The 129987-nt window shown below is 38.8% G+C and overlaps 2 protein-coding genes across 5 annotated transcripts; one reads left to right on the forward strand and one right to left on the reverse strand.

Moving 5' to 3' along the window:
• Nucleotides 1–590: 590 nt before the first annotated feature.
• LOC129239534 (probable serine/threonine-protein kinase DDB_G0280133) lies at nt 591–67698 on the reverse strand. 4 transcript variants are annotated; one of them, XM_054877681.1, is made up of 8 exons: nt 35568–35878; nt 35282–35406; nt 16345–16518; nt 9134–9375; nt 5518–5787; nt 4821–5043; nt 4525–4741; nt 591–4367 (listed from the first exon to the last, which is right to left on the reverse strand). In XM_054877681.1, the coding sequence occupies exons 2-8, from the start codon at nt 35286–35288 to the stop codon at nt 1298–1300; spliced, it is 4203 nt and encodes a 1400-aa protein (XP_054733656.1). In that variant the 5' UTR covers nt 35289–35406; nt 35568–35878; the 3' UTR covers nt 591–1297. The 4 variants fall into 4 exon arrangements, with proteins under 4 accessions (XP_054733656.1, XP_054732856.1, XP_054731474.1 ...); XM_054876881.1 differs by having other exon boundaries at nt 35282–35446; XM_054875499.1 differs by lacking the exons at nt 35282–35406; nt 35568–35878 and adding an exon at nt 66058–67698.
• A 19549-nt stretch (nt 67699–87247) lies between these two features.
• Nucleotides 87248–113927, forward strand: LOC129253050 (doublesex- and mab-3-related transcription factor A2). The gene is made up of 4 exons (XM_054891282.1): nt 87248–87526; nt 107114–107390; nt 113361–113647; nt 113712–113927. The coding sequence occupies exons 1-4, from the start codon at nt 87248–87250 to the stop codon at nt 113895–113897; spliced, it is 1029 nt and encodes a 342-aa protein (XP_054747257.1). The 3' UTR covers nt 113898–113927.
• Nucleotides 113928–129987: the final 16060 nt, after the last annotated feature.

A 129987-nucleotide genomic window follows, 5' to 3' on the forward strand; every position in this document is an offset into this window, starting at 1 on the left:
CTTTGCGGGTCCCGTGTGACTTCTGCCCAATTGCGTACTGGATACTGTACCAGGTTAAACTCCTACTTATCCAAAATCGACCCCGACATATCCAATATGGACATACCAGCATGTGAGGGCACACCGCACGACACTAGCCACCTTTTCACATGCCCCATCAAACCTACTCACCAAACACCCCTCTGCCTCTGGGCCCAACCTGACAAAACAGCACGTTTTCTGGGTCTATCCTTAGATGAGTTAGACAGGGACGGCCGGTAACCACATCGCACTGACAGGGTTTAGTAAGATGCTACAGCAACAACAAAAACACTGCATTTCTGTGACCTTTGAACAATGACTGTAACTATGTTTTAGAGGCTTTAGCTTTTTCATTTATATTTATTTAATTCAGTTTTTTGGGAAATAGAAGAACAGCGTTTTACGAGAAGTAAAAAATTTATTATTGAAAAAAGTTGTTTTACTTTATAATGTAATTCATTTATATTCTGAGCAAATTTTTAAATGTTATCCAAATTATGGTTTTGCAATTATTAAACCTAATGGAAAAAGAAAAAATGCATGTTTGCATTAAGGTTTTAATGGCTAGATTTGAAAAGTGATAAAAGCGATAAACTTGATTTTTATTTATTTTTCAATTTTTCCCCACATTTTACTTTTCGATCCAGAATCTCCGCAAGAATAATGCAAAAAAGTATTATTCACAACCGGAAGGCTATAAATCTTCTGCCGTACTTTTTACTCAGCACCTAACTTTCCAATACACAAGAGGAAAAAATTATTTAACGAGTGGTACAGAAAAAAGTAACGCTACATTTTGCAATACAAATGAAATTAAAAACTGAAATACGTTGAGGCTTTTTGTGTGTGTGAGTAGATAGGTGAAGAGTAGAGAAGAGTTGAACTGTATAAAAAATAAAATGTAAACATTTTACAATCTAGTGAAGTAATGTGCCATATTTAAAGTTTTTAAGTAGATAAGTATTCAGAGCTTCAAAAGAATTCACAAACATGTAAAAGGTATTGCATCTCTTGATTAAGAAGTGTTAGGAATATTTTTGCCACAATTTTTTCTTTACAACTGTTCTCTGAACCTCTCCCATGACACTCACACACATAATTACATGTTTTTTATACACAGTTATAAATGAAATCAAGTGGGTCTCATTTACTATAAAATTAAAATGGAACAAAAAAAAAAAAAAAACGCACGAAAAACGTGCACCTCACGTTTTGACATAGTATCAATGTAGTTTTGTTTTTTATGTTTATGTGTATGTAGTAAAATTTTAGCTTATTAACCATTCGCCGTTGCTGATTGACAGTAATCACCAAGATGTTGTCCAACGCCTGCTGCTACCCGCATGCGTCGCTGCATTAACAAACTCTCACTCGGCGGTGAGAGTCCAATGCCTAATGCCCCAGGTGACGGTGGTGAACCACTGCCGACGCCCATGATAAAATTGTTCCCGCCGCCATTGTAAATGCCACCGACAGTGCTGCCGCGAGACTGTTGTACACACATACTGCCAGAGGGAGAGTGAGTAAAACGGCCTGAACCGATACGCGGCTGCTGTTGGTTACTGCTTATAATTTGGGCGCGCATTATGGTACCACTGCCACTGCCGATATCGGAATTGCCATAATCACCACTTTCGTGAGTGGGTGAATAGCGTGGCTGTGTTGGATACTGGTAGCTGCGACGCTGTTGCATACCGCAGTTGCGTACACCTGTATAGATGCAATCGTTACGCCAATTGTGGATGGCGCCAGAAGAGCTACTAGCGCTATCGTCAGATGGTGGTGAAGCACCGGTTACGCCGACGTGAATAAAGTTGCCGACAGCCGAACGCACATTGTAGTGGTAGCCGCCACTACCGCTGCCACCATTGCGTTGCCCTCCAGCATTCCAGCCGGGGGAGTGAACGCCTAGCGTACGATATTTGTTGCGGGAATTATTTGCAATTATTACGCTATTTACACCGCTGGTGTTATTCGATAATTCTCCGCCACTACCACCATTTATTAGAATGCCACCACGGCTGCGCCAATTTTCGGCCATTTGACCAGCAGGCTGATGTTGCTTATTAGCATTGTTGCTAGATGATGGTTGCGAGTAACGCCGATGGTTGTTGTATTGCTGTTGACGACGCGCATATCCCGTCGCATTGGTTTGATTGGTGCTGTGTGAACGCGGCCTACCATAAGTAATAGTATCCTCTTCATCGGCATCGTCCTCCAACTCAGCATCGTAATTATTATTCTGATATGCATCGTTATCATCGTGAACGCCTTCACTCTTGATACCGCTGGCACTGCCAAGCGCAAAGCAGACATTACGTTGTATTTTATTACCGCGCGAGGAACGTTTGGTTTTTATTAAACTTAGTTTTTGATTTTGAATTTCATTGTATTGTTGTTTTTGTTGTAACTGTTGCTGATTATGATTTCGTTTTTTCGGCTGCTGTTCTTGTAGTTGTTTTTGTCTTTGTTGCTGGTTGCCAGAAGTCGTTCGTATTGTAGTCGCCGCGGCCATAGAACCCGTTGGCACTACTGCGTTCGCCTCCGCTATTGCTCCTACTGCTTCATCCAGCTTCGGTTGCTTCTTTCGTTCGGCTTTTGCGCAAACCTTATTTTCTCCTCGCCCAATTGGTGTCGCTGGCTCTTCAATCTCAGTAGCTTTATCCTTCTTGTTATTGATTGCTATAGTCTCAAATGTGTCTTCACTCACTGGCGCGGCGACAACAATATTTGCAGTCTCATTAAATTCAGGTAGCTTTTCTTTCAAATCACTAATACTAGCCAATAAATTAGCATTTTCATTTGTTGTCGTATAATTATCTTTCGAAACAATTAATTTGTTGTCGTTGTTGATGGTAAGAGTTGTTTTTGTTGCATTTTCTGATTGTGCTCCTGCATCTATTATTTTTGTGTTTGAATTAATGATTGTTTCATTAATAATATCACTTATTGGAAGTTGGCTTTGTTCACTGGTCAGCAACAAATCATTTGCTTTGTTGATCCTTGCCCCGCTGCTACTGCTACTATTACAGTTATATTCATTATCAAAATTTTTTGCTTTAATATTATCTTGGATGTTGTAATAAGATTTGAGTTTTGCATTTGCATTTGAACCTGCATTGAAATAAAATTTTTCCTCGTTACCAAAATCGCTTTGCTGTTGTTGCTTTAGGTTTCCCATGTTTTCTTGTCCGCGCTTGAAAACGCTTTCATCAGGATCGGAGTTTTTAAACAAATTACTTTCATCATCGTTATTATCTTTATTATTAACCTTAACCTTATCATGACCCACATTAACAGAGTCAGTATCCTCAAACAGTCGCTCCTGCATAGTGCCTCGCTTCCACTCGTCATCATCTTTATCCACATCCTTACTCTCATAATTTGATTTATTAAAACTTAACTCAAGAGTACTTTCAGCCCTTACTGATCTCTCTCCCTCCTTCATTTGCATGGCACCCTGTAATAATGTTGTCTTATTTCGATTATCACCACCCCTAAACCAGGAATTATCCTCCACATCACTAGTATTAGCATTATCACCATAATCGTCATGACGATAACGATTTCCCTTCTCCACTTTTCTGCAAATTTCTAACTCTTCTATTTCTTTATCGCCATCTACGTAGTACTTCGGACGCCAGTTGTAATCGTTATAGTCACGGAGCGTATGATTATCACTGCACTCGCCGCTCTGTTCGTACGGCTCATATGTGCTTCTCGCTTCCTCCTCGCCTTCGATCTGTCCATCATCTTCATTATCCAAATCACGCCAATAATGGTGACTGTTCTCATCATCACTCTCATCTTCCGCACCATACTTGAATTGTCTACGGCTCTCTATCTCCTCATCGTTGGCGGTAAGGTACCGGTTATGACGTTCGCCTGTATGAGCCCACTCCTCATCTTCGTCGAGCCGTCCGAATGCCTCTAGTGCCTCCTCGTCATCGTCGTCTTCTTCATGTACGTTAAGTGTTTTAAACGATGATGAACCCGAGTGAAATATGCTCGACGATTTAGCCCCACCGCCGCCGTTAACGCTGCCATAGCGAGCTGATTGACGTGTGGCATACAAATTGCTGTTACGCCCACCATAAGTGGAATTATTGCTGACGCTCAACGAGTTATTCATAGAGCGACTGCGTGATGGTGGCGGCTTTATAAATATTGGTGGGCTGTTGTTATCCGTGTTGCCATCGTGAGAGTCGAGTTGCATTTGCGATGGCTGGTATATATTCGGACGCTCCTTCATGTAATCATAGCGCATTGAGAAGTGTTGCAATATTACGCGTTTCACAGCCATTGCCGATTCAGCAAATTGCGATATTTCGCGCGCAGATTGATTGCTAGAAAACAAAACCAAAATATTATTATTGAAATGTTCGAAGATGTAATTTTTTGAACGATATCTTGAAATGAAAGCTTCAAGCACATTATGGAGCAACCACTTGATTCGATTATTCTAGGTAGCCGAATTTTGTCTATTTTTCACAGAAAACTTACCGCCTTATATTGCCGGGAGTGCGTAGCGCTTTTCGTCGGTTCTCCATTTTCTTACTATCTGTTGGACTCCCTTCCTCCGAAAATTTAATCCATGGATGATTTAGCACGGCTTCGGCACTTAAACGCTTTGGTGCTTCCTTCACGAGCAGCCCACGAATTAAATCTTTGGCCTCTTCGCTCACGTCCCTCCATTCAGTATCAGGAAAAGAAAATCGTCCTGAGCAAAGAGCAATATATGAATTTTAATTACATATATTTTATGAAACTTCCAGTATGCAAACAAATTGTACGCTTACCTTCTTGTATGGACTCGAAAAGCAACTCTTGACAGGTGCGACAGTTCTCGCCACGATTCCAGCCGCAATCCTTTTCACAATTCCCAGAAAATGGCGGATATCCACACAACAAAATATAAGCAATCACACCAAGTGACCACAGATCACAACGCTTATCATAATAATTTGCCTCGCCAACGAACAGTTCCACAACTTCGGGTGCCATAAATTCTGCGCTACCGACCTACATATTTCATATATAAGAATAGTAAAATTTAAATTTTTAATAGACGCGTTACCAACAATTGCATATTTCAGCCACCTGACACACAATGGTGCGATTTTTTTTAACAGCACAAATTTCTTTGATACTGACTAATGTTGGTAGCCCTCTAAGTACATTTCTACCAATCAAAAGACAGCAATTTAAAGTAATCACGATGTAGAATTGCTTGAAAAGCATTCTTCTAATAGAATTTTTTACGACTGTATTTTAAATGAATTGAATGAAAATACATATGTATTTTAATAATTCAATTTCAGTTAATGGAATAAAAAATAAACTCTATGGGTTACACACACATGTATGCTTCAGATTACCTCATTTAAGCTATAACAAACCGAATCGCAAAAACGACTTCCGACAGATTACGAAAAATATACCTAAAGATCTGTTTTTCTTTTTATATTATTTATAGTATTTTATTATTCTACTCACGGGTGTTAGCAGTTGTGGCGTTGCCGATGGTGACGACACGTCTGTCGTGAATTTGATTCCCGATCCCAAATCGAAATCGCAAATTTTAATCGGACACAATTTGTCCGGATATACACATAAAATATTTTCCGGCTTCAGATCACGATGTGCAATACCTTTCTTGTGTAGAAAGTCCAAGCCTGAGGCGATTTCTTTGATAATCTGCGCTGCCTCGTGTTCTGAGAAACAAATTTGCTCTTGAATGCGTCTCAAAAGGGGCCCGCCATTAATCTGGAAAATCATGATACAGTGAAATGAAATTTAATTTAGTAAAATGGCGTGTTTTAAAAAATCTTTGACTATGGTGGAACATCGAATATTTTTTCAAATCCATAGTGTACCCCTAAAAAGTCTCCTCTTTAAGCACTCCTTATTAGATATAGGTTTAGTAAACTTAGGCGTTTTAAAATTTAAAAAAATAGAAAAAGAACACAAAAGAGACCACCCTTAAAGAGACTATACAAATTTTGAAAATTTAACGAACCTAATTTTGTTGATTTCCTCTATTTTAGTACCGATTATTCTTTAAACTAATCGAATTTCTATACATGATCCAACTTATAGACGGCCTATTTTTGACTTTCTCTGAGAGATCTCTGATAAAAAATAACACATTACATTTGCCTATGTTTCCAAAGCCTTACTGGAAAACTACGAGCAAACGGAGCATAACTAAGTTGCTGCAAAAACAATAACGAAAAAGGGATAGATTAGCAGAAACACCATTCATATAGTCAAGATAACATTTCTGATTAACCGCCCCAAAACAAAACTGCTACAACAATTAGAATAGAGTCATATGATAGATGTTTTGGGTACTAAATTCGGTATACTCACAAAAAATTATTCAACTATGTTTTTTATGGAATTTTCAAAAATACTTCATCTGAGTCCCACCTCCTTTAACTGCAGTTCAAGACAATGTACAGTATATAACATAAACAAGTTTCCACTGCCTCGAAGTATTGGTAACAAAAGTATTGTTGCTAAACATAGAGTGCCAAGCTTTTTTTATAAGGAACGTTATTCCATGTTTCGCTGGTAATGGTTGTCTGTGATCATATTATTTTCTATTTGCGGTACAAAATAAAGTATCCAAATTAAAGACATTATTAATTTTTCTTTTAAAATCCATTTAGTTACATACATACTGTGTTACAAAACTACATTATTTAATACTTTATTTTCTGTGATTCTAGGATGGAAAAATGTAAGTAATTAACTCTGGAAGAACATAAGGCTATAATAGAAAGCATAAAAAATATGATTCCATTAGAAAAATTGCTTTTGGAAATTGGGAAAGTCCTTCGGGCGTAAAAAATCAACCACGCATAAGTCCTATGAAAGAAACTGGCAGAACACGAATTCCCACGAAACGAGTTCTGGATAGAATTAAAGCAATTGCAAATTCAAGTCTATTAGTTTCAAGCTCCAAAAATTCGTGCCCAGTTACAAAGTGAAGGACATGAAGCTCCCTCAAAACAAACTATTCTCAGAAGGTTGTATGAAGCTAGCAAACGCAGGCGGTTCTTTGCGACAAGGATGGAGCTTTACCAAAATTATGTTTTGAAACCACAAAACTTCTGCAAACAAAAAACTTTGGTGTTCGGGTGCTACCGTAGGCTTCACCCTTGCAGACATCTGGTTTAGCCAGAGTCTCCTCCAGGCACGTCAGGAGACACCTACTGCACTACGGCGACGTGATCCACAAACAAACAGACACCTACTGGACCAGACAGTGTTTAGACAGACATTAAACGAAATTCACCGGGATACTGTTACCACCTTTATAAGCTTCCGTCCACAGAAGCCGCAATCGGAGTCCAACCACCTGCAGCAGATGAAGAGCTTCAGCTTCCCAGTGAGACCCGCGTAACTCTGGCACAATTACGTTCTGGATATTGTAGCAGGTTAAGCTGCTACTTATCCAGAATTAACCCCGACATACCAAACATACATACATCTTACATGTAAAGGCACCCCGCACGACACTAACCACCTTTTCACATGCCCTTTAAAACCTACTCATCTAACACCCCTCTCCCTCTGGACCCAACCTCTCGAAACAACATGTTTCCTGGGCCTTCCTTTAGATGACCCGGTCGAAGACGACCGGTAATATACCCTACACTGACGGGGCTTGTATTACTGCTACAACAACAACAACAAAGCCTTCCACAGGTACAACACTACTAGGAGAGTCCTCTCGCAGAGGCGTGTCAATACCCCGGTTGACCTGAGTGTTTATAGGGTTGGGTGCTGTCGAACGCCATGTTGATATGCAGCTGGGGTCAGGTGTTTCGTGTGTAGTGGGAGTGGGAGTAGGAGGGCTACAAGTGCCTTCACTATTGGGAAAAGGAGACAACAACAACATTGCCACCGTGTAGTTTTACTTCGACAGGGACCTTACGGTGAATCAGAGCTTACTCACACCAGAGGTGAAAGTTGTAGGTCATCAAATGCTCCGCCCATTTGGTCCGCTTATGTTGGGAAACTTGTTGGCGAATCTCCAAATCAAGATCCTTATTCGGGGACCCCCGGGATCCGTCTGACGTGGTTATCACGCTCCTTTGCTAAAACGACGGCTTCGTCTGGGAAATTAGGACGTATGTCCCGGATCCTTCCAGGTGAGATAAAGTAAACCGCTGTAGCGATGATCCCCTTTTGGACTTTGCCTTCGCCTACTCGCACATCGCTAGAGATTGGAAAAGTGGCGAAAGTGCCCTCGCTGAACTCCTCGAAGCCAACTCAATCAGATTTGTTAAAATTAATGTAGGTGAGGTTTTCTCAATCGACGCGATAATGGTAAATGGTCTGATTCATGATCAGACCAGCGATAGAAATTGTTAGGTTAGGCGAGCTGCTGCAGTTATCCACTATCCTAATATGTCTTATACTGTGCTTAACGCCGAATCGTCTATTGCTCTGCCAAAAGTAGTCCCTACAATCGTTTGCTCATGCGAATATGCATTTTTTGGTTACTGATTATTATACGATGAAAAGTTGTAGTTGATAACGCAGATGTGTGTAAAAAAGTATGTATGCAAACATATGAAAATCAACATTGTGTCGACAAGCAAACAAAAACCGATATTTTATATTTATGTATTTTGTAAAAATGCAAACAAACGATAGCAGCAGTAGCTACGTACGTAAGTTTTGCGCGATTTTGTGTATCTCACGGCAAACAGACTCTACGCTCTACGTAAACCTTGGTGAGTTGTGTACTATTAGAAATTTTACTCAGCACGTTATCACCACCCATACTAGTTTTTGTAGGTACATGTTTATAATGTTTTGTTTCATTTGTTTGTTTACTTCGACTTTATATTCGACACTTTTCTTCAACGCGTTGCCAAAGGTTTTTCGCAAAAAAAAAATATATATAGGTATATGTATATGTACGGCTCTCAATTTTCATAGAATATATGTATACATACATATATCAGGAACCTAAAACCTACGTCCTGGTTAACATACATAGCTCTAAGAACAAGTCGTAAGAAATTTTGGGTTTATATAAATATATATAAGTAAACTTTTAGAATTTAAGCAAATGCTTTTTTTTTGGGCGTACCTTTTCAAAAACCAAATAAAATTTTTCATCATCTTCGAAGAATTCAATTAACTGTAAAATGCCCGGATGTCCCTGACAATGATGGAATGTCTCCACTTCGCGAAAAACACGCGCACGCGCATGTCCTGGTATTTTATCGATCACCTTCACAGCATACTCCAAATCGGTGTAGATATTTACGCATGTTTGTACCGAGGCGTAGGCGCCTTCGCCAAGGATTTCGCCCGTCAGCTTATACAATTCTATAGGAAACAGAAAGTAAAATATGATTAAGCATAATAATCAGAATCAAATATAGTCCAGTCATTTGGTAAAAAAAAGGAAGTTAGGTAATTTTTATAGATTTTGGCATACTCTTTTCGAATTTCAACTTTGCCACCTCGTATCTGCGGCGCTAGCGCCGCCATATTGAAAAAATGGCGCCTAAAAACAGTTTTTTTACAATATCTTCATTCCGACGCATTTTATGAGAAAAACACATGAAATTAAACTAGAGATAATTTCCTCCATTTTATGTTATCACGATATTTTTATAAAATCGATATTTTTTGGCGTACGAGCGCCACAAATACTATTCACCTACACCACCACGTTTTTTCTTATATTTCTCTACAATAATCTTCTACTATAGCAGGTTTTAGAAAAGCAGGTATAAGGGTAATGCGTCGCCTTTGTTTAATGATGAAGACATGCGTAAATGTGTTAAATCTTCAATGTACAAGGCATTTAAGCAACATTCTGGAGACATAAATGTTGGCGATGCAATGTATGTCATCGACGGAGGGCAGTTATTACACCGAGTCATTTGGCATCGCGGTGAACCATTTTCATCTATTTGCAGTAACTACATCATAATCGTATTCGACGGATATCCTGAAAATGTTGCAAACTGTAGTACTAAATTTGCGAAGCGATCACGAATAACTGCTTCAGTAGACATACTTTTTGATGAGACAATGATTCCAACTGTGTCACAAGATAAATTTCTGGGAAATCATGCGAACAAGAACCGCCTCATTAAAATGTTGAAAACTAAATTTGAAGCTGAGAATTTCATGGTCTCACAAGCCACGGAAGATGCGGATATGCTAATCATCAATACCGCAATACGTGTTTCACCAGCGTTCGACACCGTAATAGTGGTCGGCGAAGATATAGATCTTCTTATACTTTTGACAGCTCTATGTACGCGATCAAACGTGTACTTTCTCAAATCAGGAAAAGGTAAAATTACCCAACAAATATATTCCACTGAAAGTATTATACTATAGATCAAACAGCTGCAGATCATATTCTATTTCTGCATGCATTCAGTGGCTGTGATACAACATCAAGGAAAAATGAAATTCATTAATGTACTCCGAAAAAATCCTAATTTAAACCAGGTTATTCAGGTATTTAAAAATCCAAACGTCGATCCAGAGATTATTGCTAAAGCAGGAGAACGTTTTCTTCTTGAATTATACGGTTACAGTGATGTGAAAAGTAAGAAAATCATGTCTTTAAATGAGTACATATATGCTTCACAAAATCAGCATATAAAAATAAATTTAATATTGCGTCCCTACCACCAACAGAGGCAGCAGCACGACAGCATTCATTCCGAACCTATCACCAGGTTCAGCAGTGGTACGGGAATGAACAAAATACAAGACAATGCGGATGAAACTGAAACAAAAATGGGTTAGTTCCTGTTACGACACTCGAGCCCCTAGCTCCAGAATCCTTGTTAAAACTTATTTCTTGTAAATGTAAAAAGGGATGTCAGAAGGCCTGTGGATGCAGAAAAGCTGGGTTAAAATGCCCCGTTATATGCACAAATTGTAGTGGTGCTTGTAAAAATTCGCAAGTGCAATTGGATTACGATGAAGAAGAAGAAACTGCGTCTATTTTAGAGCAAACGTTTGATGAAGCGGAAAACGAAGGGGATTGTGATGAGTCTGATAATCGTATCGCAGATGATGATTCGGTGCCCAAGATGAACTCGCAACGCCTGGTCCATCAGGAACGGTAAAACGTAGGATATTGCGCGCTAAATTTTCGAAAGTGTGCATCACATGTGAATTAGGCATACAGGGGGCACCACGATAAAAAAACGCGCCGCTTACTCTACCTTCAGGTGGTGTGGAAATGAGTTTTTTTCGAAAACGCATATTAAAATGTACTTTGTGGCGCTAATACGCCAAAAACTATTGATTTTACAAAAAAATCGTAATAACATTAAATGTAGGAAATTATCTCTAGTTTAATTTTGTATACATATGTTTTTCTCATAAAATGCGTCGGGATGGAGATAGGTATTGTAAAAAAACTGTTTTAGGCGCCATTTTTTCAACATGACGGCGCTAGCGTCGCAGATACGAGGTACCAAAGTTGAAATTACCAGATGATTGGACTAATAGCAAAAAATGAAAACATTATATGAAGTACTATAAATATTGGCCTGCAGTCATAGTCTAGTATTAGAAGACATTTTAGTTAAAACCGAATTCCAACTTAAAAACAATTTTTTAGATTTTGTCAATCTTATACAGTCCTTCCCAATTTTCGTAGTAGAAAGTCCAAAACAATTATTTTATCTCAGGTTCACAACCAAAAACTCATTTTTTAATACATATTAGATTAGATTTCCCTTAAAGAACTAAATAATTCAACATTTCAAAACCAAAATTAGGAGTGTAAGCCGCTATAAACATGAACTGTAACGTCACATATTAAGTAGTCGGAATCTTTGGCTTAATAGGGTTTCCAAAGGCACCGTTATTCTCTTGGTATAATTTAACATTCATTCTGTTAGTAAAATTTTATGGTTTATGTGTAATAAATAAAATGCGAGAAGTTGTTTGAAACATGGTTAGAAAGTCAAAAGAAACTATTTTGGAGGAAAGAAAAAAATACTTAATTTACGAAATGAAGAAAACTATTTATTAAAAGACATCAAATACCACAAAAAGCAGCATTTTGCAGAGGAATTCTTTTGACTTGGGACAGCAATCAGGAAAACCGTTAGTATGAGCAAAATCATGCGAAAGCGACGCACTTCTGGCCCAGAAATTAACAGAAATCTCGCTGAGGTTATCAGATTAAATATTAGCGATGAATCTGTGCGAAGAACGCGTAGAGCTGATGGGTATAATGGGCGAACTCCACACTTAAGCTTATTAGTGAAAAAAACCGAAAAAAGCGTAATAGTAAATTGTGGCGAAAAATTAAGTCGAAATGCTTCCTAATAATACAATAACAACATGTTCAGTTAGGCCCGGTGGTGGCAATGTAATATTGTGGGGCGCATGAGTGCAAAGGGTGTAGGTAACATGCAATTTATCAGATAAAATGGGACCATCGGTTTCACATATTATATATTCAAATATTAAAGGAGAATTTGAGTGCTAGCGCTAATAAACGTGGGCTTTCGGGCCATTATATCTTCCAGCAATATAACGACCCAAAGCGTACAGCTCACAATATGAAGCTTGGAATACTATATTGGGATATTATATGCATTTTACAGTACGTTTATTGCTATAATGTTTTAAAAACACGACCGCAATCGCTGGATCTAAATCCGATCGAACACTTGTGGGTAGATTTGGAGCGTGCCATTCGGAAACACGAAATTAATATAATATAATATATAAAAAATAAAAATTTACTCGGAAATATAAAAAAATTAAAGTACTTTAATTAGTTCACAGTGTCAGCTAATACATATTTCCGTATGCATTTATGTGTACGTTCTCCTCATTCTAAAGTTAAAACTCTGATTTTGTGATAAATTGCATTTTAAGTTTACAGAGTTGAAATGGTATTTATTATAAAACACAATTTACGTTGCTTAAAACCTTTCTTTAACGTCTTTCTGACTACGACCACTATGCTTTCAATTGCAGCATAAATACTCATGTACTAATAAAATAAACATGAGTTTAAGTAAGGTTAAGCTAAAGAAAACATTGATTTGAAAGGCGAATTGCCTGACTTGTGTGCACGTCGGCCTGCCACGGTGGCTTTACACATTTGCAGAACCACTTGTTGCGGCGATCTCTTGATGGGGTATTCATCACGATCATCCCCCAACGAGTCACTGTTTGGTGCGGTTTTTGGTCTGGCGGCATCATCGGGCCATTTTTTTTTCGAAAATGAGCGAGGAGCCGCGGTTAGAGTAAATGGCGAGCGTTACCGTGACATGCTCAACGAGTTGTTTCCAAAAATTGAAGAGGATGACATGGACGACATTTGGTTTCAACAGGACGGTGCAACTTGTCACACTGCCAAAGTTACACTCGAACTTTTGGCTACCGTTTTTGAAAACCGAATAATCAGCCGAAATTCTGATATCAATTGGCCGCCTCGGAGCTGTGATTTAAGCTCGTTGGACTATTTTTTGTGGGGAGCCGTTAAGGACAAATGCTATGCGAACCATCCAGAGACGATTCATGCTTTAAAACACGAAATCGAAGTTGCCATTCGTGAAATTGGAGCCCAAACAATCGAAAATGTGCTTAAAAATTGGGTTGAGCGAATGGCCTACTGTAAAGCCAGTCGTGGCAGTCATTTGAACGATATTATTTTCCATTCATAAATGACAATGTTCAATCTTCAAACAAAAAAAAAAAAAGTTTGAAAAAATATTGATTAGTTTTTTTTTATAGGCGATTCAAAAAGCAAACTTTACATGGCCCACCCTATAGTATGTGCGTTGTATAAACTTGAACTACGCACGAGGGTTAAATAAGTACCCGTGTTTGATGACAGAGTGCGTTCCTGATGGAAGTTGGTGTTAGCATCGTGTGCTGCTATCTATCAAACGACGGAAAACAAATTTCATACTGATTGATAAGTTAGTTTGGATTTGGCAGCTATTCGAGTAAGACGTGTTTCGTGATTTTCGCTAAGATGGAAAAAGAGTAGTATCGTTCGGTAATTCGCTTTTTGTTTTTGGATAGGAATAAATGCGAGGAGATAAAAGCAAAGTTGGATGCTATCTATGGGGACGCTTCCCATCTATGACCACAGTTAGATATTGATTCAACAAACGTGGGCGACACATCCGTTTTGGGAGGAGCGACCAGGACCCCCGGCAGACGTGGTTACCGATGAAGTAATTCAAGAAGTGCACAACATGATTCTCGCTGATCGAGGAAGGAAAGTGCGCGAAATAATAGAGACCATAGGCGTGAGATCTAAGGGGATTTTTGCGTCGAATTGTCATCGTTGGTGAAAGCTAAATTCATCATTACACACCAAAAATAAGCAGCAATCAAAACAATGGATTTCTCCGAATCTGCTCCAAAGAAGGCGAAGACAGTCGCATCGGCGCTAAAGCTCATGGCGACGATTTTTTGGGATGCGAACGGCGTCATGTTTTTTTTTTTTTTTTTAAGGAAGAACGTTTACTGGACAATACTACAGTGGGTTATTGGATCGCTTCCACAAAAAATTGAAGGATACATGGCCGCATTTGGCGAAGAAGAAGGTGCTGTTTCACCATGATAACGTACCAGCACACTCATTCGGAGCTACCGCCAAACTGCGTGAAATGCGTTATGAATTGCTGCCGAAATAAAAAAAAATGAAAAAATTGTGTCTTCAATTCTAACACGGGTAATTATTGAAACCCCCTCGTATTAATTGGTTAAAGAAGCACAACGCCGGGTGTATGCACGTGGCAGTGCAATGATTAAATTATTTGGCCGTTTTTTCTTGATGTTTGATGGTTTTTGTTTCTTTTAAAATTTTCTAATAATCTTTCTCATTATTATCTTTAAATAATGCGCGAGCGATTACGTATGCATTCGCCTTGTGCCATTTTCACTGAGGCACGCACAGCTAAAATGAAACTAAAAGCAAGCAGTTCTCTTTTACTTACTTTTTTTGCTCTCATTTTTTGAAATTTATTTTTAGCTGTGTTCACACATTTCGGAAATATTTTGTAAAGCACCAACCTGCGTGCGCCAACTGAGACCTGCGGAGAAAGGTAGGGAAGTAAAGCGCAGTGATGCTGAGTGCTTCTGCCTGTTTTATTTAAAATTTTGATTTCAAATTTATACCAATACAATGAGTCGAGATTGTGTAATTATTTTCAGTAATGCGCTTCAGTCATCTATTTTATATTTAATTTTAAGTGATTTAAAAAATTCTTAGACGTATGTATGTGACGTTATAAACGCTGTCTAACAGACACGAGTTGTTGTCAGAGTACAACGAAAGCAAAACCGTATCGTTAAACAATTACACGGTGTTACAAAATAAAAAAATGTTATGTACTTTTTTACATAGTAGACGTAGGTCTGGTCGAGTACAATACAAAACTATGTCTAAAATTTTCCTTGAAACCCCGAAATCTTTATTTTTAAAAAACCCAGTTCTTCCGTACTTTCTGCTTCAAAAAATTAATAACTTCGCTCTGCTTTGATCGATTTAAGAATTTGACGGGCATATAAAGAGAAATATTCTTTATTTAGTTTCGAGTTACAATAAAAAAATTAAAGTTTTTATATTTTTTTATTTTTTCAACTTTAGAGATAATTTATTGCTAATTTTCTTTAAAAATTACTGTGAAGGTAGAGTCGGTTCTAGGAATCCGGAACGACCTGGATTTATTTCCTGCCCAGAAGTTGCATTCCCAAACATTTATGCGGAATGCTTATGCTACTACTACAACAACAACAACATAAAAATAGCTTAGTAGATAGAAGTTTTTCGTGTTTCATTTTTTCATATATTACCTAATAATTTTAATTAATAAAATAATAATAATAACAATATATATATATATAATTGGCGCGTACACTCTTTTTTTTGAGTGTTTGGCCGAGGTCCTCCTCCTATTTGTGGTGTGCGTCTTGATGTTGTTCCACAAATGGAGGGACCTACAGCTTCAAGCCGACTCCGAACGGCAGATATTTTTATGAGAGCTTTTTCATGGCAATACACTCGGGGGTTTGCCATTGCCTGCCGAGGGGCAACCGCTATTAGAAAAATGTTTTTCTTAATTTTGGTGTTTCACCGAGATTCGAACCTACGTTCTCTCTGTGAATTCCGTATGGTAGTCACGCACCGACCCGGCTACGGCGGCCGCCGTAACAATACTAATAATAAAATCTAATACAACCCTAAGATCGGTTAAGTGGTGACGACAGCAATCTCTATCAGTTTCATTAAAAATTCAACTTATTAAATAATATGATGTTTTGTTATTGCAAACTTACCTTGAAATGTTGACGAATGCAAGGAGGAGCTGGTGCGCTTCTTCTTGCGTCGTTTCTTTTGCATTTCCTCCTTATGACGATTTAGTTCCGCTTGACGTTCGATTTCCGTCAATTTAGGCGCCTCGCTGGACTCATTGCCCGAACTACTATAGCGTGTCATTTCATTATGGCCGCCTGTAAAGTAGAACATACAAAAAGGAAGTAATTAAAAAAATGGCGTTCTTTTAATATATTTTTAAATTTTTAAATTTTTTCAGCGTAAGAATTAACTGTAAAATTTACGAACACAAATAAAAATGTAATCAATAACAAATACTTATTTTTCTGATTGTAATGTATTTGCTTGAAATAATTGTAGTGAATTATAAGAGAAATCAAAGCAAACAAAAGAAAATAAAATAATACGAAGAAATGCAGACTTGTAACTCATTAAGCAACAATAAAATTAATTTGATTCTGTTATTGCAATAAAAAATCAGAGAACTTGTAAAAGGCAAGTGATCGGCAAGGAATTTCGTTGCAGATAAGACAGGCGAAAAGGAACTGTGAATATTTATTTTATTTGAAATTGAATTTTAATTATGATTTTTTATTACATTAAATTCCCTAACAAATAAGCAGCCTCGAACAAGCAGGGTGGTAAATACAGACGCAGAGGGTTGGGCAGTGGGCTCTGTACATTCTTATAAAAACTGCAAGGACAGATCCATCACCGATAAGGTGAGGAGGTGTCGACTTTCAATAAGCATTTAGCCCAAAACAGTATCTGCCTTGTAGCAAACGGCTGAAAAACGAAATGCTGCTCCCACTAGCTAAATCTAAGATGGCAACCAAATCGTGGGGATAGGGGCCCTAGGCTAACAATATATGGCACCTGATTAAAATTTGTTACTGAAACCGAAACAAGTGAAATTCGTCACTACGCGCCTAAAAAAAATTGATATATTAGTACAGCATAACACAAAACAACAGCGTATTGCCACTTTCTATCGGTAGCCGGGACACATGTGATCTCCGGTAGTTGAGAACCTTACCAAGATGGAATAAAAATGTAATAAAAAACACACAAGGACAAGAGTGGACCCAGGACACTGTAAACCCAAATGTAAGCTAATTTTCTCTAGGGGCCAGCTTTGCACTTGAATACGGCGATGAGCAAAAAATAATATCGCCAAAAGTATAACATGCCGGCCAAATTTAAAATGCATGCCTGAAGCAAACTATTACTCGTAACCCAAAAGGAAATACGACGGTACAGTATGAATAGTGCAGTACTACAGCACAGGGCCGTCGAGGTAAATTCGGAATGATGAACTTAAAAACAAAACTATTGGATATTTACTCAAAAATAATTTTATTTGCACTTAACTTTATATAATGTGAGTACACATATCATAGTTGAAAATTATTCAATGTAACCTCCATCTCGTGCAATTACCTGCTCCAGCCGGGACCTGAAGCGCCCACATGCGCGAGCTACCTCTTCTTTGTCCATTGTGGTCATCACTTCCTCGATGGTTGTCTTCAGAGCGTCCTTAGTGTTATGAGGCTTCGCGTTAATTTTTGCTTCAACTGTGCCCCACACATAATAATCAAGAGGATTGCAGTCTGGGCTTGAAGGTGGCCAAAAATCTGGTGACCAGTGGCAGGGTAGGTTATTCTGGAGCCAAGCCTGAGTCTTCTGCACCGCTGTTGCCAGCGAACTGGGACCGGTTTCTAGTGGAAGAGGAAGGTCATTTTCCCCCACCAGCCGATTTGGTTGATCACTTGGCAGACGCTCTGCGCGGGAAGGCTCATTACTTTTCAATCAAACCCTGTATATTGTCACAGCAAATATTTTGCGCAAAGCTTAAGTTCTTTACGTACTACGCAGGGTGTACGAATAAATTGTGTGATCAATGTAGGTATGTACATACATACTATGTGCCAAATATAATATATCATATCCGGATACCGATTTCTAAAAGCCATAAGACAAAAACGCCCTTATATAATGCTTTAAATTTTTAATGCGAAATGTAAATTACTGAAAATCGCAACAAGATCTTAAAGTTGACGACAGAAGAATTAATAAAAAAAAAAATTACAGCAAAGCTTAGCTTTCTTGCCTATCAGTCAGCTAACCAGAAGAAATTGCGACGCTATTTTCTAAGCGAAAAATATTTGTCCGAGGCAGTATGTAGACTGAACTATTCATCATTCTTAAGAAAATAGGTAGATAATATAGAAACCCAGAAAGCTACGAACCATAGGAATAACAGGGTTCTTAAAGGCAGGTACAATGTGTGAATAATAACAGAAGAAAGAGAGTAGACAGGGCAGAATAAAAATACCTACTTAACCACTTATTTTCCACTCACTCTTCTCAGCGCTGCTAATAAACTAACTAAATGAGTAGAGAAATGCATGTGTATATATGTATGTATGTATGGATATATTTTGAATATGATAACGTGGAAGGGTAAATAGGTACATACACATATATATTTATTTAAATTAATTTATTACGACGCAAAATTGTTCCGAAAATAGTTTTTTAAGGGTACCCACCATTCACTAAGAAAACCTAATTTAAATAAAAACAAAAAAATGACGTTCTTGCGTTCCGAGCGCTGGGAGAGGCATACTCGTAGTTACGTATACGTAGTTACTTTAGACACGTTTTTCTCAAAACTATATTTTTCGAATTGGCGTACAAGATAACTCGAAAAGTTATTGACCGATCTCCCTGAAATTTTGCACAAATCTTTTTTATGATATTAATTTCTATGTGAATTTACAAGTTCTCGAAAATTTTTCGAAAAAATAATTTTTTCGAAGCAAAACTAGTAGGAAAATTCGCCCCAAACTTCTTTTTTTTTTGAAGCATTTTATTCCGCGAAACTTTTTTCCATTTTTTTTTAATTCATATAGAAATTATGACATTAATAAACAAAAAAAAATTTAGTTTTTTGTATTCAGTTCACTGACGCCGATGCCCGCCCATTGAGAAGCCCCGCTGCGACCTTCTTGGAAGAATTGAGTGTACATCCGCCCTTTTGAATGATTAAAAAAAAAAAAAATTTTATTATTTTAATGTATAAATAAACTGTATGCCAATTTTGAAAAAACTGAAATACTGACTTCTTCATTTTAAATAATTTGAATGTAAATCGGGGAAAATATGGCCGTTTACAGGTATCTGTCCCCTTAATGAGGTTGTGTTCCGATGATTGGGAAGAAGTCCAATCAAAACATCAATATTTTATTCTTCCAAGTAACACTTCACTAAGGGTAAAGTGTGTTTGCGATAACTTCCAGGCATGAAACGCCATCGTAAGACCAAATATTCTTCTGCATATGGTATCTTTACGTCTGTTATGATGAATTTATAAAGGTATTGCTACATACAGGTGTATGTAAGCCAAGGACTGCCACTTCAGCAGAATTCCCCGTACATGTATGGGGGTGTTTATGCTGCTGCAACAACAACAGCAGCAAGATTCAACGCTAGCGGGTATGGTTATACCTCACGATGGAGAGAAAAATGAATTTGACAATATCAATTGATTTTCGTGCCGTCACACTAGCGAAATTGGTGATCAGTGTCACCATATTACCATCTGCGTAACTTGATTTGGCATTTTATTTGTTCCTAGTCCCGGAGTTTTAGTTCTTTCTTCCCGACATTTTTCTAGCCTCTTCTAATCAATATGTGATATTATGAATTATGTAAAATATAATTTTTTTTTGATTAGTTCAATAATTCACTCAGTTCTATTTAGGTTTACTTTTTTATCATATGGTCACACTATCGGCGGTTGCGATTATTGTTGATGTTGGTGAGTATTCATGTGTTATTTGAGCGGGTGTTAAGCAACCCACAGATGGGAAACAAATCGAAACAATCGGTTGAAAGGAACTCATTTCGCCACGCTCGTGTGGTTTTGTTGACAATTTTAGTTTCACATTGTTCGTTGATGAGTGAACATGGAACGGAGAAAAAAACATTGCCATGGTATGGTATGGTAATTATTTGCGCATAAAACAAAGGGAGTGGCAGAAGAAAAAGTCGTTCAATTTGAGTGCAGGACTGGCATTTAAATTTACTTTTTCCATAATAATGGCTGGTTTTTGAACAGATCTATTATGGTGCTCACACTCAGCAACGTAAAAGCACGCCTGTGTCAGCTGTTACGATGAAACTAATGAGAGCCCCCCATGTAAATGAAAAATCACCACCCTTCCGTTCCGTAGTATCGTAGATTTTATAGTAGGATTTTGGAATGGATTTCAATGTTGAATAATGTTAGTGTTAAATGAACTATTTGTATTTTTGGTTTCTGGCTTTGGTTTACTGAACAATTAAAAGTCAAATCAGTTACAACTGATAACGCGGATGTGTGATACAACAACATTGTGTCGATACAACCAAACAGAAATACACACAAACCAACGTATTGTGTAAATGTGTAACTAAAAGAACGCAGTTGTTTTCTACGGGATAAGTTTTGCTCAATTTTGTGTATCCTACGGGCAGCGGAAAGGGACTACGATTCGTTTGTGAGTGTGAGCACCATGTGGCGAAATAAGTTTCAAACTTTTGAGTTCGATATTTTTAATGAACAAAAAACAAAAACAAATTTATGTTCAATTAAAATCCATCTTAAAAAAGACTGCCTTAAAATTACTGTCACAGTGTTATTTATTGTTAACAGTCTGTCTATGTTTGTTGTTTACCGTTTGGGACCAAAAGGTCTATGCGTGGTTTATTGTCAACCAGGCTAACCTAACTTAACCTATTTATTGCTAAATTTCAGCCCAGCTCTAACCTGCAGAAAAATGTTAATAATCATTTAGTTCAGAGGAATCACTATAGAGACAATGTTGTATTGGCAAAGAAATTCCCAACAGCCATTATATGGTACCTACATATCGCTTATATACGAGCTGTAGTGCAAGCGTTCAAAAAGTATAAAGCTTGAAATATTATACGAGTACATACAGTGATGAACAAAAGTATTGGCACAGCAAGATACTTTCACTTTAACATTACTTTTCGTCCACTTGTGAAGTGATTTTTAATAGCAAAAAAAACGGGCTAGACAGAAGAACATATTACCAATCATATTTCCTTCAACTCATTTTATTATCTTTTATATTTAATTAACACTAATTATAATATTAAAAAAAGTACTTATTATAACGAAACAAAATTATTGGCACACTTCATTAAAATATAAAAAAACAATAACAAAATAGTAAAATATAAACAAATTAATATTTTGTAGCCAAGCCCTTTTGCTGGATGACTGCCTCCAGCCGTCTTGGCATCGATGAAACCAATTTTTGGGTGGTTTCTGCCCCAATATTCTGCCATTCCTCCACCAGTGCCACCTTCAACTCTGCTTTTGTTGAAATAGCACGCTTCTTAACGCGCCTATCTAGCTCTTCCCACAAATGTTCAATTGGATTTAGATCAGGCGACTGAGGCGGATGCGGCAATGTATGTTTGATGTGGTGCGCAAGCCACATACGCACATCATGAGCAGTATGCTTGGGGTCATTGTCGTGTTGAAATGAAAATGAACCGGACAATTTCAGCTTTTCGGCACTTTTTTCACGTTCCTCTTCAGGATTTCCATATAATACTTTTTATCCATTATGCCGTCAATGAATTCCAGCTCACCAACCCCTGCAGCGGACATGCAGCCCCACACAATGACTCCTCCACCACCATGTTTTACAGTCGCAGCAAGGTTCTGTTTTTGCAGTTCGGTGTTAGGCTTTCTCCACACAGTTTGGCGGCCATCCGATTGAAAGATATTGAATTTGCTTTCATCCGAGAAGAGTACATTGTCCCAAAAGTCACTTGGCTTGCTTAAGTACTCCTTCGCATAGGCTAAACGCTTCTTTTGGTTCACTTTAGAAATGAGAGGTTTGCGTCTAGCCACGCGCGAATTGTAGTTCTCCTCATGCAATACCCTCCGGACCGTTATTGGATGAATATCCTTTCCCATCTCTTCCTTAACTTCTGCTGCGATTTGTGTGGAGGATATTCTTGGGTTTTTTTTACCTTCTTGACTATTTGGCAGCGTTCGCGGTCGTTTAAAGCCTTAGGCCTGCCCGTACGTTTCACGCTTTTCAAAGATGAAGCGCTCTTGAAACGTTGAACAATGCTTCGTATGGTGTAGCGACTTCTGTCCATCATTTCACCAATCTCAGAGTATGATTTGCCCTGATTATGCAAATATAATATTATTTTGCGCTGAGATTCGGTGGTTTCACTTTTTTTGCTGCTCATTTTACAAAAATTTAAGCAAAGTTTGCTGTAATTGAAGGCACTATGATGTTTGTAGTTTGAATTTTGACAAAAACTTAATTGCTTGTGTGAACATAACGGGACTTTTGAAAGAGGGTTGCTAGATCAATAAAATTTAGACGAAAAAGCCTGATAAAACTTAAGTGTGCCAATAATTTTGTTTCGTTATAATAAGTACTTTTTTAATATTATAATTAGTGTTAATTAAATATAAAAGATAATAAAATGAGTTCAAGGAAATATGATTGGTAATATGTTCTTCTATCAAGCCCGTTTTTTTTGCGATTAAAAATCACTTCATAAGTGGACAAAAAGTAATGTTAAAGTGAAAGTAGCTTGCTGTGCCAATACTTTTGTTCATCACTGTACATACATATATACATTTTGTTTAATATAAACAAATACGTATTTTTGTATGTACATATGTATGTACATATAGTATGTACATGCGGATATTATTTTGTGTGCCAATACGATAAGATGCTAAAACAGTATGGCAAACAGTGTGCAAAGAAAAATTAGCGAAAAATATTTGTAAAAAAAAAAATAAAAAAATAATAATATTTTTTTCACTACTGGTTTTTTCGGTGTCGCATATATATTTGATAGTATTTTCAAAAGTACAATTTACTTAAATAGAGTGAATATTTAACAAATACGAGTAGTAGACGGTAGCAAATATTTGAGTAAGCAATTGAGAAATTTAAAGATACGAATACTTTTCGTTATCAACAAACAATGTTGAACGCAATAAGAAAATTTGCAATCTAACAACCAAGGCCTGATACCAAAGTCGTAGGTGGAAGAACTGATTAAAATTAAACTTCATAGGATTATTTCCAAATGTTCCTAGATTATTATAATTTTTTTTTTTTAATTTTAATTATGCCGTACGCTTTATTCGGGTTATATTTTTAATTTATCGAAAAATCAATTCATTTCATTAACATACATACCTGCATTCAATTCTATACTGAAAAGCGTTTAAAGATAATTTTATTAACTCTTCCATTCAGTTAATGAATTTCCTCATGAGTTTAGTAATAACAATTAAATGAAATTCAGTTCAAACCACCACCACTTTATTCAATTCAAGCTCATTTTATTCAATTTAATTTAATTAAATGTGACTCCAATTAGACCAGCGTTGCAGTAGTGGCCTAGGGTTACACTAAGCATTTAAATATTATTGTGGTTGTTGTATTAGTTTATTAAACCCAGCCAGTGCGGTGTAGTCACCGATCGCCATCATCTAACGGTAGGCCCAGGGAACTTGCTGTTTCGACAGGTTGGATTCAGAGGGAGAGGGGTGGTAGATGAATGCGTTTGATGGAGCATGTGAAAAGCTAGTTAGAGTCGTGCGGGTGCCTTCACATGCAGGACATTGTTTGGTATGTTGGGGTCAATTCTGGATAAGTAGGAGTTTAACCTGCTCCAGTATCCAGAACGTAGTTGCGCCAAGGGTACGCGGGACTCTCGGGGAAGGTGGAGCTCGATGGTGCCATTCCTTTGGCAGCCAGGTCTACGTTACCGGAATGACTCAGGTTTTTCCCGACCACGGGCTGCCGGGGCTTTGGGCTTTGGGGCTTTGAATAAATTTCGCAAAGAACGCCGCCCCGATTTTGCAAGAGACAAAATGGCTTAGAGTTCTGTTACAAATAAAGATCCCGGTGAATGGAAAAAATAGTATTTAGTGACGAAAAGAAGCTCATTCTGCATGGGCCCGAGTGACACAATTACTATTGACTTAAGAAAGGAAGAAAGATACTAGAGTCGACATCACAGCCGTGAAAAGTTGGTGTCATGGTATGGGGAGCAATATCGCACTGTGCCGCGTTGAATTGAAAATTTTAGATGACAAAATGACGAGAAACAGCTATAAAGCTCTGTCGGAATCATGTTTTCCCTAGCTTCGAGAAACATTTGGACCTATTAACTAGATCTTTCTACAGGGTAATGCACCTGTAGACACTTGAAGTGTGATCAAAACTTGGATTGCGTTGCAAAAAGTTGAAACTTTGGCACGGCCGCCGTATTCCCTAGATATGAACATTATTGAAAATCTATGTGGACGGCTTGCTCGCTCGTAGGGTTAATGAGAATTGGCCACAATTTGAATACCAAAATGTTTTAATTCGAATCATTAAAACGGTCTAGTTCGTAATATCATTAGGCTATCTGGACAATCCATTCATCAACATACAGGGTCCAGCACTCGAAGTGTAACCACCAGCTTCAGACCGCTCGCGCAGTTGATGCACGCGCCTCAGCTGTCTGTTAGTTGGCTAAATGACAGTCCAATGTATTGTTTACAAGCGCGCGGAAGCATGTAGCCGAGAGTAAACGCGAAAAAAGAAAATTAGTAATGGATTTCAAATGGAATAGTGTGATTGCATTATATTTGGCTGGAAAATCACAACCAGCGATTGTTCGTGAGCTCGAGCACCTTAAAGTAAATAAAGTTTTTGTTTATCGCACCATTACTCGTTACGATGATACTGGTCGCATCGCGAAACGTCATGAAGGTGGTCGTCAAAAAACTTCAAGCATCACGTGAAATGGTTCAAAAAGTGAAGAACCGACTTAAGCGAAATCCCCGACGAAGTGTCAAATGACTGTTCACTAAACAGGGCTAGTTTACTGGGACGGCAACCCTTGGTCGGGAAAAACCCGAGTCATTCCGGTGACGTAGAACCGGCTGCCACGGGAATGTATAAACAACAAACTGCTCAGCAAGCTGTTCTTCTTAGGCTGCCGCCTCCCAGGCACGTTAAGAGACACCTATTACACTACGCCGATGAGATCCAGGACAAAACAATCAGACACCTACTCGACCGGACAGTGTTTAGACAGACCGGGAGACTGTTACCACCTTCATAAGCTCCCGTCCAGTGAATGTCGTAATCGGAGTCCAACCACCACCCCATTGCAGATGAAGAGCTCCAGCTTCCCCGTGAGACCCGCCTAACACTGACACAATTACGTTCTGGATATTGTAGCAGGTTAAAATCCTACTTATCCAGAATTGACCCCGACATACCAAACTTGTGTTAGACATGTGAAGGCACCCCGTACGACACCAACCACCTTTTCACATGCTCTTTACAACCCACTCATCTAACACCCCTCTCCCTCTGGACCCAACCTGTCGAAACAGCAGGTTTCCTGGGCCTACCTTTAGATGAGCCTGACGAAGACGACCGATGATATACTCTTCACTGATGGGCTTCTATTACTGCTACAACAACAACAACGAAGTGTCAATCAAATGGCGAAAGAACTGAAAATATCTGACCGTAGAATCCGCCGCATACTGAAAAATGATTTCAGAGTCAAGCCTTACAAGATCCAAAAGGCGGATGATCTCACACCAAAGCAGCAACATGTCAGACTTGAGAGAGCGAAGGAGTGCTTGGCTGAATGCGGTCAATTTCCAAACACTGTGTTTTCTGACGAGACAATTTTTCAAATTGAGCAATTCGTAAACTTCCAAGACGATAGGGTTTATTTGCACGACCGTTCCCACGAGAATTTGAGTTACCGATTGGCCACAGGAGGCAGCACCCGCTAAAGGTTTGTAACCGCAGATGGGAGCTCTCCAATCGTTTTCATCGAGCCTGGCGTCAAGGAATGCGAAATATTATCGGGGAAGTTTTCTGGAGGTTGCTTTGAAGCCGTGGGCAGACAAACATTTCGGTGGCAGACCATGGACGTTTCAAAAGGGATCGACACCATCTCACAATGGCTAAAAAACAACGTTCCAAACTTCATAACGTCCACATAATAGCTCTCAAAGTCACCAGACGCGAATGCGATGGATTCTTCTCTTTGGGCCATTTTGGAGACCAAGGTCCGAACTAAAAGATTTACCAGTCTCGAGACGCTGAAAAAAGCCATTGTCCGCGAGTGGGCGAAAATACCTGCAAGTCACATTCGCGCAGCTTGCGATTCGTTTCTGGCATAGTCAAGTATGGAGTATGACGATAGACGAGGCTAGTTTACTAGGACAGCAGCCCTTGATCGGGAAACGACGGCATGTAATAAAAAGGAAGGTGGCTTTGGGAAGTGTTACGTGGGCGGAATGGGCGAAGATTACAACTAAACAGAGAAGTTAGTAAACTCAATGTAATTCTGGTTGGTATATTTACATGTTGGTGCAATTCTTTTCCTCTTCCTCTTAATTGGCTCACGCGATTTTGGCCGAGTTTAACAAAGCGCGCCAGTCGTTTCTTTCTCGTGCTTACCGGCGCCAGTTGCACACACCAAGTGAAGCCAATTCCTTCTCCACCTAATCTTTCCAACGCAAAGAAGGTCTTCCTCTTCCTCTGTTACCACCAGCTGGTACCGCATCGAATACTTTCAAAGCCGGAGCGTTTGTATCCATTCGGACAACATGACCCAGCCAACGTAGCCGCTGGATCTTTATTCGTTGCGCTATGTCTATTTCGTCGTAAAGCTTATACAGCTCATCGTTCCATCGTCTTTCTCTCGAATTTTTCTCTCAAACACTCCAAGCGTCGCTTCATCGGATGTTGTCATCATCCACGCTTCTGCGCCATACTTTAGACGGTCGGTTCTACGTTACCGAAACGACCCGGATTTATATCCGGCCAAGGACTGTCACTCCAACAGCATTCCCCATATGTAGGTAGGGGGAATGTTTATGCTGCTATAACAACAACAACGGGCATGATGAGAGCCTTGTAGAGTGTTAGTTTTGTTCGTCGAAAGAGGACTTTACTACTCATTTGCCAACTTAGTCCAAAGTAGCACTTGTTGGCAAGAGAAATTCTACGTTGGATTTCCAAGTTAACTTACCGTTATGTAAACAATGAAGTGAGGAATATTATTATTTTCTTTTGTTTTCAGAACTTAAGAATGTAATGAAAGAATAAATAAATAAAATATGTTTTGTACTATAAATTTATATTGTTTTTAAGTCAATTTAAGGTGTACGCAGACTTTCAACAAAAGAAGTAATTATTGTATAATAGGGTAATAGTTGCAAATGATTTGACCACAACACAGTATGTGAGTACCATTAGTTTGGATAAAAATTATAAAAAAAAAGGGGAACTATTGGCTGGCCGACGTGCGATAGATAATATTTCCATGACGCATTTAATGAAGTTATTATAATAATATAAAATAGCTTTGCACAGATGTACAAATATTCGAGTGTACATAGAACAATATTTAGAATGAGGTGTTGTGCCTATTATGAAAACAATAAGGCAAGTAATAGAAATATAAATATAATTTTATATCAATTCTCTGGTACCGACACAAGAACAACGGTCGGTCGGTTCTACGTAAAGACCCGGATTTATATTCGGTCAAGCAGTACAACCGTAACATTCCCCGTACATTTATAGGGAATGTTTATGCTGCTACAATAACAACAAAAACCGCAAGCCTGAATCGCGTCACGCAGAAAATTGAACGGACAAGGCAGACAGAACATCGAGTGAGCTAGACGACTTGCCACTCATCAATTAACACCCAAAATAGCCTAATCGTATTACTTATGCATTATTTAATGTTTACATGTACATATGCATGTAGGTGTGTGAATTACTAGTTTTCGCACTGCTGATAAGCGTTATCAATTCAATGATAATTTTCTAGTGCAAAACAATCGGGGTGGAAGACAAACACCTTATTTATGAGAATTTATTGAGGAGTGTTTATAGTGATTAAGTGTACATAAGGAGAGATGAGATGAAAAAGTGAGGAAAAAAATAGTAAGGGTAGTGAAAAAACAGCGAACAGAAACTAAAATAAAAACAAAATTATAATATTAAAGACAATAAATTTAGGTGGAAGGTTGATTTTACTTTGTGGTAGTGTGAATAAAATATTGGTGAAAAAGGTAAAAATGTTATCATCACAATAAAACAAGACTTTTTTTTGCATCACCTTTTAGTTGTTATTTTATCAAATGTCAATTTAGTTCAGAGTCAGCATCAGCTAGTAACACTCAACGTTTAAAACTGATTAACAATAATTTTCTAGAAGTGCAAAATATGCACAACTAGTGTAAGTTGTGATTCGCCGCGCATTCTAAAGCGTCAATTAGGATGTTATCAAATTTTTAAATAACCATAACAATAACGTAAGCAAATAACGACAACTACTAAGCCTCAAGTTTTTTTATACTATTCTCTGCCCAATCTAACACCGCGGGATTAACCTTCTAAATATGGCATGTAAGGTTCAAGCGAGCGTATTATGTGAAAAGCTTAAGCCCGCCGTCAACCAACTGATTGGACCTTATCAGGCTGGCTTTAAACCTGGAAAATCTACAATCGATCAGATATTCAATATGCAAAGTCTTTAAAAGGACCCATCGAAGGAGAATCGACACACACCATGCTTTCGTCGATTTCAAAGCTGCATTCGACAGTACGAAAAGGAGTTACCTGTATGACACGATTTCTGAATTTATTATCCTCGCGAAACTAATACGGCTATGCAAATTGACGTTGCTCAATACCAGCAGCGGAGTCAGATTTGGGAAGGACCTATCCGAGCCGTTTGATACCAAACGAGTTTTCAGACAGGGTGACTCGATGTCGTGTTACTTTTTTAACCTGATGTTGGAAAAGATCGTGCGAGCCACAGGACTTAATCACTCAGGCACAACTTTTCATAAGAGCGTACAATTCTTGGGGTATGCCGATGATATTGATATCATTGGCTTTAAAAATCGCGCTGTTAGTTATCGTTATCGTATAGTTATCAATTCAAATATGAAGATATTTTGGAGACCCAGTCTTTATTGAAAGTTTTATATTTTTGCACAATGGTGTATCTATAATATGTATGTACATATTTATATTCCACGAAACTGCTGGCGTGATTCAGTAACAAAACAGAAGCTAAAGGGGAGCTAAACAAGATTTGATTTCAAAATAAACTACTTGGTTGGTCAAGTCAGTTGATATCATAAATAAAGAAGATGTCTGAAGAAGAAACTGTCAGTCAACAGGCCAATATGACCTAACTTTTAAGCATAAATTTTCCATTCTATGTATTATGTTTTGATACAATAAAAAAGAATCGAACTCCAAGGAAAAGTTTTCAAAAGCACGTTTTTCACTTTAGACAGAAAACATGCACACACCAAACAAAAAAAAAAAACAAAAACAAAAAAACAAAGTACAAATCTAAATAAATAACAAATGAATATGAAAACGCACAATCATTCGCGTAGGCAGCGCATGTGGGATATCTACTGTGAGCAAATACAAGATATAAAGGGTTTTTCAGTAAGAGCACTTCAACTTTTGAACTTTTTTGAATAAAACACAAACGGTTTGACTTTTTTAACTAATTTTTTTTTTATTATCGAGTTTGAACATATACATTTAAGTATGAAATTCGATTTCTTTTGCATGACCACCGCGTGCACGTTTTACGAAGTCCAATCGTTGAACCCAATTTTCGACCACTCTTTTGCATAAATCGGCCGAAATTCCAGCAATTTCGCGTTCAATTTGGCTCTGAGCTCACAAATCGTCGCCGGCTTGTTACTGTAGACCAATGACTTCACATAACCCCAAAACGGGACGGCTTGTTAAATGGACCGTACAATGGCGGTAATGCTCTTAAAGTAGCAGCAACAGAACGATTATTTTCATAAAAAATTTGCACGATTTGCAATCGTTGCTCAAGTGTGTAGCGTTCCATGATGAAATGTATACTAATGAAGTTTACAAATGACAAGCGAAAAATAAAAAATATTGCGTCGTTCGCCCTCCCTATCGGAAAAAGTTGAAGCGCACCTATTGAACAACCCTATATTTTAAGTAAAATTTATTTTCTTTAAAATAGTAAATTGTTTTTAGGTGATTCTGTATTGTCTGGACTGTAGAAAAACACGTTTCTAGCTCAGATGGCAATAAAACAAAGGAAAACTTTAAAACCAATAATTGTAGATTTTTAATCGAATAACAGCAACATTTTTGCAAGGTAAAAAGGAAAGTGTAAATAACACATATGTGAGTGTGTACATATGTATGGTATGTGAACACTCATGTGTAGGGCTAGGCAAGAATATGACGCAAATTAAATAAAAATAAATTAAAAACATATTAATTTAAAAACGTTTAATAACAATAGCACAGCCACATTGACAAGTTCTGGAAATTTAATTGTTTCTTATTCAATTTTTGCCATTTCTTCATGAAAATATAATTCATTTGCCTATAAAAACAATATAAACCCAAGTTTTAAATTTCAACGACTTGTCATCGAAATTTCAAAATTGTTACTCAGCAGTTTTAAGAAAAGCTCATTGACCTGCATATACATATGGCCTACATATACGTATAGCAAGAAGCAATTAAAATTAATCAGTAAGTGCCTGTGCTATAGTTACTAAAGGCACAGTACAAACTACAATTAACAAAATAAAATAAAATTTACAAGTTTATCAGGGGTTTGCTCACCTATTCAGCGAAAATTATTGTTAATGCCAAAAAGCGTAACAAGAAGTCGCAAAGCTGTTTCGAGGCCAGAGCTGAGTACTGGATTTGGCCTGTGGAAACCCACTTTGCGCCTCCTAAAATATACAGAACCATTACGACAGCCTCGAAATATACGAGGTGTGTTCAAAAAGTATCGAGAATTTTGCGTTTTTTTCAAAAATTATTTATTTATTCTTTAATATCTATTTTGTCCCTTCCAAAGTAATCCCCATGAGCCAACGTTTTTTCCAATCTTCGAAGCACTTCAAACAATCATTTTGTTTATCTTGTTCAGCTCCTCCTTGGATGCCGTCTTTATCTCGTCAATCGTAGCGTAGCGTTGTCCTTTCATGGGCCTCTTCAGTTTCGGGAACAAGAAAAAGTCATAGGGGGCCAGATCTGGGGAATACGGTGGCTGTGGCATCATTAGAGTGTTGTTTTTGGCCAAATTGTCGCGCACAAGCAACGATGTATGAGCAGGCGTGTTATCGTGATGCAAGAGCAAATTTTTGTTCGTCCACAAATCCGGGCGGTTCTGGCGGATTGCTTCGCGCAAATTGCGCATAACTTGCACGTAATATTCCTTACCCTGTGACAAGAACTCACGATGCACAATGCCACTACAATCGAAAAAAACGGTAAGCAAAACTTTTACATTCGACCGACCCTGGCGCGCTTTTTTCGGTCTTGAGATGATTGAGCTTTGGTTTCCACGTCATAACCATAAACCCACGATTCGTCATGGGACCCCTCTGGAGCAAATTTGAGCGTCGCGGACAGAGTCCAACATCTCATTAGCAATGTTCAAGCGATGCTGCTTTTGATCGAAATTAAGCAGTTTTGGTACGAATTTTACGGGCATGAGCCAATCGATATGTTTAGGTTCTCAGCAACTTCTCTAACGGTGATTCGACGATTGGCCAATACCATTTTCTTCACTTCATCAATTTTTTCGTCTGCTGTTGAAGGGCTCGGGCGTCCGGTACGCTTTTCGTCGTTCACATCTTCTCGGCCTTCTGAGAACATTTTGTACCACCGATAAACGTTGCTTTCGTCCAAAGAACCTTCTCCGTATGCCACAGCCAACATTCGCAATGTATCGGCGCACTTACATAATTTCGTTTTTTACACAAAATTTGATACAGGCTCTTTGATCCATTTTTTGAATAGATAAAAATCGAAGAGGAGCCGAAACACGTGCAAGCAAAGCAGCTGTCAACAATTAACTAAACATTCAAATTGGCCGAACTCGTCGGCATGAGTGAAGACATGAGTACCAACATATCGCCACAAAAAAATCGAAATTCTAATATACGTAACCCGCGAAAATTCAAAATTCGCCATACTTTTTGAACACAGCTCGTACAGACTAGAATAGAACCTCAATTATGCAACAGCGTCTGCGAAAATTTGGACCATCGGATGGAGGTATGCCGCCGAGACCGCTATTTTGTTCCATACCAATATTATCATAATAAAGAGAAATGACAATTATTTCCTAAAAAAATTGTATTTTTTTCAAAATCAACACCGGCCCTTGAAACTTAACCACCCTTTATATATTATATATAATTGGCGCGTACACCCTTTTTGGGTGTTTGGCCGAGCTCCTCCTCCCATTTGTGGTGTGTGTCTTGATGTTGTTCCACAAATGGAGGGACCTACAGTTTCAAGCCGACTCCGAAAGGCAGATATTTTTTATGAGAAGCTTTTTCATGGCAGAAATACACTCGGAGGTTTCCATTACCTGCCGAGAGGCGACCGCTATTAGAAAAATGTTTTTCTTAATTTTGGTGTTTCACCGAGATTCGAACCTACGTTCTCTCTGTGAATTCCGAATGGTAGTCACGCACCAACCCACTCTGCTACGGTGGCCGCCATATACATAGTTATTACAATATAAAACAGAAAAAAATTCACACACATACTGTATATATAGATATATGTATATGTATAAGTATTCCTACAGCAATTTATTTTAGTTAAATCGATTCAATAATGCCGAAAGGGAAAAATTGCACCCCAGCTCTTCGAAAAACATTCAACGAGTTGCAAAATACCGGATTATCCTATAGTGATATATCAACACAATTAAATGTTTCAAAAACGATGGTTTTTAAAGACTACTAGCCAGATTGATAGGATGATCGTTAGATTGTCAAAACAGTATCCCAGAAGGAGGGGTGCTGACATCCATCGAGAAGTTTTCATTCATCTGGAAAAGCCAATAACAAAAAGAACAGTTGCGCTTTGATTGGCAGAAGCAGGACTTCAAACTCGACTCGGACGGAAGAAGCCATTGGTAACAGCATTGCAACGACAACGATGAATTGAGTTTGTTCGAGAGCACATACCCTAGTCTCAAAAGCAGTGGCGTTAAGTTCTATTCAGCGATGAAACAAAAATAGAGTTGGAAAAATCGAATATTTTTTGGTATTGCTATTGTCAAGTTCCAAGCGTATATGGTATATGTATTTTATTTTAGATAGTATAATCTCCTATCGCCGCATTCTCATTCAACTTCCAAAGAAGAGTGTATGTAAATTGTGTGCCTGTATTGATTTGATTCTATTCTCATTAAATTTGTTTTCTTTGCGTCTGGCAGTGTACTATTTCAGCCAGGCATTTCAGTTAGGGCTTGTCCGAGCTTCAATCACAACCGCAGTGTTGCATGATTTGTGAAAGTATCACGTTCGATGTAAAATTCTTTTAACATTGTCAAAAGCATCACGTTCGAAGTGTCAAAAATTCGGCAAGTGTTGCGCGCGAATACAAATAAATCGGCATCAAAAATTGTTTGTTTGCCGAACATCAGAAGAGTATCAGTAGAGCAATTGCAACAGTGTTGCAAATTGTCATCAGTGCAGCAGTATCGCCGTTTTTATTACGTGCCTCGAACAAGCCCTTATTGTTAATTCGGCTGACATGTTAGGAGTTTTGCAATTTATAAATGCTATTTAAGTTGTTAATTTATTTTACATATAAATAAAAAGTGTTTGAAACATGTGTGTTGTTAAAGAGATCTAATAATGCTATAAAGATATGCAATAAGTGCACTTATCATATCAAAAATTGGTGAAGATACAGGACAAATTTAGAACAACTATTATTAACCGAATAGTTGCGAGGTTAGTTTTAGCAAAACACACATCAAACCTACATTTCCTGAGAGTTTCATAGAAAAATCCCAAATATTTCTCACAAAGAGCGAATGGGCCACCGTGCAAACACCTAAAGTTTTCTCATAGCATAGCTTCTCATAACTAGTTTTATACAATATTTCTTTATTTACTTTTCATTTCACTGCTTTCGACCATAAATATTTTCTTAACAATAATTCACATGTTATTATTTTTAATGGGAAACTTTTAGTATAATGTTACATGTGTTGAAAAAGGTTATACGGGGAGATAGAGGGGTGTATCCCCATCCTAAAACTGAAAACCGCACCCTCCGGAGGCTCATAGTTTTTAAGTAACTTATTGTTAAAGTTGTGTAATTTAGCAAAACGTTGGTGTTACCAGACACCTGAATAAGAACGAAGTTCGCATGCTGACACGTTCAGTTTGTAAATCTGCAGTATTTTTTGCTTTAGTTTAGAATTGAGAAACATTTTCCAAAATATAAACATATAAATTTGAATTTTACAGAAGGGTAGACTAGAAGGGTTTTCGCAAATTGGTAGAATTTTTGCTTAGAACTTCCCCCGGTCGCGCTTCTCAAAAATAACGCTCATTAGTCCAACTCCGGCTACATCATCCACGGTATTTTTGCCTGAACTTCTTTCTGCGTGGGCGGCCTTCGGCCGCGATTCAAAAAAAATAATCCTCATCATAAAAAAAAATAACGCCATCCTCAGTATTTTTGTATAGAACTCCTTTCCACGTTAAAACCATTGAGCCCAAAATTAAAAACGTCATACGCGAGTGGGTACTTTGAAGGTAAATAATTACCAACCTATTATTTGCGGAATAATTTGGAGTTATAAAGGTTGTTCCTGAGCCACTCCCTAACATATTAACCAAGTTTCAATTAATAAGTCATTATAATTTGCCTAAAAATACCCATGGTACATTATATCAAATCCGAGCCTTTTTAATTATCAACAAAAAAAAAACTTAAACTAAAAAAAATATTAACCACAAATTATTTTGCAAATATTTACCAGCCATTTTTATTGTGTTGTTGTGTACAATGTTGTTACTGTTTTCCTCCTTTTATCGCCTTCTGATAATACCGTTTTTTTATTATACCGTATAAGCAGATGTTTTAGTTATTTTTTTAGAGATCCTTGTAATAAAATATTTTCGTTGTGATTGTTTTTATTTAGCTGGCGAATACGTTTTTTTCTTAACGTTTAATATTTAAATATTTTGTTGAATTTTAATTAATATTATAATTATCTACTTATTCTTCAATACGTATGTATTATTTGACAGTCAATTATTTACCAATATGGTTGAACATCGTCGACACAGCACACACATATAAAGGAGAACTAAAAACTTTTTAACCTAATCTTTTCCGGATGATTTTGTTACGTATGTATGTATGTACAAACTATTCCTAAATACGCAGTAGAAATTAAAATTGCTACAGACACGCAAAAAAAAGCATGGCAAACACCCTGATTGAAAGATGGATGTTAAAAGAAATGTATACAGTTCATCACGCCGCACCAGACCAATTCAAGCCGAACCGTACTAAAAATCAAAGCCAAAAACCAAGAACAATGCCAATGCGAAAACATTTGGTACGCTTCGCTCCGCCTAACCATTTAGCACTAACTGTCGGCACAGAGTAAAAAACCGACGAAGAGAACTGACAACGCACCGGCTGGTTATCGTTCATATTCGTCTCTCATATAATGTTTTGTGTTTATGTAGTTATACTTCGTAACTGGTGCTCTTCCGATGGTGCTGATTTTATTTTTGTTTTGGTGATTGAGAAGAGACATCGTTGGAAACCGGTGCCGTTACCGGTGTTAGTGCTAGCGCCGGTTGTTGGTTGTGTGAATATTTATATTTGTTATAATTACTCGTATTATGTTGAGCACACGCGCAATTACGCGCCCATTCCCGCCTTGTAGAAAAGTGGAACGAAAATTAGGTTGCGCGTTTTGACGTAAATGAAGTCATCGCATACTCATGTGTATAAAAGCAAAATAGTCTTTGCGATAGTGGTACACGTGGTATCCCCACTTTTTCTCTTCAATATGTCCATCCCATTCACCCAATCCCACACACACCATCGGATCAGCAGATATTAAATTATTATGCGACAGCCCTTGCTTTCGCTTTAACATGCGGAAATATTTGGAACGGTGCTAATTTGTAGCTGTTTGGTGCTAAATGTAGAAGAAGGAGTACATACATATGTTATTTGGTCACTTGTGTTCAAATTGAAATTGAGATACTCTCTTTTTATTGTCGTTTATTATTTCATTTCTGCTTGGTTGTGTTTTATTTATGTGTGTGTGCGTTTTTATTTATTTATTTCGGCTTAATCATTCCCCTGTTTCGAATTCGTAGCAAAGTTTTGAAGTATAAAAAACCACATGACCCACAGTTCGGCAAATCATAAATAGTTGCCATCTCTGTTGATATTGCATAATTAAATAGTAAACAATTTTCCAACTCAATAGAAGTTATCTGCCATTTATGAATAGGAATTTTATTGAAATTATTTAAATAAAAACAATTTTAATTGATTTTTTTTAAATAAGGAAGATAATAAACAATAATTTATCCCACATACTCACACAGATGTAAATTCGTAATTGTTAATTTCTAATAAGTTTAAAAATTCGTGGAAGATATAAATCAACAAATGTTCTTCTTTTTTCACTTACTTACAGAAAAGTAAGCTGATTTGAGTTCTGTTTTCTCTGTTAGGTGTCCACATCTGTGATTAACATTCATATTAATTCTTTGTCAATAATTACTCCAAGATATTTGATTGTGTTAATTTTTTCAATTTTTTGTTGTTTATTTGTAATTCATATATCGCACTAATGCTAATTTATAGTATTTTTGTCTTCCTTTCATTTAATTTAAGTTTGTTCATTTGTAACCCTTTAGTGACCTTGTCTATATTAGCTAATATTTTATTTTTACATTCTTCCTCACTTTCACTTCATAATAAATAAGGGTATCATCATCATATAATACTATTTGGCATATCTTTACAACTATTTCAAAATCTTTTATACACAAAGTAAATAGTATAGGTCCAGTATAGTCTTTCCACATTTTGACATAATACTATTTACTTTCGTTCTTTGGTGTATATCTTCTAAGTATTACTTAAATCATTCTAATCCACGTCTCGAATCCCATATTTGTACACCAATTCCGACGGTAAACAACCCCAAAACTTTGGGTGTAACCTTCGACAGTTTGCTCTTCTTCTCAGCGCACACAACCGCAATTACCACTAAAGGCCAAAATTGCAACAAGGTCCTCAAATCGCTTGCCGGCAGCACTTGGGACAAAGACAAAGAACTGTTGCTATCGACATTTAAGGCAATTAGTCGGCCGGTTCTGAACTATGCTGCGCCTATCTGGCCGCCTGGAACTAGTAACACGCAGTGGATAAAGCTGCAGACATGCCAAAATACGGACAGCGACCGGCCGCCTCCTGATGCCCCCTGTTCAACACCTTCACAAATGTTCAACACAACGAGGCACAAATGCTCCCAGTAATGGAGCATAACAAACTGCTCAGTAAGCAGTTCCTGCTAGGATGTTACCGCAGGTTTCACCCCTGCAGATACCTGCTTGGCCCTGAGCCACCTCCCAGGCACGTCAGAGACACCACTTAAACAACGCTGACGAAATCAAGGACAAAACTGACTGAAATTTACTGGACAAGACAATGTTTAGACAGACAATAAACGGCATTCACTTGAACCCCGTCATCACCTTCTTAAGCTCCCGTCCTGTGAATACCGTAATCGGAGTCCAACCTCCACCTATAGCAGATGAAGAGCTTCAGCGTCCACGTGAGACACGTGTAACACTGACACAATTACGTTCTGGATACTGCAGCAGGTTAAGCTCCTACTTATCCACAACCCGTCGAAACAGCATGTTTCCTGGGCCTACCTTTAGATGAGCTAGACGAAGACGACCGGTGATATGCCCTACACTTGCGGGGCTTCTATTACTGTTAACAAACAAACAATCGTAAGCCAAATAGTAAAAGATCTTTTAAAAAACGGTATTGTTGAAAAGTCAGAGTCGGTTTATGCTAGCCCAATAACTTTAATAAAAAAGAAAGTCGGTACAGATAGAATGTGTGTTGACCATCGTAAAATAAACGCCCATACGAAGAAAGAATATTCCCCGATGCTCAATATCGAAGAAACTCTGCAAGAAATTTCGAATTATAAGTATTATACAGCACTTGACTTAAATTCGGGTTATTACCAGGTGCCAATAGCTACCGAAAGTCAAAAATATACCTCGTTTATTACTACTGAAGGTCTATATAATTTTAGGTGCATGCTATTTGGACTTAAGAACGCACCAGCTGTATTTCAAAGGCTCATGGCAAAAATTTAAGACAGAATTAAATCATCTGACATGATGCACTACATGGATTATATCCTAGTAGGTAGCAACACAATCGACGAAATGTTTAATAAAATCACACGAGTTTTTCAAGCAATACGTGAGCTACATTTAACTCTTAATATTAAAAAATGTGAGTTCTGAAAAACAAACGGTGGTATTCAACCAGGGTTAAGGGAAACGATTGCAGTTGAACAATTTAAAACACCAACCAACGTTCACGAAGTTCGCCAATTTTTAGGGCTTAGTGGTTATTTCCGACGATTTGTTCCAAGGAATGCTATTTTATCTGAACCGTTAAGAAAACTTTTACGAAAAGACAGCCAATTTAATTGGGCAAACGACCAACAGATAGCTTTCGACAGGCTTAAAGATATTATTTCATCTCAACCAGTAATGGTGCCGTATAACGCGGAAGCAGAACATGAAATCCATACTGATGCCAGTACAATTGGTTTAGCCGCTCGTCTCGAAATCCCTTCGTTGGCGTATAGTTCATGACTATCATGACCGTATACAAAACTTCCTTTGGTTTCCACGAATGCGAAATTTTGTAAAAGCTTACATAAAATCTTGTGTTGACTGTGCTTGCAACAAAACCTCGAGCGGAAAGAGAGAAGGGGTGTATAACTACGATGATATGGAACCGATTCCTTTTAAAACTATACATCTAGATCATCTTGGTCCTTTTCCGCAAAGCTCCCGTAGGAACGAAGACATATTGGTTTTGGTTGACTCTTTTACCAAGTTTACAGTAATTCGTGCTGTTAAGAGTACTGCGACCAAACACGTGCTAGCAGTCCTCGACGAAGTAATAAGCTACATCGGAGTCCCTCATCGTTTTGTAACAGATCGTGGAACACCGTTTACATTTAAAGAATTTGCTAAATATTGTAAAGATTACGATATTAAACACATTAAAAACGCAGTTCGCACACCACGTGCGAAAGGGCTTGCCGAACAAACTAACCGAACATTGCTCAGTATGCTACGAACGATGCCACAAGCGGAAAAGAAATGGAACGACGAACTACGGGATATCCAATGGGTTTTGAACACAATACGTGATCAAACGGCAGGTCAAACCCCATACGAGTTAGTATATTCATTCAAACCACGAGATATTCTCAAAAATAAACTGACGGCAATTCTAAACGAGAGCGACACGCAAGATATTATAGATATCAACGACCTTCGACAAGCAGCAACCGTGTGAGTTAACCGACAACGAGCAAAATCCAAAATACGTTTCGACGCAAAGCATACCGCACCAACACAATACAAAGTAGGAGATTTGGTCTTAGCCGAGAACGAACCAGCAAGCACGGGGGAGTCACGAAAGTTGGAGCCTCGTTACAAAGGCCCCTTTATCATAAGCAAAACTCTTGATCGTGATCGATACGTCATAACCGATCTTCCAGATTGTTCACGCAAACAACGTCATTACACATCAATATTTTCTTCCGATAAACTTCGACCATGGTGTAATCTATCAGCTTTTGACGAACAACTTAGCGAGGGTGACGAAAGCACTGATGAAGAAAAAAACTAACAGCGAGGTCGCTTGTATATTCAGGAGTGGCCGACTGTAAACACATGGCAACCGTAAATGACGGCGATGTATGGCAACTGCAAGATGTTGTCATGATATTTTAAAATCGTCAACGGCAATAATCGAACGAACGGCGAAGACGACGGTCACTAACGGATTTAGGCGCCTCAAACGTTTTTTTTATTATATTCATGTTATTTTTTTACAATAAAGTATAATTTAAGCATGAGCTGAAAGAGTGTTTATTTTATAACTCGACGTATCCTGACATATTATATTACAGGTGCTGGTTGGCACTTATAGGGTCAATAAGGCCAAGATTCGATATGCTATTGGAACATTTTTAAGCGATGAAAAATATTAAAAAAAAAAAATTAACAAGTTCGCCGACGAATATATTTATTTTTTTATTTTCGATTATTTGTATGAAAAATGTAGCATACGGGTTTGCTACACTACTTTTAATATTAATAAACTGTAGGAAAAGAGACTCCTTTGGTATGGACAGAAAAATGGAAAAAGTATAACAGTGTTCATCGAACCGTGAGAGGACCAGATGCATGAAAATGATAACCGATTCAGGACGCACGGCCTAGCTCGAGATAATATCGCTATCTTCAACGCAAGAGTTTGCAAAATATGTTTAAAATAGCCCAAGAGAGGAAAGAAATAGAATACGATGACACCGAAATTTGTACGAGAACAGTTTTATCGAGCAAAAAAAAAACCGGCAGAATCTCAAGTAATTTTTTTACGTGTAATAAGCTTTTACATAGCAACTATGCATTAATAAAAAAGAAACAACAAATTTACATAAAAACAGGAATGCAGCAAAAACTGCAATTATAGGTGCCATTTTTATGTACGCCACCGTAAATAGTTATATATGCATTAACATACATTTGTACTGCAGAAGCCAAGTCGCCAATCGACCGGTTCCACATATGTATGTTTCTTTTTTCACTGATTTGTTTTTGGCCACAGTAATTCTGTGGCAACACGGCGCGATGTCACAATACCCAAATGACCATAAAAAAGAAAACCATGCGTACATATGCATATAATTTGCGTCGTTGTTTAAAACCTTAAATATGAAAGCTTTATAGCCAGCGGCAACCCACCAACAGTGAGAACAACAGAAAAAAAAGCTGGCACATGGCGGCAAAAGCATAAACATCTTTGTAAATGCGAAGCAAAGTATACAGTTAGAATTTAGAACTAAAAGAGAAATGTAGAAGTACAAATACATAGAAGTACAGAGAAACTTTAATAGAAATGAAAACTTCGTCACCTGAGAGCTAGAATGATAAAAGAGAATAAACAAAGCCGTTTAACTTGTTGGCACTAAACAAGAATGATAGAAACAAGATTGCGCTCATCAGAGAGAGCGTGACGTCACTTTTGTCAAGTTGTTAGTGTTAGCAACCATTTGCTCTTCACAATAAATTTAGTGCTTTTCATACCCAAAATGCGAAAATTTTTAAGTTTGGTGTTTGTTTATTTTTGCTTTTAATTTAAAGCTACCGAAACTATAAGTTAAAAAAACTGTATTATTAAACAAAAGAATGTTAAGAAAGGTCACTCTGAGAAGATTTTAGTGCTGATACAAATTTGTTGATTCTTATAAAGTTTGATATTTTGAAAGTGCAAATTTAATTTTTGCTCCTTTTAAGGTGAATATCCGTCTCTCAACTCTTCTTAACATTGAAAACCTTTTTACACATTTTAAAAAGCGTTTGAATTTACTGAATGCTAATTAAAATCATAGAGGTGGAATCGATTCTTCCGGTCCTCAATCCTTAGTGGGACATAGGGCATCAAGAGGTGTAATCATAGTAAAAATAAGCAAAAAAATACTGCAGAAACCATAACGAGATTTTTACAAAAAGAGTACCTTATCTTGTTACATAACCTACAGTATAGTAAAAAAGTCGTTCTCTTAACAGAAAAAAATCATAAATTAAATTTTACATAACCATAACACATTTGTTTAAAAAAACGCAAATTTTAAAGACAATTTGTTACGCATACAATGTTCTTTAAGTAATTCAATAATAAAAATTTGGTGTTTTATTTTCTTTAAATGGGCATTTTAGTGCGTTTTTATATCCAAAGCTAGGCAACACTGCAGTATCGAGAGAGAGATTTGACTGCTGAAAGCAGAAGAACACCAACAACAACTGCAATCGCGGGCAATGCGACCAGATATTTAAAAAAGTAAACTTAAATAAAACTAAGTGAATTATTGAACTAATTAAAAAAAATCTATATTTTACAAAATTATATGCGTTACATTTTAATTAGAACAGATTACAAAATTTTCATGAAGAAAGAACTAAAACTCGGAGAATAAAAAACAAAAAAATACTAAATCAAATTACGAAAATGGTAATCTGGCCATACTGGTGCTAAAACGAAGTCACTCATTGTCAAATTCGCTGAGAGCAAAGTAACGGTACCACGGTAGGCGCCATCCCATTATTCTTTCCATCATGGGCACTAATTGATATGAACGCACAAATATTTTACCGAAATTAAAAAAAAGAAAACCAATATAAATAATATGTAAATATTACAACAACAGCAAAACACAAACAAGCTCCAAGGCAAATTGAGTCCTGAAGGTGGCGCCGTTAAAAAACAGTTACTTGACTCTGACGACAGCTCCCATCGCAATACAAAACAAACGAACAAAGCAAACATGTTTGTGAAAATTCACTGAATGGCTTGGTAATAGTATGATTTGTGAGATTAAAAATAAACAAACTAATGCAAACGATGTGTTTGTGTTTGGTTCTTTCCATTGCTTTCGCCTACTCTTCTCTTTCACAAACAAGTAATTCTCCTTCCTGTTGTTTGTTTATTAATGGACTCTTACGACGTGGCGAATTCGGAAGGCGCAATCTCTCTCTCTATCATTCTTGTACTTCATCTACAACTTGGAAATAGGTTTTACATGAGGGTAAATCGAGGTCGTCATTTGTCTGATTTGGCATTGCTGGTATAAGTACAAAAAACATATGCAACTGGAACACACTTTGGGCATTACTCCTCTTACAAATTTATTTTTCCTTGGAAGTTTTTCTTATTGCATATTGCGTCAACATTTGCCTGAAATCATTTTCAAACATTAAATTATATGGATTGTACTATCGATTTAAATAAAAATTTCATGCATTTTTCTGAATTTTACATGTGTTTTTTTGAAAAACTTTCCTATAGCTCTTAAAAAATCACTCTTTATAAACTCGTAACTTGGTCACGAGCCACAAATGCTGTTGTTGAGTAAAAGAGCAAAAACTAAAACAATTGCAAGCAATGAATGGCGCGAAATCGCTTCTACGGCTATGATTTATATACAGCCAAAAACTGTCACTTCAGCAGCATTCCCCAAACATGTATAGGGAATTTTTATTCTGCTACAACAACAGTGGAGTTTGAACACGACGGGCAACTCCAGAAGAGAATTCCCGAAGTTGAAGCAACGAAAGTTTCTCTGTATAAACAAAACAAAAAGACATTTCCATAAATAATAACATTCATAAGTCGTCAATTTCACGAATTATTTCCAACTTTTATAAAAGAAAAATTGTCGCAATATTACATCATAAAGGCCGAACAAAACAAGGCTTAAGAACTGTCACTCGTCACCTAGCTGCCGCTGATTTGCGTGGTGACCGACCAACAAAGAAACCACTTACAAGTAAACATAACCAGCAAACCCGCTAGTTCGCTAAAGATCATATAAACTGACCGGTAAGTAATTTGGTAGGAAGTGACAGTGCTAAGTCCGACGACCAGTGTAAATAAATCTATGTTTGCACACATCTAGTATGCTGTTTGTGCAGACGCAGCAAAAACAGGGCGTCTAAGCGCAGCAGCAGAGAAAACAAGGCAGCATGACTTTGCTGCTCTACTAAAGAGCAAAAAATGCTAAATATCACGTAGGCAAACGTAGACGATATTCAAAGCAAAACGAAGCATGGAAATCAAACGAGCTGACAAGGAAGTACGAAAAGTCATATGTAGACAAACACAACGTAGCCACTGGTAAAAATTTGAACAAAATAAAACCGAAACAGTAATAAAAGTGTGTAAAGATATACGAAAAGCTTTGAAAATATGTTCGGAAGTATACATGTGAACATAAGAAAGCAAGATAATGATAAACATGAAAAACAATATACGCACACACAACCCGAATGAAACGGCCAACAGCAATATTGCCAGCTAACCAACCTATCACATACATAATTCAATAACACAAAATTTATTCGTTCATAATGATTTTGTAAAAACAAATCGCTTCTATACATTTAACCAATAATTTCATATTTTTAACTATCTATGGTATATTGCATTTGTTTGCGTTTTAATTTGTAAAAAGCACTCAATTTAGGCCTTGAAGCACTAAGTTAGCAACTATGGCCAACAGGCCACAAATAATTTTAACCAACTAAAGGTAAATAACTACAAACGAATATAATCTGTATGGGGAAGAAGCAAACAAACATATGTAAGTATAGAAAGTGTATGTGTAGGTGTGAACTAGAGACTGTTGTTGGTTTGCTTCTCATTTGCACTTTTATTATTTTGTGTATTTGTTGCTCGTTATTTTCGACAACACGCATAGTGCTTCGGTTTCATGCAACAAGTGAAAGAGGAAAAATGGATGCATTTTTCTAAAAATTAATTCCTTTTAGTGGATTAAAGTACGCTAAACACAAACATCTAATTTTTTCTTTTAATCTTTTATATATTCATTGAAATTAAACTAAAAAAAGGATTAAAAAAATTCTGACATGTTTCCGACATTGTAATGGTACAATTTATGATGATCTTTCTTCGCAATTAATTAAAATTTACAGTTCTGTGACAAAGTCTCGAAAATACTGATATAAGTACTGTTTAAATTTACTAATGGAGTTTCCACTATAAATACCATTAAATATGATATTAAATCTTTCATTAGAATGTTTTCGTGTAATTTTACACGTACGATACAAGCGCGCTCTTCTCATCCGTTTGCAAGTAACTTCCAAGTAGTCCAGTCAAAAGAGGATTTAACTTCGTAATTTTAGGAGTATGCGAGTTTATGGTTTTATTATGTAAAGCCCATCACTGTGAAATTAAGTTTGAGTTTTCGGGGTCGGGGGTTGTGTCCTGCTATTTTTATTTTTAACAAAATAAAAATGCTATTAAAATACTTAGTCTTACTATAAATTGTGTGACAAATTTTATAATACATACGACGAGAACAAATTCGCAGAAAAAAGTTCCGTTATTTTTGCTTTTGTTCGTATGCATTGTCTACTCATAAATTATACTTAATTTCGCTTGTTAACTATGGAGTGAGGAGCTAAAGAACACCGCATTGCAGTGGTTGCACTGAAGTGTGGTAAACGTGGGAGTGGGATTTACGAATTCCTAAAAAAACTTAATGTTTGTTTACCGCACATTCAATAGCTTTTTTTTCAATCTGAGTTGACAGGCAGAAAAAGAAGTGTTATCCTCGAGTGGTTCGAACCAGTACAGCCATAAAATCCATTTGAGAAAGAATTCGCAGAAAATCATGTCCAGGGAAATGAAGGTATCGCCAGATCCATGTCAAGACTAATTACAAATGATCACCGCATGAAAGCCTTCCATCAACTGGCCGGTCATATTTTGACAACGCCCTTGAAGAAAATTAGACTCGACAGATCAAGCATCTACTACCGTGGAACGCGGCCAATGGTCATGAAAATATTCTTTTCACAGATCGGAAATTGTTCACTGTTCAAGAAGTTTTTAATAAGCAAATCGACAAAATCTATGCTAAAACTTCTAAAAACCCAAATTATGTTGTTCCAAGGGTTCAGCGTGGCTACCATCCAGCCTCTGAAATGGTTTGGTGTGGAGCGTCTTATAAAGGCGTTACATCTCTTCATTTCTGCGAAAAAGGGATTAAGACCGGGGCAAAAGTGTACCAGGAGGATGTCTTAGAAGCCATGGTGCAGCAGTTGAGCAGTACTCTCTTCAATGGAGAGCGTTGGATCTTCCTGCAAGATCCCGTCCAGCCCACAAGGAAAAACCACCCAGCAGTGGTTCATAGCCACTGAAGATTGGCCGTCTGGAAGTCCAGATCTGAATCCATTGGCCAACGGTTCGTGATCAGAATTCGAGAACATGGTTGTCGAAGACCTAACAGAAATTTGCAGTCTCAAATCCATGGAAACAGTGCGTGCTACAATAGCTGAATGACCTTTTCGAACAAAAATTTAAATATTTTTTTATTATTTACATGATTTAAGTAACTGATAAAACTAACTTCATTAAAAAAAATTATTATAATTTCCTATCTATAAGGATTTAAGTTGTAACAGAACTTATGGCAGTACTAAGTATAGCGAGTCTAAACTACAGAATTTAGGTAAATAATTTAAGCCAGTTAAAACTCTGACTAAAATATAATATTTGAGTTTCTTGCCGTGTATTAATAACTTTATATAGAAATTGAGGTCATGGCCTTGATAATAGATAAATTACCTTCCCGTATTTGGTATTGATACGTCTATGTTTGGGTTAACATTTTTTTTTAATTTTTGCCGGTCAAAAAGCCGTGTCCGACGAATTTGATGAATGTATTTAAGTCGAATTTCGCAGCAGTAGGGAGGCGGCAGAAGCTAACTGACTAATCGAGGCGGCAAATTTAACTTTATTACATATATATGTATATTTAATTGGCGCTTATACTCCTTTTGGGTGCTTGGCCGAGCTTCTCCTCCTATTTGTGAGGGCGTCTTGATGTTGTTCCACAAATGGAAGGACCTACAGTTTACAGCTTTAAACCGACTCCGAACGGCAGATATTTTTTATGAGAAGCTTTTTCATGGTAGAAATCCATTCGGAGGTTTGTCATTGCCTGCCGAGGCTCGACCGCTTTTAGGAAAAATATGTTCTTTATTTTGGTGTTTCACTGAGATTCGAACCTACGTTCTCTCTGAATTTCGAATGGTAGTCACGCACTATGCCATTCGGCTACGGCGGCCGCCGTTACCGTATTGAAAAACCGATTAATAATGCTGAATGAATTGTTGAATATTTTGTGTTTTCTTCTCCGATTTTGTTTAGGGAAATTAATTTGTTTCTTTTCAATATATTAAATTGAATTATATATGACAAATTTCTGTCCAATGAAAATTATTTTTTTTTTCTGACATTTTATTTAAGAATAAATTTGTTAACACACTTCATCTCAGACACATTCATGCACTCGTTGCATTAAATTTATTTATAAATTCAAGTGAATAGATACATACCATTGATGGTGGGTATGTAATGTGGCCATTACCTATAAGTTGACAAACATTTCATTAAAAAATACACTAAATATTACAACCATCGAAAGCTACTGTCGCAAACCTTTAGCTACTTGACCAATGCAAACAAGAAATTCAAGTGTCGACCCTCAGCCTACAGTTTACTTGTAGTATTCAATCGACCATAACCATTATAGTGGACCAGTTATTATAATCAATGTGTAAACGAATATAAGCGAGCTGCTCTAACTCCGAGCTGCATACTTACAACTCTGTACTCAAAAATAGATAGCGCTCCCCTTTCACCGTAACGGCAGCTCGTTCCTAATTTCAAAAAAATAGAGGCCAGAGCTCTCTCTATAAACTTCGCGAACAGATTTTTTTTTTTTTTTTTCAAAATAAATTTCCACTATTCAAGATAACTTGCCAAACATTACTGCCATTCTCAGCTGTCAAACCATAGTTATCGATATCGATAGATCTCATACAGCTAAAAAAACGCCGATATAATGTAAACACAGCAGGAATTGCTTGCTGAGAAGATTACTTTGCTCCGAAAGCGGAAGTGGAATAGCTTGATGTTGAGATTATGAACGGGAGACATCATGAGGCAGTAATGTGGCAAGTTTGGTAGAGTTCAGTTTTGGTCAAGTCCACTGCAAATCACTGATAGCAGGTGGCCAAATGGGCGCTACATAATTCAGAACTCGTCGATCGGATTAATGGCTCCAATTGTTGCTGGCTAGCAATTTGAGGACTTTGTTGTGGTTTTGGATTTTAGGGGGAAAGTTGGAGGTTCCTCGCAGTGAAGAAGCGGGAAAGGTTGGAGAGATATTCGTTCACTTTGAACACAAACCATTGATATCATGGCCGGAACCCAATATCAAACAATCGTCAGCATATGAAATGAGTGAAACTCCCTCTCGTGGTTGAGGAAGCTTCGAGATGTAGAAGTTGAAATCAAGGGTAAATGTTCTGATGCTAGATATAGCATAGGTTATGCTATTGATCAGGCCAGCGCTAGCAATTGTTAGGTCAGACGAGCTACGGTAATTATTTACTATCCTGATGGGAACCCGTCGTTTGAATTTGAATTTGAATTTGAAGAGGTCGAGCCAAGGAGCACCAGGAGATTTGGTGGCTCCTAAAACACTCAGGCTAAAAAGCCCATTGTATTTAAAGCTCTGGAAAGGGGGTAGATAGTCAAGGAGGGAGGGAGAAAAGTATCAGAGAAAGAGATAGGAAAGAATAGAGACAGAGATAGTTAGTCTTGTGAGAATTTTCCAGATTCTTTGGCGAATCTGTAAATATCCTCCAGTTTTAGAGAACGAATATCACTCATTCCCATGACATCTGAACCCAATACCCGTAGTCGCGCTCTAGCAAAGGCAGGACACTCACAGAGAAAGTGCTCAGTGCTATCCGCCTCCTCCAAGCAGGACAGGCATACCGGGTCCTCGATGATTCCAATGGTGGTCATATGCTGACCCCATGGGTTGTGTCCCGTAATGATACCGACCATCAACCGAATGTCTTTCCTTCTAAGTTTTAGTAGAAAGTTTGACAGTTTTCTGTTCGGACTTGTCACAAAACACTTTGCAGTTCTGCAGCGTTCTAGACCGGACCATCGTTCTTTATGTAGATTGCCTACATAATCGTTGATCCAATTCTTGATTCCTGCGGGACTGATTCCGATTATTGGCTCTGGCCCCTGTGGGGGCACCGCTGATCCACGGTTGGCCAATTCGTCGGCAATTTCGTTTCCTTGAACACCGGAGTGTCCTGGAACCCATATAAGTACAAGCCTGTTTTGTCTTGCGACAGAATTAAGCTTCTTCTTACATTCTTGAACAATCTTTGAGGTTTGCTTCGCGTTCTCCAGGGCCTTCAATGCAGCCTGACTGTCACTGAAGACTCCAATCTGTTTCCCGCTCCATCTCCTCTCGATTATCCATTCGGCTACTTTTAGGATGGCAAAAACTTCTGTTTGAAAAACAGTTGCCATTCCCCCCATAGCATAGTGATACTTATAACTATCGTCTAAGTACCATCCGGCTCCAGACCCTATTTCAGTCTTGGACCCATCGGTAAAGAAAATATCCGTCAAACCTCCTTGCATGCATTCTGGATTGCTCCATTGCTCACGCAATGGAAATCTGACATCAAATTTCCTTCCGAATGAAACTGTGGGTATCAGGTCATCTTTAGGTGCCAAAAACAGTGGATACTGCTCCGACAGCAACTTAAAGATTTCTCTGTGTCCCGTAGTTCCATCTTCGTGCCAGAAACCATGTTTATGGAGTCTACACATTGCTTTTATTGCTTCCTGTTGTATCTTAAGATCCAGGGGGAGCAAATTAAGCATAGCATTTAGGGCATCACCAGAGGTTGTACTCATGGCACCCGTGATGCATAAACATACACCTCTTTGCAGCCTGTATAGTTCCCGGATTGTGGACTTAACCATGCTCCGTCGCCACCAGACCACAGAAGCGTAAGTGATGATTGGTCTGATAAGTGCCGTGTATATCCATAGGACCACAGCAGGTTTCAGGCCCCAAGTTTTGCCAAAGGCTCTACGGCATTGCTGAAAAATCTTCAATGCACGATTCACCTTCAGTGAAACGTGTGTCTCCCAGGTCAGCTTCTTATCCAAGATTACTCCTAGATATTTAACTTCGTTGGAGAGACCAAGTGTCACACCTTTCAGTGTTGGAAGACTGAGTCCATCCAATTTTCGTTTTCTCGTAAACAAGACTATGGTTGTTTTGTTCGGATTAACGGAAAGACCTTGTCTCATGCACCAATCATCGATTTTGTCAAGGATCCTCTGCACTTTCGTGCAAAGCCTCCTTAAGGATTTATCCGATGTTAGCGCACAGACGTCGTTCGCATATGCTTGGACGTGAAATCCGAGTTCCTGCATCTCCGCTAATAGGGAGTCTACGACGAAGCACCACAGCAGCGGAGAAAGAACACCCCCTTGGGGACATCCTTGCTTGGCCCTGACTGTGATTTGCTCGTCGCCGCTCCCAGCAGCGGTTAACAGCCTCTCAGAGAGCATGGAGTATATCCATTTTATAATGGCTTGATTAACTCCATGTCGTTCGGCAGAAGAACATATCGAGCCGAAAGTGGCATTATCAAAAGCCCCCTCAATGTCCACGAACACGCCCATTGTGTATTCGTCAGCTTCCAGCCCAGCTTCAATCTTGCTAACAAGATCGTGTAAGGCTGATTCACATGATTTTCCACTCTGGTAAGCGTGTTGGTTTCTACTAAGTGGACTTCTCGGCAATACCCCCACTCGAATATGTTTTTCCACCACTCGTTCCAGACTTTTCAACATGAACGATGTCAAACTGATTGGTCTGAAACTTTTTGCTAGGGAATAGTCATCTTTTCCTGGTTTTGGAATAAATACTACTCTTACGCGTCGCCATTGGGATGGTATATAACCAAATGCAAGACAGGCTGTGAAGATCCTTTTCAGGGCCTCAATCAGCCTGTCTCCTCCTTTTTTAAGCATTACTGGATATATTCCGTCAGGTCCAGGGGACTTAAAGTTCTCAAAGGAAGATAAGGAAAACCTTATCGATTCCCTTGTCACTATCCGACTAGCAATATACCAGCTGTACCTAGAGGTTCCACCGTTGCCACCGTCATTGTTCATGCCACTCTCAGCTTCAGAGAGAGTTCTACTACCGGAAAATGGGTTTCGAGTAGAGCATTAAACGTTTCCGATTTGGAAATGGTGTATGAACCATCAGGTTTTCGAATGGAATCCAGCCTTACTGAGCGGTCTAAATGAAGGACCTTACAAAGTCTCGCTGTTTCCCTCATTTCTTCGACGTTACTGCAGAAATTTCTATAGGATTCAAGTTTGGCTTGCCGTACTTTTTTCTTATATTCTCTCTGTGTAAGTCGATGATTGGCCCAGTCCTCTTCTGTTTTGGTCTTCAAGGCCTTATTAAGAAGTTTCCTGGACTGTACACGAAGCTTCGATAGTTCAGGGTTCCACCAAGGAACCGCTTTCCCCTGTCTGATTTGCCTGAGTGGACACAGTTCCTCAAAGCAATTGATTAAAGTACCTTCTAATTTCTTAGTAGCATCTTCAATCATTTCTGCTGATTTGAGTTCTTTCAGGTTTGGTAACCGCTCTGTTACAAGCTCACCATACCTGTCCCAGTCCACATTTCGAGGATTCCTACCGGAAGGTATTGATATTGTGTCAATTCCCAGTCGGAATTCGATAAGACGATGATCAGAAAGAGAGTCCTCTTCCAAAACTCGCCATCGGTTGATTTGATTTCCAACTGACCTATTGGTAAGTGTTAAATCAATCACCTCTTGTCTCCTTCTGGTCACAAAAGTTGGTTTGTTACCAGTGTTTTGGATGACCAAATCGGATGACAGGATAAAATCCAGTAACTTGAGACCTCTGGGGTTGCATTTGCTGCTTCCCCACACAATGTTCTCTGAATTTGCGTCACAGCCCACTATTAGCCCCAGATTATTGGATTCTGCGTACTTGACCACTTCTCTTAGCTCCCTCGAAGGAGGTGGCTGTAAGGAGTCGTAGGATAGGTAGGCCGAAGCTATGATAGCTTCGACACTGTTCCCACTTTTCAAGTACTTTATTTTTGCAGCAACGATATCTCCAGAGCATAGCTCTTTTAACATCGTGTGTTCGATCAACCTCGGCATGATAATACATGCCCGCGGTCTCACATTCCCTTCACAATGAAGTATTTGTCCCCACGACATAGCACTTAGACCACAGATACGCTTGTGACATACCCATGGTTCTTGTATAAGTATTATGTGTGGGTTTGTTTGCAGTTTTGCATGCCTACGGCACAAGAGAGCCGTAGACGCTTTGCTATGCTGCAGATTAATCTGTGTAAATATTACTTCAGTCATGAGACTGAGTATATTTACGCTTTATCCTCCACCTTATCCTGGACGCGGAACTGGATCCGCCCCAGATGTAGGTGAGGACGGCACCCGTACTTCGACTTAAGCACCTTGAGGGACCCAAGATCGATACCCAGTACCAGGTGGGAACCCGCCTCCGAAGTGGTAGCGGATTTCTGCCTGGTGCACGAGTATACTCTCCAGAGAGTCGTGTCAAGATCCTTATTCTGAACACGGATGCGTTTGAGGAGTTCTGCTGAATTACAGGAAGGACCCGGAATCCAGACACTCGCTCGTACCAGCCTTTCTTTGCTACTCTCAACAAGAATAAACTTGCTGTTTTCGCAGGCTGGAATCTTTGCTATAGCTTTTTCTAGCCATTCTCGGGAAAAAGCATTGGAACAGTGCACCTTTACGATGCCGTCCACCACGCTTTTCCCCTCGAACGTCGGCGCGTCTTTCGACAACCCGTCGTTTACTGTGATGATTGTCGAATCGCCTATCTGCTCTGCCAGGTCTCCTATGATCATTTGTCAGGTTTGAATGTCAAACAACGTAGTGCGCATTGAAGCCACTAACCACGAAACGATTTTCATCTCGAATAAGCGCGTCAATCTAAGGTTAATATCCTGCCGAGCGGTAGGTGAACGGAGGTACATATAAAAAAGTTAAATATTTCTAGCTCGACATCGCCTTCTAATTTGGGTTGACACGGGTGGAGCCGTGAGTGGCCAACGTAGCAGAAATAAACTTCGGGTACCTCTCGAAAAAAACTCCGAACAAATCTTCAATAATGTAGTCAAATTTTTGTCCAGCTTATATTTCAATAAAAGGTACAGTACATAACAAAAGTATTCGGATATATAATTTTTCTGGTAGAGAGTCCGAAAAAGGATTATTTTATATAGGGTTCACATTCAAAACTCATTTTTTAATAAATATAAACAGTTAACTTGTTCCATTTATGGAACATCAAGACGCATGCCACGATATCTACAAAAAAAACAAAAAAGATGAGTGTACACCGCTATAAGATGAACTGGCTTGAATTCAAATCACACACATAAGTATTCAGAATTATAAATCGTCATGGGCTTTGCAAAGGCACCTCTTGCTCTAACCCCAGTGCGGGGACAAACCAGCAGCTCTTGGTCCCACGCACAGTCTGAACCACGGAAACTCGCATCAGTCAAATGCAATGACTGGTGCCATTTTCGGAGATGCTCTGGCCTGCGCACCCCCCGTGAGTGAACAACTGACTACATTGCCCTCTGCCGTAGAGCCCTGCATCTGCAACCGCCCACCATCATCAGGTCGCAACAACAACAGCGGAACGCACAGCAGGCACAACGTAGGCAACCCCACGCGTCCCTCACACCCCAAGTTACGACAGTCCTACCAAGAAGTTTCAACTTCTGCAACTTAACTGTAACCTATACTTTTTTGACTCACTGTATATGCTACTGCTATTATTTGGAATACAATTGTATATACAGCCATGGTCATATAAATAGCACATTTAGACTTTGAAAGCAAGGAGTTGAATATGTTTTTAAATAACTATTTTTTATTGGGAAAAAAGCAACATAGAAAATAAAAAGCTTATTTACTTCCACTTTAAAGCAAAAAAATGGTCAAAAAGATTTTCAGTTCTGATTTAATTTACGAGAACGTTGATAACTCATGAAACCTCCTGGACACATAAATAGCGCATCGTAAAAAATTCCAAATAAAAGCAAAAATAGAAAACAAATCAGATAATTAAGTAATATTATTGTTTTACGAGATTAGTATTTTGTACTATATCCACCGTTTTTGATTACTTCTTCAAGCCGTCACTCCATGCTTTCTACTAGCTTGTTGCATCTTTTCATCGAGTACCAAGCCTCCTCAACTGCGGCTCACAAATCATCAAAATTTTTTAAATTTTTGTTAGCGATTTGGACCTTAACGTCATTCCACAAATTTTCTCTTCTGAGCCATTGCTTCGCTGTCTTCGCAGTATACTTTGGATCATTGTCCTGCATTAATGTCCAATTTAATGGCATAAACTCAAACACAAATGGCTCCATTTTCTTTTAGAGTATATCCAGATACTGAAATCTATCCATTTTACCAACCACGCGAATCGACCCAACATCATGCCAGGAAAAACCTCCCCAAACCATGATGCTTCCGCCGCCGTGCTTAATCGCCTTTTTGTGAACCTAGGATTTAGCGCTTGATTTTTTGGACGACGTACAATAGTTTTACCATCTGGTCCCATCCTATTTATTTTGGCTTCGTCAATAAGCATAAATAAAATAGAACGCAAAAAATTTCATCGAAACAAAAAAACGGCAAATTCCTCGCATAAATGTAAGCCTAACAGCGGTAATAAATGTAAACAAACAAATTCATTTGATTAAAGCAGAGTTCGTACTAAAAACTTAACATATAAGATTCGCATTTGTGCTATTTATCTGTCCATAGCTGTAGATATGTACATACATATGTACGTAAATGTATACATTCAACCACACCGTTTTGGTGGTCTCGTTGGACTTTCTATTTCATCACCTATGCAAGTCAATTTTTTATTACATTTATTTACCTCCTCACTCCTCCATTTTTCCCAAATTTACAGCGCCATCACCCCACACGAACAGCAGTAAAAGCCAACAACTTGTGCTCATAATAAAAAACTAGCTGGTTTATTTCAAGCTAAGAACTAAAGACAATGAAGGAATCAACGAGTCGTGTTTTCACTCGCTTACATTTACAGTCGTTTGGTTACATGTGTGTGTTTGTGTTATATTTTGACTGCAGCAAAAATACACACGAGTGCAATAAACGTCATCAAGGTTAGCCAGCCGCTACTTAAGTGCTCAAGCTGCACGACGCTGTAACGAATTGTAAGTTCTGCCCCAACAATCGGGGCAGCGAAGCTACAGAAAACTGCGAAGCCGACTTCGGCAGGTGCTGCTTCAATTGCCCCCAGCATTTTAAATGTATATCTTTTTATGCAATTATTGCGTGGTGCTTGCACTTCGCTTCGTTTCGTTACATTGCATTTCAGTGCAACGACAACACAACGCACATTTATCGATTTTTTTTTTTTTCAAAAAAATTCATAAGAACAAGCTTCATTGCAGCATTAATACGACAGAGAACGTAAAATAAAGTAGGAGATACGTCGCTGTGAATGATGCAATGTCAAAATTAATTTATTAAATTCGCACTTCAATTTAGTAATCACTTATGCACATGTGCATACATACATTTTCTTGCGTTTTTAAATAGCTATCTGGCGTATTCATTGTTTAATTTATATTGTTTTTAAATTGTCTAAAGAAAACAACGGTGAGTCATTTCTACCATTGTACCTTTTTTTTATTTTTTTATAATTGGCGCGTGCACCCTTTTTGGGTGATTGGCCGAGCTCCTCCTTCTATTTATGGTGTGCGTCTTGATGTTGTTCCACAAATGGAGGGACCTTTACTTCTATTGAATTCCCCAATTTTATTCGATAAAATATTTCATCAGTTGGCAATTCGGGTTAAATTACGCAGCAGCTTGTATGTTGTGTGATGGTGCCTCAAATCAGCTGTTTTAATTGTCAAATCCCAGCTAACCAGAAACAAAAAGACATGAGAAATTCCGTAGCATACACCCCAATAGGAAATGTAAAGTAATAATAAATATTTACAATCACTGGACATAGCCTGAACAAAAATTTCATATTGAAAAAAATAGAAATGTTAACTAATTGTAAGAAAGTGAGTTATGATAGCGCACGATCAATGTAATGTGTTGACATTTTGTTCGCCTACTAGATGCTTCCCTTAAAGTACGTTCACATATGCATTAATTACCAATAAGTCCACAAAATTTATCTTCCTGTTCACATATGGCAGATTATCTGCAAAATTGACAATCAGCTGTAATTTATGTTATAAAAGGTTTTACTTCATAGACATTATTTTGGTGAAATATTTCGGGGTTTTTGATTTGTTTAGTAATTATTAACGACATGAAGAAAAGACATGGAGAAGGAATAGTTCATTTAATTGTGCAATTGGCTGCTAATAATAAACAGTTGGAGGAAATCCGTAAACAATGTCTACTGTGGTTTCAAAAAATGATGGTAGCAATGCGCATGCGAAACTCGATATTATATATTGTATATATATATATATACAGGGTTGGCCATATTAAACTGACCCATGTGATTATTAAAAAAATATGGAAAAAGAAACATTTTTTTGTGTTTCATTGTGAAAAACATTTAATTTAGTTCAAGGAGATTCGTTTACATCACTTTTTGAATATGATATCGCGCAAGTGGTCGCCCTTAGCACGTATTTGGATATGTACAGGGTTGGCCATCTTAAACTGACCCATGTGATTATTAAAAAAATATGGAAAAAGAAACATTTTTTTGTGTTTCATTGTGAAAAACATTTAATTTAGTTCAAGGAGATTCGTTTACATCACTTTTTGAATATGATATCGCGCAAGTGGTCGCCCTTAGCTCGTATAGCGTAATGTGCCCGTTTTTCGGCGTTTTCCATAGTTTTGGCCAGCGTCTCGGCCGATATGGCGGCTATTTCCCGTCGGATATTGGCCTTAAGTGCGCCTAGTGTCTTTGGCTTGTTGACGTAAACCTTAGATTTCAAATTACAGTAAAAAGTTATAGGGTTACTCAATGGGTCAGTTTAATATGGCCAACCCTGTATATATATGTATAAATATATAATTGGCGCGTACACCCGTTGTGGGTGTTTGGCCGAGCTCTTCCTCCTATTTGTGGCGTACGACTCCGAACGGCAGATAGTTTTTATGAGCAGTTTTTCCATGGCAGAAATACACTCGGTGGTTTGCCATTGCCTGCCGAGTGGTGACCGCTATTAGACCGAGATTCGAACCTACGTTCTCTCTGAATTCCGAATGGTAGTCACGCACCAACTCATTCGGCTACGGCGACCAATATTACATTTATAATAAGCAATAACAAGCCAAAGCGTCTATGTACACATGCTTTTTTTCTGTAATATGAATGCATAATTAATAACATCTCGAAATTTTTTTATTAGAATTGTATCTACAAACCTCTTTTCTTTGCCGACGTGCATTTAATTTAGTTTTTATTTTGATCTTTCTCCTTACATTCGTAATAATTATTGGTTATTATCTTGGATGGTTATTATCTAGGATTATTTTATAATCTCAGATTTTGGGAGAGAAATTTTGTATGAGAAATCTCGCTTTTTAATTACGGATTGGAAGTTAAGCTCGAAAAAGTAAATCATCTACATATATGTGAACGTATTATTACCGCATAGTAAATTAATGTGCAAGTTTTCTGGTGCCAATTGGAACAATCGTTTTACAATGTACAGTATTTTGAGATGTGGCCAACATTAGACCTCTAACTTCAGCTCTCAGCAATTTTGAAGAAATCATGCTTACGACATGTCATAGGGGTTGTACCCCGGTTTTTTACGAAAATACTGAGATTGCGTTGATGATATCCGAAAATAATCAACACATCCCCCAACCATATCACTTCGTTGCCGTCTAAACAGCGCCTGATTAGACAAGTGTGTGAATACGTGTGAAATGAGCTGGCAGAATTCTACTCTCGAATCAGACGAAGTTACTCTGACAATTTGGCGTAGGGTGGCCAAACCTGGTAATCTATCAACCTTGAAATCGTACGTTTGCGAGAAAAATGTTCCCCTTCAGTGAAATAAGAAGTAGATCGAAAAAGTACTCCAACTGAGCGAAAAAAATAACAGCATATTATTGAATTATAAAAGAAGGGGATAATTAAAAAACTTTAACATACGTACAAATGCTTCAAAGAGCCGCGTTCGCGTTTTCATATACATATTATATGTATATTCATATGCAGGTTGCAAATTTCTTTATTTGTCTCTATTCTTTTGTCCAATCGCGTACGATTTTTAATTCTTTCATTTATTTGGCTTGAATCTAAATACAAACATACACTTACCAGAAAGTGTCCGTACACAAAGAAACGAAAGCAACATATTAAGAAATTCATTGTAAAAAAACTAAAACATTTTAAACTTTTATCAGAAATGTTTAGTCAGTAATTTTCCTACAATTTCTATAAATTTTTTCCTAAGTACATCATTAAAAATTAATTTTACGAAACAAAAACAAAAAACTTCACTTCAACGAAGCAGAAAAAGTATTCGTACATTGCAGTATATCCTCAATTGTAATTTTAACCCATTCCGCCTGCATAACCTCTTTACTCGTTATTACATGCTGTCGAGTTCTTTTTTTAATAGATCCCACAGTTGCATGATCAATAGGATTGAGTGTTGTACAAGAGCCAAAGCTTAACGATCTCTGCTGTGTGCTTTGGGTCGTTATATTGATGGAACCAAACCGTTCTTGATAAGCCAAGATTTTCGGCACTCTGTTTTAAATTCCTTTTTAAAATTTTGAAATACCCCCATTTATGCATTGTCGATTCTTACTAACACACAGATCCCCGCCATGCATCCCCGCACCGTAACTTAACCAACGCCGTGTTCGACTGTATCAACAAGATTTTGTTTCTTGTTGTTGTAGCAGTATACTTATCCCTGTCAGTGTTATGTAGATCACCGGTCGTCTTAGGTAGGTAGGCCCAGGGAAGATCTAGAGGGAAAGGGATGTTAGGTGAGTGGGTTTGATGCGGTATGTGATATACATATATTGCTGGATATATGTATGTCTAGTACGTCGGAGTCGATTCTGGATAAGTATGAGTTTAACCTGGTACAGTATACAGAACGTAATTGAGCTAAGACTACCTGGGATTCTCGGGGAAGCTGGAGCTCTTCGTCTGGTATGTGAGGTGGTTGGACTCCGCTAACGGTATTCGAAGAGTGGTAAGTGTCTCCCGGTGAATGTCTTTTATAGTCTGTCTGTACACTGTCCAGTCCAGTAACTGTCGATCTGTTTTGTTCTGAATCTCGTCGGCGTATTTGAAGAGGTGTCTCCTGACGTACCTAGGAGGGGGCTCAGGCTCAAACAGGTATTTACATGGGTGGGACCTGTGGTAGCACCCAATCAGCAAACTGTTTGCTGAGCAGTTTGTTGTGCCTCTTCACAGGGAGCATCTATGCTTCGTCATGTAGGTGTTGTGGTGGGGACATCAGGAGGAAACCCGTCGCTATCCGAATGGCAGTGTTTTGGCAACACTGAAAATTTGTCCACTGCGTATCACTGGTTTCAGGCGACCAGACAGGTGCAGCGCAATTTAGAACCGGCCGGCGAACTGTCTTGAATGTCGATATCAACGTTTCTTGGACTTTGCCCCAAGTGAGAGCAAACTGTATGAGGCAACACCCAAGATTTTGGGGTCGTTAACAGTCGGTATTGGGGTGTCATCGACTTTTACCTTAAGTTGCAGTTTGATCTCCTTTGTCCAGGTGGTAAAGAGAGTCGTAGTGAACTTCGCAGGTAGTAAAGAGAGTCGCAGTGAACAGTCGTCGGCGTAGGAGATTAGGGAGCCTCCCTCTGGTGGTTGGGGGAGCTTCGAGATATAGAAGTTGAAAAGCAAGAGTGAAAGGACACCCTTCTGCGGAACTTCTTGCTTTACCTTCCTCTGTTTAGAGATTTGGTCTCGAAATATTAATGACGAATGCCGACCAGTCAGATAGTTCGCGGACCACCTCTTCAGCCCTGGCGGGAGTGTCGACTGTAAAATGTCATCTAGTACCGTGGCATGGCTGACAGTGTCGAAAGTCTCCTTCAGGTCCACAGCTACTAGGACAACCCTCTCATAGGGGCGGTTTTGGTTAAACCCGCGGTTTATCTGGGTGTTTATGGCGGTGAGTGCTGTGGTGGTAGTGTACCTTCTGCGGAAGCCATATTGATGTGTGACTGGGGTCAGATGTTTCGTGTAGTAGAAGTAGGAGTAAGAGGGCTTCACTACTGGGGAAAGGAGAATTATCGGCCGATTCGCGGTCGACAGGGCTATCAATCGAGATGATAATGGGCAAGTGGTCTGATGCAAGCGATAGTATATGTAGATCGCCAGGTTATGTTATTCATCAGACCAGCGCTGGCAATTGTTTTGACAGGCGAGCTGCTGCAATTGTCCGCTACTCTGGTGGGGCCGTCGTCGTTCACTTTGATGAATGTCGTGTCGTCTATCTGCTCTGCCAAGTCCTGTCCTTACGATCCTTTGGTAGGCTTGAATGCCAAAGATCGTGATGATCTTGCTCATGAGTCCGTTGCAGTTAAATTGGAGAAGCTTGAAGCTTCTCGTGAGGACTGTCGTAACGCCGAGTGTAAGGGACACGTAAGGTTGTCTACGTTGGCTATGCTGGGCTTTTCGTGGTCCGTCTGATGGTGGTGGGCGGCCGCGCCATGGGGGGCGGTTGCGTGTGCAAGGTTCTACAGCAGGGGGTAACGAAATCGGGTGCCCGCTCACATTTAGAACTTTTTGGCGCAATGCGCGCGTAAGGTGTAGAATAAGAAGAAGAATTTCAAATATACAAGGTTGCTTTAAAAATAATAGTTCATTAGTAATATGTAATCACAGTCCGTAACCCCAGCGGTAACATGCAAACTGACGAAGCTGAGAGGCTTCACCTAAGAGACACATCAGTCGAGAGTTTAATAAACGTTCTTTCTGATGATCAGGTGTCAATAAAGAATGTATAAATTAATTCAAAATTACAAAATTAAAGCCTTTTAAGAATTATAATAATTGATTTAAATAAGTTCAATTAATTTGCAGTGTAAGCAAAATCTGAACGTACTTGACAGCATACATATTATCTTCAAATACGATGAACTAAGCCGACAAGATTCTTCGAAAATCAGCCACACACTATTATCGAGTATCTGCAATTCGAATAGCGAATGACTGTATCATGATGTTCCCTCTTCAACAGTTTCTGCTTGGGTGCTACCGCAGGTTTCACCCATGTAGACCCCTGCTTGAGCCAGAGCCCCCTTCCAGCCACGTCAGGAGACACCTACTACACTACGCCGACGAGATCCTGGACAAAACAAACAGACAAGTACTGAACCCCCCAGTGTTTAGACAGACAATAAACGACAGTCATCGGGAGACCCTTACCACCTTCTTAAGGTCTCGACTACCGAATGCCGTAATCGGAGTCCAACCACCACCTATAGCAGATGAAGAGCTCCAGCTTCCCCGTGAGACCCGCGTAACATTATCACAATTACGTTCTGGATATTGTAGCAGATTAAACTCCTACGTATCCAGAATTGACCCCAACGTACCAAACATACATACATCCTACATGTGAAGGCACCCCGCACGACACTAAAAACTGTTTGCATGCCTCACCAAACCCAGTCATATAACACCCCCTCCCTTTGGACCTAACCTGTCGAAACAGCAAGTTTCCTGGGCCTACCTTTAGATGAGTTAGAAGAAGACGACCGGTGATTTACACTACGCTGACCGGGTTTAGTATTGCTGCTTTATTGAACAACAACATCGAGTCTCCCCCGAGCTTTATGAATGGTGAGACGAACTTGGGGTCGAATGCTGCACGTTTTGGCCGGCGCACGTTTTTCCTACCATCTCTTCTTCTTCTTAATTGGCGCGCTAACCACTTACGCGATTTTGGCCGAGATTAACAAAGCGCACCAGTCGTTTCTTTCTCGTGCTAACCGGCGCCAATTGGACACACCAAGTGAAGCCAAGTCCTTCTCCACCTGATCTTTCCAACGCAGAGGAGGCCTTCCTCTTCCTCGGCTACCACCAGCTGGTACCGCATCGAATACTTTCAAAGCCGGAGCGTTTGTATCCATTCGGACGACATGACCCAGCCAACGAAGCCGCTGGATCTTTATTCGCTGCGCTATGTCTATGTCATCGTAAAGCTCATACAGCTCATCGTTCCATCGTCTACGATATTCGCCGTTGCCAACGTGCAAAGGTCCAAAAATCTTACGCAGAATCTTTCTCTCAAACACTCCAAGCGTCGCTTCATCGGATGTTGTCATCGTCCAAGCTTCTGCGCCATACGTTAGGACGGGCATGATGAGAGTCTTGTAGAGTGTTAGTTTTGTTCGTCGAGAGAGGACTTTACTGCTGAATTGCCTACTTAGTCCAAAGTAGCACTTGTTGGCAAGAGAGATTCTACGTTGGATTTCAAGGCTGACATTGTTATCGGTGTTAATGCTGGTTCCTAAATACACGAAGTCTTTTACAACCTCAAAATTATAACTGTCAACAGTGACGTGGGTGCCGATACGCGAGTGCGCCGACTGTTTGTTTGAAGACAGGAGGTACTTCGTTTTGTCCTCGTTCACCACCAAACCCATTCGCTTTGCCTCTTTATCCAGTTTGGAGAAGGCAGAACTAACAGCGCGGTTGTTAAGGCCGATGATACCTTACCATCCTATACCTATACCATCTAGACCAACTCTATTTCCGTTTCATTGCTGAACAGAATAGAACGCCACTGATTTTGAGTCCAAGATATGTGCTTTGGAACAAGCCTAATTCGTCGTTGCAATGCTGTTACCCATGGCTTCTTCCGTGCGAGACGAGTGTGAAGTGCTGCTTCTGCAAACCAAAGCGCAACTGTTATTTTCGTTATTGGCTTTTCCAGGTGAACGAAAATTTCTCGATGGATGACGGCAGCACTCTTCCTCTTTTTAAATTCTAACGATCATACATCATGTTGTTGTAGTAGCATAAACATTCCCCATACATATACAGAGAATGCTGCTGAAGTGACAATCGTTGGCCAGATATAAATCCGGCTAGTAGTCTATCTGACCAGTAGTCTTTCGCCTTTTCGCTTTCCTGGAAACGTTTTCAGCTGTTTTATACTACAAAAATATTTCAAAGCATTAGGAAGCATCGTTTTTAAAATAATTGAATTGTGTTGATATATCACTATAGCATAATTCGGTATTTCGCAACTTGTAGCATACTTATATTATATTTTATAGTATGGTTGGTTGAAATGACCGACAGCACCGTATTCGTAGGTTGCGATAAACCGAATGTGAATCTTTATTTGTACAAAACCATGATTCAATGATAAAATGTTTGCTCAGTAAGCAGCTTTCTCATTTCCTCTTGACAAATCGGCTCCCTTAGCAAGACACTGGGTTGCTAGCTCTAGCAAGTTTGAGTAAAAGTGGAGGAAAAGTAAAATTTGTAAAAAAAACATTTCAATTGCAATAAGGCCTGCTTACGACCAACAACTTGTTAAAGAGTTTTCATCGGCATGTTCAGGACTATGGTAGTATGACAAGAAATTCTCGATTATTTTATTGTTCGCAAGGCGTTATTTTATTCCATTCAGCAATTATTGCCCCTTTTAGAGAATTCTTTGACGTTATGTGGGGAGATGGTATCTTCCGTTCCAGAAGATGCCACACATGCTCAAAAGGATTTAAGTCCGGCGTTTGGGGGTGTTTTAAGCTGTTTGAAATGGTATATCAACCACTCCTGCACAAGATAAGACGAATGTTTCAGGTCATTATCTGGTTGAAATTGTCAAGCTGTCCCGTTAATGCCCAGTTTTTCGACACTCGTTATCACGCCAAAAGCATAAGCTAACATAAAGAATGTGCCAATACTTTTTTGATGTGAATTTGTGCCTTATTTTACCCTTCAAGTGTGAGCTTGTAAACCTATGTATGTCGATATTAATTTTTTTTTGTTCAGATGCGTAATAAATAAATACATTTAGAAAATACCGTCTTCTATTTTTATATACTTTCATTACAAAAGTTATAGCACTCAGAACTTTGATTTTTCGAGTGTGCCAATACTTGATTGACTCACTGTATATATATACATATAAGGTTATAATATATATATTATATATATAACTTCTGCGCAAATATGAACGAGACGGTATCAATAAAACGGTCCGCGGATGACATATGGCAAAAATAAATTTTTCGTTTTTTGGTAGGACTGTTATAAGCTTACATGGCAAATTTCAGTGTGATATGTCACATAGTTTGTTTTCTGTGCTACTGTAAACAAGTCAAGCTCGAGTGTGTTCTTCGAATTTAACGATGGAAATTCAAAGAATTTGTTTGAAATTTTGTTAAAAATAAATAAATAATTGGCGCGTACACTTCTGTTAGGTGTTTGGCCGAGCTCCTCCTCCTATTTGTGGTGTGCGTCTTGATGTTGTTCCACAAATGGAGGGACCTACAGTTTCAAGCCGACTCCGAACGGCAGATATTTTTATGAGGAGCTTTTTCATGGCAGAAATACACTCGGAGGTTTGCCATTGCCTGCCGAGGGGCGACCGCTATTAGAAAAATGTTTTTATTAATTTTGCTTTCACCGAGATTCGAACCAACGACCTCTCTGTGAATTCCGAATGGTAATCACGCACCAACCCATTCGGCTACGGCGGCCGCCATTCCAACAAAATTTCGGCTTCAGACGCCTTAAAAATGTTGCAGACAACCTATGGGGACTCTGCTCTATCGCGTGCACGTGTTTTCCAGTGGTCCAAATCGTTCAAAGAGGGCCGTACATCGGTTGAAAACTTGCCTCATGAACGTCGTCCAGCAACATCAGTAAACGACGAAAACATCGGAAAAGTAAAGGAAATTGTGATGGAAAATCGCACAAATCGCAAAATCGGTTAACGCTGAATATTATTTAGACGTTTTAAAGCGTTTGCGCGAGAACATTCGTCTTAAAAGGAAGGAACTGTGCGACAACAAGTCATGGTTCTTGCATCACGATAATGCACCAGGTCACACATCACGTCTTGTTCGCGATTATTATTCCGCAAGCGCCGTATTCGCCTGATATGGCTCCATGTTGTTGTTGTTGTTGTTGTAGCAGCATAAACATTCCCCATACTTACATATGGGGAATGCTGCTGGAGTGACAGTCCTTGGCCGGATATAAATCCGGGTCGTTTCGGTAACGTAGAACCGACTGTCGTGGAAACGATGGCTCCATGTGACTTTTTCCTGTTTCCCAAGCTCCAGTTGCCACTCCGTGGAAAACATTTTGAGACAATTGAAGTCATAAAAGAGAATTCGAAGAACACACTCGAGCTTGACTTGTTTACAGCAGCACAGAAAACAAACTATGTGACATATCATGCTGAAATTTGCCATGTAAGCTTATAACAGTCCTACCAAAAAACGAAAAATTTATTTTTGCCATATGTCATCCGCGGACCGTTTTATTGATACCGTCTCGTTCATATTTGAGCAGAAGTATATATATATAATTAGTGTTGTTGTTGTTGTAGCAGTAAGTAATTAATGCTCAAATGTTCAGTGGTATAGCATGCCAATCTTACAAGATGTCTTTTTTGTTAATTACTTTTCATCGCTTTAAAAGAATTACGCTCCGTATTTGGAATAATATTGGGGACGAAACATGTCGATTGGTTCCTATACCGAATATTTTTAGTAAATATCGGAACCCAGGCTGTTAAGTAGATAATTACCAGAACTTTTAGATCTGTATTCTAAAGTGCAGATGACTATTGTGGACACATTTTGTCATTGATGCATCAATAAATACACACACACATGCACACCTATACACATTTACTATCGCACTAGCTCAGAATCGAACTGAGTGGTTTATTGAACTCACCTGATCGACTGCTACTATTATCCGTGTCCGTAGAGAAAGTGCAACCACCGCCTACACCACTATCGCTCCCACTACCCACATTTTTATTGTTGCTTGTTATTGAATTAGTGCCACCAACTGCAGTACCAGCTGGGGCATTGCTATTGTCCTCCTCTTCCTCCAAAATGCGTTCAACCATTTTTTCGGACTGATTCGTTTACGGTTCTCGGTATTTTCTATGTATATTGTTATGCGATTGTCTATTGACGGTGTTGTATATTTTATTTTAATTTTATGTGGTTGCTGGGGATGCAGTCAATTCAACTGAGGAAATTTTCTATTTCCGTTGAATGGTAGAACGTTGAACACTATTAAATGACGTCTGTATTGCACAAATACTTCGACAATTTTTCAGAATATTTCTTCAAAGTTTTTTTTTCGAAATGGAAAATATTAAAATTTTCTTTTTATGACAGAAATTTTCTTGTTGTTCTTTGAAATTTTAAGCAATCGCAATTTATTTTTGTTTTGCGGTTGGTGACAACACTACAGAAATTCCAAATCTAGCCCGTACAAAAGCCTAAAGTAAATACAACTACGCGATTATTCCTTTTGCACTGGTGCTTGTTCAATTGCTCGCCGCCTTTACCGCAAACTACGGCTGTTTTTGTCACTTCGGCTTGTTCCGACTCGTTGGCTGCAACACCAGTTTCCGTCCGGCGTAGATATATGTGTATATTAGCTGCGTTCGAAATTTTTTCCTAAATTTCTTTTCCCGTATTCTACAGACTCACTTCCGCCTCGAAAAGTTTCTCAATCTTCTTTACTTTTCGTTTACAAGCTTTTGGTATGCGTTGACTACCAATTTAGCTACGCTGCAGTTCCGCCTGTGATGCCAATGCGTTGATCATTCAAAATGGTTGATAGTCCTCTAAATATTCAAGTTCGTACAAATACTGTATCCTCCAGCAAACAGCAGGAGAAATATTAAATTTTTTACTTCAAAAACTGCACCAGGAATTGTATCAGAAATATATAAACATTTCAAGTAATCAAAATTTTCCAACCTTCTGCTTTACTTTTATCCACAGCTGTGGTGCTCTAAGTGTCATATATAGTTGAATATGCGTCGTCAGTTAGACTGCTAGTCTTCCTGGAAATAGTTACGCCTCATTGGTTAATTTGTCGAGGTGCAATTTTAAGTGAAAATACTGTGTCCCAACACGTAAACTGATTTTTTTTGCTGTATTAAATTTTAGCTCTATTGCTTTTCTGCTGGTGTTAGAGTACGTGTTATATTCAATGAAATTACCACTAAATGAACATTTCTGCTCTTTTAACAGTAGTTAAAGATTCTTGTAAATTAAAAATTTTCACTGATATTGCGTTGACTGCTGCTACTACTTCTGCCGCTGTCAACGTCACTAACGTTTCACTCGACTGCGCAGTTAGTGCTGTCACACCTGACGCCCCGACAACGCCAATTTGATTCTTCTCTGCTACTTTTCGGTGGTGTGGGTTAGATTGCAGTAGCTTTAGCTCCTGCTGCTGTATTGTTTCCAATATGATTAATTTAGCCGAGGTTGTTGTTGTTGGTGGTGCTTTAGCTGTATACGCTGTGGCAGTCGATTCCGATTGACCATTAAATTTTTTCATTACAAAATTCTGCTCGCGTCTACGTCGCTGATGCTGCTACTGGGATGAATTTATTAATTTTGTTCAGTGATTTTGATTGTAGTGAGTGGATATAGTTGCAGTGGTAAAAGTTGTTGTTTGGCAAATTTTTCCTTTTAACAAAGAAAATTCGCTGAAATAGCGGACAAAAGACCGTTTTCTTTGCGTTTTTCGCTTTTGTTATTCTTCTAGCTATTACCGCTCCATTTTCCACGCAGACATATCGATGATGAAATTCCGACTGAAAATCGAAGGTATATTTGGCATGTTCGGCTTTATCACGGCCCGAACTTCTAGAATGGTTGCCATAACAGTGTTGCCTACGTCGAAAAGGAAAAACATCAAAAAAAAAATTTTTAACGCCTGCGTGATATTTAATAAAACAATGATAATTAAAAATTAAGCAGCATTTAGGTAAAAATCTTTCTAAGTGCCCATTTACACGATGTCGCCACTGGAAGGGAAACATTTTGTTCGGGGGTGAAGGACGGCCGGGGAAGAGGGAAGGGAATTTGTCTCCTGTACTGGCGACACGCTTTGCTCTTCTTATTCGTATTTCCAATCTTAAAGCAATTTTTGACAGTTGCTTCATTCGTTTTCTGCTTTTGTGGAAGAAAGTTCTAAGTTATGTGTTGGTTTTCATACAAACGGAAGAAAACAACGATGACAAACATCCGAACGCTGCTTGGGAAATGCACGATTATTTTTGGTAGTAAATTAGGTATAATTTAAAATAGTTATGGGACATGTTTATGTTGATTTCTAATTTTTCCCTGCATTTCTAGATACTCAAGTTAATTTTAAGTTAATTATTTACATATGAAGTATTTTTAATTTAATTTTTTTTATTCAAGTATAAGAATTTATAAATATATTTCAATAAAAAAAACAACAAATTATTTATTATTTAACCAGTTTGCATTTTTCATTCATATATTTAAGAAATTTTTGACGAACGTTTTCCGCTTTACATGTAAGCGCGTGCGAGAATACTTCCGAACCATACGATGCTAAAGTAATAAATGTCAAAATGTCGCCGAAAACAATTTTGCCCGTGTGCCCGCGAATGAGACATGAAAAGAGAATTTCCAGTGTCTCCATTCCAGATGTCTCCGTGTGTAAATGGGGTGTAACATGTGCCTTTATGAACATCCAGTAATAGTTCTTACTAGTAATATTCACATAACAGTGCTGATATATCAACGTTAACTACTCGATAAGTATGAGTTGGCACTACTGTATTATGTTTTTCGCTTTATGTTAAGGCGAATCCATACGAGGTGAAGTCACTAAAGGGCATAGATAATCTAAAGGGTATTGCACAAAATGGATATGCACAATGATACAAACGAATCTGTACAATGCTAAAAAGAAAACCATCTGAATTTTGATTTTCAATTTGGTATGTTGAGTGTTAAAATTTCAATCGCCATCCGAAAACCGCCACTTTGTTCTTGGCGAATATGACAATTTACTAACGTCAGTACAGTTTTGTGCGTACATGCATGTTACCGCAAATGGATGCCTGCACGATTTATTTTATTGACATTCTTGGGGTTCCACTCATGGTGGCGCCTTCTGAAAACGATTACCATATTTTTTTACGATTTTGACAACCGATGATGTAAAATCTTCAATTAAACAACCAAACGGAAAGGAATTGATTGCTTGTAAATATTTAGAGAATGGCTTGGTAGCATCATGTTTTTAAGATTTCTGGTTTCTAAATTTAACAAACTAATGTAATTGAATACAAAATGGAGTTGAAGAAATGAAGAAGTGGCTAGGTTGCTATCATCACTCAACAACACAGGCAGACCGTTGATGGGCTGCGACGCAAACGCCAGGAATGCGCTTTAGGGCATTTCGGACACGAATGATAGAAGTGAGTCACTGTTCGATTTTATTTTAAATACCAATCTTAACATATGTAACGAAGGGACCACTCTAACCTTCAATTTCCCGAGTTCGGAAAACTTCCCAGGTTGGGGAGAGGTCTTAGATATTACTCTGTGCGCAAACAAAAGCTCCCATATAGTTAAAATTTGGACCACAGTTCGATTCTGTCGTTGTTGTTGTAGCAGTGTAGAGTATATCGTCAGTCGTCTTCGTCAGGCTCATCCAAAGGTAGGCCCAGGAAACATGCTGTTTCGACAGGTTGGGTTCAGAGGGAGAGAGGTGTTAGATGAGTGGGTTTTAAGGGGCATGTGAAAAGGTGGTTAGTGTCGTGCGGGGTGCCTTCACATGCAGGATGTATGTATGTTTGGTATGTCGGGGTCAATTCTGGATAAGTAGGAGTTTAACCTGCTACAATATCCAGAACGTAATTGTGCCAGTGTTACGTGGGTCTCACGGGGAAGCTGGAGCTCTTCATCTGCAATGGGTGATGGTTGGACTCCGATTACGGCATTCACTGGACCGGAGCTTATGAAGATGGTAACAGTCTCCCGATGAATGTCGTTTAATGTCTGACTAAACACTGTCAAGTCCAGTAGGTGTATGTGTGTTTTGTCCTGGATCTTGTCGGTGTAGTGTAATAGGTGTCTCCTGACGTGCCGGGGAGGCGGCTCTGGCTCAAGCGGGTGTCTGCAAGGGTGAAACCTACGGTATCACCCTAATAGGAATTACTTGCTGAGCAGTTTGTTATGCTCCTTGACAGGAATCATATTGGCCTCGTTGTGAAGGTGTTGTAATGGGGACATTAGGAGGCAGCCCGTGGCTGCCCGAATGGCAGTGTTTTGACATGTCTGAAGCTTTATCCACTGCGAGTCATTAGTTCCAGGCGACCAGACAGGCGCAGCATAGTTTAGAACCGGCCCTTTGTCTTTGCCCCAAGTGCTGCCGGCAAGCAATTTGAGGGCCTTGCTGCGATTTTGGAATTTAGTGGCAATTGCGGTTGTGTGTGCGCAGAAAAGGAGACCAAACTGTCGAAGGTTACACCCAAAATTTTGGGATTGTTTACCGTCGGAATTGGTGTGTCATCGAGTTTTAGCTTGAGAGGCAGTTTGACCTCCTTTGTCCAGGTGGTAAAGAGGGTCACCGTGGACTTAGTGGGGGAAAGTTGGGGATTCCTCGCAGTGAAAAAGCGAGAAAGGTCGGTGAGGTAGTCGTTCACTTTGGAGCGCAGGCCATCGATGTCATTGCCCGACGTCTTTATCGTGCAGTCGTCAGCATACATATGTGACCAGAGAGACTCGCTCTGGCGGCTGAGGGAGTTTCGAGATGTAGAAGTTGAACAGCAAGGGTGAAAGAACACCACCCTGCGGAGTACCTTGCTTAATCTTCCTCTGTTTGGATGTAAAAATTACGAAAAATTACTGACGAGTGACGACCGCTCAGATAGTTGGCGGTCCACCTCTTCAGCCCTGGCGGGAGTGTCGACTGATAAATGTCAGCGTGGAATGGCTGACTGTGTCAAAAACCTTCTTCAGGTCCAACGCTAGTAAAACAGTCCTCTCGTAGGGGCGGTTTTGTTTAAGCCCTCGGTTTATCTGGGCGTTTATGACGGTGAGTGCAGTGGTGGTGCTGTGCACTCGACGGAAGCCATGCTGATGTGGGGCTGGGGCTAGATGTTTCGTAAATAGTGGAAGCAGGAGGGCTTCAAGTGTCTTCACTACTGGGGAAAGAAGAGTTATCGGGCGATAGGTGTCCCCTTGGTTGCGGGTTTCCCGCACCCTTGTGAGAAATCCTACTCCCAAGGATCCCGGGTGCTTCAGCATCAGCGTGTTCAGTCCGCCGGGGCCAATGGCTTTAGATGATTTTGATTTATTGCCCCCTGAACTTCATCGCAGGAGAAAGCAAGTGGCGCACTGTTGTATGTCAGTTTGTGCAGCTCTCTGGTGGCACGACGCTTGGTTTTGTCGGCCGTAGCATGAAGTGCAACCGTTCAAGGTGATAGCCACCTTGTCATTGTGCTTCGTCGGGCTCGACAGGGACCTAACGGTTGACCTGAGCTTACTCACGCCAGAGGTGAGGTAACAGGTCTTCAAGTGCTCAACCCATTTAGTCCGCTTATAATGATCTACCAGTTGCCAGATCTCCAAATTGAGATCCCTTATGCGGGGATCCCCGGGATCGTCCTGGCGTAGGTGGTCACGCTCGTTTGCCAAGCTGGCTGCTTCGTCTGGGAAATGAGGACAAATGTCCTTGAACCTTCCAACGGGGATGAAGCGAGCCGCAGCGGCTGTGAGCACCTTGCGGAATGCGCGTTCGCCTGTGCCACATCAGTAGGAATGGGAAGAGCGGCAAAGGTGTATTCGGTGAATTCCGCGAAGCCGGCCCAATTAGCTTTGTTAAAGTTAATATAGGCTCGATGATTCGCGGAAACAAAGTGGGCAGGTCTCTCAATCGAGACGATAATGGGCAAGTGGTCTGATGCAAGCGATAGCATATGTCGCCTGGTTATGCTATTTATCAGACCAGCGCTAGCAATTTTTATGTCAGGCGAGCAGCTGCAATTGCCCACTACCCTGGTGGGGGCGTCGTCGTTCACAGTGCTGAATGTCGAATCGTCTATCTGCTCTGCCAGTAGCTGTCCCCTACGATCGTTTGGCAGGCTTGAATACCAAAGATCGTGGTAATCAGGGAGGACCTAGCGTGCAGCTTGGTTTCTTGGACCCCAGCTATTGGGATACTGGGTGGTAGTAGCCGTTGAGGCAACAGACGCCTGCTGTCGGGAGCAACACGTGGCCACATACCGTGCGGACCACTCCCTATGAGACTCAAGGCCTGAACAGGTCTTAAGGTGGCTTTACCCGTTGCACTTGCTGCACCTAACCGAGGTGGAGTTCGGGTGTAACCGTTTATGACATACGCAGCATAGGAATACTTCTGGCCCAGGGTTGGATTCAATACCAGCCCAGGGAGAAGTATTTGGAGCAGAATTGCTGTGAGGAGTTGCTCCTGTGACGTAAGGGGTGGGTTGATAGACTGTTCACTAGACAGGGCTAATTTACTGGGGCGGCAGCCCACTGTCGGGAAAAACCCGAGTCATTCTGGTAACGTAGAACCGGCTGCCAGTTCGATTCTCTTCGATATCAATCTCAAGCTTGAGAAACGGACCCCTTATAGAAATCCAAGAAGAACAATAACGTATCCAGGTCGAAACTTCAATACATCAATAAAACCATAACTTCAAGTAGATACGAAAGTAAGAGCTTTCGAAGTTTCGTTGACGAAAGGATTTGAAGCTTCATGTCCTGTCAGGTACGACAAAACCACTTATCCCGCCTGGTGAAATGAAGATTCAAGTCAGCTTAGGAAAATGACAAGAGAAATCTTCAACGTCAAATATAAGTACTTTTAACCTTACAAAGACTGCCTTAGGGAATACAAGAAAGCAATCAGTGAAGCTCTGACAGAAGCTTGAATCAACCAAAGATACGCAAAGACTGAGTAAGCTTTTATCCAAAGAACACTCCTGAACGGTGAATGGAAAAAATTCTCGGCCGATACATTAGATCATCTCATAAACACTAGGCAACCCCGAGTTACCTACCAGCGACTGGAAGGTAGCAAAGATTGGCGAAGTGGATGGCAAGAGAAGACTAGCCGTGATAATCCTAAAAGAGGAATCATTAGACCCACTCGCCAACAGCAAATGGAAAATAAACTAAGGCTTCCAAGCACTAACTCTCCATGTCTACAGACAGGATGTAGCTAGTAAGAACACCTCCACAGAAAATACGACCACATTTGCAGAGGCGAACGAGGTTGTCACAGACAACGATGAGGTGGCATCTAACTCCGGCATGGTTAGCGAACTCTTTGAAAAGGTTACCTCAGAGGATATGGGGGAGTACTCTGATCTCTCCGCTATGGAGGATGAGGAGTCTCTCCCCCTTACATCCGATGAAGAGAACGCTGACCAAACCGTGGTTGGCTGCCCTTCAATAACGCATACAAGCGATGGTGAGGGTTGTACAAATCAATCTTCACCACAGTAAAGCGGCCTCAGCCGCACTCATCCTCCGTCTCGCAGAAAGAGAAGAGGATATATTGCTCATCCAACAACCATGGGTCGTAAAAGATCAGGTCGTGCATACTAGCAAAGAAATGTATTAATTTATATTTACTAATACCATTTAGCGATGCGGATAACGTCATCATATCGGAGGAGTCCTGCGGAAGGACGATATGGCTTGTCTCCTCATATATGGCACACGACGCGGAGCAACCCCCTCCATCACCACTCATTAGAAGTGCAACTGAGCAAGCATCGAGATGCGGTACCCCAATCATACTGGGAGCAGATGCGAATGCACATCATCATGTCTGTGGCAGTTCAGACACAAATGCATTGAATTCATTAGTAATATAGGCAATACCCCTACCTTTGTAACTACTAACAGAAGGGAAGTTCTAGACATTACTTGTGCCAATGAACAAAGGGCGCAAATCTTACAAGAATGGAGAGTGTCTAAAGACAGCTCCTTCTCAGATCATAGGGACCTAATGTACAATATTTCATTACCAACTAAGCAGTGCAAGCCGGTCATAAACCGCAGACGCACAAACTGGGGCGTGTTTGAAACCACACTGGCCAGCAAACTCCCTGGCGCGACTTACCAAATTGACGTAGAAAGGAGTGCAGAACTATGTATAACGAAGCGAGGAGCACTAACTCACGGGATAGATACAAAGAATGCCAACGTAGATTCAAGTATGCCATAAGGGCAGCAAAAACAGCGTCTTGGAGAGACTTCTGTCAAAAGATAGAAAGTGTTTCGGGGACTAATAGGCTCCGAAAAGTCCTATCAATGAGCCCAAGTAACCTTAGCTACCTCATAAAAGAGAACGGCAATGGAATCATCCCCGCTGATCAGCAACATACAAGAGATATGATCGCACCTATACTCGCCTTAATCTTCATGGCGGCGATGCGACTCAATTATATCCCCAAAAAATGGGCGGAAGTAAAAGTGGTACTCATTCCCAAGGGAGGGAAAACCACACATACGAAACCGAAGGACTTCAGACCGATTAGCCTATCATCCTTTCTGTTAAAAGCCCTAGAACGTTTACTAGATATGCATATCAAAGGAGAAATTTGCAATAAGCTATCACCGTCTCAACACGCATACAGCAAAGGCAAATCAGTGGAAACAGAGCTTCACGCGCTAGTTGACGCGGTTGAGAAATCACTTCACTCCATTTCGCTGCCTTTCTAGACATCGAGGGTGCCTTCAGTATGTATACTACAAATTTGGTTGACACATTCACCAAGAAATTCCCGAACAGGGATACACCCCAAGGTGGGGTAATCTCTCCACTTCTGTGGAACTTAACTGTCAATAATCTTCTTCAAGAACTTGAAAAAATGGGAGGGAAAATAATCTCATATGCCGATGATATTGTTATAGCAATTTCGGGAAAGCACCTTCAACCTTTATGCGATCTTCAACAAAGATCCCTCAACAGACCATCACTTTGGTGTAAAAGCCGAGGACTTGAAGTAAATCCGGGAAAAACGGATCTGATACTATTTAGCAGAAAACATAAAACACCTGCTCTTAAACACATATTCCTAGGAGGGAAAACCCTTAGAGTAACAGAAAAGGCGAAATATCTAGGACTTGTACTGGATAGGAAGCTAAATTGGGGGCTCACAGTCGCAGATAGAGTACGCAAATCTATGATGGCGTTGTACTCCTACGGAAGGCTAATTGGAAAGAGGTGGGGATTAGAACCCAGAATGATACACTGGCTGTGCACAGCAGTGGTTAGTTCTATTCTCTACTATGGTATTGTAATATGGTGGAATGCCCTTGAGAAGGGGGGTGAACATCAAAAAACTTGACAAGGTTCAGAGACTAGCATCTGTTCTCATAACTGGCGCGATGTCAACCACACCATCGAAAGCATTATATGCGACATTAAACTTCCTGCAGGTAGATCTGCAGGCAAAATATATCGCGCGCAGCACGGCAATAAGGCTGAACACTCTAAGTAAGTGGTCAAATAAGAACTACGGTCACGGCAAAATCCTTCCTGGCACTTCGGAGATTCCCGGATTGGTGGACTAGGCACTCCTGCCCACACTTGCCATTACATCCTTCACGACCCTCCTACCCTCAAGGGAAGAGTGGGAACGGGACGACGTAAGACAGGGCGAGTCTATCCTATATACACAGATGGCTCAAAGCTCGAGGGCAGGGTGGGCGGAAGTGTATATTCCGAGCATCTGGGGATCTCCTTCAGTTTTCGGCTCCCCGACTACTGTAGTGTCTTTCAGGCCGAACTGATGGCAATAACGAAAGCCGCGACACTGGTACAGTGTGATGCGATATCTGGAAATGACATCTACATTTTCACTGACAGGCAGGCGACGACAAAATCCCTCACAAAACAGTCGACAACCTCCAAGGTAGCCATGAAATGCTGCACATATATTAACGAGATGGCTGAGTCATTTCGCCTAAGGATAATATGGGTTCCTGGCCATCGCGACATTGAGGGTAACTGTAGAGTCGATGAACTAGCGAGACTCGGCACCAAGTTGACCGATGAGTACATAGACAATGACATCGGCATACCCTTACAAACATGTGAGCTACTTATCCTTGAAGAAATCGTAAGGAAAGCAAACGAAAGATGGCATAATGAAGCCACCTGCAAAATCGCCCATCAACTGTGGCCGACTCATGGTGCTAAACACACGTCTCGGAGAGGTCATTCCCAATTCTGACGGCACTGCTGATATTAAGCAACGTCATATTGTATAGCCGTATTACGTCGTTTACGGATTCCCTCCAACTGTTTAGTACTAGGAGCCAATTGGGCAATTAAATTAGCTATTCCTTCTCCTTGTTTTTTCTTCATATCGTTAATAATAATTAAACAAACAAAAATTTCAAAATATTCCACCAAGCCAATTTCTATGAAGAAAAACCTTTCAAAGCAGAATTGACAGCTGATTGTTTACTTTGGAGGTAATCTACCATATGTGAACGGGTCGATTAATTTTTAGCATATATTGGCAACGCTGTAATAGCCTTAAATGACTTGTGTTTGTAAGACAGTGTAGCGGCGAATCCTAGTCGATAACTTTGTTGTTGCTTTCGAATGTAAATTTTTCGTCAAGTTAATCGAACATGACAGGTCGCCTTGTCATGTCGGTCTCCTTGCAGCGGGGATGAGGTTTAAGTGGTGATTTAACCCCATGTTATGCAGATTATTTTACCACGAACTAAAAGGGCAACTCCATATAGGAATTGAGTATCCACCCATCCGCAGAACGGCGGAATTGGTGGCCACCCAAGTACTATGTGGAGAGTACTGTACCGACAACCTGGCAGTAGATACAAAATGCATTTCTTTTTCGTAAAGTGTGTTTGCCAATGAAGAACCGAGTGAGTGTGAGCGATACACCGTCATCGAAACGATCCGAAGCAACTGAAGAAGTTGTGGAGGATGTGGAGATGGCGGACAATCTTTCAGTATACTCAGAAGGATCTCTGGTACCGAGTACTTCTTTGACAACGGTCAAACCTGGTGCGAATCAGGTAGGTACCGGTAAAAGGACTGAAGTTATTGGAAATTCGAAAGCAGGTGTTGGTCTATCCACAAGGCAGATCAAACGAAGAAAACAAACAACAACAGACAAAACAACTCTTCCGTCAACGTCTGGCGAATCTTTCGCGAGAATGGCAGGAAAGGCAATGACGGTGGAGATACACACCGACAAACAAGACAGTCTACTGTCCAAAGGGCAACAAGACTATCTTGACAGCTATCTTTGGAAAGCTATCGGTGAGTTGAAAGACACGCCGACTTTCGAGGGAAAAGCGTGGTGGACGCCATCGTAAAGGTGCACTGTTCCAAAGCCTTTTCCCAAGAATGGCTAGAAAAAGAGATAGCAAAAATTCCAGCCTGCGAAAACAGCAAGTTCTTTATTGTTGAGAGTAGCAAAGAAAGGCTGGTACGAGCTATGGTCTGGATTCCGGGACCTTCCTGTAGTGTAGCAGAACTCCTCACTCGCATCCGTGTTCAGAACCAAGGTCTTGACACGACTCTCTGGAGAGTATACTCGTGCACCAGGCAGAAATCCGCTACCACTTCGGAGGCGGGTTCCCACCTGATATCTACTGGATATCGATCTTGAGTCCCTCAAGGTGCTGAAGTCGAAGTACGGGTACCGTCCTGACTTACATCTGGGGCCAATCCATTTCCGTGCCCAGAATAAGGTGGAGACAAATACTTCATTGTGAAGGGGGTGTGAGACCGCGAGCATGTATTATCATGCCAAGGTTGATCGAACACACGATGTTAAAAGAGCTATGCTCTAGAGATATCGTTGTTGCAAAAATAAAGTACTGGAAGAGTGGGAACAGTGTCGAAGCTATCATAGCTTCGGCCTACCTACCCTACGACTCTTTACAGACACCTCTTTCGAGGGAGCTAAGAGAAGTAGTCAAGTATGCAGAATCCAATAATCTGGGGCTAATAGTGGGCTGTGATGCAAATTCACAGAACATTGTATGGGGAAGCAGCAAATACAACCCCAGAGGTCTCAAGTTACTGCATTTTATCCTGTCATCTGATTTGGTCATTCCAAACACTGATAACAAACCAAAAGGAAACAAGAGGTGATTGATTAGCACTTACGAATAGGTCAGTTGGAAATCAAATCAACCGATGGCGAGTTTTTGAAGAGGACTCTCTTTCTGATCACCGTCTTTTCGAATTCCGGTAGAAATCCTCGAAATATGGACTGGGAAAGGTACGATAAGTTTGTAACAGAGCGATTACCAAACCTGAAAAACTCAAATCAATAGAAATGATTGAAGATGCTACTGAGAAATTAGAAGTTACTTTAATCAATTGCTTTGAGGAACTGTGCGCACTCAGGTAAAGTAGGAAAGGAAAAGCAGTTTCTTGGTGGAACCCTGAACTGTCGAAGCTTCGTGTACGGTCCAGAAAACTTCTTAATAAGGCCTTAAAGACCCAAACAGAAGAGGACTGGGCTAATCATCGACTTACACAGAATATTAGAAAAAAGTACGGAAAGCCAAACTTGAATCCTATAGAAATATCTGCAGTAACTTCGAAGAAATGAAGGAAACAGCGAGACTTTGTAAGGTCCTTCATCTAGACCGCTCAGTAAGGCTGGATTCCATTCGAAAACCTGATGGTTCGTACACCATTTCCAAATCGGAAACGTTTGATAATGACACTTTCGGCTCAATATGTTCTTCTGCCGAACAACACGGAGTTAATCAAACCATTGTAAAATGGATATATTCCATGCTCTCTGAGAGCCTGTTAACCGCTGGTGAGAACAGTGACGAACTAAGACCGTCAGGGCCAAGCAAGGATGTCCCCAAGGGGGTGTTCTTTCTCCGCTGCTGTGGTGCTTGGTCGTAGACTCTCTACTAGCGGAGATGTGGGAACTGGGTTTTCATGCCCAAGTATTTGCGGAAGATTTCTGTGCGCTAACATCGGATAAATCCCTAAGAGGCTTTGCACGAAAGTGCAGAGGATTCTTGACAAAATCGAAGACTGCTGAATGAGACGAGGTCTTTCCGTTCATCCAAACAAAATAAACAAAGTCTTGTTTACGAGAAAACGGAAATTGGATGGACTCAGTCTTCCAACACTGAAAGGTGTGACACTTGGTCTTTCCGATGAAGTTAAATATCTAGGAGCAATCCTGAATAAGAAGCTGAGTTGAGAGACACACGTATCACTGAAGGTGAATCGCGCATTAAGGATTTTTTAACAATGCCTCAGAGCCTTTGGTAAAACCTGGGGTCTGAAACCTGCAGTGTTCCTATGGATACACATACACAGCACTTATCAGACCAATCATCACTTACGCCTTTGTGGTCTGGTGGCGACGGAGATTGGTTAAGTCAACAATCCGGGAACTATACAGTCTACAAAGAAGTGTATGTTTATGCATCACGGGTGCCATGAGTACAACCTCTGGTGATGCCCTAAATGCAATGCTTGATTTGCTCCCAGTGGATCTTAAGATACAATAAAAAAAAAAAATAAATAATTGGCGCGTACACTTCTGTTAGGTGTTTGGCCGAGCTTCTCCTCCTATTTGTGGTGTGCGTCTTGATGTTGTTCCACAAATGGAGGGGCCTACAGTTTCAAGCCGACTCCGAACGGCAGATATTTTTATGAGGAGCTTTTTCATGGCAGAAATACACTCGGAGGTTTGCCATTGCCTGCCGAGGGGCGACCGCTATTAGAAAAATGTTTTTATTAATTTTGCTTTCACCGAGATTCGAACCAACGACCTCTCTTGTGAACTCCGAATGGTAATCACGCACCAACCCATTCGGCTACGGCGGCCACCTTAAGATACAATAGGAAGCAATAAAAGCAATGTGTAGACTCCATAAATATGGTTTCTGGCACGAAGACGGAACTTCGGGACACAGAGAAATCTTTAAGATGCTATTTGAGCAGAATCCACTGTTTTTGGCACCTACAGATGACCTGATATCCACAGATTCATTTGGAAAGAAATTTGATGCCAGATTTCCATTGGGCCAGAGCCAATAAACGGAATCAGTTCCGCAGGAATCATAAATTGGATCAAGGATTATGTAGGCAATCTACATAAAGAGCGATGGTCCGGTCTAGAACGCTGCAGAACTATAAAGTGTTTTGTGACAAGTCCGAACAGAAAACTGTCAAAATTTCTACTAAAACTTGGGAGGAAAGACGTTAGGTTGATGGTCGGTATCATTACAGGACACAACCCATAGGGTCAGCATATGACCAAGAATCTGGAAAATTCTCACAGGACTAACTATCTCTATCTCTGTCTCTATTCTTTCCTATCTCTTTCTTTCATACTTTTCTCCTTTCTTTTTAGCCTGAGTGTTTTAGGAGCCACCAAATCTCCTAGTGATCCTTGGCTCGACCTTTTCAAATTTAATTTTTAATTTCAACATAATATACATATGTATGTATACTATATATTGAGCAACACTTACTTGTATACTCTATAAATTCTCTTTGTCTGTCTTGAAAGTTTCACTTCGGTTATGTGTACTACGCTACACGCACTATTTGTTTCAAGGGCTTTACAACTTTTAAACTTGCCTTATTTTTGGACGAAGACTTTTATGTACAATAGGTCTCGTCCGTACATATATGTACCGCATTGTTTCCACCGCTAGCACTATGTATTTTGGTTTACGTTTTTAAGTACAGTTCTCTTTAGCACAACTTTATGTACACTCTTTCACAGCCACTGCTTTATTAATTTTTATTGATAATGTATATTTGCTGTTTTTAATGTTATGTGTTTTGTTTCCAATATACATTTTTAAAACATTTTTTAACCGCACTGTGTACGTTTTCGAAGACACCACACTGTATTTTCAATCAATACTGCTTCTCCCTTGTTTTGTACGTACATATGTACATCATGCACTTTACATACGAGTATGTACTTGTTTTGGCTTTATTTATTTTTTGCTTTGTATGTTGGTACTGTATGTTTGTTTGCTTATTTAGTTCAGTCACTGAACTCTTTTTCATTGGGGTTGGTTATATGCATGATGGAGTAATGAGATGGCGCCTATGGTGGTACCGTTACTTTGCTCTCAGCAAATTTGACAATGAGTGACGTCGTTTTAGCTGCAGTATGGCCAGATTACCATTTTCGTGACTTAATTTAGCATTTTTTTTTTTGTTATTTAGACTCGGAGTTTTAGTTCTTTCTTCATGACATTTTTCTAGCCTGTTCCAATTAAAATGCAATGTTTGTAATTTTCGTAAATATCTTCTTCTTAATTGGCGCGATAACCGCTTACGCGATTTTGGCCGAGTTTAACAAAGCGCGCCAGTCGTTTCTTTCTCGTGCTAACCGGCGCCAATTGGACACACCAAGTGAAGCCAAGTCCTTCTCCACCTGATCTTTCCAACGCAGAGGAGGCCTTCCTCTTCCTCTACTACCACCAGCTGGTACCGCATCAAATACTTTCAAAGCCGGAGCGTTTGTATCCATTCGGACGACATGACCCAGCCAACGTAGCCGCTGGATCTTTATTCGCTGCGCTATGTCTATGTCGTCGTAAAGCTCATACAGCTCATCGTTCCATCGTCTGCGATATTCGCCGTTGCCAACGTGCAAAGGTCCAAAAATCTTACGCAGAATCTTTCTCTCGAACACTCCAAGCGTCGCTTCATCAGATGTTGTCATCGTCCAAGCTTCTGCGCCATACGTCAGGACGGGCATGATGAGAGTCTTGTAGAGTGTTAGTTTTGTTCGTCGAGAGAGGACTTTACTGCTCAGTTGTCTACTTAGTCCGAAGTAGCACTTGTTGGCAAGAGAGATTCTACGTTGGATTTCAAGGCTGACATTGTTATCGGTGTTAATGCTGGTTCCTAAATACACGAAGTCTTTTACAACCTCAAAATTATAACTGTCTACAGTGACGTGGGTGCCGATACGCGAGTGCGCCGACTGTTTGTTTGAAGACAGGAGGTACTTCGTTTTGTCCTCGTTCACCACCAAACCCATTCGCTTTGCCTCTTTATCCAGTTTGGAGAAGGCAGAACTAACAGCGCGGTTGTTAAGGCCGATGATGTCAATATCATCGGCATACGCCAACAATTGTACGCTCTTATAAAAAATTGTGCCTGAGCGATTAAGTTCTGCGGCTCGTACGATGCTCTCCAACATCAGGTTAAAGAAGTTGACGGTGGGCTTCAGCCTTTCACACAATACGCTCGCTAGAACCTTATAGGCGATATTTAGAAGACTTATCCCGCGGTAATTGGCACAAATTGCAGGATCGCCCTTCTTATGGATTGGGCAGAGCACACTTAAATTCCAATCGGCAGGCATGCTTTCATCCGACCATATTTTGCATAGGAGCTGATGCATGCACCTTACCAGCTCCTCGCCGCCATGTTTGAATAGCTCAGCCGGCAGTCCGTCGGCGCCCGCGGCTTTGTTGTTCTTTAGCCGTGATATTGCTATTCTCACCTCGTCATGGTCGGGTAACGGAACTACAATTCCGTCGTCATCGATTGGGGTATCGGGATCTTCACATTCTCTACGACATGCGCAGCTGTCACTGTTTAACAGGTTCGAGAAGTGTTCCCTCCATAATTTAAGATTGCTCTGTACGTCAGTCACCAGATCGCCGTCTTTGTTCTTACAGGAAAACGCCCCGGTCTTAAAACCTTCTGTAAGCCGCCGAACTTTCTGGTAGAATTTTCGGGCGTTGTTCCTGTTGGCCAGCATCTCAAGCTCTTCGCACTCACGTATTTCGGCCTCTCGTTTCTTCTGTCGGATAATACGTCTCTCTTCCTTTTTCAGCTCTCTGGAGCGATCCTACATGGCTCGCGTTGCGCCCGATCGCAGCGTAGCTCTATAGGCGGCATCCTTTCTTTCTGCGGCAGCATGACATTCCTCGTCGTACCAATTGTTTTTTCGGGCTCGCCGGAATCCGATTTCTTCTTCGGCGGCGGTACGTAGGGAACGAGAAATGTTGCTCCATTGCTCGTGCATGCCGGTTTGTTGGGAAGTGCTCTCTGAGAGCAGGAGTGAGAGTCGAGTGGCGAATCTTCTGGCTGTCTGTTGTGATTGCAGCTTTTCGATGTCGAACATTCTTTGCGTAGGTAGATGTACGTTTTTTGCTGCACAGAGGCGTGTGCGCAGTTTGGCTGCAACAAGGTAATGATCCGAGTCAATGTTGGGTCCTCGGATCGTACGTACATCTAATACACTAGAAGCGTGTCTTCCATCTATCACAACATGATCGATCTGGTTTCGTGTTTTTCGATCAGAAGACAGCCAGGTAGCTTGGTGTATCTTTTTATGCTGTAATCTGGTGCTGCAGACTATCATGTTTCGGGCCCCGGCGAAGTCGATCAGCCTCTGTCCGTTACCGGATGTTTCGTTGTGCAGGCTGAATTTTCCGGCTGTGGGACCAAAAATTCCTTCCTTGCCCACCCTGGCGTTGAAGTCGCCAATCACGATTTTTATGTCGTGGCGGGGGCAGTGCTCATACGAACGCTCCAAGCGCTCATAGAAGGAATCTTTGGTCGCATCGTCCTTCCCTTCCGTCGGGGCGTGGGCGCAAATTAGCGATATGTTAAAAAAACGTGCTTTGATGCGAATTATTGCGAGACGCTCGTCCACCGGAGTGAACGACAGTACTTGGCGACGAAGTCTCTCTCCCACAACAAATCCGACACCGAATTTGCGCGCCTTTACATGGCAGCTGTAGTAGACGTCGCAAGGTCCTATGGTTTTCTTTCCTTGCCCCGTCCATCGCATCTCTTGGATGGCAGTGATGTCAGCCTTTGCTCTTACGAAGACATCGTAAATATACATTTGTAAAATATAGAAAATTAGTTCATTACTTCACTCAGTTTTATTCAGCTTTACTTTTTTTTACATCTGGTAGCATTGCCGGTTATTGTTGGTGTTCTCTCCTTTCAGCAGTCAAATCTCTCTCTCGCTACTGCAGTGTTTCCTATTCCTGTATATAAAAACGCACTAAATGCCCATTTAAAGAAAATAAAATACCAATTTTTTATCGAGTAATTTTTAATAAATAAATAAGTAATATCTACTAAATAAATGGTGTAACCATAAAGTAACAGAAGACTTAATGCGCGTTGATTTTTGAAAATTATATTTGCATATGATGCTCACAATTTTTTTCCAATAAAATGCGTAGAAATGGGATGGCTATAAAGCAAAACATATACAGGCGACTACAGTCTGCTTTACACTTTGACTAGCCCAATAAATATATTAGCTGTTTATTGTCCATCCAAGTATAATAATACAAAACACCAATACCTTGATTATCTTAAATCAGTTGGAAATCGATACCTAGCAGGGGGAGACTACAATGCTAAGCACGTAACATGGGGATCTAGGATAACCACCACGAAAGGAAGCCACCTATATGAGGCGATTAAGGCAAATAACAACAGCATATTAAGCACACGAGAACCGACGTATTGGCCAACTGACACTAAAAAACTTCCTGACTTAATCGAACTGGACAATGCAATCGTATACTTAAACGATAACATAATAAAAGCAGTAACACAATCGTCACCAATATAAGACACCTTAATAACAAAGAACATCTCTGCTTTTATTTTAGACAAAATCAAACAAAAACGCAAACTCAGGAAAGACTGGCGACGCTCCAAACACGCAGCCGATAAAACTAAACTAAACTAAACAAATCACCAAATGAACTAAAAAAATTATCCAAGAATATAATGACAATCAACTGAAGAAGTACCTTAGCAGCCTCGAAACAACTACAGCTACCAACTATTCCCTATGGAAAGCAACTAAAAAACTCACTAAAACAACCATACACAAGCCTCCAATAAAAACAAATTCCAACACATGGAAACAATATTTACAAATACAATAGATAATGGATAATAAAGACATTGAGCTGCCAAACACAATTGAAAATGCAGACCACACAATACAAAACACGACAAAAGAAGAAATCAAATATTATATAAAGAAATTTAAACATAAAAAAACACCGGGATATGACCAAATAAACGGAAAAATACTAAAGGAGCTACCCGATACTATAATAAACTACATACGAGACTTCTTCAACGGAATAATTAGGATACAATACTTTCCAAAAGCATGGAAAGTTACACAATTTATAGCGATCCCCAAGTCAAACAAGAACGCCACTGTTGCTGACGCGTACATACAAATTAGCTTGCTGCCCATGCTCTCCAAATTGTTTGAGAAAATACTGCTTGACAGAATTGACCCGATTCTAAAACAAAAAGACGCTATTGCCTCACACCAATTCGGTTTCCGAAAACAACATTCAACTGTGCAACAGATTCACAGAGTAGTAAACAAAATTACAGACGACTTCGATAAGAAAAAATATTGCATTGCCGTGTATTTGGACATCGCGAAAGCTTTTGACAGAGTATGGCACAAAGGACTTCTATATAAGCTAAAAAAACATTTTACCACTTAACATATTTAATATCCCTAAAAGCTACATGACTGATAGACACTTCTTTATAAAATACGACAATGAGTGCTCTGTTATCTTGACGGCGTCACCTGGACTACCTCAAGGAAGCGTACTGGGCCCCATACTATACTTAGTATACACAGCAGATATACCAACGCCAACTACTCGAGGATCAATGATAGCTACATTTGCAGACGATACAGTTTTAATGTCAGCTAACAAAAACACTGCAAGATACGCTATCAGCTGCAATACAATGGTTTGAAAAATGGGACATTGAGGTCAATAAAGACAAAACACAACATGTAATATACGCGAAGAGAAAATCTGCAAGATATCCAATCCAAATTAACGGAGAAGACATAAAAATACACTCAAGTGCGAAATATTTAGGCATACCGATTGACTCAAAACTCACATGGAAAAACACATACTGAACAAAAGAAACGAGATGAAAAACAAATTCCGACAACTCTACTGGCTACTAGGAAAACAATCAACCTCAAGCTTATTTAATAAAGAAATGATATACAAATTAATAATCTGACCGACAATGGCCTACGGACTAGAAATTTGGGGGACTGCCAGTAAATCAAACCTACAAATCATACAGAGAAGTCAATCTAAGATGATAAGGACAATCATAAACGCAAATTGGTACATAAAAAATGACGATATTCACCGCGACTTCGGCATAGACACTGTCACTGAAACAGTAAAAAGAAGCAGCAGTAAGCACATCTTGCGACTATTAGAGCACAAAAACCATGAGATGAGACTGATACCGGAAATGGAACTTAAACCAAGAAGACTAAAGCGCAAAACACCTACAGATCTTGCCCGTACTGTAATATAAAATAAAATATAATAATATAAAATTATAGAAAACTAAGTATTTATTAGTAAAATTGTAACTAAATACCACCAAAAACAATAATGTTCTCTTCCAAAGGGAAGGGACATTTTAATTTCAAACCCTAACACCTATTACTTATTGTTAACACTCACAGATTGTAAAAAACAAAAAAATACATACTTTTGCGACATTCTGTAAATTCGGATAGTATGGCGAAAAAAGTATTTAGATTTTCTACATTACTGTACTCTCGAGTATTTGCTGACGCTGACACCGAATAAACGTTCATGCTAACGCCGCTGACACACAACCATCTCACCAATCACAACGTAGAGGTGTGGCTATAAATTACCAAATGTAACAGTGGAACAGAAAGAAAGCAGTAAAGTTAAACTTCGTAGTCAAAGAGAAAGGATATTTACGGCAATGAGGAGTATAACAAAGGTAGCAACATTTTTAGCTAAAGTACATTGATGTATCCTTTGGGGCGTTTCCAAGGAGCAAGCGACTTCTATTAAATTTTTGCAAACATAGCTTCCCTTTCCAATTCAAATGGCAACTATAAGAGGTAAATGTTGCTAATAAAATGCTGGTTATTTCTATTTCAAATACGTAAAGGAGTTTTGTGAACTAACCAGCTGGATTAGTTTAACTTTGAAGGTCTTTGAATATTAAGCGGGCAACAGTTGCAGAGGAAGTTTGGCTTTGGACAACAATGTCAAATTTGAATACAGATCACAATGCCACTACCACAATGATGGCTACAAAAAAAGTACGTAACAGTATTTTGAATAAATCTTTTAAAATAAATGCGGTGTCGGTGCCAGTGTTGATGCCACCAAAAGGGGCTAATCGTGTGCCAAAATGTGCGCGTTGCCGCAATCATGGCATTATCTCTGAATTGCGTGGTCACAAAAAACTTTGCACCTACAAGAATTGCAAATGTGTGAAGTGTGTGCTAATCTTCGAACGGCAGCGTATTATGGCGGCACAGGTATGCAGAAGAAGAAACGAGTAATACTTATGTATATTTAGTAAAGACGTGGATTTACAAAAATGATCATTTTATTGCGGATTTCGCTGGGATATCCACTCAGTAAATATACTTGTTCGAGAAGATTAAGACGAGAAACCCACAGAAATGGAGGTGTCAGAAGAATCTCCTAGAAATTGGCGATATTTTTAAGACTAAATCTAACATGGAGACTTTATTGTGGATTCCGGCAGAATATCTATTATTATTATTTATTTAATATAGTATAAAATACAATGCTGAATTTCAAAAATAGAGTACAACCAGCTTAAACCATCGACTCTCTAATTTAATGTTAAGTAAGAGCCGTAGCCAAATGGGTTGGTGCGTGACTACCATTCGGAATTCCCAGAGAGAACGTTCGAATCTCGGTGAAACACCATAAAAAAATTTAGAAAAACATTTTTCTAATAGGCAATGGCAAACCTCCAAGTGTATTTCTGCCATGAATAAGCTCCTCATAAAAATATCTGCCGTTCTTAGTCGGCTTGAAACTGTCCCTCCTTTTTTGGAACAACATCAAGACGCACACCACAAGTAGAAGGGGGAGCTCGGCCAAACGCAGAAAAAGGGTGTGCGCGCCAATTATATATATATATAAGGGAATACATATGAAGTACGTGAACTATAAATATATTAAAACTAAAATTATACATTATATAAATTACGTTATTATAAAATTTCATATAGTTAAATTGCTTTCTTTGCTGAAATTATTTACATATACATAAAATGTTTCGCGATGTTATAGATTTTAGAGTAGACGCTGGGTTCGCATTATACATTTGTTGAGGAAGTGTCCCACTGATGTTAATCTGGAACAGAAAAGACAGGAAGCAGGAGAACCTCCAGTGAGTAAATACTGATTCGTTACGTTGGTGTGACCAATCCTCAGGCGGGTAAAAATTGTGGATTGGTGACGGGTGGTATTACTATGGTATACTACCTTGATACGATCTGGGTTGATACTTTTATACTTGTGAATGAAACTGCGCCTCTATATGCCCCATTTTATATGGAGCTGTTTGTGTTTCTTTAGGTCTTTTTTATCTAAAGACGCGAACTGGAAGGTCGGTGCTGCTTTAAAATAACTTGTAATAAGATGAGCAAACTCATCTTTCTCTCAAACATACCAAACGTCGCTTCATCGGATGTTGTCACCGACGCTTCTGCGCCATACGTTAGGACGGGCATGATGAGAGCCTTGTAGAGTGTTAGTTTTGTTCGTCGAGAGAGGACTTTACTGCTCAGCTGCCTACTTAGTCCAAAGTAGCACTTGTTGGCAAGAGAGATTCTACGTTGGATTTCTACGAAGTCTTTTACAACCACGAAATAAGAACTGTCAACAGTGACGTGGGTGCCGATACGCGAGTGCGTCGACTGTTTGTTTGAAGACTGGAGGTACTTCGCTTTCATTCACCACCAGACCCACTCGCTTAGCCTCTTTATCCGATTTGGAAAAGGCAGAACTAACAGCGCGGTCGTTAAGGCCGATGATGTCAATATCATCGGCATACACCAAGAATTCAAAGCTCTTATAAAAAATTGTGCCTGAGCGATTAAGTTCTGCGGCTCGAACGATCCTCTCCAATATCAGGTTAAAGAAGTCACACGACAGTGAGTCACCGTGTCTGAAACCTCGTTTGGTATCAAACGGGTCGGAGAGGTTCTCTAAAGCCAGACTGATAAAGTCCAATCAGTTGGTTGACGGCTTCAGTCTTTCACACAATACGCTCGCTAGAACCTTATAGGCGATATTTGGCACAGATTTCAGGATAACCCTTCTCATGGATTGAGTACACTTAAATTCCAATCGGCAGACATGCTTTCATCCGACCATAATTTGCATAGGAGCTGATGCATGCACCTTACCAGCTCCTCGCCGCCATGTTTGAATAGCTCAGCCGGCAGTCCGTCGGCGCCCGCGGCTTTGTTGTTCTTTAGCCGCGTTATTGTTATTCTCACCTCGTCATGGTCCGGTAGCGGAACGACAATTCCGTCGTAAACGATTGGGGTATCGAGATCTTCGTATTCTCTGTGGCATGCGCAGCTATTACTGTTTAACAGGTTCGAGAAATGTTCCCTCCATAATTTAAGATTGCTCTGGATGTCAGTCACGAGATCGCCGTCTTTGAAAAAAGGCCATGGTCTTTAAACTTTCTGTAAGCCGCCGAACTGTCTGGTAGAATTCTCGGGCGTTTTTCCTAGTGGTCAGCATCTCAAGCTCCTCGCACTCACGTATTTCGGACTGTCGTTTCTTCTTTCGGATAGTACGCCTCTCTTCCTTTTTTAGCTCTCTGTAGCGATTCCACATGGCTCGAGTTACGTCCGATCGCAGCATGGCTCTATAGACGGCATCCTTTCTTTCTGCAACAGCATAACATTCCTGATCGTACCAACTGGTTTTTCGGGCTCGGTGGAATTCGATTTCTTCTTCGGCGGCGGTACGTAGAGAACGAGAAATGTTGCTCCATTGTTCGTGCATGCCGGTTTGTTGAGCAGTACTCTCTGAGATCAGGAGTGAGAGTCGAGTGGCGAATCTTCAGGCTGTTTGTTGTGATTGTAGCTGTTCGATGTTGAACATTCGTTGTGTACGTGATGCACGTTTTTTGCTGCACAGAGGCGTGTGCGCAGTTAGGCTGCAACAAGGTAATGAATCGAGTCGATGTTGGGTCCTCGGATCGTACGTACATCTAACACACTAGAAGCATATATTCCATCTATCAGAACATGATCGATCTGGTTTCGTGTTTTCCGATCAGGAGACAGCCAGGTGGATTGGTGAATCATCTTATGCTGTAATCTGGTGCTGCAGACTACCATGTTTCGGGCCCCGGCGAAGTCGATCAGCCTCTGTCCGTTACCGGATGCTTTGTTGTGCAGGCTGAATTTTCCGACTGTGGGAGCAAAAATTCCCTCCTTGCCCACCCTGACGTTGAAGTCGCCAAGCACGATTTTTATGTCGGGGCGCGGCCAGCGCTCATAGGAACGTTCCAGGCGCTCATAGAAGGAATCTTTGGTCACATCGTCCTTCTCCCCATATGCAGAAGAATCGTCCTGGCCACTCCCAAGTGAATGGCGATCAGTAATTTTCCCCACTTGCGTGGACTTCTACACATGGAACCATCACTTGAGAAACTACTGTGCTAAAATTGCATACATTGCTGACTGCTTTCAAGTAGGAAAAGCTGTCGGAACAAACTATAAACTTTTCTTTATTTTGAACAGTATGTTCAATAGCTTTGTAAATTGCGAGTAAGCTGATAGAATTCCACCGGGTATTGTTTTCCCGTGCTCACTAACGACTGCAAATGTTGTATTATTTCGTTTTAAGCAATGTTGCCATTGATATTTTTGCATACACACTTTTACACACATCCCGCGTTATCAGTTACAATTTTTCATTGTATAATATACCATAATTAACATTATTCAACATTGGTTTAAAGTTATTTTAATAAAATATAAAATTTTTTCTGAGTTTATTTTATAAATGATTTCGAAATTTACTGTTTGGCAACACTGTGTGGTGAGAAAGCAATCAGCTGACACGATTCCACGGAAACAATCCAAAATAACACGTCAAGCACCTACGATACTACGGAACGGAACGGTGGTGAGAAGTCATTTACCTTGTACCCATGTAAAGTACTATATTTGACTTTTTAAGTTGTGTAGAGATGTGTCAATAGTATTATCATTCAGCAACTATACAGGTTGATAATTAATGAAGGGACGCCTTTTAGGAGGAATAATTCCAAGATTTTTTGCGTATGCAACGTATTATCGCAGAGTGGAATTGAGTTTAAAAGAGTGTTTGTGGCGAGAAACTGCAACCAGGTTTTTGTGAGTATCCCCGTTGGTTGAACTAAATAATTTATTGCAGGAAATCCACTTTCACCAAGGATGCATTTTATTAGAGATGTTGGAAACGCATTAATGCTGCGTGATATGGAGCTTCCAGTTGTTTAATATTGGAGTTTGTACACCCACCAAAGACGGGCAGGGCGTAATCAATTTTAGAGAGAATTAAGGCATGTTGATATGAATAAATTAAAGCATAAATGGACCTGTATATGAAAATAACAGCCGCCGTAGACGAATGGGTTGGTGCGTGAATACCATTCGGAAGTGCGTAGGTTCAAATATCTGTGCATGAAACACAAAAATGAAAGAAAAGGTTTTGTTTTAATAGTGGTCGTCCCTGGCAGACAAGTGCAAACCTCCAAGTGTATTTTTGCCACGAAAAAGTTCCTCGTGAAAAAAGGGTCGGTTTAAAACTGTAGGCCCCTCCATTTGTGGAACACTATCAAGTCGCACGCCACAAAATGGGGGAGGAGTCCGGCGAAACATCCAAAATGGGTGTACGCACCAATTATATACAAGCGCCTAACAAAAGATGGGACTCGGTCCTTGGGGAACGGGCTGATTTACGCCGGTGGTGATTTTACTCTATCGATATGGCATCTTAAGCAGCTTCATTGTACAGCCTTCAACAACGACTTCACGTGCGGGAGCCAAAACTTGCCGCGGATTATACCTATGTATGTATTTATAGTGACGGAGAAATTCCGTGATCCTGGCACATTATGAGCTCATGCTTGGACGACATCATAATAGGTATCCTAAACTTGATCGATAGGAATATAGCTTCATGAATGCGTCCTTGAACCCTTATAATACGGGTTTCGTTATGGAATTCAGTTGAGATATTCATATATTTTTGATTCGTTTCAATATTACATGCATGCGGTAATAATTTAGCAACATCAGTAATGAAATTAAAATTAGTTTTCGTTTAACAAAATACAATAAAACACAATAAAATTAAGTAAAGTAAAATAAAATAAGACGCGATAAAATGGTATGGTTGGTTGGTTGGTTCGAGTGGTGATTCATCCAGAATCCAACTAGCGGTGCCGCACCATTTTGTTACCACATCCTCGTTACCAACTTGTTTAACAGTTATTTACAGCAAGACTATAGCCAGTCTGTGCGGTTAAGGATCCTTATTAGATTGTTGACGTCTAAGCCAGACAGTTGCTCGAGACTCTCGAACAGCGGTTTGCCCAAGGTTAACATTCTGTCCTTCCATAGGGCAGGGTATTCACAGAGGAAATGGAAGATTGTTTCCTTTTTCTCCGGTTGTTTACAACTATGACAGTATGTGTTGTGAGGGATGCCCATTTTGGCGGCTTGCTCTCCGATAGACCAGAAGCCATTTATGACTGCCGTTAGTCTACAGGCGTCCCGTCGTTTCATGTTTATCAATGTCGACGATTGCTTGAGGTTGTAGGTGGGTCATAACATCCTGCTGATTTTGCATTTCGTCTGGTCTCTCCATCTATAATCTGCGATTCGAAGGTATTTTAGGGAAATTGCATTCTTGACCGCCCCTAATGGTGTGAATATTGGTACTGCAAGAACGCTATTCATGGCAGATCCCCCTCTTGCCAGTTCATCGGCTTTTTCGTTACCTTATATGTTCCGGTGTCCCGGGATCCAAATTAAGGTTACTTTATGGTTTTCACTCAAGGTGGTGAAACTATTCTTACTTTGCTCCACCACTTTAGAGGTTGTTATAGTTACGTCCAGTGCCTGGATTGCAGCTTGACTTTCCGAAGGAATAGCAATATTGCCATTAAAAGATAAATCCGTGATTAGTAGCCTACAAGCTTCCTGGAAGACACTGCTGGTATTAGGGAGACGCACAGATTTTTCAATTCCAAGTCTATGAGAATATATATCAGCTCCAACACCACAATCCATTTTACTGCCATCTGTATAGACTGTGGTATCGAAGTTGTTTAGAGAGAATCCCTTACTCCATTCTTCTTTAGATGGAAAGAGTGTGGCAAAATTCCAATTGAAAGTTACCATCGCTTGTCGCAATAATAGACTAGGGTTACCATAATTTTTTTCTTTCCAGCGACCCGCTTCATCTAACCTAAATGCACTCATGATTGCCGTCTTCTTTATATGTAGGTCTATTGGAATAACGTGTGTCAGCCTCGCTAGGACGTGATCTGATTGCACCGACCCTTATTGCACGGGCTGATTTTTGTATTCTGCCGGTAATTTGAAATTGCACTCTCTCCCTAGAGCTTTCCACCAAACTACCGAACCGTACGATAAGATAGGTCGTAGAACCGATTATACAGCCATACTGTATGCTTAGGTTGAAGACCGCATCTTCTTCCAAGCATACGTTTCCAGGCATATAAAGCAATTTCTGCTTTCCTCACCCGTTCTTCGACTTTTAACTTCCAGCTAAGTTTGGACTCCAAAATTACCCCTAAGTACTTTGCACTGGGTGATAGTGAAAGAGTTTGTTCGTTGATATTTGGTATGGTAAAAGTTGGTACCTTGTATCTGGTGGTAAAAAGTTCTATTTTACGCGGGTTTAAACTTAGGCCACATCCTGTGGCCCAAGAGTTAAGCTCGCCTAACGCCCTTTGGATGATCCCACTGATCGTATTGGGATACAGTCCTGACACCATTAGCACCACATCATCAACGTACGCCACCACTTTTACTCCACCTCCATTAAGTTTTATTAAGATTTTGCTGATCACACTTAGCCAAAGAAGTGGAGATAATACTCCCCCCTAAGGAGTGCCCCCGGGGACCTTGTTGGTTATGCTGATATTACCCATATTAGCTTTGATGATCCTGGTTTCTAGCACAGAGATGACCCAGTCACTAATGCAACTGTCCACCTCTAGGTCTATCAACGCCCGTTGGATGGCATCTGTACTAACATTGTTAAAGGCGCCTTCTATGTAAAGGGTGATTTTTTAAGAGCTATAGGAAATTTTTTCAAAAAAACACAAAAACACAGATTCAGAAAAATGTATGAAACTTTTATTTAAATCGATAGTACAGTCCATATAATTTAATGTTCGAAGATTATTTCATGCAAATGTTGACCGCGAATGCGCTTCAAATGGTCCATCCGCTTAGTCCAATTTTGGCATACTCCTTCCAATGTTTCGGCCGGTATCTCACAAATAAATGCTTTAATGTTGTCTTCAAATGCGTTAATTGAAGCAGGCTTGTTTGAATAGACATGAGCTTTAGCATAGCCCCACAAAAAATAATCTAAAGGCGTTATAGCGCACGATCTGGGTGGCCAATTGACAGGTCCCGAGCGTGAAATAAAATGTTCACCGAACTCGCCTCTCAACAAGTCCATTGTTACGCGTGCTGTGTGGTATGTGGCACCGTCTTGCTGAAACCACATGTCATGCAAATCAAGCTTTTGTATTTTGGGCAAAAAAAAGTTGGATATCGTTTTACGGTAGCGCTTACCATTCACAGTTACGTTACGATTCGCAGCATTATTGAAGAAGTACGGTCTAATGATACCTCCAGCCCATAAACCGCACCAAACTGTGACCTTTTCTGGATACATTGGTAGCTCTTGCAATTCTTCTGGCTGATTTTCACTTCAAAATCGACAATTCTGCTTATTTACGTACCCATTGATCTAAAAATGAGCTTTGGCGCTGAACACAATTTTTCGATAAAAAAGTGGATCTTCGGCCAACTTTCCAAGAGCCCATTCACCAAAAATTATGCCTTGCGGTAGGTCGTTCGGGTTCAATTCTTGCACCAGCTGTATTTTGAAAGGCTTCATACCTAAATCCGTTCGTAAAATTTTCCACGTTGTTGAGTAACAGAGGCCCAATTGCTGCGAACGGCGACAAATCGATAATTGATGGTCATCATTAACACTGGCCGATGCAGCTGCGATATTTTCTTCAGTTCGCACTCTACGTAAGCGTGTTGGTGGTTTGATGTTCAATAATGTAAATTTGGTTCTAAATTTAGTCACAATAGCTCGAATAGCCGCTTCAGTGGGTCGATTAAACTGACCATAAAATGGAAGAAACGCGAGATAAACTTTCTTAACAGAACACGCATTTTTATATTATAATAAAATTCAATGATTTGCAAGCGTTGTTCATTTGTAAGACGATTCATGGTTAAATTATAGACCAAACTGAAGATGTTTGACAGTAAAACAAAACACGAAACGTGCGTCAGCTGTTTAAACCTAATATTTAAAAAGATAATAGCTAAAAAATCACCCGTTATATCCAAGAATGCCGCCATGGTATAATGTTTGCTCTCTAGAATGCCCTCTATTGTTCGGATTGCCTCGTGAAGCGCTGTCTCCTTAGATTTGCCTTTAAGGTATGCGTGTTGTGCAGTTGATATACCAGAGCCCTCCAAAGAGCTTCTGAGATGTATATCCAAAAGTATTTCAAAAGTTTTTAACAGGAAAGACGAAAGACTTATTGGCCTGAAGTCCTTCGCTGATTCATGTCCCCTCCTACCTACTTTTGGTATGCAGACGACCTTGACTAGTTTTCAACTATCTGAAATATGGACTAAGTTTAAACATGCTTTAAAAATTTCCTCTAGCCATGGTAAGATACAGTCCAAGGTTTCCTGTAACATCTTTGGAATAATCCCATCTGGCCCCGGAGATTTAAAAGGTGAGAAAGATTTAATTGCCCATGCAACTTTCTCCTTGGTAATTATTTTATAAGCAAGATGCTGTGGATTATATTGGCTCCGCCTAATATTTCCCCTTCCACTTTCGTGAGTGCTGCCTCCCGGAAAATGGTATAAAATATAAATAAATTTAAAAATATAAGGCTTACCCTGTCGATCATCACAAGAAAATGGCTATTTGATTACACCTCAAATGTATACTCAAATGCTCAAAGTAATTCCTTCGGCAGTAGTTATAACTTGTAACTTTTTTTTTTTTTTTTTAAATACATACATATCCTATGAAACATATTATTGATTTTATATGTATATTATTAAAAATTATATATATTTATAAATAATATTTATAAAGTAAATTTTGCAAAAAATTAAACAATTCGTTTAAATACAGAGAGAGATTAGATAATCAGGGAAGACCAAGTACGAATTGAATTCATGTTGTTTAGGAATATAAGGAATATTTCTTCTTAAATGATGGTACAACCTAGAAGTACTTTGTGGACAAAGCCGCGTGTAACATCTAATCTAAATAAATGGATTGCCCATAGTGTAACATATGTACCTATATGTATTGTGGAGCAAAACTGAAGGCTTCACACGCGTTAATTTTTGAAAATCACATTTGCATACAATATTCACAATTGTTTTCCATATAAAAGCCTTCCGAATATGTTTTTACAGTTTTATATCGCCTCCGAATTGAAGATGATTTTTAATGAGGAGAGTTTTCAAGACAGAAATACACTCGGAGATTTGCCAATAGCATTGCTGATAACATGATTCTGGAAATATTATATGTACCTTAATATTAAGCAAACAAATACATACTTTTACGACATTGTGTAAATTTGGATAGTATGACGAAAGAAGTACTTAGATTTTCTACATTACTGTACTCTCGAGTATTTGCTGACGCTGACACAGAATAAACGTTCATGCTAACGACGCTGACACACAACCATCTCACCAATCACAACGTAGAGGTGTGGCTATAAATTACCAAATGGAAAAAGGAACAGAAAGAAAGCAGTAAAGTTAAACTTCGTAGTCAAAAAGAAAGGTTATTTACGGCAATGAAGAGTATAACAAAGGTAGCAACATTTTTAGCTAAAGTACATTGATGTATCCTTTGGGGCGTTTCCAAGGAGCAAGCGACTTCCATTCAATTTTTGCAAATATAGCTTACGTTTGCGCAATGCCACTTTTCAATTCATATGGAAACTACAAGAGGTAAATGTTGTCACTAAACTATGGGTTTAATTTTGAAGGTTTTTGATATTAAACGGGCAACAGATGCACAGGAAGTTTGGCTTTGGGAAAAAATTTTAAATTTTAATATATGTAGGCATTCTTATCCACCACCACAATGGTGTCTAAAAAAAGTGCCGCCGTAGCCGAATGTGTTGGTGCGTGACTACCATTCGCAATTCACAGTGAGAACGTTGGTTCGAATCTCGGTGAAACATCAAAATTAAGAAAAACATTTTTCTAATAGCGGTCGCCCCTCGGCAGGCAATGGCAAACCTCCGAGTGTATTTCTGCCATGAAAAAGCTCCTCATAAAAATATCTGCCGTTCGGAGTTGGCTTGAAACTGTAGGTCCCTCCATTTGTGGAACAACATCAAGACGTACACCACAAATAGGAGGAGGAGCTCGGCCAAACACCCAAAGAAGGTGTACGCGCCAATTATGTATGTGTATGTGTAACAGTATTTTGAATAAATACTTTAAAATAAATGCTGTGCCGGTGCCAGTGTCCATGTGGCCAAAAGGAATTAATCGTATAACAAATCATTGACTCATCCTCAAACTCCATTTAAAAAAAAAAATTAAGAAATAATATTTATAATCTAAGAATCAAACCATCTTTATAAAATAACTCCATGCTCCAAAAAATTCAATTGCTAAATAATTTTCTGTACAGGAACTATATTCTTAGGACCTTAAATCTAAAAGGTCTAGCACTAGAGTCCCTTTGCGAGTAATTTTAATGATAAATCCGCTAAATATGGGATATTGAGTTTAGAAACTTATACGCAGAGGGATAAGGATGGGCTTTTCGTATTTTTGTCAAAACTTGTCCGGCTGTTGTCAACATAGTTTTTAACAAATTCTGAGCAAACTTTTAGAGTTTTAAGAATGATTAGAAAATTGCTAATATTTTTTTCCAATTTTCAAAAATGGGAAAAAGAACGATGTGTGCCGATTTCGAAGCTTTCTTACACAATACATATATGTAAACTTTCCGAAGGAATTATAAAGGAAAAGAAGTACTTTGCGACTAAGCGTTTAATTCGCCAAACCAGTATGGATTTGTCACTGATAGTTCTAAAATTTCGGACCCAGCTGCCTTTAGTTAATTTTCTTTTTCAACCTTGCTGAATGATTTCAAGTGGACTGTGTTTATATGGACTTCTCTTGTTTTTACTCTAGAGAGTGGAAGGTCTAGAATCACACTGGCTTTTGTTCTTGGAGTAATTGATTGTTCATCTCTGCTATGGAGCGTTCGCTTTCATATGTCTACTAGATATTAAGGCTGATTAGGTACGCTTCGCATACAACCATTTATATATAGAAATCAATGTTTCTTAAAAAAAAAAAAATCATTATACTTCAGTATAATAATAGTTAATATAATAATATGCTTTTCATGCAAATTTGACTATTAGTGTGATACTAATGGTATGGATAAGGTATTGACATTTCAGACTTAACTGAACTAAACTTTCAACACACTGCTAATTTTTCAAAAGTTGTTAAATTTTCCAGGCAAGCGGACATATGCAAAATGCTTTCACCACATTTTTATGTGACAGTTTAAAATTTGTGCGATGTTGTGCGATGTATGCACAATCAGATCTTTACCTATTTTGCCTTGAATTGCTTAACACGAATTATGCAGAGCTTTGCCCTTGGACTTAGAGAATTTAATCAGATATCGAGTTCTATTTCGCTTGCTTTTTCGGTATCAAAGAAGGAGTTTTAAGAAATTTTAAACTCTTTTTTTAATTTATTCAATTAACTCTTAAATTTGTGTTTAAGTTAAATTAAATTACTAGTTCTAAGAGGTCTGTAAAAACTGTCATTATGTTTTATACTTCATATAAATAAATGAATTGCCGTATTATAACGACCCAGGTGTGTTATTCACTACCTGCCCAGTGCAAGCCTGTCTTTATTCAAATTTCAATTCAAGTGGCAGGGTGCCGTATTGATATAAAACTTATGTACGAGGGGGATTCAATAAGTATCCGTGTTAGAAATGAATTATTTTTTTTTTAATTTACAACGTAGTATCCTTTTAGAAAGACACGCTTCTCCCAACGGTCCTGCCATAGGATTTGTCGAACTCTCCAAAATACGGCCGTGACTTCCTCGTTTGAACTAAATTTTTTCCCGCGAGGGAAAAAGAAAAAGTCACAGGGGGCCAGATCGGGTGAATACGGGGGTGTGGCAGCAATTAAAGCAGTTTGGCGGCGACAAGTCCGGATGAATGTGCTAGTGCGTTATCGTGGTAAAACAGCAAATTATTTTCGCCAAATGCGGGGTGTCTCCTTAAATTTTTTATGAAAGCGGTCCAATAACTCACTGTAGTATTGTCCAGTGTATCTGCTTTCTTTTTCTTAGAAAAATCCATGAGGATTACGCCGTTCACATCCCAAAATATCGTGCCATGACCTTTTCGGCCGTTTTCGCCTTCTTTGGAGTAGATTCACCGAAAGAAATCCATTGTTTTGATTACTGCTTAGTTTCTGGTGTATAATGATGAATTCAGGTTTCATCAATGATGACAACTCGCCGTAAAAATTCCTTTAGATATCGCTTAAATTGCTTTAAACACTGCTTCGAAGTTAACAACCACATCCACTTGTTGCTACTTGTGAGCAACCGCGGCACCCATCGGTCGACACACCAATGCCTCTGCTACTTCGCGCACTTTCGTTCATCGATCAGCGAGAATCATGTCGTGGACTTTTTTAATGATTTCTTCGGTAAACACGTCTGCCAGGCGTCCACGTTTAAATTCGTTGAACCAATATGTAACTGTGGTCATAGATGGCGAAGCGTCCCCATAGACAGCATCCAACTTTCCTTTTATCTCTTCGCATTTATTCCTATCCAAAAACAAAAAGCGAATTACAGAACAATACTACACTTTTTCCATCTTAGCGAAAATCACGAATCAATCATTCTGAAATTTGTTTTGTCGTCGTTTGATAGATAGCAGCATACGATGCTAGGCCCAACTTCTCTCAGGAACGCCCTCAGTTCTCAAACACGGGTACTTTTTGATCAGCCCTCATATGTATGTGGAAGGAATACCACATAAACATACGTAGATACTTATTGCATCAACTACACGACCTAACGCCCAGTACTTCGGAGGCAATCGCTCATCACGAATCCCTATGAGCTGTCCAATTTCCACAGTTGGATGAAAAATGCGCCATTTATTTCGAGCTGTGGCTGTTGCAAGTATTCACTGGACCATCTTCACCAGAAATCTTCTTGGACCTGCTTCAATAGTTTCCACCTTTTTAAAAGGCGGAGCCTTTCATCGTGAATGTTCTGTTACGGGATTGCCGTAAATGCTCGTTCAACCAGAAAGTGACCAGGAGTCAATGCCGTTAAATCTTGAGGCTCATCACTTATAGCTGTCTGTCGCAAGTTCAAACATGCCTCCACTTGTTTTATAATGACAAAATTCTTCGAAGGTTAACGTAGTGATTAACGAGATTAATTACAACAGCCTAAAACGTCCAGATCAACAAAATGCTCCCATTATCTAACCACTTTGCTAAATATCCCTCTCAAGGTTTTTTCTTAATCCAGATGAAGCACCCTCAAATATCCAACTCCAAGTTTTTTTACTTTTAGATGAAACCCATCATATGGATTTGTCAATAAAGAAGTGCATCAAAAAAAAAAAAGAAATAAATGCTCCATTTAAATCCCAAAAAATCCCTCGGTTACGTCTTAACGGCAAATTTCTTAAGAGAATTTCCAAAAAAGCTATGATATAATATATTATAGTATTTCGCACCTAACTCTTCAATGCAGTCATGCTGGAAGAATTTGTCCCACCTCAGTGAAAAGTTGCGGAACTAAAAATAAGTTTTGAACTCAAATAATCCTTAATCATACCGCCCGATAAGTATACTTACAATCATCTCCAAACTGATGGAAATCTTATCTCTTAAAATATTATTTCTCGTAACTCAGCAAAGTCTGTTGATTCCTAAAAATTTATTTAGTTTCCATAAGTACCGCAGCTTCATTGATATAGTGTACCGTCTCGTCGAACATATGTATAAATAACACTTTCGAATGTAAAGAATTTTGCACAGCAAAAATCAACCCTAGTACTTCCATATCACTGATTTGGCAAAGCGTTCGTAAATTAGTTGGTACGTACAGACCTTCTATTATTCATCTAGTGGAATCATCTTCTAACTACTATAGTCACTGACTCAAAAGACATCGCAGAAACTTTTACTAAGCACTGATCCTCTATTTCTAACGATTTAAATTTCTCTTCAGCTTTCCGTTCAGCTAACAACACAATTCTTAGTCAATCTCCAAATTTTATTTCTAATCACAAATGCAATATGATCGACTCTCGTTTCCTACTTACGGAATTAGAAAGCTGCCTAAAGTCATTTACCCGAATTACCACAGGTCATGACAAAATTTCCCAGCTAATGTTAGTTTATTTACCAACTGTCCTTAAAAAACGTCTTCTTAATCTTTTCAACAACATTTTTCGTACCGGTGTTATTCCACACTCCTTTAAAGTGGCTACTATCATTCCAGTAAAAAAACCAAATAAAGCTGCTCATCAGCTAGGTTCCTATCGCCCCATATCCCTGCTCCCCTGCATCAGTAAACTTCAAGAAAAACTGATTTCCAAAAGGCTAGTTTGGTTTTTAACTTCTACAAGGTCACTTTCTCCTAATCAATTCGGTTTCCGTCCAGGGTCAAGCACAATGGGACCACTATATTACATTGATCATTCAATTTAAAAAAACCTTTCATCTAAAAACCATCTCTCTATACTGCCAATTGACTTTGAGAAAGCGTTTGATAGAGTGGGAATACACATTGTGCTATTAAGCTACTTGAACTCAAATAGGCCTTAAAATGTATACAGTACAATCGTGATAGTCCGACATTTCTTAATCCGACACGTTCGGTAATCCGACAACCTCATAACGTCTATGGATGCAATTGGCATTATTTTATTTTGATCAGTCGTAGCAGAGCAGCAGAGGGGATTGTGTTTTGTTTCCCGGTCACAACGTATTTGTCATTAAATTTGAACGACGCCAGTTCTCTCGCGATTTCTGACGGTGTTGATGTGATTTTTTTCTGTCTTTTCGTGTCATTAAATGGAACCCTCGGTAGTCCGGAATATTTGATAATCCGACAACGAGTCGGTCCCGTATGTGTCGGACTATCACGATTGGACTGTAATTACATTAAATCTTTTCTAACGGCTCGGTCTATATGTAGCCGTGTTAACAATATACAGTCTTCTATCCATCCACTTTCTAATGCTATACCGCGGGGGGAGCCCTACAACATTATTCTTGATTGCATTCGACGACCTCAGCAAAATACTTTGCGCGCAAAAGGATATCAACCATTGCTTCTATGCAGACGATTTATACCTCACATGCAACAGCAAGGACTCGAAAGATATACTTATGTACTTTACAGAAGCTTTATCGTCGATAATCAACTGGTCGGATAACTCTGGAGCGAAGCTGTCATTTGAAAAGTGCAGGCACCTACACGTGTGTCGGAAACGTTTTTGTGACCCCATCTCAATAAACCCGCCATGGTATAATATTTGTTTTCTAGAGAGCCCTCTATTACTCGAGTTACATCGTAAAGCGTCGTCTCCGTAGATTTGCCTTTGAGGCACGCATGTTGTGCTTCTTACGTATATATCCAAAGGTGTTTTAAAAGTTTTTAAAAAGAAGGTTGAACGACTGATTGGTATAAAATCCTTCACTGATTCATGCCCTCTTCTACCTACTTTTGGTAAGCAGACGCCCTTAACTAGCCTCCAGCTATCTGGAATAGAAATGCCTAAGTATAGAAATGCTCTGAAAATTTGTATTAGTCATGTAAGGATACAGTCCAGGGTTTCCTGTAACATCTTTGGAATAATCCCATCAAGATTTGGGGATTTAAAAGGTGAAAAAGACTTGAATGTCTGTGCAACTTTCTCTTTCTCTGTGCCACTTTCTAAATGGGCGTTTAGGAGAAGTTCTAAAGATTCTTCTGTTTTAGCAGTCTAAGTATTATACTATCTGGTTTCTTGACTCAAGATGACATTGAATGCTCCTTCGAAAGTATATAAAGCAGAATTTCTAGTAGATTCAATATACAAGCAAATCTCTCTCCAAATCTCTTTCTTGGCGGCTCTAATTGCCTTCTTGTACTGTCTCCGACTTTTCCAGTACAATTCCCAATTGCCTGTCGAATAGCTGAGGTTAAAGTTCGATCTAGATTCCTCTTCTAATTTTAACTTTTTCCAATTGGTTCTCAATAATTTTTACGGTAAGGGTGGATTTACTTTAAGATATAGATCGTAGAGGATCCAACTATGATCCGAAAAAGAAGAAAAAAATAGAAAAAATGACTCCAATTGTCTACCCTTACTTGACTGCTTTCAGACAGTAAATTAACATCAATCACTACCCCCCATCCCCTAAAGTACTCCGTACTAGAAAAGATGAAGGTGGGAGGGAGTATTACCCCTGTTACATAACAACATTTTAGTATTATTTTTATTAATCGTAAAAGGACTCGCCTCAATCGTTCGTCCCCGAGTTACCCCATAAAGAGTGCCTCGCGTTCTGTTTTTACACGGTAATTGGTTCCAGGACAACCCGTGTAAAAAAGGCATTGATCGAATGCAAAATATGTGATTGTTCCTTATCTCTAAAACCTCTATTGAAATAAGTGAAAAACAAGAATTTTTTTAAGAACAATTATTTAGTCTTATTTTAATAAATCACATAATTTGTTTTTACAGAAGCATACAACAACAGAAGCAACAAGCGCTTAAGGGTGATGGTCGTAAATCTGATAATGCTAAAGCAGCATGTGATATGCAATCTTTAATATTAAACTTTTTCCAGGCATCAATCACTTTTATCCTTATCCAAAGTGTCCAAAATGTACTGGAATGTTCGTTTGATGTAGTAAGTTTTAAATATTGCGATAAATCTTGGTCCAGTGGTTAGATTAGGGATGAGGTATTTGGTGGCAGGAACATAACTTGTACATTTTCGTGTTCCAACTGAGGATGCCCGGATGCATTGCCTACCAACAGAAGAACTTTAAATTTTAAGTCTTTTTCATTCATATGTTTTCTAGTTTTTGGCACAAAATATTTAATGAACCATTCTATGAAAACTGTAGTTGTCACCCATGCTTCTTTATTGGCCATCCAATTGACCGGCAATGTATCAAAATTGACTCCTTTCATTGCTCGAGACTTAAGTGCCCGATAGATAAGCAGGGGCTTTAACATCCGATCTCTAAAAGCGTTACTGCAAAAAAAATGTGACTCGATCTTTTTCAGCTTTAAAACCACCAGCACTCGTTTGCGATTTGGCCACATATGTTCTTCTCGTCTTTTTTTTCAAAAAAATACCAGTTTCGTCGGAATTAAAAACCTGAATCTGAACTATATGCACCTTCGGCAATTATTTTTTTAGTTTTAGTGAAAATTCTTTGACAGCTTTCTGATGTTATGAAGAAATCCTGTCAAACATCCTGTGCTTGCAGAAAATAAGTAGCTCTTCTCAGGTGAACTGTGATATTTCAAAATTAAGTAAAGATAGTGAAAAAAATGGTTGCGTGTACAGGCTGGCTTTAAATTATATGGATTATTTTCTTCTTTTCTTTGTTCTAATGAGTACAAAAAATTAAAAATTTGCATTCAATGTAATGTAAAAAAGTCGGTCAAAGCGGCAACAAATACGTGTTGTATAAATGGTCATGTCAAACCAGGAGATATGGGTGAACATCCGCATAGAATGAAATAGTTGCTTCCAGGAAAGCAGCAGGCGTTAGGTATCTCATAGAAACTTATTTGAAATATAACTTAAGAAAATAGAACGGTTGCCTACCCATGTTTTTATTCGGAGGTAGTGGAATCAAAACTGGGCAATTTCATACCTACTTAGAGGGTATAGCGGCCGCCGTAGCCGAATGGGTTGGTGCGTGATTACCATTCGGAATTCACAGAGAGGTCGTTGGTTCGAATCTCGGTGAAAGCAAAATTAATAAAAACATTTTTCTAATAGCGGTCGCCCCTCGGCAGGCAATGGCAAACCTCCGAGTGTATTTCTGCCATGAAAAAGCTCCTCATAAAAATATCTGCCGTTCGGAGTCGGCTTGAAACTGTAGGTCCCTCCATTTGTGGAACAACATCAAGACGCACACCACAAATAGGAGGAGGAGCTCGGTCAAACACCTAACAGAAGAGTACGTGCCAATTATTTATTTTTTTTTTAGAGGGTATAGTATATCATATTTTAAGAAATATATTTTTCTTCCAGAGGGGAAAGAAGTTTCTTCGCCAATTCTTAAAAGAGGTATTTTAAAATCAATAAAAGAATGTAAATAATATTTATGTTATAGATAATGGGAACCTCCTTCGAACCTGTTGAGCATACGGTCGCTAGACGACCATCTATATGCTATCTATAGATTATGTTAAAAAACATTTGTTAAAACAGAAATATCAAGGGAAGACGGTGAGTTTCACTGTTAAAACATACGTATCTGTCTTAGCGAATTACTCGCCACCACTGTCTTAACGTCAGCCATCATTTCGTAGTTTGATAACCCAATATTCATTTTACCGCTTCATTTGCATGCGCAAATACAGCTATCCATCTAACTTGACTGATGCTATTTTGAAAACGTTTAACAACAAGGTGCGCACATGGGAAAACGGGACAAAGTCATACCAGAAATTTGACAGATGTTAAGATACCTTTAATAGCAATTGTGAGCTCAATGGAAGCATATTTCCCTGCAGAGTTAGTATCGCTATCGCCTACTGTATAGAAATACTTGTACAATATTTTTTTTAATATTAAAGAAAAAACAAGTTTTCACAACAGCAAAACTTTAAACATAAAAAATGTATTCTAAGGAAATGCTTACAACACTAATACTTACCATTATTAATCCATAATGCAATCAATCCGACAATTGTTTCCTAAATAACTCTCTCACTCCATTAAACTACGAGTAAATCGTATTAATTTAAGCGAAAGCATACATATATACTATATGCATATGTATGTGTGAGTGCTCCCCAAAGTTTGCAGCCAGTAAGTCGTGCAATATATCCGTTTCCATGTTTGCACAAGTGTCCGCATCGACAATTCACGAACATCGTATTTAGTCAACAATCAGCCGAAGGCTACTCAAGTTACAAAACTATGATAAGAGCTGTTGATGTATGCAATGTTGGTTTTGTAATTCCCAAAAGGCAAAAGCATCGAGATTTATTTTCTCATTTATTTGCCAAAAAGCAACAAATACTACTCAATATAAAAGTATGAGTGAGCACAGAATTTTATGTTAAACACATTTTTTTTTTTGGAGTGCAAAAATACCCTGCCCGCTTTTCTTTTAGCTAAGACTTTTGCTTATTTTATACATGTGAGTACGAGTATATTATCGTGATGAAATCAAACAACAAGAATGTGGAAACAAATGAAATTCGAGATGAGAAAGTCAATCAAAATACACAAAAGTTAATAAAATAATGTAAATATGTAGATAGGAGAGAAAAAGTGAAAATGTGTAGGTTGTGTCGCATATTAATTTCAATTTACACCGAAGTACATATGATTGTATTATTTCTTTGTTCGCATATAGTATGGATGAACATATATATACTCCTTGCGGTAGTGTTTACACACCATTTTTATTCACTAAGCCATTTGTTTATATTCGTAAAAGCTTGTGATTCTTATACATTTTCAGGTTGCTCTCAAGCGTCAACAGGCGGTGGAAAATGCCATTGCACTGCGGTTGATGTCCACAAAGACGGGCACACAAATCGATACGTTGCCTGAAGGACAAATCTTTGGATTATCCACGGGTTCTTTAGAAGGTGGTGCAGACGTGGGGTACGCAAAGGAAAGGCATGAACACGAGCATGAGCAAGAGCACCACCAAAAGCAACAAAATCAAATCCAACATATAGCTGAGGATCTCAGTCCGTCCAGCTATGTTGGTAGTTTGAGTCATGAAGCAAAAAGTGAGTGGATATTAAATACTTTTTTATTTTATTTTGTATGCGTAATGAAGATCAATAGCTCGGTAACGCGCAGCCTACTCCGCGTATGGTCTTGAGCTTCGTAACACACCCAATTCAGGGAATTCGTCAAATACCTATTATTCATAAATTTGTAGTAGACTCGGAAAATAAGACTTTAAGCCAGTGCTAGTGGAAGGGCAGTATATGGCTGGAAATTATAGCAAAGTCGAGTCACCTTCAACTGTGATAAAAAATAGGTATGATATTCTGAATTGCTCGATGAAAAGCTATCCGGGTTGAAAATAAGGAAATCTGGCGACTTGTAGGTATTGTTACCTTCTGATTTATTTTTTTACTGATAAATAACTTTTAAAGGGTGGTAATTGTTTAAAAGCAGAAGTTACAAATGCAACTCTGACTGGGTGTTAATAGTACGGGTATTGCTTTATGCTATACCTGAAATATGGAAGGCTGATGGGGATGCTTTACCCAATCTTCTCATATTTCCTGTTAAAGGAACCGGAGAAACTGGCACACATTTGGCTGAAATGTGGATCGCTCCACTATAGACCGATTCACTTCAGCCAGCATGCCTACAGGAAAGTAAGTTTTCGGAGATTGCACTGAGAAGAGCGCTCTGAACTGAAAGCATTTTGAGGTAGGTTAATCTCGGATATTGTTGGGAGCAGCACGGCTCTCTACGATCGGTGAATGCGTTCTTTCAAGGTATTCTGTCCAGCACCACTTGGAATCCTCACATGGACTTGTTTTATTAGGCATGCTTCCCGAGGGGTGTTTCTCGCAATTGGCTCTTTATGAGCAAGGGCGTAGCCACATTTTATTCAAGAAACATACGCATAAGTAACACACACACTAGGTAAATCTATACAAATGCTAAACGGCGTGGGTCTCCAGCAAACCTGTCTAGAACTCTTTTCACTATATCTTTCTCGTTGTCCATGACCATTTGTCTGTGTACACTCAAAATGTATAATACTGTTAAAAATGAGTTATCAATACGGTACATTGTGGATTTTATGAATTTATCATTCTTTCCTTACCATTCAAACGATTATCGACCATAGTTCATCGGAGCCAAGTCTTCACTCGTGTCAATGTGCTAAATGTCCTTTCAATCGAACTTGTTGTGCACGGTACTGCAATAGCGATGTGTAAAGCCAACCTCGTTGTTGGAAAAAATACTTTTGGGTCTTGAACAACATCACATAAGTCTAACCTTTGAAGATCTTCAGTTTTTTAATGTTTATCCTTCCAATGATGATACCACAATTCAGCCTCTGCTGTAAAGCTTTGAAGAGCATAAAACTTCATAAAATTCTCCGAAACCTCTTAGAACTCATTGATCTTCATTTTTAACATGTTAGCTGGGTTCAAGTGAAATAGAGATTACGCTGGCAAATTCTCATCGTGAAACCTTCTTTGAAGTGAAGCAATGAATGAATGTAAATATGGGATAAGAAGTGATATCTTCCAATATTGAGTGTCATCAGATGCAGAATGATTTGAGCGATATTTTTGACGACTGACGATTCTTGGTTTTTGGAGTTCCAATTGTAATTTCTTCGCTATCAACTTAGAATCCGTCAACAGGTCTTCGATCCCACAGTCCACATTTATCCGATGATCTTTCGCTAATTTTATGGTCTTATGAATTTGTTTTGTGCACACAAGTAGGTCTAGTCTCTTTGATTGTAAAATATTGACAACTGGCCCGAGATAAGAAGAATATTTTGATATCAAAGAAATACAGATAATAAAGGTTGTCTAAGTAACTGCTGAGTGCAGCTGTTTTTGTCGCACTGTTACCTTCTATAGAAAGTTTACTCAATCCATTTACGATGTTAACAAAATGTTCTTTGAATATTGCAATACTCTTGTATTTTTCTGACCATCGAGTTTTGCAAAAAGCAGGAATATTAGGTACATATTTTCTTCTTTCAAGAGAATTTCGATAAAAATTGATGACATCCTTGATTGTTGCTACGGTATTACGAATTTGCGGAACTTCATTCAAATCGACCATTTACGACTAGATTTAACTTGTGACTTGTACAATGAAAATACAAAGCATGATCATATTTATCTCTTAAAATTGCCTGTACACCGTTATTTTTTCGGACATATGTAGTTGAACATCCATCATAACCTTAATCCCTGAATTTAAGAGGATCTAGACCTGTCTCTACAATGAAACCATCAATCGCAGAGGCAATTGTTTGTGCATCCATGGCATCTAATTCAACCAAACCCCCGAATTCTTCTCGAACAACTTCTTTATCTTGATCATAGAATCGATTCCCCGCTATGTCTCGACTTTCATCTCCCATAAGACTGTATGCAGTTGCTTTCTTGGCATCGTTGATAATTTCTTCTTTAACAACCTGTCCACACAAAGTGATGATCTCATTTTGTATTTGTGGCGATGTATAAGTAGCATTTCTTCTTCCTTATTCGAAATTCTTTCTGAGATTTTCATCACCAGCTTTAATTTTAAGTCGTAAAAGATCATAAAGTACACCCACAAGCAGAAAATAGTATGAATGTTATGTTATATGATGAAATTAAACTGCTTTAATCGAAACATTACACAAATTGTACCTTCTTTGTTGTTTTTTCCCCCGTAATGGCAAATCATGGACACCACAAAATATCACAGTTTCTATAACAGATGACATGAATATTCGATTTTCTTTGACTATCTTTTCGTATCCACTCTGTAAAGACAGATTAATGGGTGTCTTTTCTATAAAACTTTTCGCTCCATTTTTTGCTTCCTGGTGCCATTGATTGGTTTCGTGACTTCGGCAATATTCATTCATGCCCTTATAACGTTGTAGGGGTTTCTTAATGAATGAGCCCAAAACACACCGAGGATTTTTAGGCGGAAATAGGACACAATGCAAACACAAGGCACATTTCAATTTCTGTGAGTATTGAAGCCAGGGAGAATACAATTCTAACCATTCGTATCAGAATTTTCTCGCCGAATCTTTGACATCACCATGGAAATTGTAATCCTTCGACGGTACCCAACATCTTTTAATAAATTTCATTTTTTTTTCAGAAGTTAAAATAAGTGATGATCGTCCAAGACATAATCCCAAATCATGTGAAAGATGTACTTCAGAGTAAATTTCATCTGAACATGGAAGTGCTACAGATAAAGAACTTCTGTACACTGAACACTATCTGCAGAATTTTCAGTCTGACAAACTGTAGGTGGTATCGGATCTACATTTGACTTAGGTGTATTATCATCAGATTCATCGTCTTCAGCACGTTTCCTTTTTTTAGAAGCTGAAAAATTGTACTGATTCACATTTTTTACGAATATGGCAGTTATTTTTATATAACATGTTCTAGGTTGGCATGCTGATTGAAATTCGATATGTTTTAAAGTTAGCTAAAAAAATATATTTATTCTCTAAATTGCATAAAATCGGCGTCTTTTACTGCGTGAAAAGTGCTCCGGAAGAGACCGTAAAGGTACACTATTATTTTCCACGGGGAAGATTCATCAAACTTTTTAAGCCCTCTTTTACCTAGAACGTACTTTTTATTCCAGATGGTGCTTTTTTAACGTGATTCTGAATTTGTCGATTCGTACATATTCTTTATGTATATATTAGGAAAAGCAGATTGTCAAAGGCGGAAACAAACTTATGCCTATTCGTAATAGCATCAATAAATGACAAGTGTAACTTTCACTTCAATATTATTACACGGTGTGACAAAAAAAAAAAATTAAATATACTTTTATGGAGACCTAGCACGATTTGTGGCTATAGAAAAACTAAAAAAAATGGTATAGGAGAAATTTCCAATACACCCCCAAAATCTCATTTTATGGCCATAAAACCGTTTTTCAGTAGGTTGACGTGAACAATCCCTCCTAACTTCGCCAATTTCCATCCGATTTCGAATTTGTTTTTTTAGTTCGAAAGAACAAAAACCGTCTTTTTTGACAGTGTGTTGACATTTTTTCTGAAATGACAACTGACGAGACTGTAGACGGAAGTATTCGGAATTTTTTTATTTTTTCTCTATTTTTTCAACTTTGACATCATTTTTGCGATATTATCCGATATTGAGGATGTTTTTTAGTAAACTACTGTTATAGTGAATTTAATTCTGCGTCGAATGAGCTATATTTGACTGTAATTGAATTAAAATTCATAGAGTTGTGCGAGTTTTAAGATTTTATTTTTTTTACTAATTTTATAGCAAGTGTCAGTATAAACACATCATCAGTACGAAACAGTACAGGTTTAAAATTTTAAAAGATGTCGGGAAAAACTAATCTTCATTTCAAAAATGTTTGCTAGACCTGCTCCGTTTATAAGAGTCATCACAATTTTAGGAATCCTTGTCGGGCCTCAGATTCGAAAACTCATGCGAGATGAGAAATTTACGAGTAAGCTCAGTGCAGTGGAAAGACGGGCATGGGAAAGTTTTAAATCATTGTGTGAGAAGTTCTTTGGAAATAAAAAGAGCTCTGATTATGTTGAAGTCGTCAAAGAGTTTTTGAGTGCGTACGAAAAAATGGAATGCAATATGTCCATCAAGATACACTTTCTGCACTCACATTTGAATTTTTTCCCGGAAAACCTGGGCCAGATGAGCGATGAACAGGGTGAAAGATTTCACCAGGAGATAGGAGTCATCGAAAAACGTTTTCAAGGGAAGAACTCCATCGACATGCTTGCTGATTACTGCTGGTCCTTGAAACGTAAAACAAGTGACAACATTTTTGAAATGAAGATTAGTTTTTCCCGACATCTTTTAAAATTTTAAACCTGTACTGTTTCGTACTGATGATGTGTTTATACTGACACTTGCTATAAAATTAGTAAAAAAAATAAAATCTTAAAACTCGCACAACTCGCACAACTCTATGAATTTTAATTCAATTACAGTCAAATATAGCTCATTCGACGCAGAATTAAATTTACTATAACAGTAGTCTACTAAAAAACATCCTCAATATCGGATAATATCGCAAAAATGATGTCAAAGTTGAAAAAATAGAGAAAAAATAAAAAAATTCCGAATACTTCCGTCTACAGTCTCGTCAGTTGTCATTTCAGAAAAAATGTCAACACACTGTCAAAAAAGCTTGTTTTTGTTCTTTCGAACTAAAAAAACAAATTCGAAATCGGATAGAAATTGGCGAAGTTAGGAGGGATTGTTCACGTCAACCTACTGAAAAACGGTTTTATGGCCATAAAATGAGATTTTGGGGGTGTATTGGAAATTTCTCCTATACCATGTTTCTTAGTTTTACTATACCTACAAGTTGTACTAGGTCTCTATAAAAGTATTATTTCACTGTCGCACAGTGTTATTTACTGAATAAAAATAATTGGGGTTATGTAGCATCGCAAGTTTTTCCGCCTAAAAAACCAAAAGCAACGTACAAGTATTTTATCGAGATATTAAATTTTAAAATGCTGATTGTGGTCCTTTGTAGGCCACATCCTGTCATAGTTTCATGATAGTCTCTGGATTTATCGCATATTACGTACCTCACAAAAAAGTCAAATGGTATGTCGCAGTTATGAGACGATGAATTAACATCGTAAAGACAACTAATAACATATTGTTAAATTTAGTTCGCTAAGGTTTGAATTGGTATTTTTATCGTCAATCAAATCTTCACTTGGTTTCTTGAAAATCACTTGCCAAAAAATTTGACAATTTGTCCAAATTAAAAGTTCAATTCGAAATAAAATCTCAATATTTCTCAACGCAGCCCAGGCAGTGGACGAATTGCCACGTTTACACATTCAGGACTTCAAGCCTTTAGCAAAAAAATTGCATTTCGGCCCCTCTGTATGCAGAATCACAATTTTCTAATGAAATAAACACATATTAAGTTATATTTTTACCTGTTATCGGAATTAATAAGCTAATTTTAAGAATTATAATATTATATTTAAAAATTTTCAGATACCTCAAAAATCTCACCTACCACTTCATTGCCACCTGTAATCTCTCAAAACGCTATAGACATGTTGGCACAACTTTTTCCGCACCGCAAACGCTCTGTGCTGGAGTTGATACTGAAACGTTGTGACTTGGATTTGGTGCGTGCCATTGAGACTGTCGCACCTGCGATGAGCAGCGCATTAACCGAAGCGCCCACAGCAACAACAACAGCTGTAGTTAGTCATGAATCATTAGTTGCGACATCAGTACCTATTCGAAGTGCCTTCAAACCGGTCACTGCTGAACAGGTAAATGTTTCGATGAAGTTTTGTACATTATACTAAGCCTTTTCTTTTAACCACTTGTTCACAGTACGCCCACAAATCAGGACTCGCTGCCAGCAGTGGCGGCGCATCTATTGGAACTCCCGCTGTCTGCGCTTATCCCAAATGGTTTGTGCCGCTCTCTTTTCCTGTCACCATGGGTCATCTATCGAATATAGCACCGCGTTGTACCCTCCCCAATTGCACCTGCATGGATACGTATCAATTCAATTGAAGTTACAAACAAAAAACAGCTAATAATAAAATGTAATTAGGCTACTGTGTATTTGTTTATTTATGGTATCATTTTGGGTTTTGTTAATTTATAAAGATAAATTTTGTTGTAAAAATGTACAATAATTCAGCTATTCGAATCATAAAAAGAATGTATGCGTATATGTATATGGATACATATGGATATGGCTTAAGGTGTCGATATTTCATAATTTTAGTGGGCCAAATCGCATTTAGAATTTACTCAGAGCAACTTTATAGTCGTTTTGGTTGTGCGCATACCACCTACCTATAATTTTGACAGGGAACTTTCGTCTCATGAAGTTCGCTCAGCGATTTGTAGACTCCATAAATATGGTTTCTGGCACGAAGACGGAACTTCGGGACACAGAGAAATCTTTAAGTTGCTATCTGAGCAGTATCCTCTGTTTTTGGCAACTAAAGACGACCTGATACCCACAGTTTCATTTGGAAGGAAATTTGATGTCAGATTTTCATTGCGTGAACAATTGAGTAATCCAGAATGCATACAGGGAGGTTTGACGGATATTTTCTATAGCGATGGGTCCAAGAATGAAATAGGGTCTGGAGTCGGATGGGTTTTAAACGATAGTAAGAAGTATCACTATGCTATGGGGGAAATGGCAACTGTTTTTCAAACAGAAGTTTTTGCCATCCTGAAAGTAGACAAATCGATAATCGAGAGAAGATGGAGCGGAAACAGATTGGAGTTTTCAGTGACAGTCAGGCTGCACTGAAGAACCTTGAGAACGCGAAGCAAACCTCAAAAATTGTTCAAGAATGTAAGAAGAAGCTCAATTCTGTCGCAAGAAAAAACAGGCTTGTACTTATATAGGTTCCAGGACACTCCGGTGTTCAAGGAAACGAAATCGCCGACGAATTGACCAACCGTGGATCAGCGGTGCCCGCACAGGGGCCAGAGCCAATAATCAGTTCCGCAGGAATCATAAATTCGATCAGCGATTATGTAGGCAATTTACATAAAGAGCGATGGTCCGGTCTAACACGATGGAAAACTGCAAAGTGTTTTGTGACAAGTCCGAACAGAAAACTGTCAAAATTTCTACTAAAACTTAGAAGGAAAGACATTCGGTTGATGGACGGTATCATTACGGGAGACAACCCATGGGATCAGCATATGACCACTATTGGAATCATTGACGACCCAATGTGCCTGTCATGCTTGGAGGAGGCCAATGGCACTGAGCACTTTCTCTGTGAGTGTCCTGCCTTTGCTAGAGCACGGCTCTTTCTCTGATACTTTTTTTCTTCCTTCCTTGACTATCTACCCGCTTTCCAGAGTTTTTAATACAATGGGCTTTTTAGCCTGAGTGTTTTAGGAGCCACCAAATCTCCTTTTCAAGGCTGAAATACACTCGGAGGTTTGCCATTGCCTGCCGAGGGGCGACTGCTATTAGAAAACACTTTTTCTTAATTTTGCTGTTTCATGCACGGAGATTCCAGCCTATGCACTTCCGAATGGTAGTCACGCACCAACCCATTCGGCTACATTCGGCGGCCGAGTATTTGTTGTAGTATATTACTTAAATACACTTTAAAGCGATAAGTTCCATTTGAAATTTAAGAAATCTTAGATTTTGGTTTGTTTTGTTGCGTATCACACTGTTTCTGAGCCTTTGCAGCGTCATAACATTGTTTAAGCAAGCATTGTTTTGCTCTGCCTAATCCAAGCATACACTGAATGCTGATATTGCCTCCTCTGATGGAATTTAATTCGTATTTAGCATCATATCGTTAGTTCCTTCACCGACCGCTTCATCGTCTTCATTACAGTATTCTTCATTTAAAGGTGTGGGTTCCGAATGAGGTTCAACAATCTACTGCTTGATTTCATATTGGGATACTTGATGCAATGGTGGTCCTTCCCGAATAATGACAGTGCAATGAATTGTATATTGGATGCACCATCAGCTTTCCGTAATCGTAATTCTGAAAGAGGAATGATATTGTATCCCTATCAGACGCTTTGTCAAACAGTTTTTGAAACGATGTCTGAATTGAAGTTCCCATCCCATCCCATGTAGTAGCTAAAAAGCATATTGCATATTGCATATTGCACATTCAAGCCGATATTTCGCTGTGACTCATCGATAGTTTCTTCACGAGTAACAATGTGACTGAAGAGGGATTTTTTGTAGTTAAATTTTATAAGCCTTATAACGTTTTGATCTATAGGCTGTATCAAAGCCGTACAGCTTGGAAGCAAGCACATTACCGATATTTGGCCGTCGTTGCTCTTCAACTAGCCTTATTTGGGATGGCATGGAGCATTATCAATAACAAGAAGGGCTTTTTCCGGAAGATTTTACGTACGAAGGAATTCTTTTACCTGTTTATTTAAGCAATTTTTGATTAAAACAGCATTATTTGTTTTGACAAAAAATTAACATACCTCTGTTACAAATGTTCTGTAAAACCATTCTTCAAATAAAGCTAATAGTCCAGTCAAAAGAAGATTTAAGTAAGTAATTTTAGGAGTATGCCAGTTTATGGTTTTATTATGCAAAGCCCATCACTGTGAACTTAAGTTTGAGTTTTCGGGGTCGGGGTCGGGGTCGGGGTCGGAGGTTGTGTCCCGCTGCCGCCATCTTAGAAATAAGGGTGCTACTGGTTTTTTGCGTTTGTCTCGTGAATTCCGAAAGTTACGAAAATTTATACTTTTTTGTAGATAATAATATTATCTACAACTTTCATTCAAAACTTTTTATTGTAAAATTAGTCATAAAAAAGTTATAAACAAAATTACGCGAAAAATTAAGGGATGCATTTTTTTCAAGCGTAATAACTTTTTTTATTGATTTTATGGAAAATATACTTCAGAGCTTTTTTATAGAGTATTCTTTTGTGAACATTTTCGTCTATAAGTTTTTTCCGCTATCTTTATTTAGTCTTATGATTTTGAGCTGCTAAGCGGAGCAACCAATACATTAGCCATTCAATCACTTTTATTTCCTTTGTGGACAACAGGATATCAATAAAATTTTTCAATGAACGCGAATTTGTTGATTTCCCAATAACCATTATTTTTACTTTATGATTTCCAGTAGCATTTGTAGGAACGTTATTCTTTCCCTACTGATCTTATGTCCCGGAGCCGAGGTTTCTTTTAAGCGCGCAAGATTTTTAACGGGTAAGAGCTTCCTTAATAAGCCAGATACATCGGCATTGTGTATCTGCTCTTTTGTCAAACTTAAATCCATAATTGATTTGTTAAATTTGCCTAAAAATGGTTTAATGATGACACTGTTATTTGCAAATTATTAGCCATCGTATTCCATGTCTCTTTTTAGAGCTTGCAACCTGCTGCTTTTGCTGAATTTTGGCAAGTAATATCTTGGCTTTCTTTTTTAGCATATCACTTGTAATTGGTAAGTTCTTCCCTTTGATTCGCAAACCAATTGCACAACGCCTTTTCCATTTTTGGAAATTCCGAAATCTTAAAAGTTTTTTTTTACCTGTACCGGATTCAGATGGCGTAACGAATTTCTATTGATTATTTAATTTTTTAATACATAGAGCTACAATATTGCAAGGGAAAGTTTTTAGCTAATTCATTCATTCCCTGCATTGTTCACAATGTAAGCTTTTTCTTTTATTGTAAACATCTCTTTGCCATTATGAGACCACACCATGCAAAAAATCATTCAGCTGATTCAATTCAAAAAATGTCATGAGTAGAATGACATCGTCGGACTTCCCCGAGCTTTATTATCAAAAATAAAATGTAAAAAGAGTGAAAGAAAAAGACAAAACAAAAAATGTTGCAATCATCCAAGGCGAATTGAGTATCTAAGGTGGCGCCATTAAAAAACAGTTATTTTATTTTTCGCGATTTTGAAAAGTCTGACGTCAGCTCCCTTCGCAATACAAAGCAAACGAACAAAAGTAGGAGAAATGACATATTTGTGAAAATCCAGTGAATGGCTTTGTGTATTTTGATTTGTGAAATTTAAACTAATAAAACTAACGAAGTGCTGTGTGTTAAATTGTGAAAGCACAATTTAATATAAAGCATCCAAATGCAATTTGCATTTTATTTGGAAGACGCTGTGGCAAGAAAGTATGTGTGTCTGCGTATAATTTCTTGTGTTTGGTGGTGTCCATTACTTTCGCCTACACTTATTCTTTACAAGCAAGTAATTCCCCCTCCTTTTGCTTGTTGCTTCATGGGTTCTTACGACACGGCGAATTCAGAAGGCGAACTGTTTCTCTGTGATTCTTGGCAAAAATTGAGGTAAACATTTTCTAATGTCTCAAATAATGAGTACTCAAAGGAAAAAATTGTGTCGCAAGTATTGAGGTGTGCAGGTATCGAGTATGTGCAAATAAATAATAGAGTTTCTACTGTATATTTACAATGTGAGGGTCATATAGTTTCCTATGCCGATTTACACTAAGAATGTTCAAAAGGTGAAAACTTTGACCACTCTTAAAATAAACTTTCAAAGCACTGATACACGTAATTTTCTCTTTCCTTCTACCAGAATCCATAGTCGAAACCTTGTTTTGGAAAAAGTTTGAATTTATGGTACAGTGTTAGTTTCGTTGATGGAAACCTTTTTCGCACAAACTGAAATATTTACCAGTTATTTTGTTTTGACTATGGCCTTGAGACGGTGCAAAAACAAATTGTAAGCTGCCCGAATGTTACTTGCAGGTATTTGGCCCACTTGCGGACAATGGCTTTTTTCAACGTCTCGAAACTGGCTAATCTTTTAGTTCGGGCCTTACTCTCCAAAGTGGCCCAAAGAGAATAATCCATCAGATTCGCATCTGGTGAATTTGAGAGCCATTTTGTGGATGTTATGAAGTTCGGAACATTGTTTTTTAGCCATTCTTGGTTTACTCGAGCCTTGTGAGACGGTGTCGAGTCCTGTTGAAACGTCCATAGTCTGCCACCGAAATGTTTCTCTGAACATGGCTTTAAGGTAACCTCCAGAATACTTTTCCCATAATATTTCTTGCTCGAACTCGTGGAAGCTGAGCCAAATTTGACAGTCGATATGATAGCTCAGAGGTAAAATGCATCGCATGGAACAGTTCACAGGCTCCTGGTTCAGTTGGAAAAGGTTTCAAAGCTGAGAAAATTGGTTCCGCGTAGACTTTCCGTCGCCAACCTTCCGCAGAGAGTGAATGTGTGTTCTCAGCTGCTGCAACGGCTTGAAAATGAAAGTTTTTTTAACCCTATCGTTACTGGTGATGAAAAATGGGTCCTTTACAATAATCCTGTTCGCAAGCGTCAATGGTTAGATAAAGATAAAACACCAGAACCGACCCCTAGAGATGGGCTTCACCCCAAGAAGATTCTCCTGTCTATTTGGTGGGATATGGCCGGTATTGTTTATTATGAACTTCTGGAACCAAACAAGACGATAACTGCTGATTATTATTCCCATCAGCTATCAAACCTGAATGAGGCACTTAACAAAAATCCACCGTCTTTAGTGAATAGACGCAAAGTTTTGTTTCACCACGACAACGCAAGACCTCATACCGCAAGGCAAATATCAGGCAAGCTGAACGAGCTCGGATGGGAGCTAATGCCACATCCACCATACTCTCCGGATATTGCACCTGGTGATTATCATCCGTGGACTTCAATCCCATATGAGTAATAAGAACTACGCCTCAAAAGAAGCTATAAAAAGGGATATCGACGCGTATTTTGGAGCGTTTGTATCCATTCGGACGATATTACCCAGCCAACGTAGCCGCTGGATCTTATTCGCTGCGCTGTGTCTATGTCGTCGTAAAGCTCATACAGCTCATCGTTCCATCGTCTGCGATATTCGCCGTTGACAACGTGCAAAGGTCCAAAAATCTTACACAGAGTCTTTCTCTCGAACACTCCAAGCGTCGCTTCATCGGATGTTGTCATCGTCCAAGCTTCTGCGCCATACATTAGGACGGGCATGATGAGAGTCTTGTAGAGTGTTAGTTTTGTTCGTCGAGAGAGGACTTTACTGCTCAGTTGCCTACTTAGTCCAAAGTAGCACTTGTTGACAAGAGAGATTCTACGTTGGATTTCCAGGCTGACATTGTTATCGGTGTTAATGCTGGTTCCTAAATAAACGAAGTCTTTTACAACCTCGAAACCTCGCCGACTGTTTGCTTCAAGACAGGAGGTACTTCGTTTTGTACTCGTTCACAACCAGACTCATTCGCTTTGCCTCTTTATCCAGTTTGGAGAAGGCAGAACTAACAGCGCGGTTGTTAAGGCCGATGATATCGATATCATCCGCATATGCCAACAATCGTACGCTCTTATAAAATATTGCGGGTTAACAACTACCATTGCGATATTTTCCCTCTTGCCAATGGTATCCCACATGGGTCACCACTTTCAGTAACTTTGTTTACGATAGCCTTCACGAAAAGAAGTTCCGTCATATTGTCTATGCTGATGATGTGCTAATATTTACTAAGATAAAATACTATTCTTATATTCGAATTAGTTTATTTACAAGATTAAATATTATTAAGTACTTATCGTCTAAATATTCATTAGTTCATACAAATACTCTTATAAATGTAACCAAAACCTTCATATTTGGAAAAATTGACTTTGGACTTGCCATTTACGGACATTACGCAAAAGCTCATCTCAAACTTCTACAATCACCCTATCACACTGCCGCCAGAAGAGGCATTCGTGCATTTCCCACCTCGCCTATTGAAGCTGTTCTTCTTGAGGCTGGTTTACCAGAGATCCAAGATAACGATGCAATGATGCTTATACCAAAAGTGTTGCACTGCAAAACTTAGACACGTTTTTCCGCTGTAGAATGCTGCCAACAACAAAAAATAACAAAAACCTGTTCGATATCAACTTTCACACGCATCTTGAACTACATCACACATTTAAACATCATATCTAAATCGATCTTGACTAATCCTCTAACCTTACCGCAATGGCCTTTACCTCTTTGCGTACTTGTAAGTGATTGGCTTAAATACCCGAAACAGTCTACCAGCTCAATCGAATATAGACTATACCGTAACAAAGCAATCGAGCTGCTGAGGAAAGACTTCGAATTTATTTTTACTGACACGATGACACCACATCTTTTGCTATAACAAAAGATATCGGTGCAACTATTACCGTCGGAGCTCTGCCTTACTATTGCTCAGTTTTTACGGCCGAATCAACTACTTTGCTCGAAGCAGTATTATTTGCCTCCAAAGAGCAAGGAAACTTCGTTATATGAACTGATAGTAAATCTACGATCGAAGCACTTTTTAACAGTTTCAACATTTCATATATAGGGTTATTCAATAGGTGCGCTTCAACTTTTTTCCGATAGGGAGGGCGAACGACGCAATATTTTTTATTTTTCGCTTGTCATTTGTAAACTTCATTAGTATACATTTCATCATGGAACGCTACACACTTGAGCAACGATTGCAAATCGTGCAAATCTATATATATATTATAAAAATTAAGCCGAAAAAAAGTGTGCATTTGTCCGGGGTAATCTCAGCAACGCATATAAGGAAAACAATGAAAGTTTCACACATTATTGGTGTTGCTTTGGCAAAGGTTTCTGTGAAGTTTGGTTGAAATCCGATAACGCGTGTGTGTGAGGTGCGTCGGTTAAGTGAGTGTGTTTTTGCTATTTGCCGCACGTATTTTTTGTACCGCACATAGCATTCATTAGAATTGAATACATTTTGGTCGTGTGTGTCTGGGCCGATTATTATGAAATTTGGAATATATGTATATTTTTCCATGGAAAAGGTTAGTATAATATGCTTATTGATTCCACTCGCCACCAGGTGGCGCTGCCGAAGGCCAAAACGAGGACCCGGGTAACCCTATGATGTGTTTTTACATTGTGGGTATCAAATCAAAGCTACTGATGAGTGCTTTAATACAGAGTATTTTTTAGATCTCTGAGTGACCAGGCTCTCGAGATATAGTGGAAAAGGTGGACCAAGGTACCCTTGGATGTGTTTGTATTGTACAATATGGGTATCAGATGGAAGCTGTTGATGAAAGCTTTTAAGTGAAGTAATTTTTACTGCCCGTTTCCGGGATAAAGAAAGGAGATGGAGCTGGAGATGGAAGAGGAAAAGGAATAGCTACAGGAAGAGGAAGACCACTTATTATTAAAAATTAAAAAAAAAAACTAAAAAAAATTTAAAATGTTACATATACGCTTATTATATAAACGTTAATCTGAAGTCAGTTATAGTGAAAAATTCATTGTATCATTGCCGGCGTGATTGGTGATCGTTTCCTTAATTTTTTGCAGAAAGGTTATGCTAATATGAGATATTACCTATATCATTCATATATTTACGTATTACCTGTGTACTCACAAATATACGGTTAAAGCAAATATATGTCAGTTTTTTTACTTCGCCTGGAAAAGTTTATATAAATTTAAGAAGAGTAAATAGAACTTCTTTTATATAAGACTTCACGCAAAAAAGTCATTTGCACCTGAACACATAGCAGGGTTAAAGCGGAGGGGAATAGAACAGTTATCTTCTCCTTCTCCGCTTTTTCGTACACGACGAAGTTTATGTATCATACGATTGATGTTGTTGTTTATGTGTAAAGGGGAGCGCATCTATGCAAATGCAGTTCTAACGGAACAACGACGCGCTCAAACTTTCTTTCTGATCTGATTTTCAAGCAAACAACAAGTGAGTATTTTTTCTCCAAAGAAAACCACGTTTAATTAATTAATCTATATTTTTTTAAAGACGACCAGCGGAACGGGTAATAAAAAAAATTAGTTAAAAAAGTCAAACCGTTTGTGTTTTATTCAAAAAAGTTCGAAAGTTGAAGCGCACTTACTGAAAACCCCTATATCATTTCACAAACTTGTGACATTCTCTATCAACACAGAAAATCAAGAAAAGTTTTGTGCGTACCTGGACATGTTTGGTATCCCAGGAAACGAGTTTGCAAATCAGGCGGCTAAGACTGGTGCTAAAGCGGCATTACAGTTTTTTTTTAGCTATTTTAAGTTGCCAGTGCTTTAGCTTTAAATACAACAATTAATTATAAATATTTTAAATAAGTAAATAAAAAAATCTACTAACTCAAAAAATGATAAAACGAAAAAAATTGTTTACTTTGAAAGTTAAACATAAGAATATCCCTAATGTGCATATGCTCGCATAAACGTAATACAAATTTAACTAAACTTAATTAACTACAAAGGTGTTAACCGAATCACTTACATACATATATATACATATGTTTATATTATTTATATTGGGGGATTTGTGGTACTCAGTCAAAGAGCTTATATCGCCACCATAATAATATCGGTGCAACCCCAACAGCAAAGCACTTTTACCTAGTCGGCAAACGGCACTCAAAGAAAATCAAAACCAACTAAATCGAGTCGAAAAATTACAATTTGTTTTTTGTAAATACAAAAATAATTTATGATTAAATTAAAAAACACATAATGCCGCATTATTTAACCTTTAGGAGTCGTTATTACTGGAAGTATGAGCTAAGCTAGGTGGTTTTCTAAAAAATTATTACCAATACAAACGTTGCACTTCAATTCATATCAGGCGGTATTAGTAAAGGCAAAAAATACATACATATCTACTTGCAGAAGAATCATAGCCGTATTAATCAATCAATCAATACTTATCATGGGACGTTTATTATTTTTTTGGTATCTAGCTATTCAATGTCTCAATAAACGTAATTTAACGAAATTTATTGCATATACATATACATACACATAAATAAACATATACATATATTTACTATACATATACGAGTATATTTCGTAACTCCATTTCTTATTGAATACAAGCAATGACTCGAAAAATGATTTTTAATTTTAATAGATACCAACTTAGATTTTGTAGCAGAGTAAATGGTTTTAAGCTTATAAATGTGCGCCCTTTCACCTCTTTGAATAGGAAAGAATTATCTTCATTAAGCGCCGAGTTGGGAAACATCTTATGACCACTTTGTTTTCTTTAAAAATTTATTGGGTGATTGTTTTGTTGTAGACAAATGGTTACATACATACTTATTATTGGTTTAGCGCTAAAAAAAAACACTTTTTTTTTGAATTCTTTACAGAAATATGGCTTAAGATACTTTAATAAAATCAGTTACATGTTATTGTACATCTTTTCAATAAGTTTTTAAAAAATATTAATAATGAAATATTGACAAATAAGCCCATGACAGAGTTTTTTTGGAGATATGTTTTTCGAGAGGTGCTCTGCGGTGCCAATCGGCATTCGTCGTAGAATCATCTGAAACTAAAAAAGTCGAATTTTTCAGTTAAAGTATGACGTAATGCTCCCCCCTACATTAATAAATTTTTTTTTTTCATTTTTGTATATTAGTTTTGGTGGCAAAAAAACGTAAAACGAGCATTTTTGGCGAAAAATTTCGCCATATTTGTAAGTGAAAAACAACCTTAAAAAAAAAAATAAAAAAAACAGTGTAGGGGGGAGGTATTTTTTGATTTAGAAAACGTGTGCCAAATTTGAAAAGAATCGGTTGAATAGTTTCGGAGTTGTGATTGGCACCGACTTTTAAGAAGTCGTTTCGGGAAAAACGCGTTTGAAAAAATGACTCTGAGAAATTATCGATGCTCCGCATTCGAGGTAGAACAGACTGGAGAACTAACTCTATCACCTTCAAACCTGGCTCCCAGCTATGGTTTACTGATGGGTCCAAATTGGAAAATGGTAGAACAGGGGCAGGAATCAATGGGCCCAAATTCAAAAAATCGATTCCGATGGGATCCTACCCAACAATATTCCAGGCAGAAATACATGCCATTGAAATATGTGTGAGAGAATGCCTTAGAAGGAAAATGAGAGGTACTCACATCTACATACTTTCAGATAGCCAAGCGGCTTTAAAAGCCCTTCTATCAACAACCATCACATCTAAATTGGTAAACGATTGCCTAAACCTCCTAAACACGTTAGGAAACCTCAACACAGTAACACTATGTTGGATTCCGGGACATGAAGGACATGAGGGAAATGAAATGGCTGACGACCTTGCAAAACAAGGAGCAAATATGCAACTTACTGGTCCTGAGCCTTTCTGTGGACTGACAAAAGGCCACATTAATGAATTCCTTAGGAAATGGGAGGAAAGAAAACTTGCCGCACACTGGCTAAACTGTGCCGGTCAGCGTCAAGCCAAACTATTCCTAAGTCCCAACAAAGGAATATCTGACAAACTTCTCTCACTAAACAGAGTAGATCTGCGTCTTTTAACCGGATACCTTACAGGTCACTGCAGCCTGAGGTATCATCTAAACAATATTGGTCTATCCGAGACCAAAGTCTGCCGCTTTTGCGAAGTGGACATGGAAAGCTCAGAACATGTGCTTTGTGAATGTCCTGCGTTGGGCAGACAAAGACTTCACCACCTTGGTGGTATCGTAGTATCTCCATGCAATCTTTGGAACAACAAACCCAAAACTGTGCTAAAATTTCTAAAAAGCCTAAAACTCTAGGGTTACAAAATAGGCCTTTCACAATAGATCAGCTCCGGTCGCAGTGCGTAATGGCCTTCTAATAATAATAATAATATTTTTTTTAATTCAGCTGAGACGAGCTTGTAATCCCTAGAGGGCGCGCTCCCAGGTGGCGGATTTTGGAGACCTCGAGGACAGCTAGTTGGCTGGAGAGAAATAAAATATCTCCCGCGGGCCAACAAGCTGAGCAGACAAGTAAATAAATAAATAAAAATAAATGTAACTTCCTCTCACAACAACACAAGAAACCATAATAGAACTTGATAACCATACAAAAAGACTTTTGCCCAATCTCAGAGACCAAAATAAAAGAAAAAGGCAGCAAAGACTTTAGGCCATACGCAATGAAGATCATGTAGGCTACGTTAATGATAGAATATTACTTGTTAAAGTAAAGATGACAGCCGAAACGCTGAATATAATATCTGCATATGCACCTGACATCAGCAAACCCGATCATACTGAACTAGCCGAAACCACAACTTCAGAAAACAGCAATGAAATAACGTAGGACGGTCCCCAACTTTTTGGCAAATCTCTAGCAATTACCCAATTAAAGAATAGAAAATCGCCGCGTATTGACAAAATGAATAACGAATTAATCAAATATGAAGGACCAACACTATGCAATGAAATATGTACACTATTCTACAAGATTTGCGAGTCGACGGCCGTACCAGAAGCTTAGAGGGAGAGTATTATCATCCCAGTATTACAGAGTCATCTCTTTACTCTGCTCAATGTCAAAACGCAACGGAAATATCAAAACATGGTATGTGCGAAGGGCAACAAGGCTTCCGAACCGATCGACTATAGATGCTATATCCATTAGGGCGGGTCGATTTAAAAATCGCTCATTTCTCTGTGAAAATCGTATTCTAGGGATCAAAATAAGAAACTTTGCCGAAGGAACTATACCTCTAAAACGAATTCTGATGTCTCCCAATTTGGGTCGAACGAAAAATCCCACTTTGACCCATTTAGAGTGCTCCAATCGAGTCCAAATGTATGACCGATCCTCACTAACTTTGGACGGCCGATCCACCCATGCCAGTGGCACACCCCCTGGAACTCCCCTGGGGGGTTCCCCATACAATCATTTCAAAATATCACCATTTTTGGCCTTTACATGAGAAAGGAAACTAAAAAGTTCGACCCAAATTGGGGGACATCAGACTTCGTTTCAGAGGTATGGTTCTTTCGGCAAAGTTTCTTATTTTAATCCCTAGAATACGATTTTCACAGAGCAATGGGCGATTTTTTTGCCTCCCCACAAATCGACCCGGCTTAATGCATATAATATAATATAAAATAGCCCATAATTGTTATTGCAAACAAGATCAACGAAGAAAAATTTTTTTCATAGCTGAACAATTTCAAACCTCGAAGCCTTATTATTTCCAGTCTTTCTTGCGCCAAACGAAAATGGTGCGTAGTATTTCATGCGGGCTGGGCCAGCGGGTCGGTTGAGCGGGGGAGAGTAGTTGTTGCGTTTGTAATACATAGAAATGCTACCTATACATCAATATGAATCAAAGAAAGGAGTGGGTGGCTTCAGGAGATACGACAAAGGAACTCGGCCAAACACCCAAAAAGGGTGTACGCGCCAATTATATACATATATACCTTTATAATAAAAATGAAGGGATAAATCCAATAATTAAATATAATATTATAATGTTATATAATTAATAATATTAATTTATCTATTTTGACTCACTACCGATGTCAAAAGTAATATGCAATAATAATTAGCCCAAACATTATATGTAGAAAAAGGAAAGGAAGCTAATTGCTAAGCCGAACTGCGCACGTGTGTACCAAGAATAACAATAACAGCCTGTGTTGAGGGCAAAAAATAAAATTAGATAAACAGGCTAAATTAAATTGAATAAATACCTCTAATGATCCACTTCGGTTATTCACAAGTAGCCAAGTGTTCTAATATTTCGATATATAACAACTATAAAAATATATTTATGTATATACATACATATGCTGATATGAACAGAAAGTGTATACATAGTATATATAGAACAAACATATGTACACTCACCTATAACTCAATTTAATATATTTTTAATGTTCAACAATTTATTGTATCTAGTTGATTTTATCATTTATGGATTCGACTCAATTATTACCATACTTAAATATATACATACAAATAACTAACACACATGGGTATGTTTATATACTGAATATATTTTTTCTACAATATATTATATAAAAAGGCAATTCATTAAAGTAGATTAAGCATTGAGGTTGCACTGAATTGGGTAGGTGATCGGGGCATCTATGTAGTTTGTATATGTGGTCAATATTAGCTATAAACAACTGAAATTGGTATTAAATAATACATACATTGTGTAACCAAAAAGATATAAAATCACTCCTAAAAAATATCCATAGTAATATTTGATTCATCATTCACTAATTATTTTCCTAACATCTAACGACCATCGTTCACCTATTTCCCACATTTATCTACCAAAGATTAATAAATTGGCGCACTCCATCTAATTATAGTGCCTATTTCAAGAGTTACGTAAAATAATATTTTTGTTGCCCGCAAATAAAATTTTTCATAGATTTGCCCATTGGCTAAAGAAGAATGAAGTTAGCTAGTTTTGTAATGTAATGAGTGAAAGAGATATCAGCTTAATTTGTTCTCGGTACACTCACCTTTTTATACCCAGCGCACTGGTGCATTATGACATTCTAGTTTCAATCAAACATCTATCAGGAATTCAATACTCCTCCAAAAAAATAAACTCCTTTATTTGGCCGACTTGCAATTAGAAGGTTTTTAATGAGAAGCTTTGTCATGATAAAAATGTACCACAGTTGGAACATAATGTTATATTTTATGTATTCAGTGCATATCGGTCCTGGTCCTATGGTCATTACTGACTATTACGCTGGGCACAAAGATATTTGGCTACAGCAACCGCTTAACGACTTAGCCCTGAAGTGTGGAATTGGATATTTTATTATACAATATATATTAGGTGCGCAACTAAGTTCCCGCTGTTTGTCAATAGATGGCTCCAGCAGTGTGTGCTAGTCGATTCTAACATAACTTAGACGTCATAAACCAAGCTTATAATACGTTCACATATGCATTAATCACCTATAAATCCACCAAATTAATCTACCCGTTCACATATGGCAGATTACCTGCAAAATTGACAATCAGCTGTCAATACTGCTTTGAGAGGTTTTTCTTCATAGAAATTGATTTGGTGGAATATTTCGGTGTTTTTGGTTTCTTTAATTATTACTAACGATATAAGGAAAATACAAGTTGAAAGAATAGCTAATTTAATGGCGCAATTGGCTGCTAATAAAAAACAGTTGGCGGAAATCCGACGTTTACTGAGGTTACAAAAAATGATGGCAGCAATACGCATGCGAAATTCGATATTACATTTTATAATAAGTAATAAGAGGACAAAGCGTTTATGGACACACGCTTTTTTCTGTAATATGAATACATAATTAATAATATTTAACAAGCATTTAAGTAAAATTATGTCTAACAATCTGTTTTCTTTGCCGGCGTCCATTTCATTTAGTTTTTATTTTGATACTTCTCTTCACATTCGTAATAATAATTATCGATACCACAGAAAGCACAGGGTTGTATGTCGAAAAGTATGATTATTATCTATGATAATTTTATAATCTTAGATTTTGGGAGAGAATTTTGTATGGGAAATCACGCTTCTTAATTACGAATTTTGAGTTAAGCACGAAAAAGTAGATCATCTACTACGTATTATTAGACATATGGTAAGTAAACTGCTTCGACATATTAGTGATTTTGTTTTAGTATCATATACTTCTGGTTTTGTGAAAATGTCTGATTTTGTGCCGAATAATCGTCATTTGCGGGAAGTGTTGATTTTCCTCTTTCATTCGAAAAAAACGGCGGCTAAAGCGCATCGAGAGCTACAAAAAGTTTGTGGAGATGCTGCTTTAAGTGAAACAACGTGCCGAGATTGGTTCTGTCGCTTCAAAGACGGTGATTTTAGTATTGATGACCGTCCGCGTGAAGGAAGGCCAAAACCCTTCGAAGACGCTGAAGTGAAGGCATTGCTCAATGAGGATCCGTGTCAAATGCAAGAAGAGCTTGCTTCAGTAATAGGAGTTACCCGCCAATCCATTTCCAAGCGATTGCATGCCTTGGGAATGGTTCAAAAACAGGGGGCTTGGGTTCCTTATGAGTTAAAACCAAGGGATGTTGAACGTTATTTTTTCGCCTGTGAACAACTGCTCCAGCGGCAAAAAAGGAAGGTTTTTCTTCATTGCATCGTGACGAGTGATGAAAAATGGATTCATTTCAGCAATCCAAAGAAAAGAAAGTCATGGGGACATGGGTCATGCTTCTACGTCGTCGCCTCGGATGAATATTCACGCTGCGAAGGTTATGCCATGTATTTGGTGGGACCAAGTTGCTGTGCATGAGAAAGTGATTCTACGGCATGACAACGCTCAGCCTCACGTTGCCAAACCCCTTAAAACCTACCTGGAAACACTGAAATGGGAAATCCT

Source organism: Anastrepha obliqua, chromosome 1 (assembly GCF_027943255.1).
Source record: "Anastrepha obliqua isolate idAnaObli1 chromosome 1, idAnaObli1_1.0, whole genome shotgun sequence".
NCBI classification, from domain to species: domain Eukaryota; kingdom Metazoa; phylum Arthropoda; class Insecta; order Diptera; family Tephritidae; genus Anastrepha; species Anastrepha obliqua.

What these genes read in the sequence shown, in the direction of transcription:
- LOC129239534 (XM_054875499.1), bottom strand. Translation starts at nt 66,235, where the DNA reads ATGGTTGAACGCATTTTGGAGGAAGAGGAGGACAATAGCAATGCCCCA. An exon ending in GCATTCGTCAACATTTCAAG is followed by an intron (nt 9,376 to 16,344) that starts GTAAGTTTGCAA and finishes TGTTTCCTATAG; the next exon opens with AATTGTATAAGCTGACGGGC. An exon ending in ACTCCCGGCAATATAAGGCG is followed by an intron (nt 4,368 to 4,524) that starts GTAAGTTTTCTG and finishes TTTGTTTTCTAG; the next exon opens with CAATCAATCTGCGCGCGAAA.
- LOC129253050 (XM_054891282.1), top strand. Translation starts at nt 87,248, where the DNA reads ATGTCAAATTTGAATACAGATCACAATGCCACTACCACAATGATGGCT. An exon ending in AGCGTATTATGGCGGCACAG is followed by an intron (nt 87,527 to 107,113) that starts GTATGCAGAAGA and finishes ATACATTTTCAG; the next exon opens with GTTGCTCTCAAGCGTCAACA. An exon ending in TTTGAGTCATGAAGCAAAAA is followed by an intron (nt 107,391 to 113,360) that starts GTGAGTGGATAT and finishes AAAAATTTTCAG; the next exon opens with ATACCTCAAAAATCTCACCT.